The 144,179-nt window shown below is 40.1% G+C and overlaps 2 protein-coding genes across 6 annotated transcripts; both read right to left on the bottom strand.

The window, feature by feature from the left end:
* Positions 1–4,443: 4,443 nt before the first annotated feature.
* On the bottom strand, positions 4,444–26,807 carry BNIP3L (BCL2 interacting protein 3 like). Of its 2 annotated transcripts, none has more exons than XM_043453676.1 (6): positions 26,575–26,807; positions 18,822–19,005; positions 13,935–14,007; positions 7,997–8,100; positions 7,749–7,898; positions 4,444–5,071 (listed from the first exon to the last, which is right to left on the bottom strand). In XM_043453676.1, the coding sequence occupies exons 1-6, from the start codon at positions 26,696–26,698 to the stop codon at positions 5,023–5,025; spliced, it is 684 nt and encodes a 227-aa protein (XP_043309611.1). In that variant the 5' UTR covers positions 26,699–26,807; the 3' UTR covers positions 4,444–5,022. The 2 variants fall into 2 exon arrangements, with proteins under 2 accessions (XP_043309611.1, XP_043309612.1); XM_043453677.1 differs by having other exon boundaries at positions 26,599–26,806.
* An 11,439-nt stretch (positions 26,808–38,246) lies between these two features.
* PPP2R2A (protein phosphatase 2 regulatory subunit Balpha) lies at positions 38,247–115,843 on the bottom strand. Of its 4 annotated transcripts, none has more exons than XM_043453674.1 (10): positions 115,522–115,843; positions 113,595–113,669; positions 67,270–67,367; positions 55,522–55,687; positions 49,130–49,242; positions 47,891–48,068; positions 45,835–45,999; positions 44,569–44,738; positions 42,407–42,498; positions 38,247–39,241 (listed from the first exon to the last, which is right to left on the bottom strand). In XM_043453674.1, the coding sequence occupies exons 1-10, from the start codon at positions 115,526–115,528 to the stop codon at positions 38,962–38,964; spliced, it is 1,344 nt and encodes a 447-aa protein (XP_043309609.1). In that variant the 5' UTR covers positions 115,529–115,843; the 3' UTR covers positions 38,247–38,961. The 4 variants fall into 4 exon arrangements, with proteins under 4 accessions (XP_043309609.1, XP_043309608.1, XP_043309607.1 ...); XM_043453673.1 differs by lacking the exon at positions 115,522–115,843 and adding an exon at positions 114,080–114,142; XM_043453672.1 differs by lacking the exon at positions 115,522–115,843 and adding an exon at positions 113,999–114,131.
* Between the last annotated feature and the right edge of the window lie 28,336 nt (positions 115,844–144,179).

Here is a 144,179-nt window from a genome sequence, read left to right as displayed (position 1 = left end):
AAAGGTCCCAAGACATCATTTAGTCCAATCCGAGACAGCTGAAAACGCAAAAGCATCATCTAGGCTGAAAGGTGGCAGAACCTGGTCTGAGCTTCCAGCTGACTCAACCTCAAGGAGTGCTGGGGGAAGACGCCAGGAGCAATTAAAAGGCTCCAGGAGTCTCCTGCTCTTAGTTCCAGCTGCTTTCAGATCAGGAGATACTGATGAAAAACAGTTCCATCTTCCTTCAGCATCTACCACCATCCGCACCTTTAAAGACCTAGCCTTCATGGAGAGAGAGCCCATCATGTGTGAATTTCCTCTATTTTGTGCTCCTCACAGATCTCTCTTCACCTTTTCTCACCTATCTCATCATTTCCTACTGTAAATGTTTGGAGTCAGTGAATTTTGAATGGTTCCAACAGTTCCTCTCCCCCTTTCCAATGTTAATCTCCTCTGAGTCCTAAATATATTCTTAATTTCTGTCTCGGATAAGGTCCTGTTTGTGCGTGGTTAGTCACTCAGTTACGTCCGGCTCTGTGACCCGGTGAATTGTAGCCCACCAGGCTCCTCTGTCCACAGGATTCTCCGGGTCAAGATCCCAGAGGACCTTTATTTATCTGCTCCCTTGCATCTTCAGTATTTCCTTTTGTGCTTTCTCCTAATCCTACATTCACCCCTCCCACATTCTATACCCCAACCTAAGCAAACAATCCTATCCCCTTCATCTCCAAACTGACTCAGAAGAGTCAACACTTTCTTAGTTGCTATTCATCTTTGACCCAATTCAATTTAACCTGGGACCTCTCTTTTGCTCTGACAGAAAACGCTCTTGCAAAGATTAGCAGTGATTTAACTGCCAAGTTCAGAAGCTTCTTTCCAATTCACCCTCTTAAACTGGACAGGGCTGGTCACCACCTCTTTGCAGGGAGGGGTGGTTCTCCCACCACACTATTTTACATCACTCACCTTTTTGAGCTTCTCTTCTGCTCCAACGCTGCACTGGACTATTTTCCTGACTTCCCTCATCTGTCCTCATGTCCAGATCTTCAAACATGATATAATACACACACGAGTGTGTCCTGGTGTGCCTGTTTCATTTCCACTCCACACCCCACTCCTGAGTTCTAGTTCTATACAAGGTCTCAGGGACTTCACTGGTGGGTGGGCCAGTGGTTAGGATGCCACACTTCCACTGCAGGGGGCACGGGCTCAATTCTTAATGGGAGAACTAGGACCCCACATGGTGCTTTGTCAAGGCCAAAAAAGGGAAAAATTTTAAAACAGGGTCTGCTGGGTAAGCTCAAACCAGGCGAAATGTAGTCAAAATTGAAATCATCTCGCTCTCCCCCTACCACTCCACTCTTCTTCCGACCCTTTCTCAGTTAATGGCATCAATAAACACTCAGGGCCAAGAAAAAAAAAAGATCACATATGCCTTCTTCCTCTCTCAACCATCTCCTTACCATGGACTTGGCTTTGTCTCTCACACCTATCCCAGCCCACCTTCCCCACGCCGAGGGTCACAGCTGAGGGTGCGGCGTGATTCCTTCCTTAGAGTTCACAGGCCTCCTGGCCTTGGTGCTCATCACCTTTCATAACCATCTAAAAGTTGCCTTCAAGTGTTTTCCTGCTTTAAATAACCCCTTGAAAGGTATCTCACTATTCAAATAAGTTCAACCCCTCCGAGGGCATGTAAACTTCAGGTTTGGTCCACCACTTCACAACATTTTCAGTGTCCTCTCTACCCACCATGTTTTCCAGCCACAATGAACGTCTTTATGTTTGGAATGTATTTTCACATGTCAGTTACAGGCACGTGCGTAATCCCTTTTGAATACTCATCCTTCAGTAGATTCCCTCCTCTGGAAGCAACGCCTTGATGCTTTCTGGCAGAACAAATGCTCTAAACCAGCAGTCCCCAAGCTTTTTGGCACCAGGGGTTGGTTTCGTGAAAGACAGTTTTTCCGAGGGCCAGGGGTGGGAGGGGGGATGGTTTCGGGATGATTCAAGTGCATTACATTCACTGTGCACTTTCTCTTATTATGACATCGGCTCCACCTCAGATCATCATCAGGCATGAGATCCCAGAGGTTGGGGACCCCTGCTCTAAACACATAGCCCCGTCGTACCTCATACATGATCAATGATTTTATCGTGTGATGGCTGTCTCCCCAACCCCAGGGTAGCAGTCCCAGGAGGGCAGGGACGTCATCCACTCCTGTGCGCTGGGCACACTGGCAGGTCCTCTAGGATCTGAGCAACTCAATGGAAAATGTGTATGTAGACAGGTATTCCCCTCAACTCCCAGGCAACACACGGGACATAAAATCATATACTGACAGAAAGAGTTTTGTGATAGCTTTAATAGCACAAAATGTTTGTTGCTACAAGTTATACATGGATTGTAAACTGTATATAATGATACAAAGTGCTAACTAAATAGATGAGGAATGCATAATCACTTTGGCTCAGTTAAGTCCAATAATTTCAACAACTGGTTCACTTGAAGATTCATCTGACTGGCTAAATCTTCAGTTTTCATTGTTTAGAAGAGTCAATGTTTTTACTGCAATCAGAATAACTTGCTGCACTCGTCAATGTGCAAGTTTGTGCAGTTTTGCTCTTGATTATATTTACAAATATCTCACGCCAGTTTTCATCAAACATAGGAAAAGGAAGCCTGCCTTTTTGTCCCCAAATTGTGAACAGGCATAAAGCTTTTTAAACGATCTTAAAACATGTCAACTGTTCATTGTCCAATTCTCCTTTCCAATCACACAATCTGGCTCCAATCAAAACAAATCTGGGGAGGAGCATAAACATTTATCCCACACATTAAGATTATTGATAAATACTGCATGATTTCATCTTATGATTAAGTTCTACTGTGATCGCGTATTCATGTTCTAAGTAATAGTCCAAAATTTCACAGCTATTTGAAGAAAAGGGGCAGAACTACATTTATTTTCAATGTTGGAAAACAAACAAAACGAAAAAACCCCATAAATGTACTCAATCACACTCCTGATAGGATTACTATTGAATTTCAAAAGAGAGTCCTGTGTTGTCTGTATAAACTTGCTTTCCTCTAATTTTACTTTTCCCTCCCATGATACTCAATGTAATACAAACTGTGTATCAGAACAGTTTAGCTCTTTAGTTCGCTTAAGTTTACCGGCCTTTCCAATTTTATTCAAGGCTTTTCAAAGTCCAACAAGCCAGCAGATGTACTTTCTTCCCAAAGAAAAATGAAGACTTGAAATAAATAGGTTATAGAAGGCAAATCAGGTGTTATCAGATTTGTGAATAAGACACGGAAACAAGGCCTAATAAACAGACGGCCGAGACTGTTCAGACAACAAAAACTAGAAAGAAAATGCCAAAGAGTTCAGAAGACTACCTGGATACACCGTCTTCCTTAAAGATATCCAGATGTATTCTTGAATAAGGAGATCAGAAACTAATTTTTTTTTTGTTTAAGCTATACATTATTTTCCACTATAACACATCAACTTTACAAAACTTGATGTGAGAGAGAAGACAGTTTCTGCAAACTAGCAAACCTGATGGTTCAGAGTGCTTTTGTTCAAGTCAACCTGGTTTCCCTATGGTTCTCTAAATATTCAATGTCTATACTACAAACAGTAATTATTTATATATGACACATATAACAGCATCCCTTCAGAGTCATGCTGTGTGTTCAGAGAGCCAATAAACCTCCTTGAAATAAATGGTAACTGATGCTTTCTAACAATTTGGTCCTAAAGCTTCACATCTGAGAAACGAACACAGAAGTGTATCATGAGAGGAAGTTGTTGAGTGTTCTGGGACTTGCGGAGCTCGAACGGAACTGGAAAGATGGCTACGGGAGGAGGAAGTGGCCGGCGCCTGTGGACTCACAGGGATCGGTCAGGCAGGCTGTGTGGTACACACGAGAAAGGGAGTGAGCAGGAGAAAACCAATGGCTTCTCTTCAGAGCTCTGTCAAACTGTTCCCACAACCCAGGTCTGGTTTTCCAAGTTTCCCAAGAGCTTGAAATAACTCTGAGACAACTGTCTTCAGAGCTGAAAGGCTTCAGAGTGTAAGCGATGCTTCCTAAAACAAGAAGCCTGTATTTATACCACAAATTGGAACTCATTCCAAAGCCTCTGAGGAAAAAATTCAAAAGGAAAGAAAATTCCAAGTCGTGAAAAATTCACATGCAGCTAATAAACATAAAAATACCACACACTCACACACGCACAAACCCCCAAAGCAATTTCATAGATTTCTAGGCCTGAGACATTCCTTACCAGAAATAAAGATTCTACACTATAGAAAAGACAGCATTACAACCTACTAGTATTAAAATCTGCTAATGTATTCTAGTTCTTGTACTTTATACCTATCATTTACGTAGCCTGCCTCCAACAAATTAAAAAGGCGCCATTAAGAGGCTTAGACAAAGAGTGGCTCCAGAGCTGGTTTAAAATAACTTTTTATTGCCCAGGATATTTTTTTCCCTTGTGTTGTATTTCGTCTGTTTTATTTGTTTTTGTTTTCTTTTTTCATAACTATAAACTCAAGCTTAGGGAAGCTTGCCTTTGTCTTGAAAAACAAAACAACAAAGCTTTCATATCATTTGCAACCTGGTCTCACTTGAAGAGACAGGTGGGGTTATCTTGCAAGAGGAAGATTTATACCATGAATGGTGCAGGCCTAGATCTGGTGGTACTGAGAGAAGACAATGGCATTCTTGACAAAATTACAATCTGCTGGTGGCATTTGCGAAAAAGAAGCCCTTGCAAATTTCTAAACGACAGTAAACTCTTATTAGGAAATTCTAAAGTGTTTTACAGGCCAAAAAGGGAATGAGGTTATTAGTAAAATGCCTCAACAGAGTTGGAATAAAATACTGGATTTGAGAGTTACTGGAACTTGGATATGTAAAAAGAGGGTGGAGGTTGGGTCATGCTTACAATGGTCTCAAGTTCAAATAAACTACTGTGACAAGACACCACTTCACAAGTCACACGCTGGCCCGGGGACTCTTCTCTTCCCTTAGTAGGTGCTGGCAGAAGGCGTGCTCAGTCGTTTTCCAATGTAGATGCTGAAAGGGAAACAGAGTGTGCGTGTTTCATCTGTTTCAACAGCTCTGTACCGTCCTGGCCACAGCCTGAACTGTTCAAAGGAACGTCTTCAGCCGTTTGCAAAAAAGGGCTCTCCAGAGGTCTACGTGCACGGTTCCCTGACACCCTGAAACCATTACTGACTTACCTGAAGCCAGTCACCAGCCAGCTAAACTGGTTTTATGTGGTTGTGTTTACTCGTGGGGCAGGACTGGACAGCACAGGGCAGTGATTAGACACAGTCAAGCCAGGGAGAACAGACGCTTCTGAAGAGACAAGCAGAGCCAGCCTCCTCTGAGGTGGTCTGCTGTGGTGCACAAAAAATTCTACCGACATTTAAGCTAAAAAATACAGCAATTTACCTAATTACAAAGCTGCCCATGCTTTAAAATGTTCTAACAGTTTAATTCTTTTTTAAAAATATTGTTTCATGATTCTTTTCTTCTCTTTAAATTTATTTACTTCTAATTGCAGGTTAATTACTTTACAATAAATATTGTGGTGGTTTCTGTCATACATCAACATGAATCAGCCACTGGTAACGCATGCTCCCTGCTTCTTGAAGCTCCCCCTCCCACTCCCACCTCATCTAGGCCGTCACAGAGCTCCCTGCATCATACAGCAAATTCCCACTGGCTACTGGTTTTACATATGGTAATGTCTGTTTCCCTGCTACTCTCTCCATTCAGCTCAGCCCTCCCTTCCCCCGCAGTATACCAGCTTAACTCTTAAGGGCCTTGTATCACTTTCCCACATCAAGCAGGGGTTTTACCCTGATAGAACTGAAGCAGAAGGGAAGGGAAGGAAAAATAGAACCAGCCCACACCCCAGTGTAATGAAACCGTCATTTTTTCTACATTTAACTGTGCTGGGTCTCAGTTGCAGCTCGTGGGATCTTCCTTGCAGCATGCTGACTTTTTAGCGGTGGCATGCATGTGGGCTATCTAGTTTCCCAACTGGGGACCAAACCCGGGTCCCTGCATTGGAAGCTTAGAGTTCTACACACTGGACCCCCAGGGGTGTCCCCCAATAATACTTTTCAAAATCCTTTTTTTCTCCATCTGATTATATCAATAGTTACACCAGCAAAAGAAACAGTCCAAAGATTCATAAAAGCAAGATAATTCAAGGTACAAAAGCCAGCCAACCTCCTGAGGGCAAATGAACTTCTGTGCAGTCAACCCTGGGCTGGGGTGGGCGGGGAGCCTGAGCTCTGAGCCTGCCCCCACACCAACCACACACAACTTTCACACACTCCCTGTCCTGCTGCGTGCCGAGGCTGTCCTCACCCTCATGGAAGCAGGCACCCAGAAAGACAGAAGAGGTGTGTGAGACAGTCAGGTGTGTTTCCAAGTTCACGACTGTGAACATCTCTCCCACAGGCTGAGCTCCTTACAGGGAAGTTAAAAGATGTGTACCTTCTGTGCATTCTACACAGAAAATGACCCACTGGGCATGCTCAAAGAGAAGGCCGGATACATCCTGAATAGAAGTAAAAGCAAGTGCCTAACTCCTAAAATACAGGGTTGGCCAGAAAGTTTGTTTGGGTTTTGTTCACAAGATGTTATGTTAAGAACAAACTTTCTGGCCAACCCAGTATTTAAAAAATATATTTCCTCAATTGTTCAAATTAAAAACAAAGACAAAAAGAACAAAGAATTTAAAAGACATGCCAGAAAAATGAACAAGTTATGGTAAATGTGCAGTTTTAGAAAAATTAAAAAAAAAAAAAAAAAAAGACTGTAAGAAGAAAAGAATTGTACTAACAGTTTCAACCAATTTTCCAGTTTCACGCAAGGACTATTCAAGAAAAGTGTGCTTTCCCACCTAGGAAAAAGAAATATTCACACCAACCCCAGCTTTACACACTCAAGGTTCATCTACTTTCAAACTCAGCTGATCCTGGGTAATTTATAGACAACAGCAACAAAACCCAAAAAGAAAAATCAGATACAGAAGAGTTCACTTAAAAAAATGATCATTAAGGGGATTAAATCACAGAAGCAACTTGCTTTCAAATGAGGGGAAAAAACTCTACTATTACAAACCCCTGTTGGGACAGGTGTACCCCGCTTTTCTAAAGTTTGGTTTCCGCCACTTCACTACGTAAGTTAGACCTACATTAGTACCTGTTTTTGTTCACTGAAAGAAATCTGAAGAGGAGTTTCACTTATATTAAAAAAAAAAAATGCAAAAGTGAAAATACCACTCAGGACTGGTTTTGAAGAGAGCTGTGAGGGAGACAGGGCACCCCACGCAGTGAGAATTGCCCTGTCAAGCTCCTTCCTAGGGACCACACTCAGCATCTCAGCACCCAGCCTCCAGAGATTTGAACCGAGTCTGTGAGCATCTGTGCTTTATCTCAAGGCATCTTGCACCCGCTAGCAAGACGTGTCCTCAGGTGACCGCTGCTTCACCTTATACCATTTCAGCTTACAGAAGGTTTCCTAGAAACACTCTACTTTCAGAGTGGGGAAGGGTGGGGGGAACGTGTGTATCAATAGTGTATCAACTCATTCTTTTAAGTTCACTCCACTTGTGCTAACATATAAAAAGGAAAACAACACAAACTGCTTTCACATGTATTCTTTACATCCTGAAAACAAAATCTGTGCAGAAAATGAATGGAAAAAACTTCAGCCATTGACCAGTACTTACCCTAGCCCCAAAGCCAAAACATGGGAGAGGAAGAGAGATGGAATGAACACCTTAAGAAACTCTGCGGAGAAGATGCCCCCTTTCTTCATGGCTCCACTTTTCCTCATGCTTAAGGAGACGGAACGTTTAGGGTGCCTGAAGTGGAACTCCCTGGGGGAAGAAACGCAGAGGGGATAAATGCATCTCAGGTGCTAGTGGGCCCACACCACTGCACTGCGTCCACTGAAAAGGGACATGGACCGACTTACTTGGGTGGAATGTTTTCAGGTCTACTGGACCAGTCGGACACCCAGTCTACACTTTTCTTCAGAGCATCCACTTCTTTTTCTCCTTCTGCAACTTCTTCTTCTGACTGTAGAGAAGAACGCACACTTTAAAAAAGGAGAAAAGGAAGATAGAGCCTTCCTACTACAGAAGACAAATATGGACAGAAAATATACAAGAATCATAAACTTGGGCATCAGTAATTTTTATGTAAGCAACATGCCATGTTTCTAAAAAGGCTGATAAAATAATCTAAGATCAGGGTATTTAATATCTTAAAAAAAAAATCAAAAAACCTTGAGTGAGTTTCACTGTGGTTATATAAACATAAAATGAACCTGAAACTTGAATTATATCTCAATTTAAGAAAAAGAATATGAATCTGAAAAAAGTGTACATTAGGACATAATGTTAACTGAAGTGTGGAAAGCATTGATAATTGTTGAATGTGAGTGATACGTGTATGGATGGCCATCATAATAGGCTCTATTTACTTTTGTATGCATTCAAAAATGTTCATAATTAAAAACTAAAAGGAACATATCAAAAAGTATATGCTAACAAATAGAAAAGAAAAAAACTGGGAGAGGTGCTGCAGAAACAAATAATTTAAATAATTATTAACAAATAATTTAAAATAAATAGTATTTATTAAGCACTTACCAAGAGATAAGTATCAATCTAAGCACTTTCCATGTACTAACCTCTACTTAAAACAACCGTATTAAAAAAAAGGAACTATCACTATTCCATTTTCCATATGAGGAAACTGAGACATAAATAACCACCTAAGACTGTATGAGTAGTAAGTAGCAGGGCCATATCCAAACCCAGGCAAACTGTCTCTAGAGCCCCCACTCTTAGGGATTAGGTTTTGTTTTAGTCCCTGGAAGGAGATTATAGTTTTTAGAGAAACTGCTATCCAAATATTTCCCAAAGTTTATTCAAAACTGGTGGCACTACTGGTAAAGAATCTGCCTGCCAGTGAGGGGGCACAGGAGACGCTGGTTCAATCCCTGGGTCGGGAAGATCCCCTGGAGAAGGAAACGAAAACCTACTCCAGTATCCTGGCCTGGAAAACTCCATGGACAGAGGAGCCTGGCAGGCTACAGTCCATGGGGACGCAAAGAGTCAGACATGACTGAACAACTGAACAACAAACTACATAAGCCAAAAGTTTTAAAAAGTAATTATTTAATACTGAGTAAGAATTTGACAGCTTTCATATCAAATCTTTTTCTTGCTAATGAGAACCTAAACTTTCAGCCTAAGAACAATCAAAATTTCCAATAGCTTCTCTTTCAACAGAACCCACAGGGATGAACAATTTCTGAAAAATGACAGATTTTATTTATTCAGTTTCCAGGAATATGAAGCTATGACCCAAAACCAAAGGTTCTCAAATGAAACCAAAGGATCTCAAAGCTAAGAATTATTTTGATATTCTTTTGTTTGGGCAGAGTTAACTTTTTGACCCAAACTTTCATTCTTTTCAGTAGGTAGTTATGAAAATTCTCTATGAAACAGCTGCCCCAGGAAGGTAACTTCAGAGAATCTCTAGGTATAGATGGCCCCGTTTGCTGTCAAACTGAAATTAAATCCCTGTGGATTTTTGCTACTCTGGTACTATCATTCTTAGTTCCGCTGGGCTTGACAAATTCCACAGAATGACACGATGTAGCCTTTGGATTAAGCTTGTTCCCACTGGGTTTTGAGATGACTGGGAACCATGAGTTGGCTCTCTGGAGTAAATCTGAAAACACTAAATCAAAAGTGATCAACCGCTACAATTTACTTAGAGATCAGCCTGTCACACAGTATCTCATTCAACACACTGTGGATCACTTCAGTTTCTAACCTTGGTCTCAATCAACTCTTCTAAAACCACTCAAAGATTTAGATTTAAATTTGTGAATAAGGTCATATTTCATACTTTCCAAAAGAATGAAAATATAATAAGATTTTATGGTAATTTTTAGAGATGATGATCTTCAGACTATGATTTAGGGAAAAAACAAACAAACAAAACCCTGATTAGTTTAGAATGCTGACCTTAAGAATAAGGGCTGTAAACTTTCCTCACTCACTATCCTTTGCTTACTTTTATTAACCTTAAATTTACCAGTTTTAGGCTTTAAATTGCCTTCTGACTCTTAGAATTTTAGCATACTGTAAAAATGTGCTTCATCTAATGAAGTGAGAGTTGAGAGTCATGCCTTTATCCAAATCAATACCCCTCGCCCCACATCTACATCTATCATGATAGAAGACTCTGATCATTTCAGTGCGTCATCATGTCGAAGTCCCTTACTTTCTAACCGCTTACATTTTCCTTCTTTGGCCCACCCCAAGCTCTCTGAGGCCTCTAAACATGGATATTAAATTCCATACCACGTACAGATAAACCACAGTTTTACTGGAGAGAAAAGGAAGGCATTTTCAGCGTGTATTATCTTCTAACCCATGCTGGCCTCTTTGGTCCCAGAAACACATTTGAGAATTGCCTCTGAGAGACAATCTGTGGTCTATTTTCTGCTACAAACGTGAGATTCACGAGGACCATCATCCTAAAAGTCCAGTTTGAACAATCTTTCTCCTAAACACGTTACACCCTAGGCTTCCCTGTACCAGGAACAACTTGCCTGACACGTCTCGGTTCATTCTTACAACCTTGTGAGCGCTCCTGAAATCAATCCCATTCATCAACTTACTTTAGTACAACAGGAGCCACAGGCCCAGACAGCCGGGGTTTCAGCCCTGGCCTATCACTTACTTCCTTGGGGATCTTAGATAAGTAACTTAATTAAGACAAAGCTTCGTTTTTCCAGTTTATTCATGGGGATACTGTCACCTCTTTCACTGAACTGAAAATAATGTGGGAAAAACTTGAAAAAATATTCTAATAAATGAGTGTGGAGATTCCTTTAAAAACTGGAAATAGAACTGCCATATAACCCAGCAATCCCACTGCTGGGCATACACACTGAAGAACCAGAATTGAAAGAGACACATGTACCCCAATGTTCCATCACAGCACTATGTTTACAATAGCCAGGACATGGAAGCAACCTAGATGTCTATCAGCTGACGAATGGATAAGAAAGCTGTGGTACATATATACAATAGAATATTACTCAGCCATTAAAAAGAATGCATTTGAATCAGTTCTAATGAGGTGGATGAAACTGGAGCCTATTATACAGAGTGAAGTAGGTCAGAAAGAAAAACACCAATACAGTATATTAATGCATATATATGGAATTTAGAAAGATGGTAATGATGACCCTATATGCAAGACAGTGGAAGAGACACAGATATAAAGAACAGACTTTTGGACTCTGTGGGAGAAGGCGAGGGTGGGATGATTTGAGAGAATAGCAATGACACATGTATATTATCATATGTGAAACAGATCGCCAGTCCAGGTTCGATGCATGAGGCAGGGTGTTCAGGGCTGGTGCACTGGGATGACCCTGAGGGATGGGATGGGGAGGGAGGTGGGAGGCATGGTCAGGATGGGGAACACATGTATACCCATGGCTGATTCATGTGAATGTATGGCAAAAACCACCACAATATTGTAAAGTAATTAACCTCCAATTAAAATTTTAAAAAAATTCTAGTAAATGAGCACCTTTCCTTTGTCTTCCTAAAAAGGCTAAAAACGTCATACGTTCTTCATGTGGGCAATATAAAAATATTCAATAAGGGCAAGTAACAGGCCTTTGTTAACTGTTTTTAACTGTTTCCTAACCCTAAGCTTCCTTCCCATTTATGAAAAAAATTCATCCTTCTAAACACTAAATGATCTCTTCTTCAATTAAAAACAAGCAATATAAAAAGCTTTTTCAAAGTGTAAGTAAATTACACCTATTGATTTCTCCCTTACTAAGAGTCCTACTCTGAAGGATATAATGTTTTTCTACAGGAGTTAGACTGCTTTTTGAAAAACATAACCTGGCTTAAATAGACTGATCTGATTGTCAGCATCACTTACGCAGTGCTTGATGATAACCAGTGTTCTTTTAGGTACTTGTTTCTGAATAGGGATCACACTAGCGATCCTATCACAATCTGACAAGAGACCAAACTCTTTTCTCTCCTGAATTTCACAAATTCCTTTTGAATTCTAGGATGGATGCAGTCAGCTCTAGAATTCCACTTAAAATACAATTCTCAGGTGAGCCTAATTGTACACCTGCCACCCCATGAGCCAGAACTGTTCTTATCTGTGGTTGTTAGTTACCAGGTAGATTATTAGGGGGAAAAGGTATGTGTGGAGGGGGAGGGAGGTATAAGGTCAGGTAAGTCTGGGAAGCAGTCAGCTCTCAGTATGGGTTGGTCGCACATCCTCGACTATGGAAGCTGACTGCACTGCCAGTTTACATGAGGGACTTGATCATCCGTGGACTGGGGTGTCGGGTGTGGTGGGGGTGGTCCTGGGACCAGTCCCCTGAGAATACCGAGGAACGCCTGCACTTGGTGGAAATCAACAGACTTCTTTATTGCAGGAATTTCCAGAGCCTTTAATGTGTTTCTCATGCCCTGGTACCACTGGAGAGGGAAGGGGAGTGAACCTGGGAACTGCAGTGTATTTCCCAGATATCTGACTTCAGAACTACCTTATGGAGCCTCCCATCGAGCAAATGTTCCTCAAAATGTTTTTAGGGAACCACTAACTCTGGACTTTCGACTTGTCTGTATAAAAGGCTATATGGATGGAGACAGCTAACTCAGGGAAAGACTGGAGCAAACAGTTAATTTCACTTCTCCATCCTGGGATTCCTTAGTACACTTTTTCACCCCCTCCATCCCCCATGGAAGCTTCATAGAGTCTTCTCCTTGTTAGCTACAGCTAACTGCACATAGCAAAACTGATGGACAGAGGCGAGCAATTCCACAATCACAGGCAGCCAGCTCCCCGCATGAATGCCTTGGGGCTACGAGCTTCTCTGCAACATAAAGCTCATTGTAAAATCGTTAGTAGTCAGTCCCCTAGATTTTCGAGGTTTTAGAAAACAGCACAAATGAAGCACAGTCAACAGGGAGAAAGTGTACAGCTTCTCAAACAGAAAGAACACTGGGTGGATCCCAGGTAACATGCAAAATATTTCCAGTGCAAAGGGAGCCAGGACACTGCAGAGAGAACCCCACAAAACGGCTTTTGTTAGCATTCACTGAAACACTCACTCAACACACATTCTTCAGGTACCTGAGCATGGGAGGAAAAAAACAATGCTTCCTGTTCTCAGGAATTTGCACTCTGACACTGGGAGGTGATTTGACACTGGGAGGTGATCTGACATGTCAATAAAGTCAAGGGCTGGTTATGAACATTCTACATCATTAACATCCATTACTTATCAAAGGTTTATAATAAAAACCTCTGTAAGCTTTCAATACTATATTCATCTATATTTACAACAGTGTCAACTCCTAGTGAAACAACATTTAACTTCTTTACCTCAAGGAACTTGGTGTGTTTAATTCAGGAGAGTTTTACCTCCTGCTGCTGAAAATCATTGCAACAGTCACTGACTTGATTCCAGGTGCAAAAAAAGCTTCACACCTGGTTCTACAACAACTTTCATTTATTCTGTGACCTTAAACAAGTCGTCAGTCTCAGTTTTCAAATATTTATAAACCTGAGACACTAGCCTGGAATACTGGAATGATACAGACAAAAGAATTTCCCAGTTCTTTTAGGTGACAGGATCCCAAATTCTGGGTTGTAAGGGAGCACATTCATGACCATAGGCATTAAGTAAATTTCAACATGAGAGCCTCAGTAAGTTAAAATGGCTTCAAACTATTTTTTAAAGTCTTCATATTCTTTACTATATTTTAGCAAACCAGACTTATTTAGGGATTTGCATATTCCTAATTACTGTCAACCACAAAATTAAACACACACATACACACCTGAGAGCTATGGTCCTTGCTCGTGTGCATTTCCACATCAAACATGATCTGCCCATCTTCTTGTGGGGAAGGGCTGGAGGAAAAAGACACTGAGCTGTTAGTTTTCTTTCAATTTGTCAAATAAATCAGCCTCTATTGGATATTAGAAAATTAAAGGTTACAGTCGTATGGCTTTGAAAAAGCAGCAAATCAGAAAGTATACCATAATGCTGTGTAACAAAAATTAAAACTGAGCACTCTTACTGTCCAAATGATCTAAAATTTTTCAGTGGTGCTAAATTCCTTTGCAATGATAAATATGCGATGGAAATATCACCCAAAGACAGAAGCCTGTCACATTTTCTTATTTTTACTCTTTTCCCCAATAACGGTAAAAGGATCTTCAAATTCAGAAACTCCAGTTTGGGCTTCTTTTTCTCAACGCTCTCTCATCATTAAATAATTCACCAGTAGTTCTCAAAGTGTGAAAGCAGCTCTTAAAGACTCTTTCAGAAGGTCTGTAAGGTTAAAACTGTTTTTACAACACCATTAGGATTTATGTGCCTCTTTCATGCTCATTTGCTCATGAGAGGCCAGTGCAATTTTCCAAAGGCTGCATTATACATATCATGACAGAGAGAACGCAACAGCACGTGAGAATCCAGCTGTTTTCTATTAAGTCAGATATTAAAGAGATGTGCATAAATATAAAACAATGCCACTATTCTTACAAATTTCTTATTTATGGAAAACAGTTACTTTCTGTTTAAAAAAGTTACTTACGGTAACGTTTGTTGTTTGGTATGGTAGGTTTGTTATCACTGACTGAATGAACACATACTTTTTTAATGCTCTCAGTTTTACTTTCTACTACAGTAAATATCAAAACATACAACCCACATAAATAAAAGCCCTTTTGGGGTCCCTCATAGTTTCACGGGTGTAAATGAGTACTGAGACCAAGAAGTCTGAGAACCACTACTTTACTGATTTTTAGAAATATTAACTCTGAGATATTGCAGAGTGAATTATAAAAGCTTATAACAAGTGATAACCTTTAGCAACTACAAGACGTATTCCAAGAATGACAAACTTTTAGACAAAGATACATGACCATGAGTTGTACTGGACACAACAGATGAACACAACGTGGTACGTGCTGTTCTGAGTGGCAGTGATGAGTCCTTGTGTAACCACAGCGAGTCACTGCATCTTTCACTCACAACCCACCTCCCCACATTTAAACTCAAGTGGGCGTGAAGGATGCTCCAGGCTTAACTTGCTCAAAGGAATTGATAATGACTATTAGAGCTGCCAAGAGCATGTGTATGATGGTAATACACAGAGATGCTGGTGAGACTGACTAGAAAGTGAGATCCCCAGAAATGTGTCTGATATTAGGTCTAGGAGTCTTTGACTATTATAACTGACATGAGTGAAGTGAAAAGTATTAGTCGCTCAGTTGTGTCCGACTGTTTAACCCTGAGGACTCTAGCCCACCAGGCTCCTCTGTCCGTGGCATTCTCCATGCAAGAATACTAGAGTAGAGTGGGGAGCCATTCCCTTCTTCAGAGGATCTTCCCAACCCAGGGATGGAACGCAGGTCTCTCGCATTGCGGGCAGATTCTTTACCATCTAAGCCACCAGGAAAGTCCCACAACTGACATAAGAGATTCTACAATGAGGGTAGGAAAAGGGAAAAGCTGGTTCTGTATCAAACCACCATATTAACGTATTTAGAAAATGTCTGTCTTGAACTGGAGTAGAAATCTCAGGCTATAGCACAGGAACCCAGCAGAACGAGGGCCTCTTATCCTCAGTGTACTGTCATTAGGCTGCTGACACTGCTGAATTCACAGCCATAGATTGGGCGAGGGGCCAGCCTCACAGAGCCATGATGATGAGGACAGGGCAGCCAAATGATCAGTCAAGAACCCCAGAGAAGCACTGCTCTTCTCTACACTCCTCTTACCATGGCAAGCCCAAAGGAAGCTTGCTTAGATTAACACTCAGCGTTTCACTGACTGGCTGAGCCCAACAGCACTATTCTGTTCGGAATAATCTGGTGTGCATTATTATCCTGGCTCATATTAGGATCAGCTAGGAAGCTTTTCAAATTCTCTCCTGCCTGACAACAGGATGAGAATCTCTAGGGACAGGGTCTCTGTGCTAGTATTTTTAAAAGCTCCCGGGGTGAATCTAGTGTATAGGTTGGAAACTCCGACAACAGGCTGGAACAGAAAGCAAAACACACAGAGGTTATTTTCTAACAATCGCAGTGACAATCATGTTTGTTTGTTTTAGTCTCTAAGTCATGTCTGACCCAGTGTGACCTTATGGACTATAGGATTTCCCAGGCTCCTCTGTCCATGGGATTTCCCAGGCAAGAATACTGGAGTGGGCTGCCATTTCCTTCCCCAAGTGGCAATCATATAGCTACAGGATAATTTTTAAATTAACAATATACATAGGGACTTCCCTGGTGGTCAAGTGGTTAAGAATTCGACTTGCAAAGCAGGGGACGTGGGTTTGATCCCTGGTCCGGGAACTAAGATCCCCCAAGTTGCAGGGCAACTAAACCTGAGCACCACAACTACTGAGTCTGTGTGCTCTGGAGTGACCTGATGTAGCCAAATAAATAAAGAAATATTTAAAACTAAATATATAAATATTTTAAAATAAATTAAAAAAAAATACACATAAGGCTGACTCATTGGAAAAGACCCTGATGCTGGGAAGACTGAGGGCAGGAGGAGAAGGGGACAACAGAGAATCAGATGGTTGGATGGCATCATTGACTCGATGGACATGGCTTTGGGTGGACTCCGGGAGTGGGTGATGGACAGGGAGGCCTGGCGTGCTGCAGTTCATGGGGTCACAAAGAGTCAGACACGACTGAGTGACTGGACTGAACACATAAGTTAACTCTGGAACTAACAGCCAACACTCCTAAAACACTTCTGCCTACAAGAAACAGTTCGTAACAATTTCAAGTACAGACACATTGGCAATTTTGATGACATGAGCTGTAAAGACGTTTTTAAATGTTCAAGTGTTAGATATCCCCAGAAAGCATCACTGAGCTAGCATCTGAGGCCTCCTCTGAGGGGTGACTGGTAACCTAGAGCCTGAAGATGAGTCAGTGAGAACACAAAAGTGTCCAAGAGCACCTACCACACATCAATTAACATGTTTAGAAACCCAACTGGAACATGTTCACAGGAAGATGAATTTGTATCAGATCACAAATATAACTGCAACCCCTGGTGGTCAGAGGTAAAGAACCCACCTGCCAATGCAGGAGACATGTGTCCCATCCTTGGGTCAGAAACATCCCCTGGGGGAGGAGATGGCAACCGACTCCAGTATTCTTGTCTAGAGAATCCCATGAACAGAGGAGCCTGGTGGGCTACAGTCCACAGGGTCACACAAGATCAGACATGACTTCTTGACTAAACACACACATAAATGACACGAGATGACCAGAAGGGCAGGCAGGGAATCTTTTCTCTGCTCAATGACAGCACCAAGGGAACGGCAGGCTAAAGGACTCGCCAGTTCCCATGATCCAGGGTTGCATATTTGAATGTATAAGAAAAGCCTTATCAGTAGGCCCATAACCAGCAGAAAACTTCAGAAGCTCATCAGTGAGTCCCACAACATAAATGCACCATAATATAAAAGTGATTCACAGAAACAGACTTCTGCTGGAACTCCTATACCTGGCGGCAAGCTGCTCTGAGGCACGCCATCTGCTCGTGACAAGAGCCATCCTGGCTCCTCAGAAGCCCAGGGACATGTGAGCGATGTGACGAGGTGCTGGGGGTGAGGGGCGTGCCACAAGGCCGTCAGACCGGTCCTTTGTGGCCTCAGTAAAGGCAGTGGGTCTCCGTCATGCAGGAACTTTGAATATGAGTTAACTCTTAATTCTCCTTTTCTACTTTTTCTGGTAAGAAACATGTACTATGCACAATTTTTACAAAGTATAAAAACTCTGAAGAAGGCCGATGGCCAGCATTGCATCCCCTACAGATAATCACTGTTTACATTTCGAGATGGCTCCGTAATCTATTTCCTATGTATCTGCATTTTCTATATGGCCAGTGTCAGTGAACTCTCATCAGCCAGATCATCCAGTACCCGAAAGTGCTAATACTAGAGCTGTCAGCAGTCTAAGAACTGTTTGATATACTGCTAATGTAATTCCTAGTCCCTCTGGAAAAGAGAGAAGGCTGTACTGAGAAGTAAACTAACAACTCCGTTCCAGTCTCCTCATATATATCTGTATTCTGAACTCCCTCAAAACAAGCAGTCCCTCATCAGAAGAACTACTCTCCCCAAGCCAAATATAGGAAAACGAGAAAACTTTTGAGCTTTAAGGTAATTCAATAGCCTTCAAAATTAACTATCTTTACAGACCCTGGTTGGTGCTTCCATCAAATACTGGTATAGCTTGAATCAGCTTGTAGTTCCTGCAACTCAGACATTTACTGAGTGGCTACTATATGCCAGCCCATGACTGTCAAGAGTGAAGCTGGACCCCTGCCTCTTAAAGCCTCAAACACTATATAAGGGAGGACAGATACGTACAAAGGTAACTGTATTCAAGGCAGAAAGAGATCTATGAAAGGACAAAGGAAAATGGGAGAAAGATTAATTCTCTAAGTAAACCTTTGTATCACTGCCTGATAAATATCTGAAAATGATACAGTCTGAAGAAGGAAACTAAGGAAAAAGTGGCAACTCATGTCCTTGTCAGCTGGCTGTCTGATTTATACACATGCTGCCAAGAAATCGGGAGCTGTATTTCTGTCAAATGAGGATAGAAGCAATTTATTTTTCCTAATGGGAATTAACGTGGCAACCCGCCCGTGTCCGGAACTCCACCAGAACACGGATCTCACTCACCTGTCGCAATGAGAACTGCCTCTTGAACTGCTCTGTCCGGATTCATGCTGTGCGTCCAGAAGAATCTTCTCCATGTCCCCATTGTGGATGGAGGATGAGGAGGGCACGTGCTCTAGCCCCCCATTCTTCCCATTGCCATTATCATTGCCATTGCTGCTGTTCATGGGGAGCTCCACCCAGGAACCTGTTGGACAAGTCAGATAACTGCCGTCAACCACAGCAAACGGCAGGCTCGAGTGTGCATGTTCCATGCGGCCATGGTGAATTCAGATAAGAATTCTGGCTCGCCTGGAACCAGAGGTCCAAGTATTCTCAAGAAAATAAACAAGGAGCAATAAAAGTCGGAAGACCTACACCGCTCTGTTCCTGAAGGTTCTTGCTTAATCCACCGATGTAGAAGCAGTTGGAACTCTAAAATGAGGAACTTAAGAAACGTGTCTTTCAGCCAGTTTTCTTTTGGTTAAAACTTATCTACAATAAACACGGCAGGAGAACTTTTAGGTTGCTTTTCAGAAAATAAGTAGCTATTACCAGATAGGCTACTTACCTTTAATATTTTAGTTACATATGTATGCATTTTCCATAGTCTGCCTTTATCTAGTTAGTTGTCTAGTCTCCATCTGGCTTAGAAATTTCATAAAGTTTATCTTAGTAGTTAGCAACTGTGCCCTAATTGGTACAAACTACTGAGAAGCTCCTGGGGAGGCAACTGTAGCCGATCGTAAACATGTCAATTCCTGTGTGAGTCTGGAGCATAAAAACCAACGCAGCTGGCTCTTTGCTACATCAGGTGAGAATGCGAAAAGCCCTCCCGTCCCACACATCAGCTTCTTCCCTTCTTTTACACCTTGTTCTTTCCACTCCTTCTTCTTCCTCTATGCACTCAACATACCTTGCAAACGGCTTTTCTCTCTTCGCTCCCCCAAGTTCCACCGCCTAGGGTTTTCATGAAGCCAGCCAGTGCGGGGTCGGGGGCGGACTGCGCATGGGCAACACTGCGGCCTCTGACGGAAAGGGGGCGGGGCCACGGGAAAGGGGCGGGGCCCTGGGCGTTTGGCTTGGTCTTGAAAACAGGGCTCCGTGAGTGCGGACTACAAGGAGGTCCTTTAATTTTAGTAAGAATTGACAACAATAGCCAATAAGGCAACTTCACAACAAAAAGAGAGAGTGGTACATTTCTTCTCATAATTTCCATTCCTTACAACAAATTTTGTTTTAGAAAAGGTAATCATACAAGTTGGTGGAACCGTTCCTGTAAACTCCAAGGAGAAGTGTTCGAGAGAGTTCTGTGACTGAACAGTCTCCTACCAGTAAGTCAGAATAACAGGCTCAAACCCTAAACTGCACCCTAAATGAGGTGATGGCTAATCCAGACCCAGAAGTGAACTCAATATCACCGGTCTACAAAGGAAAAGCTCAAAACGTAGCCCTGGCTGGAAATCTGACTTTCCCACTTACTGTGACTTCAGCTGCCTCATCTGTAAAACAGAGATGATAACAAAGTACCTTCCTCCCAGCGTTGCTGTGAGGACTAAACAGAGAAATACAGGAAAAGTGTCTCGTAAACAGGAGATGCTCGTCTATGCACTAGTTAAGAGTTGATATTTGTAATGTACAGTGTTTGCTCCATAAAAGTGAAGTTCCCTTTTCCTTCCTTTCCCTCCAAGGCAGTCACAGTGGCTTTCAGAATCCCATCATCACCACCACGTCTTTGGCACTGTATTGTCAGACAACACAATTGTGAGAAATCTCCTAGGTCTTCTTCTGTCCACACACAAAAATGGACACAGACTGGACAGTACTCAAAATGGATGAACAAATTCCACTAGCAAAGCTAAGAAAGATCTAACATTGAAGGTCATTTAACTAAATGCTTATGCTTGGAGGGCATCTGGAGCGCGTAAGAAATATACCAAAAGCATCCTTAAGTTTACAGCTCTGTCAAAACATTTTCTTTCCTAAAGGCAATCAACCCAGAATATTCACTGGAAGGACTGACGCTGAAGCTCCAACACTTTGGCCACCTGATGCAAAGAGCTGACTCACCGGAAAAGACCCTGATGGTGGGAAAGACTGAAGGCAAAAGGAGAAGGGGGCAGCAGAGGATGAGATGGTTGGATGGCATCACTGAGTCATGAATTTGACTAACTCAGAGAGATAGTGGAGGACAGATAAAGGAGCTTGGCGTGCTAGAGTCCACAGGTAGCAAAAGTCGAACATGACTTAGCAGCTGAACAACAACAGGCAAGTATTTAACTGAAAAGAGTGACAGAGAAAGGTATATGATGAACAAACTGTTTTGTTTTCTACTCCCACTCTTTTCTAGGACTGAAAACACCTAATTTACACCAATAGGACCAGTTCTTCTTATTCAGAAGCCCAATGTGACAAATAAACAAAAAGCCAGAGTTGCTCTGGTAGAAGTAGAACTAAGGAACCAGGAGTTCTAGAAGGATCTCTGTGAAAGTCAGTCTTCCCTAAAATATAATTAACATTCACTGGAAGCAGCTGATTGGGAGAAAAAAGGTTGTAACAATACCAGGGTTTGGAGACCTTGCCTTTTTTTGAAGGATTTCCAAACCCATATGTAAATTCCACTTTCTACATTAAATGTATGTAAGTAATCAGAGTGTAGGAACTGGAGGAGACACGCCTAAAAAGGCTTGGTGAAAATGCCCTGCAACTGCATTAATGCGTGTGCGCGCTCAGTTACTCAGTCACGGCCCCCAGGTTCCTCTGCCCACCGGACTCTCCACGCAGGAAGATTGGAGTGGTTCGCCGTGTCCTCCTCCAGGGGATCTTGCATCTCTTCTGTCTCCTGCACTGGCAGACGGGTCATTTACCACTATCGCCACCTGGGAAGCAACCACCTCTACTGCGTGAAGATTATCTCAAAGGAAGAAGAAGAAGAAGCCTCTGGCATAAGTCCTGGTACTATCACCATGTGATAAACAGCATGATGACTATAGTTAATAACTGCATTGTGTATCTGAATGAAAAGAAAGTAGTTCTTAAAAGTTTTCACCATAAGAAAAAAAATTTTTTGTAACTGTGATGATGAATGGTAACTAGACTTAACTGTAGTGGTCACTTCAGAATAAATAAATAAAATCATTACTTTGTACACATGAAACTCATACAATGTTGTATCTCAGTTACACCTCAATTAAAAACACACACACACACACACACACACACAGAGGCAGCCTGGACGGGAGGGGATGTTTGGAGGAGAATACATACATATATACGTATGGATGAGTCCCTTTGCTGTCCATGTGAACCTATCACCACACTGTTAATCAGCTATGCTCAAACATAAAATAAAAAATTAAAATAATACAGAAGGGCTGCCTACACACAGTGAGAAAGCAAAACAAAACAAAACAAAACACATCTACCTCATAGAGTTGTTGGGAGGATGACAGGAATAATGAAAATAAAGTGCTATGTGTTAGTTACTATTATAGTTCTTCTCATTATCTTTTAAAACACACTTATTACAAAATTAATGCATTCCTTGAAAATGTAAATAGTACATGAAGGACAAATTCACACCTCTTCCCAACCTCCCATTCCTACTCCTAAAGGAAACTACTTTAAATAATTTCATATACAGACTTCCAGAAAACACTTCATTTTTTGTGTTTTGCTTTTACAAAAAAGAAAAAAAGGAACTGTATTGCACCTACTTTTCTGTAACTAGTGTTTCTTACCTAACAACTTGATGTTTTTCAATGTCAATATATGTTGCTTTACCTTATTCTTTTGCATTGCATCTCATCATAAACATATACCATGCTTTAACCATTATCCAAATAGCAATAGTCAATCATTACCCAAGTGACTGTCTCTTAATATTTTGTTATTACAACCAGGACTTCCATGAACATTCTGCCAAGTAATCTGCCAAGATCTATTAAAAGCCTTAAAAAAGAAGATTGCCATTAACTCTTAATTCTCTTCCAGTAATATCATCTATGGAAATACTCAGTGCAGAGCAAGTTAGACACACATATCCATTAAATGTTTACATAATAGCTTTATCTTTTGAGTAAAAATGAAAAAAGGCAGACTTGTCTTTCTCAACAGATGAACTACACATGCCTTTTTCTCATCACCTACTTCATTCCTGATTTGCAGCCTCAGAATTCCTGCCTGGTCTAAGGTTACCAAGTCCCTTTTTCCTTGGAAAGGAAACAAGGCAAGATATGAGCATTGTGCTGTCCAAGTATTACAAAGTTGAAAGAAAAACCTCAATGAATTCTCTTCCTAATAAATAAGCTTTAAAATAAAAAACTGGAGGCTCTATTATGTTAAAAGACTACTTATAAACTAACCATGGTTCTGTTGCGTCAGGTTGCACATACACACACTACAGGAGCTATTTTCTAGTTGAAGTGTGAGAACTGCTAAGAGGATTCAGAGATGCATGCCTCTACATTGTATAACACAGTTCACTGCGAAGGCTGGCCCAGTAATTGTGATTACATTCATGACTGTATGGTGTGTTTACTCTTTAAAATTTTATAATCACCAGTTCAATCCTCTTGCAAGAAGGGAAGTGGGAAAGTGAGAGAATGTGGGGAGAGAAGGCAAAAGAGTTTTTCTCATTCTTTCCCCAATTTTTCAATCCCATGTGCAACTCATTCTAATCCAGGGTAACACATTTCATTATGTCTTATTTTCTTTCCTCAAAACCTTTCTTCTACTTCAAGTACCTGATGCTGGAATCCAGCTGAGAACAGTCACTGATATTTTTCTTAAAAAAAAAAAACAACAACAACAACAACAAAAAAATGTATTATAAGGCACTGAAGTGTCACGTATTATAGCCTTAAAGTACTTCTTGCAGTACTGGGGAACCACGTGGTGTGGGGAACCACACCAGCGCTGAAGATGTTTAAAAGATTAAAAAAAAAACAAAAAAAGCCTGTACTGCCTACATGAAACAATAACAAAAACTGGATTACTACTGTAATTTTCCTCATCTTACCTACTGAATTTTATGACATAAATGTCAAATATCCTTAAGCAACTTGATAGTTTTCTCTAAACTAAAAGTAGCAACTGGAAAATATTCTTTTAACTTTGGAAGTAGTTCAGATATTGCTCCACTGATTTGTAATGAAAGCAAACAGTCCCTCTACACGGATAAACTTTTTTTAAAAAGTCAGAGAAAGGTTTCATTATTCCAAAAATTTCAGTAATTTGCTAGTAAAGCTCCGCTTTGACCCCTGGACTAAAGATAAAATCCCAAGCCACAGATTATCTGTACAATGAGTTCATCTCCTGTTTTTCAGACTTGTGCAACTTTGCCCAACAAAGAACTTCAACTTATCAGCAATTTGGGTAGTATTAGATGCCTGAATAAGTTGTTTTCCAGAGTGTCCAAAAATCACTTGAAGGAATCAATAAGCCTTCTTGTTTTGTTCAGTCCAGATTTGTATATCGGGCTTAAAAAAAAAAAAAAAGGAGTGAAAGGCAAGAGAAGCATAATGAAATGTGGCACCATCTAAAAGCTTTTCAGTAACATTTCAAAGCAGCTCACCCTAGCTCCAACAAAATACTTTCTATCTAGCAGACTTCCCGAAGCAACATTTTGATACTACACATACAGGCTGAGCATCCTTGCACTTCTGTTAACAGCTAATACAAATGTTATCGGCACCTGATTGGTCAAGGACATCGAAGACCTCAGGGGTCTGTCAGGACAGGGAGGAAAATCATCACATGGAGTGCAACCCCATTTTTCTGTTACATGGCCAAAAGTAAAGAAAAATTCCTTTGCTTTCTGTGATGTCAGGGACATATACTAACCAAACAGCTAATGTGTATCACAGAAAAATTGGAGTGCAAACAAGAAACAGTACACTACAAAGAGATCCATAGGCAGCTCACCTCTGTACATCAGGTGGGATAACACAGGGAATAAATAAGAAACACACAAGATCAGGGGATTGTGGGCCACTGAAGAGGAGTGTCCTGAAAGGAACACTAGATCGGGTGAAAGTAAAACCTCAGCTCTAGGATCTAGCCTGTGGTGAACTTGGACAACACACCTGAGTCTAGACTTGTTTCTCTCTTTTTAAATGGGAAGCATAGTTTACTTACAATGTGCTAAATTTTGCTGTATAGCAAAGTGGCTCAGTTACACACATAAATATATACTCTTTTTTACATTTATTTCTAATATGGTTTATCCCAGGAGACTGGATAGAGATCCCTGTACCATATACAGTAGGACTTTGTTGTTTATACATTCTAAACAGACCTGTTTCTTTACCAGTAAAGAACAGTGGACAGCTACTGCTAATGTTTCTTTCCATTTTAAAATCACATGCTTCTAAAAGAGTATGCTGAAAAAAAAGTCTTCATAATTTAAAAATGCATATTAATATGTGAGGAAAATAACATTAAAAGACAAAGAAATTAATCCTAATTTACTGTGGGAAATAATACATAAACCTTATATCCCAGAACATAAGACACTTCAAATTTTTGAGAGGCCAACATGTAAGGAATCACTTAATCAAAAGATGGAGCAAGAACAATAAGCATTGAAAACATTTTTAAAATACTTAAATTCTATCTCAATATTGTGAGGAAAGGAACTCTCTTCTTTAAAATAATTGTTGGTCCATGTTGAACACCTCTCCTTGATCAAAGATCTTGCAGTGCTTTTAAATGTCATTTAAGCATCCAACTGATTTTTAAATGACTTTATGTGGCCATATGCTAACTGTCCCAACTACCTCTTTCAAAAGGTAAATTACAGGAAGGTTAGGCAAGAACCTTCCCAAGAGTTTCAGCGAGCTTTAAAGGCAACAGGGAAAAACCTCAGAACAAGACGTCTATGCACCAGAATGTTAGGAAAAGCAACTTTATTTGGTCGTAATTCGATATTGGCATTGATTTTCAATAGACCGCTTTGGCACATTAAAAACGAATGAGTTTTCAGTCCCGTTTCTGAAAATCCATTGCCCCAGACGCCAAGATTTGTGCAATCTTGGACGGTTCAAGAGGCTGTTCAAAATCAGGTTTACAGGACACACAACACGATCGTTTAAAAAAAAAAATTACTCGAGCAACTCTGCAACATTTTTTTTTCTTTTAAAGTAGCACAGCCTCCTCACCCCCACCCTCACGTGATACAAGTAACCACTAAATTACCAAATAATTTTCCTGGCCGGCCTGTGCTAACAAAAGAACGCAACAAGAGGGCTCACGTTCCGAGCCCAGGGGAAAGGCCGACCCAAAGAGGTGGGGTCAGCCGGGCCTGGCCCAAGCTCCCAGCACCCTTGACCTCCTGCCCGCCCTCGGCCGCCCCCTCCTCTCGGCCCGCTGCCCGCGTCCATCCCCCGGCGTCCCAGCCGCACGTCCCCATCTCTGCCCACGTCCCCTTTGCTGCCCGCTCCGCCCACCCTCCCTCCCGCGCCGCAAGGCCCACCCCTCCACGCCCCGATTGGCTCCTCTCTGGGGCCCACCACAGGTAAGATCCACTCGACCCCCTCGTCTTCCCACCCAACTATCCTCCCCAACCGCGAACCCAAAGCGTTCCCCATCCAAGACCCCAGGAGGGAGCGGAGTCAGGTTTCGAGGAAGACAGAAGCGACTACTCCTGACCGGTGACGGGAGCTGTCAGTCACCCGCACATCCTCGGTCTTGACCAATGGGCTGTCTTCTCCTCCCGCCCCCCGCGCGGAGCTGGCGGCGGCGACCCGAGCAGCTCCTCCTCCCCCATCCCCTTTACCGAGTCCGCTGGCCCAGCACTCACTGTTGAGGCCGGCAGGCGGTGGCAGAGACTGTTCGCCTTCCTCACAGTTATTGTTGTTGTTGTGCAGGGGCGGCGGCTGTTCTACTAAGTGAGACGACATTGTCAGGAGGCTGGAAGAGCTGCGGCCCCGCAGCAAGGACCGTCTCCGGCTCTCCGGCAGCAACACAACAAGCCGAGTCCCCCGCCCCCTTTTCCGCGCCTGCGCAGCCCCTCCCCCGCCCTGACGTCAGGACCCGCCCCGACCACGTGAGGACAACACAACAAGCGACGGGGCGGAGCGGGGGCGTGCCCAGGCGAGCAAGGTACGTGGAGACGCGGGAGTCGCGCTGACGCGCGCGCCAGGAATGAATTCCTGCGTGTCATTGACTGGCAGGATGGAGTGAGGTATGCGGCTGTAACTGGGATAGAGGATGAGGAGACGTGTAATGAGGAAGTGCAAGGCCCTCTGGTGCTGACACTCAGGCCTCCCACACCTGCGGGATCAACATTGTTTTATCAAACCCGTGAGCATTTCTTTTTTAATTTCCTTAAGGACTCTTCAGATATTTACCTGTAAATAGGTATCGTGATGACAGAAGGGAAGTGCCTTCCGTCATAAATCTAAAATCAAGCTAGTGGAACACTGAACACGCCAAACAAGGAACAATATAAGGCAGGCCAGATTTTTTAGTTGTTAAACAATTAAAAAAAAAAAAAAACATAATTACAAACAACACGTAATCATTATTTTTAAAAATGGGAAATTTTAAAATGGGAAAACAGAGAAGAATATAGTCACCTAAATCGCATGACTTGGCCCATTCTGGAACAGGACATGTGAAACCTTGTTTCCTATAGGTGGGTTGACCGTAAATCATGTTCCTTGACCCTCCATCTACGTCCTATTTCCGTGTCTTTGTCGTTTCCGTGGTCTCATTTATGTGTGGCATCTGTTTCTCTCGGTCTGTCATTTGTTTTCTTAACCTTGTTTCACTATAATGGGTTCTCTAGTGTTAGTCGCTCAGTCGTGTCCGACTCTTTGCGACCCCATGGACTGTAGCTCACCAGATTCCTATATCCATGGGATTCTCCAGACAAGAATACTGGAATGGGTTGACATGCTCTCCTCCAGGGGATCTTTCTGACCCAGGGATCCAACCCGGGTCTTCTTTGCAGGCAGATTCTTTACCAACTGAGCCACGAGGGAAGCCCAGGATTTCACTATGCTGAGGCAATCGAATCTGTTATTTTTATGACTTGGGAATACCCTCACACCATGATTTTATATCTATTCCCTAGAATTTTTTTCTAATAGGTTGGATTTTTATACTTATACCTTAGTCCATCTGAAACTTATTTTTGTATGTTGTAAATTGCTTAACTTCAGTTCTTCACAGTTGATCCAACAGTATCTCTTAAGCCATCCTTTTGACACTGACTTGAGAGTACACCTTTATCCCATATTGAGTGAGTGAGTGGAGTCGCTCGGTCATGTTCAACTCTTTGCGACCCCATGGACTGTAGCCTACCAGGCTACTCTGTCCATGCAATCTTCCCTGCAAGGGTACTGGAGTGGCTTGCCATTTCCTTCTCCAGGGGATCTTCCCAACCCAGGTCTCCGGCATTGCAGGCAGACGCTGTACCATCTGACCCACCAGGGAAGCCTTATCACATTTTAAATTTCCACAAAAACAGGAGTTCATTTCAGTGTCTCTACAATATATCTATCAGATAACTGTTAGAGAAAGTCTCTCCTCATTTGTCCTTTAAAATGTTTTTATGACTATTTAATTACTCTTCAGATGAACTCTGGGGGGATTATTGACATATTTACAAAATTGTCTTCTATTCAGATACTGATATCCCTTCATATTCTGTTTTTATTAAAATTTTTCAAAGTCGTTCTTCAAAAAGATCTTAAACATTTCATCTTTTTAAGTTTTGGTATGATCTTATGCTCATTAAAAAAGAAAAAACCACAGGTTTCCTTTTCTGTGGTCTTAAGTAGATAAAATTGAAATTACCTTTCTGTTTCCTCTAAGGAAACATTCAGATCTAGTGTTTTTAGTAGGGAGGGGTAAGCTCTGGTTCTGTAGGATGTTACCTTTATTTCTCATGTTATGTTATTTGGAATTTTGTTTTCTCATGATTATATTACCTAATGGTATATCTATTTTACTGGCTTTTTTAACCCAATTCCTTCTTCCTAACCGTATGATTCTGAAATCCTTTTTTATTAGCTTAGTTGTTATTTGGTCGCTAAGTCCTGTCCAACTCTTATATGGCCCCATGGACTGTAGCCTGACGGGCTTCTCTGTCCATGGCATTCCCCCAGGCAAGAATACTGGAGTGGATTGCCATTCCCTTTTCCAGGGGATCTTCCCAACACAAGGGATCGAACCCCCATCTCCCGCATTGCATGTGAATTCTTTACCACTGAGCCACCTGGAAAGCCCTTTATCAGCTTACTTGAGATATAACTCATACTCTACAATTAACCTTAAATGGGTTAATTAAGTTCACAACTCAGTGTTTTATTTACAGAGTTGTGCAGCCATCTCCACAATCTAATTCTCAACTTACGTCACCTCCAAAAGAAACCCTATGCTCATTAGTTACGTCTGATTTTTCCTAAGTTCTTAGATTTGATACTTATTCCATTCATTATTTATTTGGGTGTTTTAAGAATTTTTCTCTGTTCAGAGTATGTTTTCGTACTACTTCTAGTTTGGCGATTTCTCTTAGGTTTTCTTGGGCGCCTAATTTATGGTTCCGTTTGGGAAATGTTCCATGAATATTTGAAAAGAAGGTATGATTCCTGTGTTGAAGACAGCACATTTGATGTATCTGTTGGAACTACCTTAATAATTGTTTTTTTTATTTTTCCCTCTTTCTGTGGATTTCAAGAGGTCAGCATTTCACTCCTGATGTTTCTTTCTTCTATTTTGTTGTAATTGAGGCTTCACTATTTGATGCATAGATGTTCATAACTGTGTCTTTATCATTATGAATTGGTCCTAGTTTTGTCCTCAGTCCAACCTTGTCTGATATTAAAATCATGATTCTGAGTTTTTATTCTTGTTGTTGATGTTTTTGTTTAGTTGCAACATTTTGATGTACTTCTACCCATTTTTTTTAACTTAAAAAAATTATTTATTTTTGGCTGTGCTGGATCTTTGTTGCTGCATGGACTTTTCTCTGGTTGTGGCCAGTGGGGCTATTCTCTAGTGGTATGCAGGCTTCTCATGCCGCAAGAGAAGTGGTAGCTTCTCTTGTTGTGGAGCATGGGCCCTAGAGCACAGACTCAATAGTTGTGGCACAGGGGCTTACTTGCTACACGGGAAGTGGGCTCTTCCCGGACCAGGGATTAAATCCATGTTCCCTGCATTGGCAGGCAGAGTCTTTACCACTGTGCTACCTGGGAAGCTCAGCAGCTAAACTTACTGTTCATTTAATCTGAGCCAGACTTTATAACTATCTCATAGAGCTAATTTCCTATTTAATTCTCCCAACCATCTTAGGAGTTAGGTATTGTCACTACTTTATAAATAAGAAAACCATGACACTTGCTAAGTACCATACACATGATGATGGCAATACGGGTGGTACTTGGACCCGGAACCGTTTGCCAAGCACAGACTCGATACTTCTGCGCTCCCTCTTCATTTCCACACACGTGACTGAAGCTGCCAGTGTTCTGATTATCGTCTTGCTTCTTAGCCTCCAAGGCACTGTCTAGAAAAACGGCTCCAGTTGAGCCAGATTCCTCTTTACCCAAATTTACAGAGATCCCACCTGGATACAGTCTGCATTATCCTAACCGGCTGCACTGCCAGGCATCCTTCCTTTGGAACTTTTTACTATAAATCACAGAGTTCCTACTTATCAATTATGGGCTTATGCAAAGTTCAGTATGTTAGGTGTAATTATTTACCATTTGATTGGTAGGAAAGAATGTTTCCTTTCAGACGCTAAAAAAAAAAAAAAATGCTGCGTTAATGCTGGTATGTTAATCCAGGGAGTGATTTCTCTCAAATTATAGTTTTACTTTGCTTTCAAGGGAAGAACCATAATTGTATCATGCAGAAAATGTTTTGCCTTGATCTCTGAAGTTTTGTCAAGTTTGAGAACACTGCATTGTTATTAACTTTTGAAAAATTAAAGGACCAAGTGATATAAGTCAGTCAGGAAATGGACATTTTGATCCACAATTTTTGGTAATTGCTTTGGTACCTATAACACTGATAGCTAAATTAGGACCTTAACTTGTCTCATTACGTAACAAAGCTTTGTCTACAACCATTCTGGTGCAGACTGCATCCAGATTTTAAATGTAGTCTATTGGTCTAGAACTTCCACTTTCAGGAAATTAGCCTAACAAAATAATTAAAGAGGTCTGTCCATGGATAATCATTGCAGTATTACTGGTCACAAAAAAAACTTAGATTAAAAAGTCTAGATGTGGCCAACAGAAAGTTAATTTAATAACAGTGGTACTTCCTTGTAATGTAGTCATGAAGAATGAAAATGTTGATCAGTGATGGGAAAATGTGGGCCATCATGTGAAAATAGTTTACAGAACAGTATTAATAGCCCTCCAACTTTTGTATATATATGAAAGCAAAAGAAATGATATCTGAGAGGAAGAATTGTGGATAGACTTGATCTTTATCTTCCTTTCCTGGCAGTCTATTAAAGTAGTAGTTAAGACTGTGGGCTCTGGAGATGACCCAATTGGGTGGTATTTACTAGTCATGTGGCTCTGGGCAAATTACTTTGAGAAAATGTTAATTTGTGTAAAATCCTTAGTAAAGTGCAACTATCATCATCATTACCATTACGAAATGGAAATTAAGTAAAAATACATATGTCTTTAATCTCAGAGAGGCATCGTGTGTAAGATAGAGCAAAAAACATGGGACCCAGAGTAAGAAAAACTGAGTCTGAGTCCAGGCTTTCCAGTGATGAGATGCTGGGCAAGTCACATCCTCTCTGAGCTTGATCGAGGGTCAGCTAGGAAAAGTAATTCTCTTTCACCATCTCGGGGATGTAGTAGGCATCAAATGAGATGTTTATGAGACAAAACCATGATGTACTCTGCAAACCATTTTATTATTGTGGGTGTGTGTGTGTGCTCAGTTGCTCAGACGTGTCCAACTCCTTGTGACCCCATGGACTGTATTCCCACCGGGCTCCTCTGTCCATGGGATTTTCCAAGCAAGAATACTGGAGTGGGGTGCCATTTTCTCCTACAGGGTATCTTTCTGATCGAGGCTCCAACCCACATCTCCTGCGTTTCCTGTATCGACTGGCAGGTGGATTCTTTACCACTGAGCCACCCAGGAAGCCCGTTATAAATTATATTGAGAGTTGATTACATATCGTAGCCAATTACAAATAATTTTGCCTTGTTTTGGCCCTAATTCTAAAGCAGAAGAGGTGTGAACTCGGTGGTTTCAGAAGGGAGGAAGGTAAGCAAACGTGGGAGAACTGAAGCCTGAGCTTTGAGAAGCCTTCTCATCCAGTGACCGGATCAACTTTTCTGCACGCTCCGTCAGCACTCGGCTGCCAGCTGAGACAGTGAAGAGGCTCACAGGAGGAAAGGACTTTATAATATTTTCTTGGACTGGCAGCGCTCCTGGTGTGGCATTTCACCACATCCTAATTACCTTGTTCTTTCCTACTGAAAGCAATGGCTGCCTGGCCTGATCAGTGGATCCTTTCAGGCAGTGCTAAGTAAACTGGGCAGCAAGCGTTTGATCTAGATTGGGGCTAATACATTAACATTTTCGAAGATCCTGTGAGGAAGCAAAATGTCACTTGGAAAACTTCAAATTATGATGGTTCATTCTGCCAACTCTGCTGAGAGATTCAGAGAATAATAAAACAATAATACATTTCAATTCTCAAAAGGGACAGATACTGCAGTTTTCTTTGTAGTGACTCACAGCTAACATGACCCTCAACAGAACAATTTTATATTGTGTTATCTTTCAAATGAGGAGTTTGGTTTAATGAAGTTTGAGTTCCCTTTAAACAATAAAGTAATTCTTTGATGTACAGGTCAAGATTAACTAATGCTAAGAGGGACATTATTTGGTATCTTGAAGTGAACACTTCACCTGTAGTAATTTTTATCTCATAACCTTTAATGAAGTTCAGAATTAGAACAGGAACACCAGTAATAGAAATTAAAATGTATTAAGAAATAAAAGCATCAAATATAAATATGAACATAAAGTAACTTTTTCTCATTTTAAGCTGGAGAAGACCTTTCTAACTATAAATGAACAACTCTTTGGTTTGACTATAAAATAAAAAATTAAAGAAATCCCAGTTTATAGTATTTTGAGCAGATTAAAAAAATGAGTGTTATTAACTGTGCTCCTAAGTGGGACAGTTTATGTAAAATGGACTATTTCCTTGAAGGGAAAACAGCCAAAACTCATTTAAGAAGTAATAATTTGTGTAATTTTATGTCTTCAAAAAAAATTAAACTCAGTTAACCTTCTAAAGAGACCCAAATGGCATCACTCATGAATTCTATCCAACACTGAAGGAAGAAATTATATGAATTCTGCCTACAGTCTTTGATAATATAGGTAAGAAGGGAAACTCATTTTATGAGGTCAATACTACACAGACCAGACAATGACATTAAAAGATAAACTATACAATATCCCTCATGAAACCTGAAGCAAAAATACTCAACAAGATACTAGCAAAAGAATCCAGCAATGCTCTGGGAATGCAAGGCTGGTTCCACAATTAAAAGCCAATGTAATTCACCATGTCAACATAATGAAGAAAAACTACATGATCATTCTTAATAGATACAGAAAAAACATCTGGCAAAACCCAACATCCATTCGTGATTAAGAATGCTCAGAAAACTAGGAGTAAAGGGGAATTTCCTCAGCCTGGTTAAGACTATCTACAAAAACCTACAATTACTAAACTTAATGCTAAAAGACTGCATGCTTGTTCCCCAATATCAGTGATGAAGCAGGTTGTGTCTGGCATCACCACTCTTTTCGCCATCATAATGGAAGGTCTAACCAGTGCAGCAAGACAAGAAATAAAAGGCATTGGAAAGGAAAACTGAAAAGACTGGAAAAAATAAAACATTTATTATAAATAATAATAATCTGCAGACATGGCTATGTAGAAAACTTTAAAGAAATCTACATAAGTAATCTGGCAAAGTGTCAGGATACAAGGTCAATATACAAAAATCAATCATTTCTAGATATTAGCAATGAACATTTTGGAAATTGAAAAATTTTAAAGTACCATTTATAAAAGCACACACAGAGAAAACAAGTACTGATAACATATTTGCGAGATCTGTATGCTAAAATCTAAGAACACTGATAAAAGAAATCAAAGACCTCTATGAATGGAACAATATGCTGCACTCATGGACTGGAGGGCAAATATTAAGATGTCCTCTCTTCCTGAAGTGGTCTATGGATTCAATGCAAATCATTAGCAAAATCCAAGTAGGTGGTTTTGTTCTTGTCAACAGGCTGATTCTAAATTGTATATGGCAAGGCAAAGGATCTAAAATTAGCAAAAGTTTTCAAAAAGAACATAGCTGCATTATTTATGCAAAGCTACCGTGATCATGCAATGTAGTATGAGTGAAAGTTCAGACATATAAACTTAACAGAATAGTTAATAGACTAATAACTAATAGTTAATAACTAATAGTCAATAGACACTAATAGTGTCTACCGATTTTCAACAAAGGTGCAAAGAAAAATGAACCTTAATCTATATATGGTACATGATTTTTATATTAACATATAAAACCCAACTCAAACGGATCACATTCACATCACTAAATGTAAAAACTGAAAACTATTAAGTTTCTAAAATATTTAAAAACTTTGTCACCTTGTTAGGCAGATTTCTTAGATATGACATCAAAAGCATAACCCATTAAAGAAATAGTTGAAAAAGTGAACTTTTGTGAAAATTCAGAACTTCTGCTCTTCAAAAAGCTCTGTGAAAAGAAAAACAAGCAAGCCTCATTCTGGGAAGAAATACTTATAAAGCACACGGGTGATAGTCTTGTAGCCAGATTATAGGAGATAATATCTGACTAGAAATATGTAAACACAATTCGGCTTATCATTTTTACCTTTTCTGATTGACAAAAATAAAGCATGAGATTTTTATCCTTAGTTAGGGGTATATTTGTGACAGAACTTCCATTTTTGGAATGGAAATTTGACAGTATGTACCAAATCATAAATATACCCATATCCTTTAATACAGTAATTTCTAGGAATGTATCCTAAAAATCTTACACACCAAGGCTGGTGTGTATGTTCACTATTCCAATACTTCCACTTGCAAAAATGAAAATAAAAATCTCTTTTGATAACAGGACTAGTTAAGTAATGCATCAGCCACAAATTGAGGCTATTTGGAGGGGAAATCTGGCTTCAAGTACGCCCAGAAGAGAGCCAACAGAAGTACAAATATGAATGGGAATTTTCTCTGCATGATTAAATTACTCCTGGGGTATTTTTTCTTTTTTGTTCTTTCTGAAGAACATGTATTCAGAAGAAAAAAGTTAACTTTTTTTTTTTTTAAAGCAATTTAGACATTCCAGAGTTAAGAGCAACATGAAATCCGTCTCCTTTACGGTACATAAGGATCTGATTTTGCAAGGGGAAGGGGGCAGGCTGAGTAATCTCTGACTGAAAGAAAAGGCAGCTCCTAATTCTCTCTGTGTCATTTTTGCTACTTCTCCAGTAAGGCAGACCATGGATGGAGAGCAGAGCGGACATCTGGGTTGCCCCTCAGTCATTCACTCCAGGGTTGTGTTGAATAGTCGTTTTGTTTGGGCATAAATACACTTTGGACTTTCCCTTTGTTTGGTTCCCAGTGTAGCTCTTAATAATGAAGCTCTTTTGGTATCTCACTTACGCATTTTCAAAAATACCTCCTAAATGTTGGTCAAGGCTTAACTGGTGCCCCCTAGTGGGAAAGTCCTCAAGTAACTGGCTGCTATTCACATATTTTTGTTTGCCGAATTCCTTCTTTTGGAGAAAACTCAATTTTGTAGTGTCTTCTTTTCTATAGGTACTGTGCTAAGGTGGCCTTTTCACATGTATTATTAACTTTAGGCATGCAATTCTTACATAGTAGGTCACATAGTTTAAAACTATTGTGCAATAATGTCAGGCAGACAAAACTCAATTTATTATTACACTTAAAACTAACACTTGAGAATCCCAAGATGTTATAAATTCTCTGAACTTCTGATTAAGACTAAAGACGCCTTGACCTTATATGCATAGTTGTAAGATGAAGCAGAATCAGTTTCCAAGGCTTTTTGGAGAGGAGGGGTGTGTAAAAAACCTTTTTAAACCATGGTGTCTCTCTCTCTCACAAACACACAGCTTTAATTATAAACCATCTGAACATATACGTACCTGACATAGTAGTGCTCTTATATACTACAGTAAATGGACTTCATTCTTGATTGCCTAGCGCTACCTTTCTTTTCTGAAGGTTGGGGCTTGGTTTTGTTCTTCTGCAAGTACACACACTATCTCCATTTGAATTTCTCTGTGGCAGAAAGATGCTGAAGCAGTGTCCCTCAGGCAAGGTAATGGCTTAAATTTCACTAAAAATACTTTTATCAGTAACTGTTTAGTTTTCACAAATAATTTTCCAAGAATAAACACATTACTTGTATAAATACTGTTAAAAAAGGTAAGAACCTCAATTTTATTGTTTTCTTTAGGAATGTCTATGACCAGAATAAGTCTTACATTTGAGGTTTTTAAAAAATCCTCACTTAATCTGAAAGGAAAAAGTGTGAATGCACTTTTCTATTCCAAAAGTCTAAGGGTTTCACAGAAGAAAGCTTAATATCCAATAGTTACATAAACATGTTTATATAGATACAGAGATTTAGATAATAACTATTGCCCAGCCACTAAAGATCGAGATTAAAAGCATGAAAGTTCTATTATTTTTCAAAAAGGTTAAGACAGAGGGACAGAATATGAATGTTTGTAGGTGTCAAAAGAATGGGAGACTATACGCAACTTGACAAGACTACGTTTACTCTAAGTATAATTTTTATTAATTAAAAAAAGATTAACCATGACCATGAGTGGCTGGGCTTATAGTTTGCTACATCAAAGAAATTAAAAATTGATTCTTAAGAATATTGTTACAGTAATTTATAATAGCATTCCTTTTATAGAGGCATTTTAATTTTTAAGCAGTTTTGTTTTTTGTAAATATATGAAACTAACCCTTAGTGTCATGGAGGAGAATCATCATAGCTACTGCTAAATCAAAGAAGAATTTCCGAGAGCTGTCTGACGATGTTTATCTCAACACCTACACCCAAACTTTACGGAAACAATCTCCCAAAAAGATCTGGAAAACTGCCTGATCAGTGATCAGTGTCTGCTTGTAGCCAGGGAATAGCCCACTTCCAAGTCAAGCATGAAGAATAACACAAAATACAAATGCACCCAAGTAAATTAGGAAAAGTGCCATTATTTTAAGAATTATCAGATATATAATCAAAGTGTTTAAATACAAATTCAGATTTGTTAAGTCCAAAAGATACAGTAATTTTATTACATATAATTTCTCCTGTGTGCTAAAAATGTTAACTTACAGGACACAGTATTTGTATACGTGTAGAGGGGATTACGGTGGAGTCGTTCAATCATTTTTCATTGATGAGAACAGAACAACAAGGTGGTGGACAGATAAGCACTTGGGTCCTCTAAAATTCAAGGCGGTGTTATTACTGCTAAACCAAAACACACTACCATTCTGTTACTATGAATGCCTACTCATTTATCTTTTAAAAATAAAGTCCATCTGTTTTTCCATTAAAGCTTCTGCAAGGTTGACACAAAGGTTCCTTCTACCTGTTAAAATAGGGGTACTCTTCATCTTTGGACAAGGTATCACCATTTAGGGAAAATGTAATCATATACATTACTAAATTTTTATTTGAGGCAGCTGTTGCAGTCCATTAAGCACTTTTGGAACACTGTACCTTTAAAGTTTGTCTTTAATATTAATTGCTTTGGAAAACCAAAAATAGAAGAAAGACATCTATGGCAAAGTACATTTCATTCAGATTTGACAGCAGTAAAATACATCCCCTCCCCAAAATATTAGTGCAGTGTCAATTTTGTCTACGTAAATCACTTGAGGATAGTTTTGTTATGGTATGACTTAATAACCAAAAAAGTTTTAACTTGTTTAAAAAGTTTGTCTTGGACTTAGTCTTCAGTAATGCAAAAATGAAATTAAGCACTGTAAAAAGTCTTTAAAAATGAAGTTCTACAAATTTGCTTCCCATTTACAACAGTTTTCATTAACAGATAATGAATTAAGTGTAGACACAATGTATCCAGTACCCTTATAACTACAATAAAAAAAATCTCTAGTAGCATGTATATAGATCGTGATATCTTTAGGAATACCAATATATAGTCAAAATATGTTCATACAGAACCAATACCTCTCCTCAATGTAAAAGAACACTTTTTAAAAATAATTAACAAAAATACCAATTAAACAGTGGAACCTCATTTCATTTCACTGCGCCCAAAAGTATGACACAAAATATTGGCTTAAAGAGGTAGATTAAAAAGAAAAAGGAAACCAGATTCTCCATTCTTTGTCACTTTTATTCAGTAGTAGTATTTTTTTTTCCTTATTTTCAGTGCCAGACACGGCAAGGAGTGATTACAGCCAACTGTTATTAAAACATTTGTTCGCAACATGTACCCCCTTTACCACTGACCCCAAACTGACTCGTTTGTGTGCTTTCGTTCTTTCCTTTTTATACCACCACCAAGACTGGGTGGAGGGGCAAGGGGAAGAGAGATGAAGGGGAAGAGTCCAGGAGGCCAGAGAGGAGGAATGCTACAAGCCACAGTAAGAATGAGCTGTATTTAATTTAAAAAAGGGGAGGAGGGGTGTACCCCACAAATGATACAGTAATGAGGATACACAATTAAATCCCATAAGCATGACTGAAGGCTTTCACTGTGTTTGACGTCATCACAATGGAAGGCATAAAAAGTGGAGTAAATCAATGTTGACACAGTCCAATCTAGTCCATTAGGCAAGATGGTGCAAGAAGTCATTTAAATTAAAAGTGCCCTACCCTTACCTAAATGGCTAGCAGACATGGAGAACACCACAGGGAGGGATCCACAGAGCTTTCTCCATGTAGCTATGGAAAATGTGTTGTCGAATGGCACATTGTCAAACACTGGAAAAGGGGCGCCACAATGGACCTCTCTCTTTTTTAAGTACGAATGCTAGATTCAACTATCTCAACTAAGCAGGAAGTGGGTTCTTCTGCTAGGAAGGCCAACCCTAATTCACTTTGTCTTGAAATATATACAGATTGTTTGTAGTAGCTACAGCAATGATATTTTCCTTGGGGTGCCAGGCTGTGTGCAGTATTTTCTTGTTGAAGTCTAGGCTGTCAACACTGATTTCATCTTTCTTTCGCTTGCCACTTGCACACACTTTGCGTGGCTTCAGAACCGTGCGAGGTTTATTGTTTTCTCGTGATGCTTCCAGGGTTATGTCTCGCTTTGTGTTCCGGTCAAACATTCTGAAGAAATTATTGTAAGATCCAGTCATGACAACACTGGAAAAGGAGACAGAGCATCCAGTCAAAAAAGGAACATGAGTTTTTGGTGAACATTTTGCTGGTGAAATTCTGCCTAATGCTCCAAAGCAAGAGCTACTGCAAGCAGATCTGGGTTTAGGGAGAGGGCTGCTGGCACCAACCCAGAGACCAATCACTGGAATAAACTAGGAATATGGTATTAGTTAACTTGTTGTCTATTCATGACTCCTATCATGACTGCCCAAACTGTCACCAAAGTTGAAAGCATCCTCAAGTAAGGCCTGTAGGTAGTAGTGAATGGTCTTAGTTGAAAACATTTACAACCCCAGTCTATGCAGTCCTCCAGACCAGCCAACCAACAACAAAACACAAAACTGTGGTATACACTTCTAAAAAAACAATGCTTTATTCTGATTTACATTATAAGCTACTGATGTTCCCAGGACATGTCAGGTTCAGACAATAGCTTCTTATGAATGCTTTTAAGAAATCTGCTTCAAAGAATATAAAACAAGTAGCATATATCATTTTTATTAAAATAAATCACTTAACCTAAACACTAAGTATATTGTAAGCAAGTATTTTTGACAGATATTTTTATAATTTGTGTAGTTTAGACTGGCATCCCCATGTTACCTGCATTTGTGAGGTCTTAATGGATTTTAATGGATTCTGACACCTAGTCTATAGCTATTTAAAAGGTGTTGCTAGCCAACATTTCTATGGTATTCTTGCCAAAAATGTATAACCTGAATCTAATCACGAGGGAGTATAAGACAACACTCAAATGAAGGCAAATTCTATACAATGAATGGCCTGTGGTTCTAAAACAAGCTGAGATCATGAAAGACAAGAATGAAGAACTGTTCCTGATTAAAGGAGACAATGAGATGGGACAAAGACCACGACTGAGGGAACGTGTGCTATTTACAGGGGTCTGAGCAACTTCACTTTCACTTTTCACTTTTATGCATTGGAGAAGGAAATGGCAACCCACTCCAGTGTTCTTGCCTGGAGAATCCCAGGGACGGGGGAGCCTGGTGGGCTGCCATCTACGGGGTTGCACAGAGTTGGACGCGACTGAAGTGACTTAGCAGCAGCAGTGGGTTAGACAGCAGTGCTGCACCCATGTGAATTCTTCTGCCTTAGATGCCCGCACAGTCATTATATAGGAGAGCATCTTGCCAAAACAAGTTTTCATGTCAGGGAAACAGTTTCCCTATGACGGAAGATGCTGTTTAAACACACGAAGATGAGCTGGCGCAGCTGCGCACTGCACCCTGCTCCAGCAGCGCCTTCTCCTTTGTCTCCCTGACGCCTCGGGGGGCAGTGGTGTTCAAAGGCGAAGCCTGCTTGCTCCTCCAGGTTTACTGTGGTCAGCCTACTACCTGGCCTCATATAACCACCAGATAAAAATAATTAAAAAAATCAGACAACAGATAAATGATTCAAGTTCTGTTATCTTCAATAGCACCATGAAACCTGAATCATTTCAGGCTTCAGTGATAAAACTATTGTTGAATAAAGTAATGAATACCTTGAAAGTAGGTTTAGTGATTCCAGAATTATGTTTTCTTTTACTATTGTCTGTTCTCCTGGAACATAATGAATGGTAAATAAATACATGGAACAATAGACTGGTTCCAAATCAGGAAAGGAGTATGTCAAGGCTGTATACTGTCACCCCGCTTATTTAACTTATATGCAGAGTACATCACGTGAAATGCCGGGCTGGATGAAACTCGAGGTGGAATCAAGATTGCCTGGAGAAATATCAATAACCTCAGATGTGCAGATGACACCACCCTAATGGCAAAAAGCGAAGAAGAACTAAAGAGCCTCTTGACGAAAGTGAAAGAAGAGAGTGAAAAAGTTGGCTTAAAACTCAACATTCAGAAAACTAAGATCATGGCATTTGGTCCCATCACTTCATGGCAAATAGGTAAACAATGGAAAGAGTAACAGACTTTATTTTTTTGGACTCCAAAAGCACCACGATGGTGACTGTAGCCATGAAATGAAAAGAGGCTTGGGCTTGCTCCTTGGAAAAAGCTATGACCAACCTAGACAGCATATTATAAAGCAGAGACATTACTTTGCTAACAAAGGTCCGTTTAGTCAAATGCTATTGTTTTTCCAGTAGTCACGTATGGATGTGAGAGTTGGAAAGTTGAGTGCCAAAGAATTGATGCTTTGGTGTTGGAGAAGACTCTTGAGAGTCCCTTGGACAACAAGGAGATCAAATCAGTCCATCCTAAAGGAAATCAGTCGTGAATACTCACTGGAAGGACTGATGCTGAAGCTGAAGCTCTAATACTCTGGCCACCTGATGCAAAGAACAGACTCACTGGAAAAGACCCTGATGCTGGGAAAGACTGAAGGTGGGAGGAGAAAGGGATCACAGAGGATTAGATGGTTGGATGGCACCACCAACTCAATGGACATGACTTTGAGTAAGTTCCGGGGGTTAAGTGATGGACAGGGAAGCCTGGTATGCTGCAGTCCATGGGGTCACAAAGAGTCAGACATGACTGAGTGACTGAACTGAAATGAATAATACTGACAACCAAAACTGAAAAGATTAAGACTTATCCTTTGAAGTAATGGTACACATTTTGATGACACAGTAAAAAGGAACTGTACTATGGCAAAGCTGTGGATTATAACAAGCCTCATCACTCATGGTAATATGGTTAAAATAATACCTAGAAATTACCTCTTCTCTGCTATGAGGTATTGATGTAGTATCCAGAAAACCTGGTGTGTAAAACTCCAAATGAAGTATCTCCACCTAAATATTTCTAAAACCAATTTAACAGCAAAGTAACAAACACACTGAAATTTCACTATTTTAACTACTGGTATATTAAAAAGGTGATTGATCTGGTCCATTAAAGGGAAAAATTAAAATTTATATATTAACATTATATCTAGAAGTTTCTGGTGTATTTTCACATTTACTTAGTGAAACACAATGTTTAATTTTTATCTCCCAATACTGCTGTAAGATTTCAAGGAAACCATGGGGGAAATGGAGTTGGGAAATGTAATTTATGTCAGTCAAAAAAACACATCGGCCATTAGTAAATGTGGCAATCATACTAGGAGTGAAATAGTAAATTTCTTTCCTCTAATAGAATCACATTTGAATAAGATGTTCAGTTCAAATTAAAATCAACTTACCTGTCAGATCCATTCCAACAACATTCAAATTTGTCAAATATGCAGTCATTTTCATACAGTGAACAAAGTTTACTTCTGAGGTATTCATGCACCTGGGGGGGGAAAAATTATTATACACACACACAAATGTGTACTTAGCTTACATCACACGATCTACTGCTCTTGAAAGTGGAAAATGATTTAACAAGTCTATCTTTTTAAGAAGGAATATATAAACACATGGATTGAGTGAAAGTCACTCAGTCGTGTCCAACTCTTTGTGACCCTATGGATTATACCCACCAGGGTCCTCCGTCCATGAAATTCTTCAGATCATATACATACTTTAATCTCATTAAAACTCAATTCTCAAAACAAAAACTCAATTCTCTGAGAAACAGTAAAGGTATTGAGCTCCCCGTTCCACCAATACACATTTTTCTTTCATACAACTGAGAAATATACCCTCCTGGGGATGGCACATTTACTCTTCTTAAGTTTGACTAAAACAGTAGGCCAGAAAATATTTAAAATGGCACAGATGAGACACTGATTAAAGAATATAGAGCAATATTTGAATTTTCCGACACTTGATTTTCTATTGTTGATTAAAAAACATACAATACTGTGGCTTTACTTCCTTTTTAACTACCATTTTGGGGTATAACTAACTGAAGCCTACAGTATCATTAAGTGCATATGTTATACACTGCATGATCCTGCCCTGATCCAGTGATAAATTATATGGTTACTTCACATATGAATCATGGAAATATTTGACACACTTGTTATTACTTCCACACAGTATGTGCTCAGTCACTCAATCATGTCCAACTTTCTGTGACCCTGGGACTGTAGTCCACCAGGCTCCTCTGTCTATGGAATTCTCCAGGTAAGAATACTGGAGTGGGTTGCCATTTCCTCCTCCAGGGGATCTTCCCGATCTAAGGACTGAACCTGCATCTCCTGTGGATTCTATATTGGCAGGTGGATTCTTTACACTGAGCCACCTGGGAAGCCCGTTTCTTATATAGTATCCAAAGCTAATGAAAATGGCTGTTTTTTTAAGTTCAATTCTATATTCACTAGTTTTTCACAAAGGGATCAACTGGAAAATAAATTGAAAAAGTATTCTTAGAAATGATACATTTCTGTATTAATATTAGTAAATTACAAAGCAAAGTTCCAAAGTATTTGTTGTGATCATAAGGGAAAAAAAGGAGTCTCTAGCTCACTGTTCTTTTTCATTTAAATGAGAACCTTAAAATGAAGTAATGACAGAAAAGAACAAGTACTTTCTCAAAGCTTAGAATTCTCTAGTCTTTATGAAACAACCTAACATCATTTTAAGTGTCTGTTTTATCTTTAAGTATAATGGAATGATTCAGACCACTCTGTGTGACATTTTAGGTGAAAATCTGTTAACACAGAGGATTTACAACATTTGTGGGTTAGGACCCACAATGAGTACGTGAGGCAAATAGTAATGTTAACATTACCCTTCAATCACATAACCGGTCAGCTAGATGCTTATACAAACTCAGTGGGAGTTGAATCTGCACCTGCTACAGTGAGTGTGATGTGACTACTCCAATCACTAAGCCAGGTCAGCACAGGTTAAAAGAAACTGCACCCTGTCCCCGCTGTGCACATCTTCATTCTCTTCTCCAGAATAAAGGGACCCACGGGAGCAGCTTGGCTGACGAGGAGAATCCAGAACTGACATTCTACGACAGATGGGCAGCTCCCAAAGCTGTCTGCTGGGTGCTCACAAGCCCCTCTCCTTCAGCTTAAGACAACAGTTACCAGCCAGTTCACCTGACTGGGCGACACGCCAGGGTTAACCTCTCATTCAGCTAGCACTGTCCACACTCTATCTGGGAGCCTCTAGCAGGCCTGGCCATTCTCCCCGCAGCTCTCCCCAGACACCTTAATTCCATCCTCACTTCAAATGTCAATAACAGTAGTAAAAAAGTTATTATTGAAACAAATTGGTAGCTTTACATTTTAATTGTAAAACTACATAGAAAACACAATCTATAAAAGTAGGTATAAATTTAACATAAGGAAAAGCAGTGCATTCATGGATCTCTGAAGGAAAAAGCCCAATGGTGAACACGCACTTTGTACTGGGATTAACACATATAGGCTATATACTCATTGAAAGAAAGAATTCCAAATACCTGGTATGTTTCCACAGGCCTGTTTTCCATATTTAAGTCCCAAATTTTGACTGACAAATAGTCTCTAGTCATCATATATCGACCACTATGGCTGAATTTTACATCAGAAATTGAAGAGATGATTTCAGAAAAAAAAGACCTGTTACTGGGATCTTCAGGTTCTTCAAACACTAAAAACAAGCACAATAGGTTGGGACCATCTGTAATTACTCTGGCCTGGACAAAGCATTTACATAAAACATCATTCACAAACTTCCTAGCAGTGAGCTAAAAATAGGCTAGTAAAGAACTGGAAAACGTCTCTAAGAACATCTGTAAGACTGTAACCTCCCTGAGAGTATTTCTTAGGAGAATGAGGATGACCCAACACTGAAGCTGAAGAGGCAGAAGCACATTATGCAGCACAGCACGTCCCAGAGTCGCGCGGCTAATCCACCAGAACCAGACTCGGCTGCCACATCTGGCATGTGTCAGGTCTGTGGTCCTACATACACCTCACTGACTTTGCCTGTACCGTCACCACGAGACACAGACCACCTTCGCCATTCCCATGCATACCCAAAGTTTTGAGTGGTCAGGTAAAATTAGTTTGATAAGAAGTATGTTAACAGTCTTCGTAAGTTTTTAAAAAATTCAACATGAAGGTAAGAATAATGCAACCCCTGAATTTCTTAACCTTGTACTCTTCAAACTTAAACGAGTCAAAGAAACCTCTTCTCAGGAAAAACTCTTCCTAGGAAGCCCAAAACAGGAAGGAAGGGGGTGGGGAGAAGAGAGAAGGGAGGCAGGGAAGAGAGGAAATGTTCTACTTGCAGACAGGACTGGGGAACCCAACCCAAGTTCCCAAAGAATAGCACTCTATTAAAGTACATCCACTGGTACTCAACAGACGTACCCCACAGACAGTCTTCTGTGTTCTTCCAGTAGAACCTGTAAGGTCTCAGGCTGAGTCAGGCAGCTTACCAAAAGGTACAGGAGGTTAAGACTCAGGTGCTGTGCTTAGCCGCTCAGTCCTGTCTGACTGGGCAACACCATGGACTGTGGCCCGCCAGGCTCCTCCACCATGGGACTCTCCAGGCAGGAATACTGGAGAGGGTTGCTATGCCCTGCTCCAGGAGATCCCCCCAACCCACTGACTGAGCCCAGATCTCCTGCACTGCAGGTGGATTCTTAGTATACTGTTTGAGTCACCAAGGAAACCTATGTACATGTAGTTACCATGTCTGAAGACAAACAGAAAATGTTATCATTTGAAAATAAACTTACGTTTAGAATGCCTATCACAGAGGGCGGATGCCCTCATGTCACATAACCGAATTGTTCCTTTACTGCTGCTGTATACAAATGTGTTACAGCTGTTTGGATGGAATTCTGCAGCTGTAATCACCTCTGTCAGCTCTTCCATATTGGCAGGCTTGATATCCACAATATCTGGAGAGCATTTTATTAAGGAATTTCCACTTAAAAGAAAGGTCAAGTATAATTTTATATTTCTCAGATCTACAGCTCATTCACAGACACACGTATTAATTCTATTTTAGAATGTAGAGGGGTTTTTTTCCCTGAGTATGATATAAATCCCAGAAGACATAAACAAAGATTGATAGGCCATCATCCTAAATATTAAGAACTTACCATATTTCCAAACAAAACAAAAGGAAAAATCTGCAAGGCAGCACAACGGGGAAGCTGCACACAAACAATGGAGCTGATTTACTTGATATTAAGAAGGTGCTTAAAAAAAAAAAACTCCAATAAGAATACATGCAAATCCAAGAAAATTTTGGAAAAGAGCAAAAAGATGGTTGAAAAAATATGAAAAGTCTACTAAGGACGAAAGAAGCAAATGAAAACAAGAGGCCCTTTCACTGACTAGACCACTAAAGGTACAGGAAAACAGGCTCTTCTTGTGCATTACAGGCAGACCTTGTTGCTTTGCTTTGCTTTACCGGCTTCACCTATCAGTTCACTGCACTTCACCTATGATTTACTGCATTTTTTATAAATTGATGTTTTGTGGGAACTGCGCATCAAGCTAGCCTATCAAACACCATTTTCCTAACATCATCAGCTCAAACCTTTACGTTATTATTACATTTGTTTCAGTGATCTGTGATCAGCTCAGCTATCTTTGATGTTACTACTATAATTGTTTTGGGGTGCCATGAACTACACACATAAGGTGGTGAATTTAGTCAACTGCTGAAAGGACAACCAAGGGCTTAGAACATTACATAAACTTAGTTGATAAAGCAGTGGCAGGGTTTGAGAGGGCTGATTCCAGTTTTGAAAGAAGTTCCACTGTGGGTGAAATGCTGTCAAACAGCACTGCAGACTACAAAGAAATCATTTATGACAGGAAGAGTCAAAATTGATGTGGCAAACTTCACTGCTGCCTTATTTCAAAGAAAACTGCTAGAGCTACCCTAACCTTCAACAATCACCACTCTCATCAATCAGCGACCTTCAACGAGGCAAGATCCTCCAGCAGCATAAAGATTACCGCTCGCTGAAGGTGCAGGTGATGATCAGCATTTTTCAGCAATATTTTTAAACTAAGGTATACACTTTTTTTTTTTTAAGACATAATGCAACTACATACTTTAACAGACTACAATATAGCGCTAACATTTATATGCACTGGGAAACCAAGTAATTCGTGTGACTTAATTTTAGGGCAGTATTCACCTTATTCTTGTGGTCTGCAACTGAATCTGTAGTATCTCTGAGGTATGCTTGCACTGGTAGAGTATGAACTATAGTACAGTGTTAATTTTTCAAATGATATCTATTTGGAAAGATATACATTAATAGCAGTCATGATAATGGCCATTTATCAAGAACTTAAGTACTTAAAAACAAACATGTATATACATTTCTATATATGTGTGTGTGTGTGTGTATCTCGTAATCACAGAAAATTTCTAGGAGGATAACATAAACAATGAGAAGTAATGACTTGTACGAATCCTTTTCCAACCTTAATGAGATACTTTTATAATTAAAAACACTTTAAAGATAATACTCCACATATTTGTTTCTGTTACAAGAAACAGCTATTAAAATTTTTTTTTCTATTTTCATAGGTACAAAGAGAAAAATTCGTTATAATTCCAAGAATCCAAGTTTTAAATTGATACATTATACCTTTTATCAAATAACTTCACTCAGTGTTAAATAACTCATACACAAAAAAAGTGCTATAAAATAATAAGCTACTATATAAGAATCAAAACACACTAAGGAGAGAATGAAGCTAATTCCAGTATGAGGATAACATGCCTTCTTTACCTAACACCAAAAAAGGAAACCAAATGGATACTAAAACTCCTGTCTGTTATTTCCAGATGCCAAAGATTAATCCGCAAATCATCTGCAGATAAATATGTTTCATAATCACTATTAATAGAAATTGAGTTGATGTGATATGTATGAGCATTGGCAAATATTCTTCGTGGACTGGCCTCAACCATTAGATCCATGGGCCGAAAGACTGGCACCTGTCAACAAGACATGAAAAAGAAGTGATTACAAAACACTCCATTTCTACAAGAGGACTGAAGGCTCAGGAGACTTCATTACTCCAGTTTCTGAAGTAACATTAAACAGCATAATACTACACAAATTTAGTTTTATAAAGCAACTGATATTGATTGCTTGAAGTGTTGACATGGGAAGAAAAATGAAAAACAAATATGCCTTCCTTTACAGACAGCAATACTATCAAAATTTGTAGTTTTTCCTAGTTTCAATCTTTTGTTTGAAAGACTTGCAAAGCTAATAAATGTTTATAATTTGCAAAACAGAAAAAGAGACACAGATGTACAGAACAGACTTTTGGACTCTGTGGGAGAAGGCGAGGGTGGGATGTTTCGAGAGAACAGCATTGAAACATGTATATTATCTGTGGTGAAACAGATCACCAGCCCAGGTTGGATGCATGAGACAAGTGCTCGGGCCCTGGTGCACTGGGAAGACCCAGAGGGATTGGGTAGAGAGGGAGGTGGAGGGGGGATCGGGATGGGGAATACATGTAAATCCATGGCTGATTCATGTCAATGTATGACAAAAACCACTACAATATTGTAAAGTAATTAGCCTCCAACTAATAAAAATAAATGAAAAAAAAATAAATAAATAAAGTGGCTAAAAAGGAAATCAGCCCAAAGCATCAAATTCTTGGTATTTCTCATTGCAACTAGAAGATTTAGTCCATTTTTACTTTTTTGATCTCCAAAAAAGTTAATCTTGAAACTTAACCTTCTAATAGCTGATAACCAAACCATAAGAACAGGAGAGTGTGGTGGCATAGTAAAAAACAAAACAAATCAAAACACAGTCTTGTGTTGAGTCCTGGTTCAGCCCCTGGCCACAGTGAGACTCGTCTGTAGGTCGGGATCTGTTTAAAATTTGAGTCTTTAATGTTTCTCTGGTTACAGAATCTTGGGAAGCAGCAGAGTGTAATTATTCCTATTCATGTTCTGTTGAGGATCTAGACTATATAATAACAGTACAGAAGACTATTCATTGGAATCAGAATTTTTTTTTAACATGTACTTACACGTAGTGTAGTGACTGTAGTAGGATCTCTATACCTTCCATCTTCCTCTTTCAAGTTATACCCTTCCGGTCTTTTGTCCCTTTCACTGATTTTCCATAACTTTATTGTTTTATCTGGGGAAAAAATAAAGAAAGTCTTAAAAAATGAGAGATTAACCTTGACAGAAGAAAAACATTTTAATATCTATTTAAACATGTGATTTCATATCTGACCCAAAAGGATCCCAAGAATAAAATCCCTGACCTGACTTAATAAAACACAAACTTTTTACTACCAGGTGAATAAAAGCATCTGTACATATAAAAATAGCACAGAAATAAAAAATCTATGTTTATGGCACTCATTAAATATCATTTAATATTAAAGTCAGGTCACAGCCAGGTCCCTACCCTTCAAAAATTATTATAGCTAGAGTGGGCGGGGGAAACTGTGTGTGTGTGTGTGTGTGTAGCTAGAGTGGGCGGGGGAAACTGTGTGTGTCATTATAGCTAGAGGGGGCGGGGGAAACTCTGTGTGTGTGTCTGTCCATCCCCTGGAGGAGGGCATGGCAAGTATTCTTGCCTGCAGAATCCCCATGGACAGAGCAGCTGGCGGGCTACAGTCCATGGGGTCACAGAGTCGGACACGACTAAGTGACTAAGCACATGCTTAGTCATATGTCTATACATGCGTAACGCTTAATATTAAACTTTTACACAAAAAAGCAAAGTCGGTTAAAATGGCCTAGGTGTCAGCCACTCTGTCATGTCTAGCTCTCTGCCACCCCACGGACTGTACAGCCCACCAGGCTCAGTTCTTCCTAGTTCACGGATTTCTCCGGGCAAGAATACTGGAATGGGTATCCATTCCTTTTCCCAGGCTATCTTTCCGACATAGGGATGGAACCTGGGTCTTCTGCACTGTAGGCAAATTCTCTACCATATGAGCCACCAGGGACTATTTAGAATAAAAATGGTAAGGTTATCTATCTCCCTTGGTCCCACACTTCCTAGCAGATGCTCTCAAAAACTCCACAAACTTCTTAACAGGTATGGATGGATCTGTTTAAAATCTTTCTTTTCCTCTGTTATATTTGTGATTCAATTCAAGTAAGTACAAGGGCCTGAAAATAGTTTACCAATTAAAAGCATACGTCCCCAAGTCCTTCAAGACAAAATTATTCAGGATCGAGAATATATAAAATAGTGTTTTTTACAATAAGCTTTGCCTCCGAAGTAAGTCTAGAGTTAGAGAAAAGTTGCAAAGAGCACTCAGTGTTTCCATATACTCTTCACCCAGTTTTTTCCTAATATCAGCATACATTTGTTAAAACTGAGAAATTACCATTCCATGTTACCCCATTCGCTAGACTTCAGACTTTACTCTGACTTCACCAGGTTTTCCACCAACGCCTCCTTTCTGTTCCAGGATTCAAACAACACTGTGTGTAGCTGTCAAGTCACCTTAGTTTCTCTGCAACAATTTCTCAGACTTTCTTATTTTTCTTCTTCCTGACAGTTCTGAGAAGCACTGGCAAAGTGTGTGGAATGTCCGTCCACTGGGCATGTCTGTTGTTCCCTCATGATCTGATTGGGATCACGGGGTATCAGAAGAGCTGAGAGTGAAGTACATGTATGCACAGTACTGACGTGACTTCCACTGGTGATCACTTGGTTAGGAAAGAAACTGCCAGGTTCCTCCACTGCACACTCAGTGTCTCCCCCTTGGAAATGAGGCACTAAATCCATCCATGTCTGATGGGACCAGTTACAGTCGGGCAAGCAGGAGTGTCCATCCACATGTTATTTGGAATTCTCTGTAACAAGCATCCTTTCTCCCCACTTATTTATTTACTCAATCAGCCATCTACATCACAATGGAATCAAGCACATTTATTTAACTCTGTGTGCCCAAGTGGCCCAGTGTAAAGAATCCACTTGCCAACACAGGAGATGCAGGTTCAATCCCCAGGTCAGGAAGATCCCCTCGAGTAGGAAATGGCAACCCACTCCAGTATTCTTGCCTGGAGAATCCAATGGACAGAGGAGGCTGGTGGGCTACAGCCCATGGGGCTTCGAAGAGTCAGACACAACTGAGCATGCATGCCCATTATAAGCTTAAAACTGCACTTACAAAATGCCACATCTTAATGGCCCTTCATAAACAAATGGGTATACCAGAATATGAAAAGCAGTGTACAGAGTACTTTGTAGTGCTCCATCATATAGAGACATGGCAGGACCTCCGCCAGCCTGGCCACCCTCTGCCCAGTGGAGAAGCATGCGTAGCACCACTGTGGGTGCCCCCGGCAGAGATGACATGTACACAGAGAACAATGGCCAGTTTACTGGCTTGTGGCTGACTATTGCATCTGACGCCTATGTAACTGGGCTTTTCAGTTATACTGCAGTTAAGTTATATGTGTTTTCCATGTGCCATTTGGTTTACATATATTTATATAAATTAGGTAAAGAACGACAAATTTTAAGAGTATTTAACCTGTCCGCAAATCTATCATATAAATGAGCCATGCCTGAATTCTACATTTTGGGAGAAATGATCATCTAAAGATTATGAGGATGAACCCCCTCCAACACCACCACACACACGTTCCCATGATTTCTTATGGCCTGCTCAAATTTGTCATCCTTATTAAAGATCCAGATAAAGAAATCACAATAAACTTATCAAACATTTCAGATAAGATGTAATTAGTTTGTGGTTCCCAGTAATGTTATAGAAAAAAAAAAAAAGAAAGAAAAAGAAAAAAAATACTGGGTAAACAGATTTTTTAAACAAATTAAACTTCAGAACAAAAATTTTAAGATAATAAAATCTGTGCCTTAGAGAGTGCTAAAAACTTTTAATGGCATAAACAGAAGACCAAGAAGTACTACACAGTATCAGTGCAGTGCTTGTGAATAGGCAGGTTGGGAATTTAAAAAAAAAAAAAAAATCAAAACTTTTATGCTCTACAGTATTTTTAAAAACTTTTCTTGGCTGTGCTGCTGGGCTTGCAGGTTTGTTGTTTTCTTTTTTTAAAAGATCTATTTATTTATTTATGGCTACACTGGGCCTTGTTACTGTGAGCAGGCTTTCTCTACTTGCAGCAAGCGCTTGCAGGGGTGGGGGCGAGGCCTACTCTCTGGCGTGGTGTGCAGGCTTCTCACGGTGCTGGTCTCTCTTGTGGAGCATGGGCTCTGGGGTGCTTTAGCGGTTGCAGCCCACAGGCTCTAGAGCAGAAGCTCAGTAGTTGTGGCACAAGGGCTCAGTTATTCCACAGCATGTGGGATCTTCCTGGACCAGGGAGCGAACTCGTGTCTCCTGCACTGGCAGGCAGATTCTTTACCACTGAGCCACCAGAGAAGTCCAGCGGTTACTTTTACCAGGAATTTTGGGCCTGTAGTTGGAGGGACATGAGAATAATCAAGCTCCAAAAACCTGCACACAAGAGTATGTACATATACTCATTTTCTGTGAAGAGGGTTATTAGACTCCTCAGAGAGAATTGTTAGAGTCAAAAAGTTAAGAACCACTGCTCTACCTGTTTCCTGACACTGTGAATACTGATATCCAAAGTGTTTCAGAAGCTCAGAGTCCCAGTATTCCCCTCACCACAGAGGGTTAGAACAGGGAAAACAAATGCTACCAAGTTTCCTTTGTAGATGTGTGGCTTTTACATACAATCCAAAAAGCTTCTTATTAATAAGCTGTTAAGACAACCTATTCACAAGTGAACTTTTATCAGTCATATGTTCAAAGACCCATGGTCAACAGATTTTAGAGCTGGATGTTTTTGCAACATAGAGAAACTGAAGAGAATTCTGAGAAAGGCAAAGGAGGTTAAAGAGAAAGAGAATAAAGTCACTTGAAGAAACATTAAATGAATAAAGTTATAAGAAGATGACTATGAAATTATTTAAGTAAAAACCATCTGGGAAATACTTGCATAGTGATGATAACAGAAAGCCAATGCAAAGATGAAGATTAATTCTGATTACTCAAAGTTGGAACATTTGCTCCCATTTTCCATCAGTCTCCCCAGTAGTTTTCTAACCTTTCTGTGAGTATAAAGACCCATTACACTATGAAGAGAGAAAGTACAGATATTATGCTGTCTGTCAGAGAAAACTATACCAGATAATATAGAGATACTGCTCAGATTTAACAGAAGTTAACATTTTTCCTATTTGCCTTCTCCTTTTCAAAGAATAAAGCTTTTCAGATGCAGCTCAAGTACTTCTCCTCCCATCCCTTTTCCTATTCTCAGCACTCCCAGATACTGTGGTATGTAAAATTTTGATACTTGTTACATTCTTCCACATTGGACTCTACTTTTAGCACATAAAATAATACAACTACCATCCCAAAAGCTGTGTTTTACTTAGCATTCATTAATAACAACAAAAAACCCCAAACATGTGCAATGCATTGTGTATTGCCCTTAAAAATAAGCTGTATTACTAATCAATGATTTTTCAAATTTACATACTCCTATTTGGGGAACACTGTTTATTCTGCCCACACAAAAACAGTACTTAGACTCACATGACCCCTGACCCAGTCCCTGGAATTTCCAGTGGTCTTTCCTCCCACTGAGCTCTTGCCGAGTTCAGTGTCTAGAAAAGCTGGGCTGATTATATGATGCCTTATTTATTTCACATCACAGAGGAAACCTGCATGGATGACATGCAGAGATATAAATGAAAACTGAGAGATGAAATGGGGTTTGCTTTCAAATAAGACTGAAAAGGCAGGGTAAGAAGTACCAGCGAAACACAGCTGGGGATGAACTGAGAACTGCTGAAGCTGGGTGTTTGGTATATGGGACTTCATTATGCTACTCAGGCTTGTATTTTAAAAATCCCCCTCTATAAAAAACAAAACAATTTAGCCTGTAAGAAGTGAACTGCCAAAATTACTACGAGCAAACACACCTCCTGAGACATTTACTTCCAAAGCAGAAACACATACTGCATGCGCGCTCAGTCGCTTCAGTCGTGTCCGACTCTCTGCGACCCTATGGACCACAGTCTACCAGGCTCCTCTGTCCATGGGATTCTCCAGGCAAGAACAGAGAAGTGGGTTGCCATTTCCTTCTCTACAATAATACATATTATTTGATGTCAAAGAGCAGTACCTGAAGTGCTATTTGAAAAAACTTAAAGTTAACTGTACAAATCTAAACTGAACCAAGATTAGAAACCGATGTACAACACAGCCTCCATTTACAATGCTGTAAATTACAAGCTTAAATCATTATCTCTATGTATTTTTCTTTTAATAAGAAGAGAGGAAAATGCAGTTCATGTTATCAGCCAGTGGTATCATTTTGTGGAATGCACTTCCAAGAATTTGACACAGTGGGTGAGAAGGCCTAAGGTGGATGAAGCCAGCACTTAATGTTTTCTACTGTGTCAACCAAAGTCACCTGAGTTTGGATTCTGCAAGTGCTAAAGAATGGTGAGTTCTAGATGCTAATATCTGATTTTACTAATACCAAGAGGATGTGAAAATGGAAGTCTCCCCCAATCCTTGTTCCAGCATCAAGAAGCTTCTAATTTAAATTTTTACAGACTGGCTACCCAAAACACCTGAAGTACTCCTCAACCATGCTAATGACTCTCTCTTAGACCCAAATCCACAGGGATAAGCCAAGTCACAACTCAGGTAAAAATAAGAACAAAAGGAAATGACCCACTTCTTAACCTGTCTTAAAGGACTTTAAATTCTGATAGAGACATTATATAATTCTAACCTTCATTTAGTAACTCTTCCTACAGAAACAAGACAGTATGGCAATGAGGCAACTCCAGTTTGTGTCCTTCTTGAACGAGGATCAAGTAAGATGAGTGCTCTCCTAGAGTGTCCTGGAGTGGGGACCGTCCTTTGACAGTGTTTTGCATTTACAGTATGAAATACTCTTTGGAGAGTTAGGCACACTTAAAAAGGAAGCGGGAAGGAAATGAACACATACTGAGCACTCACTGTGTACACCAGGAGTCATCGGCTGTACTCACCTCAACCAGGTGGTAACGCAAACCCACCACCCAGAGTGTGCAGACGAGGAGACCTGAGCAGGGTCAGCAACCCGCCCAAGCCTCCTACGCCAAGAAGGAGCAGGAACAGGATCTGACCCAAAGCAAATGTAAATCTCATTCTTTTTACTACAAACTGTGTGTGTACTAAAGAACAAGGACACCTGAGGAGCTCTTTCTGAGAATTTAAAAACTGAAAGAAAATAAAAAAGGAAAGACAAAAAAAGAAGAGTTTACATTCTATATGGGGAAGAAATATTTCCAAATGTCTATCTCCAGAGCCCTCTTAACAATTACTCTTCTTTGAACAGGGGAAAGGAACCCACAGGACATGTGCACACAGCGGGTTTATGAAAAGAAGAAATGTACACTCACCGTTGGTAGACAATAAAAACTGAGCAGCATTTTTCTGGGGCAACCACCTAATTTTGTTGATCTTTTCTTCTATTTCTAAACTTTTCAAGTAGTCAAACTCTGGTTCATGGCTCTGAAAGGTGCTGTAAACATTATATTCTCCTCTGCTATGAGACTGGATTTTGTTCTAAAATGGAAACAAAAATATTTGGACCGGTTGAGAAATATTTCAAATTAATCAAACACTTAACCAGTTCTAACAGACCTTGTATCATCTTATATACAATTCTATTGTTTTTTGTATTTAAAGCTTCCAAGGAATAAATACAAATGCTTGAAAGATAAATCCCTTTACTTAATTAGGCCCAATTTATTAGGAAAAATGATATTAAAATATGGATCCTTTTGACTGCTACTTTACCATTATATATGACATACTTAATAGAGGACTACTGAGCATACATAACAAGTTTCATCCAAAAAGTAAAGACTAAATAAGAAAAACTCATCAGAAACAGCAGAAAGAAGGATGAGGCACACCTTCTTTCTCTGCCTTTCTCATGCCTGCCTTTAGGTCATTTCACTGCTGGAAAGCTCTTGAAGAGAAGAGCCCTCATAAGTGCAACGGCACATTTGACTCCAACCTCCCCCACTCAAGACCACATTTACAGGGCTGTTTTACTCACTGAAACCACATCCAACTCTACTCAGCAACAAACACTAACCCTCCTTAAATTATCTTTCTTAATTATGAGCCTAGCACACACCAATGATTTATTTCATTTAGTATCAGTGCGAATGAATATAATTTAAGCTATTGGAGAGAGACTACTTGTGAACTTCTTCAGTTAACACTAATATCTTAGCAAAAATGAAAACTGTAACCATTTCTAGAGTTTCACTTATTAATCCATCATCACACAATCAAAAACCTTTCCACCAAAAACATTAAATGTCTAGTTCAAAGAACCAATGTAAAAATAGTTTAAAAGAAAGGTAGTATTTATAATCAACTATTTTAAGTAAATATGAATTAACAAATGAAATGTTTAAGATGAAGTGATACTAAGAATGGCCTGTTGGTCATTATTATTACTCTCCTTATAAAAAGAAAATCTTACTGAATCATTATCTCATAAGCATAGGTTTTAGGTTGTTTTTTCCAGTAGCTTGATTATCTGGATTGATCATTCATGGTCACAGTTGTATTTGGATTAATTATTATTGAGTGCGTTTACCAATACTGAGAATGCAGAACACATCACAGAACATAATGCACACTGGGGATATGGAAAGGGTAAAATTCAAACTGAGAATCTTGGTCTCATTATAATACTCTTACACCAAATCTAATAACCCAACCCATTTAATAGCTATATGCCAATATCTCTTTAGAAGAAATTCCATATATCTTCCACTGAAAATTACTCAGCCTCAAAAAATTTGTCATATTATTCTCCAAGAAAGTTACAATCAACAGCAATTCAATTTTTAATATGAATGCTATTTTTAATGTAAGCAAAAGACTACAGTACTATGTACACTGGGTCCCAGAGATATACAGAGATTTAATAACACAGAATCTCTGCCTTCAGGTAACTTGTGTATATGAAACTTTAGTCAAAAGTAGAAACTAAAGTCCATATAATTCAGGTAGGCCTGAATTCAGACAAAAATGGAAGTGCTGGACCAGGATGGTCTTTTCACTAAATAGTTTTTGGTTAATTGGTTATTCATATATTCAATATAATAAAACAAACCCTGACCCCTACTACACCCACCTTAAGCCACTCATATAAACTGATTCCAGGTGAATCAGGAATATACCTGTAAATGCTTCTAGTACAACACCATCCAAGAGAGCTCTCTGCAACAATGGAAACAGTCCTCATCTGCGCTGTCCAATATGGCAGCCACCAGTCATATGTGGCTGTTGAGCACCAGAAATGTAGCCACTGTGACTAAGGAAGTGAAGTTTACATTTAACTAATTAAATCCTAAATAGCCACATGGAGCTAGTAACTACCGTACTGGAAAGCACAGATCTAAACAATAACGGGAATATATTATCTTCCTGGACCTCGGGGTAGAGAAGTATTTCTTTTACAGGAAAGAAAACACAGTAAGTCTAGAGAAAAACATAGATAAACTGAATTATATTAATAACCTCTACTTATGAGAATATCATTCAGAAAAATAAGACGGTAAGTCACAGAATTGCAGATACTTCCAACAAATACAACTGACAAAGGGTTAATATTCAAAAGGTGCTAAGCCTACACATCAGTGAGAAAAACAACAGACAATCCAGTAGAAAAAAGTGCAAGAAATTTTAGTAGGTACTTCACAAAAGATGATACCCAATGGCCAACAAACCCATAAAAAGATGCTGAAACTCAGTATTAATCAAGAAAGTACAAATTAAAACTATAACAAGACACCCTCATAATCTCAAAATGTTTAAATTATAAAATCACAAAGCATTGGCAAAGACGTGGAAGAGCCAGAATTTTCACACATTGTTCATGAGAATAAAATGGGCAGAACCACTTTTTACTATTGTTCGGTTGCTCAGTCACGTCTGACTCTTTGCGACCCCATGGACTGCAGCACATCAGGCTTCCCTTATTACTATGTTGTTGTTGTTGTTTTTTTTTTTAACTATGTTATCTTAACAACTTTTTATTCTTTATAGCTGAAAACTGAACCAACCAAAACATCCGCATCTGTAACAGAATGGATAGATTGTGGTACAGAAATACAGAAGACCACAATATAGTAATGAAAGTGAGCAAATTATTACACCAACAAAAACTGAGCAAAAAGGCCAGACACAGAATATTTAGTGTAGATTCCAAACAGTTCTACAACTACAGGCCAAATTAAGTGTTAAAAAACGTATAAGGAGGAAAGAGAAAGGAGTTGCTTGGAAGGGGAATGAGGAGGGTTGATGGAAGTTGGGAAGTTCTGGCTCCTGACTGAGATATCTGCTGCATGATAATCCACTAGTGTTTTGTGCATTTTTCTGTGTATATTTCAACACAGTTAAAAAAAAAAATAGCATACAAATTGTGTAGCCACTTTGAAAACAGTATGGGGGTTTCTCAAAAATGTAAATAATAGGGACGTCCCTGGCATTGCAGAGGTTAAGACTATGCTTCCACTGTAAGGGCCATGGGTTCAATCCCTGGTTGGGAACTAAGATCCCATATGCCACATCGAGGAAAAAAAAAAAGAACTACTGGATGACCAGCAATCTGGGTATAAATCCAAAAGAAGTGAAAGAGGAACCTCAAAAGACATTATTCAGAATAGCTAAGAGGCAGAAATAACCTAAACGTTCACTGACGGAAAAATGAATAAAGAAAATGTGGTAGGTGGGTATATGCACACACATGTGTATACACATATAAATTATTCAGCCTTAAAAAAAAAAAAAAAAAGGAACTCCTGTCATAGGCTACAACATGGATGGACCTTAAGGACATTATGCTAAATAAAATAAAGCCGGTCATTAATGATAAGTACTGCACAATTCCACTTATATATATGGATTGTCTAAAGCAGTCAACTTCACAGAAACAGGAGGCAGAACGGTGACCGTCAGGGACTGGAGGGAGGTGGATGGCAGGAAGCCGCTGGCCAGCGGGCACAGAGTCCAGTCACACTGGGGGTCTGCTGCACGGTCATGTGCATGTGGTTGGCGAGACTCTGCTGCACACATGGGAACTGCTGGGAGTCGAATGCTATACTTAATGCCACAGATAAACACAGTCCAGCACACAAAAACAAAATGAAAATTACAACAACACATTCAAACAGTTATCTGTGAAGTGACAGGTGAATGGCAGCACATCATGCAAATAAAAGTTAATGTGTGCACTGCTGCGCACCTATGTGCATGTTTGCGTAAGTAAAGGGCCTGACTGTGGTCTCTAGTGGTAGCGTCATGAATTCAAGTATGCCCCTGAGGTTCAACGAAACCAAAACAGAAAACAGCAGTAAAATCCAGTGGTGTTAGAGCCAAACAAACATTTGGGATGAGAATTAGAACTTCATTTCTTACACAAAAATAAATTTCAGAGGGAAGAATCAAATGTTTAAAAAGTAAATAAAAGAAGCTAAGAGAAAGTACAATAGTGAATTTCTATATAATTCTCAAGTGAAAAGGAGCTTCTAAGTATAAAAGTGAAAGCAAAGAGCAAAGAAAGGTTGACTTTTGACAAGGTAAGAAGAAAAATATTTAAAAGCTTTTAAAAAAGCATACTAGGGAGAAAAGTGCATCATAAGACAAGATTACTACCTTTCATGTGTAAAAAATGTTACTATCTTTTCAAGTCCTTAAAAATAATTAGAAAAATATTAACAGTCTCCCCCTTGAGACATGAAAAGGCCAACAGTTGGTAGCTTACCTAAAAAATGGTCAGCAAATATATAACTATTCATTGTTAGCATGCAAAATTAAAGAATAATGTTTTGCCTTTAAACAGATGAAGAATTTAAAAAATGATAATGATCACCGCTTTACTGATGAGAATATGGACAAAAATTATACACTACAGACAGAAGTATAAATTTACACAGCTTTTCTGGAGAATAATCTGTCAATACTTATTGAAAGCCTTAAAAGATGTACTCAACAATTCCACTTCGAAGTATAACCGAATGAAAGACAATGTACGCAAAGCCGTGTTAACACGGGTTATGGGCGCCAAGTCTCTGCACAGTGGGAAGTCCAGGCGTAACTCGTTCTTGGTCCTCTGAATTGTGGATCCAACCACCCATGGAGATGTGTAGGTTACAGTTAACACAGGTGATCCCTGAACAGCGCAGGACTGCTCTCACATGTGTGTTTTAATAGTGAATACAACTGTACTATGTATCAGGGGACGCAGACAGTGACCATAAATTATACAGGGATTAACTCCATGTTATTCAAAGGGTTAACTGTAACGCTTTAAAATGTTATAAAATCTAAAAAGGTTCAAGTGCTGATTCAGCCTATATAGCTACCCAGAATAATTTAGTTCTAAACCATGACACAGAATAAGAGCAAGGCACAGAGCAATTTTAATTACTGGGAATATTAAGAGGTAAGACTGAAACTAGGAATCGAGAGGACAGACAGCTGAACAAGAGAGGTGCTTGGACAAGTTAATGGCTATGAATGAGGGCTACAGCCCAGGTCTCTACACTCTCAAGGCTTCCTAACTCCAACTTTTCTGTCACTAAACTTGTACAAAGAAAACATCATTCCTTAATGGCTGTTATTAAAAAGCCTGAGGACCAACTCTTTTCTCATTACTATAAAGGAAACTGATTTTCTTGATTCATACCACTTAGATTCATTACTTAGAGGAGTTAAGACTTGTTTTTCATTGTGGATATTCATCCCAATTTATACCGAATTAGCTTTTTTTTTTTAACCCACTTGACTAGCTGTGCGATCTTAGAAAAGGCATTTCTTAGGTCTCAATTCACTTATAAATTTGTAATAAATTGAGATGTAGTAAGTCAGCATAACATCTCTGTTATTTTACTGTGAAGATTAGTAAGATTTAGGGAGCTTGGCAGGGAGTGTGGCACATCAACTGTTGTTGCTAAACCCGGGTCAGAAAGGGGAATGCAATGGGCAGGGAATCGGGAGTAACAGCAAGGGCTCTAGAGTAAGAGTTCACGTCTTTGTTAACGGTATGACTTCTGACCAGTAACCTGTCTGAGCTTCTCCATTTCTTTATTGGTAAAAGCAGATTGCATTGCCAGGAGTTGCAAATCTAGGGCCCACATACTACTCAACTCTCAAGAGAACGCTACCCTGTCACCCTAAAACAGCAGGCTCTGTTCCTTCACATTAATAAAAAATACACTAAGCCAAGCCCTTTGTATACATGATATTAAATTCTATTAAAACAATATCGTGTGGCTGAGTCTCATTCTAGTTTTTCCAAATAATTTAGAAAAGGGAATACAAACATATAAACAATACCATCCAACTTTTGAGATAAGCATGCTAAAGGTTTCTTCTAAATCGTGTTAAGTTTTGGGAATACTACATGAAGAACAGAAAAGTGAGACAGAAATCCTAGTAAGTAACCAGAAGTGGTAGAAAACATAAAACAAAGGCTGCATAACAATCCAGAGAAATCAGTTAAGAACAACCATTCTGTTCACCTTTCTCCTTAAGTCTCTTAAAAATGTTAACCCTCCCCCAACATTTTAGCTTATATGTATCAAAAAGCCTCAGAGAAACCAGAAGGAGGTCTGAGCAATCCAAAGCCAACAGGAAACCAGTTACTTCAACAAGTGCTGACCACCTCCTATGAGCATCCCTAGAAATAAAAGATCCCTTAAAATGTATGGAACACCAGTCTGACAGCTGCTTGGGCTCTCCCTCCACATTACCATCATCAGAAAGAATATTGCCCCATCCACTTTGATGTCAAAAGCTATTATTTAGGCTGTTACAAAAGCACTGTAGTTTTGCACCTGTTGAACTTTGCCGTTTTGATATTGGAATCAATTCAGTTCAGTCTCTCATCGTGTCAGACATTTTGCAACCCCATGGACTACAGCATGGCAGGCTTCCCTGTCCATCACCAACTCCTGGAGCCTACTCAAACTCACATCCATCAAGTTGGTGATGCCATCCTACCATCTCAGCCTCTGTAGTCCCCCCCTTCTTCTCCTGCCTTCAATCTTTCCCAGCATCAGGGTCTTTTCCAATGAGTCAGTTCTTCACATCTGGTGGCCAAACTACTGGAGCTTCAGCATCAGTCCTTCCAATGAACACTCAGGACTGGCTTCCTTTAGGATTGACTGATTTGATCTCCTAGCAGTCCAAGGGACTCTCAAGAGTCTTCTCAACACCACAGTTCAAAAGCATCAATTCTTTGGCACTCAGCTTTCTTTATGGTTCAACACTCACAACCATACACGACTACTGGAAAAACCATAGGTTTACCTAGACGAACCTTTGTCGGCAAAGTAACGTCTCTGCTTTTTAATATGGTGCTAGGTTTGTCATAGCTTTTCTTCCAAGGAGCAAGCGTCTTTTAATTGCATGGCTGCAGTCACCATCTGCAATGCTTTTGGAGCCCCCAAAAATAAAGTCTGTCACTATTTCCATTGTTTCCCCATCCATTTGCCATGAAGTGATGAGACCAGGTGCCATGATCTTTTTTTAAATGTTGAGTTTTAAGCCAGCTTTTTCACTCTCCTGTTTCACTTTCATCACGAGGCTCTTTAGTTCTTCTTTCCTTTCTGCCATAAGTGTGGTGTCATCTGAGGTTATTGATATTTCTCCTGGCAATCTTGATTCCAGCTTGTGCTTCATCCAGCCCAGCATTTCGAACGCTGTATACAAGTTAAATAAACAGGGTGACAATATACAGCCTTGATGTACTCCTTTTCTGATTTGGAACCAGTCCATTGTTCCGCATCCAGTTCTAATTGTTGCTTCTTGACCTGCATACAGATTTCTCAGGAGGCAGGTCAGGTGGTCTGGTATTCCCATCTCTTTCAGAATTTTCCAGTTTGTTGTGATCTACACAGTCAAAGGCTTTGGTGTAATCAATAAAGCAGAATAGATGTTTTTCTGTAACTCTCTTGTTTTTTCTATGATCCGATGGATGTTGGCAATGTGATCTCTGGTTCCTCTGCCTTTTCTAAATCCAGCGTGAATATCTAGAAGTTCTAGGTTCATGTACTGTTGAAGCCTGACTTGGAGAATTCTGAGCATTACTTTGCTAGCGTGCAAGATGAGTGCAATTGTACGGTAGCTTGAACATTCTATGGCATTGCCTTTCTCTGGGATACATCCGTAAATAAATGTGGTTATGTAATATACTATTTTAACGTGCATTTCTTGCTTTATGTTTTTCTCTGCTAATGACTTATTACTAAGTGTTTATTTTATATTTATTTTAGACTATGGAAATGATGTCAGACAAAAAGCAAATTCGAGCTATTTTTCTGAGTTCAAAATGGGTCATAAAGAAGTGGAGACAACTTGCAGCATCAACAACACATTGGCCTAGGAACTGCTAACGAATGTACAGTGCAGTGGTGGTTCAACAAGCTCTGCAAACGAGACAAGAGCCTTGAACATGAAGAGAACAGTGGCTGGCCATGGGAAGTTGACAATAAGCAATTAATTCAAAGTCATTATCAAAGCTGATCCTCTTACAACTACATGAGAAGTTGTAGAAAAACCTCCTTAACATGGACCATTCTCTGGTCATTCAGTATTTGAAGCAAACTGAAAGGTGAAAAAGCTCGGTAAGTGGGTAACTTATGAGCTGACCAAAAATAGTTGTTGTGAAGTGTCGTCTTCTCTTATTCTACACAACAATGAACCATTTCTCAATCGGACTGTGACATGCAACAAAAAGGGGACTGTATATGAAGCACTGGCAGTGCTTGGACCAAGCAGAGGCTCCAAAGCACTTCCCAAAGCCAAACTTGCACCAAGAAAAGGTAATGGTCACTGGTGGTCTACTGTTGGTCTGATCCACTACAGCTTTCTGAATCCTGGTGAAATGATCACACCTGAGAAGCACGCTCAGCAAATCAATGAGACACACCGAGAACTGCAACCCTTGCAGCTGGCACTGATCAACAGAAAGGGCCGATTCTTCTCCACAACACAGGCTTCAGAAGTGGAACAAACTGGGCTACAAAGTTTTGCCCCATCTGCCATATTCACCTGACCCCTTGCCAACCAACCAACCACTTCTTTAAGCAACTCACCAAGTTTTTGCAGGGAAACTGCTTCCACAATCAGCAGGAGGCAGGCAGAAAATGCTTTCTAAGAGTTCGTCAAATCCTGAAGTATGGACTCTTATACTATAGGAATAAACATACTTATTTGGCAAAAATGTGTGACTGTAGTGGTTACTGTTTTGGTTAGTGAATATGTGTATGACCCTAGTTATGATTTAAAATTCATTGTCTGAAACCACAATTACTTTTGTACCAACCTAGTACACACAAGCTGTGAAAATCAGCAAGAGGGGTGCCTTATTTCAGGACACACTACACAGAACACTGGGTGAAACTCCAAAGTCTGGACTCTGACTGTGTGATGCCTCCTGGAAACTTGATCTACCCTGTGCCTCAATTTCCCTGCATGCCCTGCTGCTATCTCAGAGACTCTGTCAAACAGACAATCATTCAAACATGTTAGTTTAAAACACACACACACACACACACACAAACAGGAGAACATGCTACTGAATCACCAGGCTCAAATACACTCGAACCAAATGAAAATCTTGTAAATGAGCACCCGGTTTCTTTGCCTGGGGAACAGATGGACAGGCAGCAAAGTGTGCCCGACAAGATGACAGGAAGGGGACCTGCCACGCCTTGAGAGTGAAGTGAGACAGAAAGGCAGGATGAAGCTGTCAAACTCTGATGTGCAAGGTCCACTGCTACCATAGCAAAAAGAGTGAGTGGAAACATTTAAGTCTCCAGTCAAGTGAATTTTAGCAAGGAACCCTGCCACTGCAGACATGATAGTTCAAACATCATTGCATTTTGCAAAGAGAACTAGCAGGTTCTAAAACCACTCACTTGTTAAGTGCCAGCATACCCTGGAATGTATGTGTAATAGCTGTGGTAGTTAGAAGCTACTGAAATTTAGGGATTCGAGTTCCAATCCCAGGCCTTTGCTATTAAACTCAGCAATGTAACTTTATATAAACTTGTGCTGAGATTTATCTAAACATTAGAAAAAGACTATCTCTAAGTTCGCTTCCAATTTTCAAACTCTTAACACTATTTTACAAACATTTAGCTAAGAATTCATAAAATCTAACAGTAAATATGTTGGCTACTGATATAAGGCACATACATTTATAATTAACATAGGTACTGAATGTCCTGAAGACAGCATAATATTAGAAGCTCCAGAATAAGGGCTTAAAAAATGTGGAAAATATATTGGGTAAAAGGCATCAAATTAACATTAACAACATCAAGTTTCAAGAAGGAGGATAATTATCATCTTTATTATTTATCACTAAAAATTACACTGAAATTTACACTAAGTAATTCTCAAAAGACATACTATTAATCTGAGGTTCTAGATAATGGATTTCTGTCTTCAACACTTCCATGCAGTTAAGAATGACAATTTATACTTTTAAATAACATAAAGCCCCCATTAAAAATGTAGGCTCAGAAACCCACAATGTAAAGCCCTTCAAGATGGAAATGCTCGGGAAGCAAACAAATTTAAATGTTTTTCTCCAAACACCTTTTGTTTTTAAAACAAAAAAAATACAGAATGCCATTAATTTCAGTAAAAAACAAAATCAAACCACAGAAGGGCAAAGAATGTCTACAGGAAATCCAACTCTAACTTCTAAAGAACGTTAACACTCACATTTTGGTGACTTAACGTAAAAGGTGCAGGAGTGCACCAAGGGGACATGCTGGAGCTCTGGGCTCTGGCTGTGAGTCTGGGTAACCAAGGGATCTCTTATCAATCTGCTTTCTCATTTGGAGATAAAGGTAAACTATAATGATCTGTAAGGCTCTATTTCGACTCCAACTTTTCCTAGATTGTTATGGTCAAGTTTTTAGCTGCTTGAAAACAGGAACAGAAAACTGATTTTGCCCCCACTTCCCACAAAAACATCCTTTGTCAAGAAAACTTTGAGTCTTATTTTCATATTTCCTTCCAACCAATAAGAAAAATAATAAAAGGAGACATATTTAGTGCTTGTGCATCTTCTAATCAGACACTATTAATCATTTCTTTTAAAATTAAATTACCTACCTCACTGGGTGTTGTGAGGATTAATTCATTAGTGTTTGTAAAGCACTTTGAGATCCTCAGGTCAAAGGCGCTATAGAAGTGCAAAGTAGTAGTATTATTACTAGATTCTTGCTTATTTAAGGAATTTCACAATCCTTTAAAAGCTAACTCTGTGTTATGATTTAGACATCTGTTCATAAAGCCCTGCATTTTATCCACATTACTTTTAACTCTTTTTGAAGATAGTATAGAGACAGGGACAGAATGTTTGGAAGCAAATGATAAATTAACTTTGATCTACAAATGGAGGGGGAGACTAAGGGAAAATCTAGTGTGACAAATTTTGTTTAGTATAAAATTTTAGTGAGAAATCTAGTCAATCAGGTTCAGAAGTGTGCCTATGTTATACACAAAACCAAACCAACCCTACTTTAATCACAGATTCTGCAATGAGAAATGCCTTTCTTCAAAGAGAAAGGAAAACAATTTTCAAATCCACTTTAAAGAGGGGTAACTAACTTGTAAATTACGTACATTACATGTGTACACATGCAACTATCATTTAAAACCTTTATACTTAAATTGCAGTAACGGTATTAGTATAAACTGATTATCAAAATAGTTGAGCAGCTTTTTCCTTTAAACCAGGCTCCCACCCCTAATTACACAAGGCAAATTATACACTGAGAAGAGGTCAAAACAATTTTACTTTATGGAATTTTAGGAGAAAAAAAATGAGGGCCAAGGCTATAAAACCAGTTAAAATCTTGTATAACACACTTCTCACTCCTTTCTCTAACCAAATCCTCTCACAATTAAAACAACACACATATGGACACAGACACACAAAGTAAAAGAACTAGAGCTATTTATACATTCAATATTCTGCTTGATATACAACAAATTTTTAAAGAAAAATTTGCCAACATCCTCTGATGAGATTCTCCAGCATAAGCTGCAGTCCCAAGAGCCAACTGAAATTTAGATATCAAACTTTAAACACTTACCTCCTGCTCCTGCTGAAAGATGACAACTCTACCACCTTTATCTCCGGTTGCTAGTAACTCTCCAGAATGATTAAATTCTACTGTAGAAATTATATCTGCTGTATAATTGAAACAAACAAAAAAGACATTAGTTCTTCTCTCCCAACTCACAACAGAGTTTCTTACTAAGAACTCAGCTATGTTTTCCTAATATATTCCAAGTCTATATTCCAAGTCAACCTGCCCTCAGAAATAAAGTAAATCTAAAGTTCTTTCATGAATATTTTGAGTCATGAATATTTGGTTCACTCCTCCCACAAAACTCTCCCCGAAATAAACCAATGACACTATTTTTGTTTAAAATAGGCACATAACCAACAAAAAATATCAGTGCTTTATTAATAATTCACTAAATTCATGAATATAAAGAAATAACGCATGAAACATTCCATGATAGCACCATTAAACATTAATAATTATTGTGCTAATTTTTTCTTATATACTTCTGATAAGCTGATATACGCAAACCCAAAGAAGGTCTATAAAATTAAGACAGATATAACTAAAATGGGGAAATTCTTTAAATGCAAAAATAATTTCAGATAGAACTTTTAACAATCATAAATAAATAAATTCAAATTATGGTCTCAAACAAATATTTGTAAATAGAACACACTTATACCAGCAATGCTTTGTGCTATGCACCTTCAAAATGCACAGCTCTTCTTGTGGTTCCCACACACAGACACAGCAGGGGCTACTAGAATCAGTCATGTTACACACTCAAAGTCAGTGCTAACTTCACAGTCAAGTTCAAATGAAATTATCAGGTTTTTTTCCTTGCTTTTTGACACCAGTCATTTTCCTAAAGAAAAAAATCTAAGTTACAGAATTGGGCATTAAGATAAAGCAATCACACTACACAATTCCCCACTGTTACAAGTTCTTCACTACTAAGCATTATGCTAAATTAGGGAAGACCCCATCAAACGCATGTTACATAAAAAAGCAAACTCTTACTATGGGCGAAGGGTTATTTTCTTGCCAACATTAGCTCACTGTAAGAATTTTAAAAGTGACTTTATATAATAATGGAGAAGGAAATGGCAACCCACTCCAGGATTCTTGCCTGGAAAATCCCATGGATGGAGGATCCTGGTCGGCTACAGTCCATGGGGTCTCAAAGAGTCGGACATAACTGAGTGACTTCACTTCACTTATATGATAAAGAACATTATATACTTTAAATTTTAAAACTTACTGACCAACATAGCACATCAATAAACTGACCAGCACTGCATTTTATCATTTTCATTTCAGTGATTTTTCCGAGTTGAGTCTGAGTCTGCAAAGCTTTCTTTGCTTCTTCCATTGTCTAGGTCCAAGGCACTTTATCTTTCTGGAACTCTGAGAACTTACTGAAAGTTATACATACTCTCCTAAGGAACTGTACACATTTAAGTACACACAAAAATTTGCATGTAATTTCAAAAGGTCTGGACAGCACCCCATCTCCAGCTTAAAACCTTTGGCCCAGACAACTCACCATGGCTGGTGCCATCAGGAGGAAGGAATAAATCTAGCGTTTACGCTACATGTATATGTAACACCAAGGTGTAAAACTGAATATACTGTACTATTCTATAAAGCCCAACATCAACCAGTACTTAAAAGTCATTCTATTAGGTGCTCTGTATTTACTTCTGTATTGAGTATAATAAGGGATTAAAAGTACACAGTCCTTGCACTAAAGTACACTATAGCACAGTTCCAGAGAGGAAGTAAGCAGGGCTAACTATTGGACAGAGCAAATAGCGACATCTTACTTGTAGGTCAGATTCTAAAATCAGGGAATAAGGGGGGAAAAAACTCCCACACACAGTAAAAATTATCTTTAAATTCAAATCCCTCAGACAGGCACCACTTTGGAGATGCAAACTTTCTCCTGTTCTTTTAAGTCCAACTCAGCCAGTTTTCCCTACAGCATTCATACTTTGTATTTCCCATGAAATGAACTAGTTAATTTGGCTACAAAGTCATGCTATACCAAAAACTCCTGACCTCTGGACTCCAGTATATACTCTTGGCTTGGTAAAATGCTCACACTTCATACCAACTCCAGATTCATTCTCCTGTTCACTCAATGGAGTAACAGGAAGTCATATAGGCTGAGGAACCCTAGAAACAACTGACCTAAACAGCAAGAGGCTGACTGTCAGGAAACGACAAGAGCCAAAGATTTACACTATAAGTCAACCCACATTAAATCCTTGAGGGTGGGAAATACAGAGAGAAAGGCAAATAATTTTCTCATTTCAGCTATTTTTAAGGTATTATTGTTTTGTGACTATTTATCTTGCCAAAAGGCAATGAATAAACATAAAATTTCAGAAATAGCTAACTAAGACACTGATGCTTAGGTGAATAGTACAGTGGAATTTTATCTGGGGGACAGGTACGCAGATTCACGGATTCCTCACTGATTTTTTTTAACTGCATATTTCAGATAGGTAAGTTATTTTCATGACTTGTGTGGTGAAATTAAATAGGCACATGCCCAGGTGTTCCTTCCTCCTTCCCATCAAATGAAGCAGAAATGACACGCCGTGACTCCTGCAGGCTCGGCCGTCCACGCGTGAAGTCAGACAGCCACGGTGCACATAAGCCCCTATTAAACCTCCAAGTGTATGAATGCTTTCAAAGTTGTTCTCAGTTGTAAAATGCCTAGATCTTACAAGGTCTTCTTGGGAATATGACATATAAAAAGGATGAATAACAGGGAGAATAAAATCAAATTCTGCTTTATAGTCCAAGAGAAATTTATCCAGGAATCCATTAAGGAGTACTCTATGAAAGTGAACTTTGAGCTGTATGTGCCTCTGCAGCACACTAGCATGCGAGGAAGGGGATATGGGTTTGCAACCACCCAAACCTGAGACCTCCAGCCTGGAGCCCGCACTTGACCTCAGAGTGCCATACAAACATTTTTGCTCTCAAGTATGCCACGATGTGGAAAAGATAAGGAAGCATGGCTCTAAAAATAGTGCTCCCATACTGTGAGTAGCGATACCCAGATGAGACTGGTCAAATACTGCTATCTTGTGTTTTTGAAAATAACAATAACCCTGCTCCTAGAAAATATTCTTCATTGCTCTGATTTCTATACCATTAAAAAAAAATTACACAGTAGATGATGGCAGGAATAGCACTGTTCAGCAGAAATCTGTTACCATACAGAGGTCCTGTATCTGCGCTGCTCAGTAAGCCACGTGTGTCTCCTGGATTTTTAAGTTTAGCCATATATGGCTAGGGGTTACTGTACTGGAGCGTTTAGGTCTAAAACATTACAGAGTAGACACTGACTTTTAAAAGACAAGAATGCTGAAGCTAAGAGAATTCTGAAACTTTAAACAGGTAAAATAAAACTACTGTGTGCGCACACTCCCAGACTGTTACCTCAAGGAGCAGGCTGAAAATATGAATGTACTTTATGAAAATTCGGATTCCTGGATACTATTTTTAAAACAAAGTATTAATGAAAGCCTTGGAAACTTCTGAACACTTTACTCTTGAGATTAATAAAAAGGAAGGACTCTGGATGAGAACATCAGTCAAGGATCCTCTACTGTGCATTATATTAAGTCAACACACAGCCATTCTATGCACCTTAAAGACAGGGATCGAAAGGCACAATCTGACTGCTGGTAAGAAAACTTAACCACAGTGTTTTCGACCTGTGATGTGAAATTCTACATAGTATTAATAAAAACCAGGAAATTTATAACGTGTTATATAAAATGGAATTCAATTTCTTCCAACCTTTTTTTCCTAAACCATCAGCATCCAGGTTTCATCCTAAGAAGATGCTATGACTGCTTTCTTTTGGGGGCAAGAATGGTTAACTGGTGGTGGGGGGACGACAACAACGCAATTTCTGGTCTGTCTTTACTTCATCAGGCACACCACACCGTTTCCTTGTTACCCACCTTCTCTATTTCTTATGTACTCTAATCAGTGGAAAAGGACACAGACAGCCAATGGTTAAAAAATACAACACATTCAATATAAAAATCTCATGATGGAAAATTAATAGACAATATACATGCATAAATGGTAGTAATTAACAATAATTACTATATATTAAGTGATCAAATTATTATTAGCTCTGACATTCTCTAAATACATCAACTCCTGCACTGTAAGACACTTTATGGGTTACTCAGTGATTTTATAATTCCACTTGAGGACTATAGTTCAAACAAATTATCTGAAGAAACCAATTAAAATTAGCACCAACACGGTTATATGTGAATTATCTACATACAGGCATACTTCATTTACTGCACTTCCCTTTACTGTGCTTCATAGATACTGTGCTTTTAACAAATTGGAGGCAACCCTGTGTAGACAAAGTCTATCAAAGCTATTTTTCCAACAGCATTTACCCTCTTAATATCTCTGTGTCACATTTTGGCAATTGTCTCAATATGCCAAACTTTTTCATTATTATGCTTTTAACAGTGATCTGTGATCAGTGGTCGTAAATAGTACTATTGCAAAAAGACTACAATTTGCTGAAGACTCAGATGGTAGTTAGCATTTTTTTCTAGCAATAAAGCATTTTTCCAACTACGATATGCACATTTTTGGGGACGTAACTCTATCTCACACTTAGAGACCACAGCACATTGTAAACAACGTTTATATGCGCTGGGAAACAGGAAAATTCATGTGACTCTACTTACTGCAGTCGTCTAGAGCCACACCCTGAATGTCTGAGATGTGCCCATAATGAAATAAACGTATTTCAAACATCCAATAATGAGGAGATATAAAAGCAATCTTAGTACCTAGGTTGGAAAATTATGGCCTGCCAGCTATTTTTGTAAAGAACCTCTTATTGGAACCCAGCCATGCCCATTTGTTTACATATTGTCTTTGGCTGCTTTCAACTGACAACAGCAGGGCTGAATAGTTGGAGACAAGACTGAAAATATTTACTATCTGGTCCTTTACAGAAGATGCTTGTCAACCACTACTCAAGTATATTAACACAAATGAGTGCTGCGCTAAGTCGCTTCAGGCGTGTCTAACCCTTTGTGACCCCACGAACTGTAGCCCACCAGGCTCCACTGTCCTTTGGATTCTCCAAGCAAGAATAAATGAATATTAACATTAAAAGAACAAGTATGATTTATCTGGGGACAGAGACCCGATAAACTAATGTCAAAGCACACACTATCTACAGAAAGATTCACTATAATATGCCAAGCAGTGTACTAAATGAGCATTTATATATATATTCTCATTTAATCCTTATAATGCCACCGTGATAGAGACATCACTTTCAATTAACAGGAGAGTGTACAAAAGCACTGAGACATTAAGTAACTTGCCTTTCACACCTCTGTCAAGTGTCAAAGCCAGGAGTCAAATTTAGCAGGTGTGAACAATCGTATGTATAAGGAGGCAGCACAAAATTCTAGAAGTCACTGGATGATGAAGAAATAAATAAGTGTTCAGTTTACTGCTTCTTTTTCGCTGCCAAAATGCCTGTGTTCAATAAAACATTTAAGGTCAAACTACATCGACTTTACACTATTTACTAATGATCTCATTACAATTACTGGTCTGGCCCTACAATAAAACTAAGCATTTTTCCAGCACCTGCTATACTCCAGGGGCTGGGTGATCCAGAGTCTAAACTGTACCCTTTAAAGAGGTTTAATAAGCAACATATTATTAAAACAGGTAAACAGCTAACCAAGAAAAGACTTAGTAAATGTTTAAAAGAACCAAAGAAGGAATATTGTAAGCATTATAAAATGAATTCTAAGACATAAAGACTGAGTAAATATATAAAGAAGCTCCCTTTATTCTAAAAATAAAGGGGGAGGAAATCAACTGGAAGAAACTGCTCACACATATGTTTAACATTCTGGATTATACAGTCCCCAAAGTTTCACTTGAAACAGTTAACATAGCATCCATTGAATGCTGACACACCTGATTCTGTTATTTTTGTCAATAGGCTTACTATTTTTTAATTTTTGCTGACTTGGAATTTTTATTGTTAAATATATATATATAAATGAAACAGGAATGTGCAGTATTCTTTCAATAAAACTGTCAGGTCAGAAACATTTTACTTAACCCTAAATTCAACTTTATCTTTCTTCCACCCAGAAAACAATGCAAACTGTAACTTATCTCTCAAATTCACCTGCTCACAAAAACTTTACTTCACCCTCCCTGTGCTGTCACTGAGACATCAGTAGTATAAGCCGCCTATAAAAGCAGCTCATATTTATACACTGCTTGCAGGGCACTGTGCTCAATACCCTCAATACGGCTAGTCTTTAAAGCTAAGCAACAGAGAAGAAAATTTTAAAGGTTAATACTCATAAAATAATATAAACATTGTTACAGTAAATAGTTCTAAAAATTCAGGCACATTTGCCTTATGCATCACGAGACAGCATAAATCTCAAGACAAGAGGTTTGAAATATTCACACAGAAAAACATGAAGTTCACAAAAATTCTAGGAATAATCACTGCTTCTTAATATTCTACATTCTGAATATTATCTCAAAAGGGACTGCTCTGGGGAGAAAGTGAGTGTCACCGAAGACTCGCTGCAAGAGCAGCTGCCAGCATGGCCTTCTAGGTATCAAAGGAAACTTTCAGGTCTGGAAGAAAACAAGTTTATTAGCAAGTTGGCTATGCTGAATCTTACCTTTCTGCAAATAGTACTTAATTACCCTTAAAACTCTACCAAGGTAATCAGTCTTCTTTCCTTTTTGTTATATTTCAGTAAAAACAAAGAACATTAAAGCTAACTGCATAAACTGTCTCCACAAAGTACCCAATGAAAACATGAAGTAACTTTTAGCACTTCAAAAAGGTTGAAGTGAAAGAGAAAAATCAAAATTAAAAGTCTGTAATTGGTCTTCTGCTTCTAGCCATGGGGAAGCAAGACAATCTGGATTCAGCCTCTAGCTGGGAATGACTAGAAAATGAACAGAGAGAAAGTTCAAGGGATCTACAGAAATCACTTAGAATCTTTGAAGAGTTTAATACTGATTGAGGATAGCAGGGCATGGCAACCCACTCCACTATTCTTGCCTAGAGAATCCCTCGGACAGAGGAGCTTGGCAGGCTGCAGTCCATGGGGCCACAAAGAGTTGGACATGACTGAAGCGACCAAGCATGCATGCATGCACACACGTAATGGTATAACACTCCACAAGGCCTACAAAAGAACTATCCGGAAGCTTACAAGGTCTCAAAATAAACAGAGATCCCACTCAGCCAGAGGAGGCTGGTTGACAATGGTTTAATCGATAATTTGTGTCTGACTCTTGCAACACCATGGACTGCAGTCCCCCGGAATCCTTTGTCCATGGGATTTTCCAGGCAAGAATACTGCTGTGGGTTGCCAATTCCTTCTCCAAGTGATCTTCCTGACCCAAGGATCAAACCCAGGTCTCTTGCATTGCATGCAGTTTCTTTACCAACTGAGCCACCAGCCAGAGTAGAGAAATGTAATTAACAAGACATCAGGTGGAGCCCTCAGAAGAGTATCACCTCAGAGATCAAGTCAGCGCAAAACTGAATTCATCCTGACAAAGCTTCACATTGAAGAATTGATCTCAAGTAACTTAATTATGTGCAAGAACAAAACCCAACACTCAACAATGCAAATTCACAATTGTCTGGGGTCTAAAATCATCAGGAACATAAGAAAGCAGGAAAATGTAAGCCATAACCAGAAGAAAAATAAGCCAATAGAAACAGAACCAGAAATGCCAAAAATGACAGACGAATCATTTCTGGAAGACAAGGACCTTAAAATAGCTGTCATAAATACACTCCATATGCTTAAGACAAAGGAACATGTTAAAATGAAAAGTATACTATCTGAAATGAAAGATACATTGAATGTGATTAACAACAGATTAGATGCTGCAACAGAAAAGATCAAGAACTTGAAGGTCTCATAACAGACTCACAACAAAATGATACAGAGGGGAAAAGAACAAAGACTTGCCTTGCAGGAGAAGATCTAGTGTTCCAACATGCGTATCACTGCAGTCCCAGGGGAAAAGTTGGGGAATATTTGAAAAAACGACCAGCATGGAAGTGCTCCAGCATGATGACATTACATGCAGAATAATCAAACCAAGGTATACACGCAGCCTTACAAAGGTACACAGTAGTGGCAACTCAATCAATTTCATTAGTCTTGTTCTTTAGGATTTGACTGCAAAATCATGAAGAATTCCGACATTTCAAAGCATAATGTTTCCCTAATTTACAAAGTAAACTTTAGTATATAAACACATGCAAAAACAAAAATAGAGTTGGGTTTTTAGGCTTAGAAAATAGTTTTTTTCAACACCACAAACACGGCAAAATATTCTAAATAATGCAGACTATGGGATAACTTCTTCTAGTTCAAGACTGTCCTGAAAACTGCAGAATAGCTAGTACAATCAAGCCTATGCCTAGTAAATGCCAATAATGCCTTCACTCATTGGTAAAATTAGATAAAAAAAAGAATTCAATAGGACAAGAGTTTATATTATGTTTATATTTATTTGATAAAAGGTATGGTGAAGATGTAGCAGTCATAAATCTTATGCCCAAAGATTGTTACTTTATATATTTCAGGGTTACCAGGAGTAGAAGAGTTGACAATAATTGTCCAGAAGCTGGACAAATCCTTTTCCATGCCTGACAGATTAAAAATAGGTGGGGCAGGAGGCAGGGAAGGGGGGAAAAGAAGGGACAGACACATGAAAAATGTAACTGATACACACACAGAACTTTATACCAATACAAAATATATTATTTCTTCAAAAGAGCTTTTTTTTTTAATCTGAAAAACTCATGTTTACTGAGAGAGTCCCTTAAGGAATTCTAAAAACCACACTGTCTAAGCATAATAAAATTAGCTAATGATAAGTAACTACTGGTTCCAATCAACTACTTAGTAACCTTAAAACTGTAAGGACAGGGACAAAAATCAGTACTGCAATAAAAATATTTTTGAAGATTTACAGGAACATAAGTATATAAATATTTAAGATAGTATTGTTCTTCTTAAAAATAAAAAGATACAAGAATCACTATAAAACTAACTTAAAAACTGAAATAAAAAACCTGAAATCCCACCACAAGGAGTAACCACCATAGGTACTAAATGAACAATCTTTTAGCAAACTCATGCAAACTGCAAAAAATGTATCAGATGTATTCATATATGCTATGATTTCTGAAGATCAATTTCAGTAATGAAATTACAATTAAAATTAACTTTACCTTTTTTCTGATCACACAAATTACTACTACTTTGTAAAATAACTACTTTGTTAAAAAAGAAAAAAAAAAAGATAACCATTCACTCTTAACCCCACTTCTGAGAGAATTTCAGTCCAGTATACCCTTCCAAAGTTTGTTCACATGTACTTCCCGCGCTTAGTACCAAAAAAAAAAAAAAAAATCTATTGTACTGAGAAAGAATGTTATCTATAACATATATATTTAAAAAGTTACAAATCATGCTTGATCCTGTTGGTGTAACATAAATCCATCAGAGCATCATGGAATTGGTGACCAGAGCTTAGACAGGGAGACCAGGTACAGATAGATTTTCTCATTCACATAACAGTAACAGAAACGAATGGACTAATCTCTACAAAGTAAAAAAAAAAAAGTAGTGAGGTTAGCACTACACAGTATTCAAATGACTAAACTTTTATTTAAAAACTGACAATGGCTGGTGCTGGTATTGAGTAACTGCAACCCTCCCATATAGCTGGTAGGAATGCAACCCTCTTGGGGGGAAGAAAAAAGGTTTTGAGTACTGCCAAACACAATGCAACCCAGCAATCACTACGTATTTACCCAAGTCAAATGAAAACTACTATTCATACAAAAAATCTGAATGCAAATGCTTACAGCAACTTTATTTGTAATCACCAAAAACTGGACACAACCCAAATGATTCTCAACTGGTGAATGAATAAACAATATGTGGCATATATCCGTACAATGAAGTACCACTCCACAACGAAAAGGAACAAATTATAGATACAAGCAGTAACATGAATAAAATTCAAAATGCATGATGCTAACAAAAAGAAGCCAGATTCAAAAGGTTGCACACTATATAATTCCATTTACCTGACATTCTGGAAAAGGTACAACTAGAGGGATAGAGGGAGGGTAGAGGCCAACTTCAAGGGGACATGGAACTCTCTGGAGTGACAGAACTGCTTTTTATGTTGACTATGGTAGTGACTATGTTTTTTAATTAAAAGTTGAAGAACTGTACATAAAAGGATAAATTTCACAGGATGTAAATTATACCATAAGAAAACAACAAAATCCTGGAATCTCAGACATGCCATGTGTTTCTTCTGTTTTACTTACAGGTTACAAAATGCTTTCCTGCTCCAAAACCTTCAAGGTCCTCTAAGGATTACAAGATCTGTGAAGTACTGAGTGGCATTCCATCTCCTCCATACTATGAACCCTTCCCTTAAGCATACCAACCTACTTCCTAGGACCACAGCACTCGCCACATTCTCCAGTGAAGCTCATGTTTACACCTCCCACATACATACTTATTCCCAGCCTCACTACCTCTTCTTTACCCTGGATACACTGTCTACCTTGCCTGAAATACCTTCCTTCCTCTCCTAGTTCCTTCAGCCCTTCCCTATGTGCCCCATCAGGGGAAGTTTTTTTAAAAAAGTATTAATTCACATTAGAATTCTGGTGAGGTAGAGCTACACCGGATGATTACAATCTACAGGTGTAATAAAAGAAAAATGCGATTTTTATATAAATAAATAGAAGCCAAATGGACTAGGAAAAACACTTGTATTTTTAGAAACAGTTCTTACAATGCAGCAAAACAATTCACAGAAGAAGAATACTAGTAAAACATAAGGAAACAGCCAGTCAAATTAAACTAAATACATTTTTTAATAAGACACCATTTTCTATCTCCTAGAGGGAAAATACAAATTGTTCATAAGCCTGCTATTTGCTCTATGTGCTCAGTCACTTTATACTTTTATCTACAATGCAGGTTACCTACCTACATTGTAGACAAAAGTATAAATTATTACTGTAGAAAGCTATTCCATAATTTATATCAGAAGCCACAAAACATTCATTCCTTTGGAACTTGATCAGTTCCAGAAGTCATCCTACTGAAATAATGCCCCCCAAATTTTTTAATGTATAGTCACTAATGCCTTTATAAATTATTTAAAATGTTAAAGAATATATGAGAAACATCAAATGTTCTTACTCTGCCAATGTCCTTTCACATTTTGCTCTAATCCTCCTCCATATTCACTACAAGCTCTGGCTCTTCATTAACCATTACTAGGCAAGAGCAACAAGACACCTGGGGAAACAGTCTCAGCTCTGCTATTAAGTAATAATTTGACTATGAGTAAGTCATTTAATCTTTATGAACTTCAAATTTCTTGTTTGCAAAGAAATATGGATAGATGATCTCTTCAGAGAATGTCTTAGGGCATGTACACAACTCAGATACTTAAAATCAACATATTTAAGGGAGGAAGAAAACAGAATAATGGGTGGAGGAAAATAACAAGCTTTTATTAGGATGCATGAACATCTAATATCTGAAATTAAAGACTGAAAGGACAACCTTTCCGCAAAAGCTGCATAGCTCTACCCAGGACCAGGATCTCTACTGAAGATCACAAACTGACAAAAATGGACCCCAGACTTATTTCTTCTTTAATGTGGAACTAGTTAACAATAGTGATTTACTTCCAGTCAGTTCTAAGCTACTTGATGGTGAAATAGGAATGGAACCCAGACAATGAGGCTGCTCGGCTCAACGTGCGGGAGCCACTGCTGCCACGGGGAAGCACCAGAGATTCGCACGTCATCTGTCATCACACAACTTCAGGAAATGGCATCTTCCTCACTTTTACACAAAGTCAGAGACTGCTCAATACATATACACAAAGCGGCAAAGTTCCCCATTTTTCCAATGTCACAGAACAAAAGCTGAATAACACAAGAGTTAATTGAGCTGGATCTTTTTGGCTTCTGGAAGTTTATTTTAGCCTAATTTCGGATCTACAGAAGACTTGCAAAGACAGTACAGAGTATTCCCATCTACTCTCAGGTGGCTTCTCCCACTGTTTATATCTTACATTACTATGCTACATTTGTCACAAACTAAGGAATTAATACTTGCATGTGATTAACTAAAGTCCACACTTTTGTTCAGATTTCATTTGCTTTTTCCTAGTGTTCTTTTTCAGCTCCAGGATACTGCAATTAGCTTCCTATGGTCTGTGACAATTTATCAGACTTTTCTTGTTTCTGATGACCTTGACAGTGCTGAAGAGTACTAGTTAGGTACCCTGCAGCAAGTATCTCAAGTGAGATTGCAGTGTGTTTTCCTCAAGGCCAGGCTGCAATTATGGGACTTACTGGCAGAAAGATCACAGAGATGAGATACCATTTTTAACACATCGTAGCAAGGGGACATGCTACCAGTATGACCTACTGATGATAACCTAGATCATCTGGCCAGGTATGGTCTGCAAAGCTTCTCCACCACTCACTTCACCCTCTTAAGGTACTCCAGAAGGAAATCACTAAAGGGACTGAGTGTACATGCATTAACTAAGCTCCATCTACTTGAGGGGGAGTAGCTAAATTATCTAGAATTCGTCTGGGAAATTTGTCTCTTCCCCCTCATTTATTTATCCAACCAATCATTTATCAGTAGGAATTTACAGGTATTAATGTCATACTTTGGGTTATAATCTAATAGTATGTAATTTATTGTGCTGCTCAAACTGTTCCAGATTTGGCCACTGAGAACTTTTTCAGGTTAGTTCCTGGGTCCCTTTGACATTTTCCTATTCTTCTGCTTTTTGAGAAATTTTGGAATATTCTTTTTAATGTAAACTTTCAGATAGTCTTAATATCACCACAAATTAAAAATGACTTCTCTTTCATCCTATAGTTACATACTAAATTTTAAGAACTGAACTCTCAATTCTGAAGTATAAACATACTGAAAACAAAAGGAATAACTAAAAGAAAGATTAGCACCATAACTAACTCTCATCCTTGGAGTAAGTGACCATGAGTAAGATTTCTATATGGCCCGGTGGCACAGCAGTGAAGAATCCACCTGCCAACCCAGGAGACACGGATTCAATCCCTGGGTAGGGAAGATCCCCTAGAGGAGGGCATGGCAACCCACTCCAGTATTCTTGCCTGGGAAATCCCATGGACAGAGGAGCCGGGCAGGCTACAGTCCATGGGGTCACAAAAGAGTCAGACACGACTTAGTGACTAAACAACAACAAAGATTTATATCCTAGAACAGATTCTCATTTGGTCAGCTAAGGTTCTAGAAGTTAAGAAACTGTGTGTGTCAGCCAACAACCTGGATTTCTTAATTCTAATCTTCAGGTACTGTTTTTTTTTCTTTTCAGATGTTGGGGAGACGGGGTTAAAACACAGCAGCAAACTACTCTCTGTTACAGTCAGGGGCCTGCTGTCAAAACATTCTGGCACCTTAACAGCACAGAAGTGAATTCTCATTTTGATCCAGTTTCAACAATTAGAGCTCTCATTAAGAAGCATGTTATCTTGTTTGGAATCATGACCAATTTTTACAATCTTTTCTCCTCTATTCATTAAATACAACCTATATGGCAAACAGTGGACTTCAGGATTGGCCCCACATAGCTAACTAGAATATAATTCACCCAGATTTCTTCCCAAAGGTAACTAATTCCTCCCCAGTATAAGAAAGTATTTTGTTGGATAATGCAGCCATAAAATGCTAGTTTCTTGATAAAGGGTTGGCAAGCTTTAAGTATAGTTATTTCCCTTCAGACCACTATGATGTTTCTTTATCTCTGTTGACCTCTAGAGGGAGCTCAAAGTTCTTATTATATTTTCCCCTCAAGGTCAGGACACTCCTCCCACAAATTTGATGTGTTCAAAACTTAAGAACATTTTATTTCAGCACTCCGAAGGGAAAGCTAAGTGTGTGGCATCCCCTTAGGATTGCTTGCTTCTCAGGGCTGAGTATGACATGACCTGCTCACCCGCTCCTGGGGTGAGCAGACCGCAACCATTTCTTCCTCCCCCTCCCTGACTCCTCTCTCCTGCCTGGCACTGACTAGGGCAGATCACTGCCGTCTGAAAGGCTGTGAGCACTCCTGCTGACACACGACTTTCACTGCTGCAGCCAGTGCACCACCTCCTCCCTCCAGCCAGAGAACGTTAGCACGGAGGGGAGGGGAGGCTGCTCCCATCTGCACTCAAGCACCCACCTCCAAGGACTGAGGCACTGTTATCCTACCACACTTGTACCCCATTCTTAGGGCCACATCTGCAGGGAACTTGGGCAGTAAGTGACCAGATGCCAGATGGTCATTTCCCCACTGTCAAATCACTACTTCTCCTGTCCATATGATCCTGAGGAAGTAACTCAGCACCTTAGACTTAGTTTCCTCATCTTAAAAAGACAACCTCAGAGTTGCTTTCAGGGCTAAACAGCAGTAAATGCAAAGAAATGAGCCTTGAACGAGTCACACAGCAGGCACATTGGTTAAAAAAAAAAAAAAGACATGGGCTGGGATCTAGGCTTTGTTGCATGAAGCAGAAACAAGAATTTAGCCTTATTCGTTTCTAGACTATTCTGCGGAATCCTAGTCTAAGTAAAACAGTTCTTCAAACGGTCCAGCATAGCTCCCAGGAGCCTGAGGCTAAAGCCCAAGCTAGGAACAAAGTCCTGCCACGGCCTGGCTTGCTGCTTCTCTGCAGAGACACTTACGAGGCCGCAGGCTGAAGCACAGCTGACGGGGAACAGGATCCGGTACTCCTATCTTAGTCCAAACACCCCTATGATTTCCAAGAACAACATAAAGTGCTAGCGGCCTACATAATAAGCCTTTCCTCCGCCTCTGCCTCAGTGAACCAGAACATGTTATGAGATAAGCTCCATAAAGACCACTGGCTGTCGATGCTCATACAGAACCTACATTGTAAAGCTGCCACGAGAGTCAGGGTCCATAGTGTAATTTCCAGAGATGTGTTCTGGAACCAGTCTCCCTTCTTTTTAACTTGTTCCTGGATAATCTGATATCATGTTTGGATAAAATGGAATGGAACCATACCCTCCTGCAACAAAGAACAGAAAGATAAACAGTTGCTAACACATTTAGTCTACACGGGTGATCTTAACAAACAAGCCCTGGTGTATGAATGTTACATACAATGTCTGAAAGAAGAGCTCTAAATTGACCATTCTAAACCGAGTTACCATATTCATTAGATGTTCACCAACTTTTAAGGAAGTCATAATTAAGTCCACTAAACAAATGATCTCATTAAGTTGCCTTATCAAAACAGACTCTAGTTCCTCACTGAGATCATACAAACAAGCAGTACTGCACGAAGCCCCTGCATCTTCGCATGTATGAAGATACTTTTACAACCAGAATGGTTATCTGGTTGCTAATCTCTCTCTGAAATCTTTACAAACTAGGATTATTATAGCCATCTGTAAGAACCAGGAAGCACTTCACTGGACAGGTCTTAGCAGACTCACAACTAGAGCAAATGTGTTTTCTGACAGGATTCCTTCAGCTCACCTACAGACTGGGTATAAAGAGGCAGAATATTTTAGAGAAAGAAGTTAGAGAACTTTATGATAGAAAAAATGTTACAGACTTTATTCCAATGACAAAAGGAAGCCCACTGGGAAGATATGCACCTTAGATTACTCACGGCTGATACAGGCTGGGAATTAGGAGAAGAGTAAGCAGGGGGCAGTCTGGAGACAAACCCAGAGTCATTCCAGAAATCCTGGTATGTGATGACTATGACCCAAGTGAATTAGTATTAGCACAGTAACGATATTATCAAAAGGAGCCAACATTTGAAATTCACTTTATGTTAAGTATTTAATCTTCACAACAAACCTCTCCAACTGGTTATGTATCCATTTAAGAAATGAAGAAACTAAAGCATGGAGGCAAAAGAGGGGACAGAAGTCTTCAGACTTTAAAATCCATTTATGAAGTATATAAAGCAAGGCTTGATCACTGCTGAAGTGTGGAGAACTGAAGATGAAAGCAAGCACAATGTCCTGCTTCTCAAGCTGGCTGAATGTATTAACACTTGCTATCATCAGTAGACAGATATTTACCTTACATTATGTTTTATTTAACAGCATCTATATGGCAAGTCCCCTGAAAAAGAGGAAATGGCAACCCACCCCAATTTTTGCCTGGGAAATCCCTTGGACAGAGAGGAGTCTGGCAAGTTACAAGTTACAGTCCATGAGGTCACAAAGTGTTGGGACACGACTTAGCAACTAAACAACAACATAACTCGTAGGTCCAACTTCAGGTAAAAGAGAAAAGCTAAGTTCCATTAGCTAAGTTAAAGACTATGTCAAGAATGATTTCATGAAAACTCTTGAACTCAAAGGGATATATCTTATTACTAAAAAAAAAAAAAATTAGCTCAGAACATTCTTTTTGCTCATCTTTCCTGTCTTAAATCTTTTTCTTCTCAGTTCTAGATTAGCCTGCTCAAGGTGATAATTCCCTGACCTTGTTTTCAATTGTATTTACATTGTAATCATTGTTTCTACTATACTGTTTAAACAATTATAGTCACGTTTCTCAAAAATTTGAAATTAATTTCACAACTCCATTTTCAAATATGCAATTTCTTTCATGGATCTCACCGAAAGAGAATTAAACATTAAAGTTTTTCTCCACTTAGCTGAACAAAAAGTTTATTCCTCTGACAACTGATCTTATTTTTTTTTAAATAAATCTTGTACATTTTTGTTGTTCTGCTCATTCCTTCAACAAATTCTTAACAGTCATTTCTTCATCTAATACATGCTGGACACTCCAGGTTACGCCAGCATTTCTAAGTGCTAGGGATACAGGAGTTCCTAAGACAGCCCAAAAGATCCCCAGTCTCATGGACCATAGATTCTAGAGATGGCGGCATATTATACAAATAAAAGATAAATATAAAATGTAGTGCTAAGTACTATACAAACACAGTAGGGTTGGAAGAGAAAGCCTCTCAGAGATGACTTAGGTAGAAACCAAAATGAACAGGGAATCAGTCGTCCTAACTTACAAGGAAAGCATTACAAGCAGAGGACCTAAGTAGAAATGAGTTGATGAGACTAACGCAGAACAAGGTGGTAGAAGAGATGGCACATTTAACAGATGCCAAACCATATTCAGCCTATAAGTCAAGGGAGGACTAAGACTTTGTCAAACAGTGATAAGAAGCCACTGAAGAGTTTTAAATTTGTTTTAAAACCCTTATCTGGTTCTTAAATTATTGAAGTAGCCTAAGCAAGAGATAACAATGGTCTGAACTCAGGTGGCAGCCAGAGAAATGGATGAATTCAGAATACATTCTGAAGACAGCACTGCAAAACTTGCTGAGGTCTCAAAAGAGGTGTCCAAGGATGATTCCAAGGTTTTAGTACCGCATCCAATGGGACAGTCAGTGCCGTTTACTGAGGAGGCACATACCGGGAAAAGAGTAGGTCTGGAGTAAGAAAGGAGCCCAGAATTCCATTTTCCATCTGTGGTGCTGATTTCGACCAGACACTAAGTGGAAATGTCATCTAGGAAGCCAGACAGATTTGACAGCTTAGGGAAGGAAAAGGAGATATAAATTAGCATATCATCAATTAATAGAGGCATTTAAGGACCAAATGTGATTTCCTAGTGAGCAAGTACAGATAAGAAAACAAGAGGTTCAGCCTAAGGACTGAGCCTTCAGGCTCTCCCATGATTAGCTGAAAAGGAGAAAGCAGAGAGGAAAGAGTACCTAGGTGCTACTGGTGAGGTCAGGAGACGTTTCTAGAAGCCAGGTAAGAAAATCTTTCTAAAGGGAGGCAGTAATAGGGACTTCCCTAGCGGTTCAGTGGTTAGGACTCCACGCTGACACTGCAGGGGGCACAGGTCTGATCCCTAGTTGGGGAACTAAGATCCCGTATGCTGCGGTCATAAATAAATAAAGGAGACAGTGATGAACTGTGTCCCAAAGTGCACAGAAATTAAGCAAAGGTTGAGAAATTAAAGTTGGATTTGGTGACATGCAGATTTCTGGGGTGATTTCAACAGAAGTGGCTTCAGTGGATTGGCATCCTTAAAAGTTATTTTCTGTGGCTTTATTCTACAGTTGTCAGGAGAAGCAGCTCTGGAGCTAAGCTGGAGAGGTTGAAATCAGTGCTCTGACAGCCTGAAATGTGGTTTACAGAGGGCATCCTCTTTATGTCTGACATAGATGAAGATCTCCCCTCACTTTTACTGAATCTATGTCTTGGGTTATTGGGGGAACCAGAGGGTTAAGCAAACACTTAAGCTGACTCACCATGCTCCTGAGCGGCTGACTTCTCAGGGGGCTGGGTGCACTGAGAGCAGTGCTTTTTCCCAAGAAAAGCACTTGAGTGATACACTTAGAGTCACAAGAAGCCTGCAAAATGCTATTTTGTTGCCCCATGTGAAGGACAGTCTCACCAACCAAAGATTCTCAGGTTACACAGCTTTCCTCTAAGTTCTCTAGATGCCACTCCACTGTTTTTCACCAACACAGCAAAAGTGAGGAAGAGAGCATTTTCATGTCAGAGGTCTAGCTGCTCCCTTGAGCTTCAGCACTCTCTTCTTTCTGATCTTATACCTTTCAATAAAGCCACTGAGTAGGCATATTTGGATTAAAGGAGGGAACCAGAGAAGGGCCCCCCAAGTTTTTAGTCAGGCAAAATGCTACAGTCTAGCTTTTCACAACTCTGTTTTGGACTATGAAACACAAGCTAAATTAACCTAAGGCTACACTGCTCTCCTTTGTCATTGCCCCTTATGAATACATCTCTTTGTTAAGTCCCATGGGAAAACGGCACGGCCATGTTCAACAAGGTACTCCTGCATAGTTCAACAAGGCTTTCTGATCACAGAAATGTTCTATTCTGCACTGTTCAACACGGTGGCCACTAGCCACACATAGCTATTTACTGAATACTTGAACTGAGAGGAGTGAAACTGAGGGAATAAAATGAATTAAATTTAACAGCTACATGAGGCTAGTGGCTACCACTAACTGAACAGTTCTAGCAGAAAGAAGACAAACTCGATGTCTACCTGATATACCTTCCTTCCTGTCAATACTTGTATTATTTATTTCCACACCCTAAAATTTAGAAATCCACTAGGTTATTTCTAGGTGTGGATCCCACTTATTTTGCTTGGTATGCACTTCAGTTATCTGTAAAAGAGTAATATTAACAGGTCCTACCACATGAAAGCTGTGTAGACAATTTTAAATGAGTTTCAACTTGCCCAACACAGGGTATACACTAAGTGCTCAATAAATGTAAAGTATGTCCCTGAACCCTTTTGATCTGTTCTGACTTTTCACTCTGAACTCTCATTCTAAACGGAAATCTATTATTTATGTTTCTTACATTTGTGTCCACATTATTCATCTTTATTTCCCGAGTTGCAAGAATATTTCTAGAGCCCTGCAGCTACCCGCCTCCGAAGAGTCAATAGGTTAAGAATCGCATATTTCACCAAAGAACTTTTTCTGCTCTCTGATACTTCTTCAAATGCTCATGAGTCTCCTTGAGAATACTAACTAGCTTTTCTTTAAGTTTCAACATTTTCTCTTATTTCTTGCAATAAATCTGTCACCTTTTCTTAGACTGAGTCTATGTCTATCTTCTCGTGTATTTAACTTTAAAGAGAAAGGTCTACGTTTATGCAACACTGGGAACTGTACTGGGTTCAATCAAAAACCATTCAGAAAACCAAATTAAAATCTTTAAGGATGGGGAGATGTTTATATGGTTACTTCCTACATTATTGATAGCTCTCAACTGCTGCCTAACAAATTATCCTCAAATTTAGCCGTTTAAAACAACAAACTGGCATCAAGAACATGGGTGTGCTGGGGGGTACGCACTGACTCAGGATCTCTCAAAAGGCAGCAATGTGTGAGCCAGGGTCGCTGTCATCTCAAAGCTCGATGCAGGCTGGTGGAAGGAGAATTGGCTCGTAAACCAAGCTCATGCACACGGCTGCTGGCAAGCCGTCAGGTCTTCACTGGCTGCTGGCCAGAAACACCAGCTCCTTGCTGCACGAGCTACACAGGGAAGCTCACAAAATGGGAGATGGTTTCCCTCAGAGTAAATGAGCAGCAGTCCAACGTGGAACCCAAAGCCTTTTCATAACATAACCTTGAAGGTGACATCCCATCACTTCTGCCACACTTGTGGAAGCAAGTCACTACATTCAGCCATGCTCAGGGGAGGGAATGACACACAGGCCATGCGTACCAGGAGGCAGGGTCACTGGGGCCACTTTAGAAGCTATCTGCCACACCTCACCCTTAGTCAGCTTGTCGACCCAGTCATGCGCAGTCGGGAAGCAGGATTACAAAGCCGAGAAGGCGGCATCAGAGCAGGGAGCTCCAGCACTGAGCTTCATGGTCAGTCTCTCTCCTTCAACCACAGGGAGTCAACCCCTCTCCACTTTGTCACGCTCTCCTTGGTAAGAACTGGTCTGTATCACTGCTTTTTTTGTTTTTGTTTTTAAGGAGTACTATTTAGGTTTACGAAATAAATGAAACAGAATGCAGGGGGTATGTCTGATCAGCTAATATATCCAAGTAGGTGGCTTCCAGATAAGACCATGGTAAGGACACCAGTTAAACAATGTTTATTCCATTTTATTTCTGGGCTCAGCATCTGATCACTTTTCATACTTATCATTCAGCTTTTAATCCAGCTTCAAGTACAAAACATCTCACCAACCAACTGCCCCATGAACCACTTTCAATTCTAGCTTTAGCTGCTCGAAGTAGGTCCCTTTACCGCACACCCTAGGAGGGCTTCTCAACCACATAAATGGACCCAAGTCAGCCAGTAAGGACTTTCCTCACTGTTTCTCATCTGCACGGTTTCCTGACAAAATTCTTTGAGTTTTGTTACTGCACTTCCAGGGTTTCCAAGGAGACGGCACTCTCCCCATTATGCCTGTCGGTCATGTCAGTGTGTCTGTCTGTCTGTTTTAACAATGAGCTTAGAGCATCATCTTCCACTGGGTGTCAACACAGCTATTTGTTTAACTAAAGCACTTTACACACAGTTTCGAAGACTCTGTTTTGATAAATACAACAAGAAATACTTGTTGATTTTCTGAGTCATATAATTCAATTCCATTGTTGGATAAAACAAAGATTTCAATCTATACCATTTCCCAGGATTTATTCTAGGGTAATTTAAGTAACTAAATTTTGCTGATTTCTAAAAAAATGCAGTGTCACCAAACTTAGTCCAGCTTAAGATGTGACTAATTAGAAAACTTAACTTCTCTGGTAGCCCAGCTGATGAAGAATCCGCCTGCATGCAGCAGACCCCGATTCGATTCCTGGGTCAGGCAGATCCACTGGTGAAGGCATGAGCTACCTACTCCAGTATTCCTGGGCTTCCCTGGTGGCTCGGATGGTAAAGAATCCGCCCGCAATGTGGGAGACCTGGGTTCAACACCTGGGTTGGGAAGATCCCCTCGAGAAGGGAATGGCAACACACTCCAGTATTCTGGCCTGGAGAATTCCAAGAGGGCTTGCAAAGAGTCAGACACAAATAGAAAACTTAGTAAGCACAGAAACACTTTAACAACATCTTTAGCGGAATCACAACACACAGCTGCTCAGCGGGAGGAACTAACCAGAAGAGGGCTGCACAGACACCCCTGCCGCTCTGCGCCCAGCAGGGGGCACCGAGCTCTGGGGGACGGACACACGACACTGGGAAGACAGACGGCGCTGCTGTCTAGTCGCTCAGTGCGACCCCATGCAATCTCACATGGGCTGCAGCATGCCAGGCCTCCCCGCCCCTCACCACCTCCTGAAGTTTGCCCAGGTTCAGTCAAAACACCAACAGTATTCTAATTCACAAACCAAAATACCCATTTTTGGTTTAACAATAAAAAAAGATTTTCCTATACCATATTATTCCTCTTCCCCCATCCTCATTCCCGTGAAGACAATTTATTTGCCCTATTTGCTTACAAAACTAATAGAGAGAACAGGAAGAGAAACAACAAAAACTCAAGGGACATCCCCGGCAGTCAAGTTGGTTTAAGACCTTGCCTTCCGATGCAGATAGTGCAGGTTCAATCCCTGATTAGGGAGCTAAGATCCCACACCCCTCCTGGCCAAAAAAACAGAAAACACAGAAACAATATTGTAACAAACTCAATAAAGGCTGTAAAAATGATCCACACGAAAAATAGTAAAAAAAAAAAAAAACAAAAAAACAAAACCAAACCCTCAATCAGATGTCAACAAATTTTTCAATCTGATACTCTGGTATTGGACAACCAGAACTCAGGTTCTTTGTCTGATGAATGTGTGGAAAACATAGTTAAGAAGGGACTTAACACAAATGCCTTAAGTAGACACAAGGCTGCCGCACAGGATCTAACCTACACAAGCAACCATTCTGCACAAACACAGAAGGTCCTGCGCCCCAGGGTTAGACCCGTATCTCATCTGATCAGATTTCTAGGTGGTATGTTTTGAGTCAAGCAGAATTTTCAAACATTTTAGCACTTCACTTATTGTTCTGCATCCACCAATGTAATAACTGCCTCAGGCAAGGGCCATCAATGATATACTTATTGATACAAAAGAGGGAAATAGGGCCCTTTTTTGGCAAGATTTAGCATATACTACATGACCAAGTGATCTGGCCAGAAATGTTTAGCATGGATTTCCTTATGGGAAACAATTGGTGAAATCCAGAAAATGGGGTATTTTATAATAGGCCTTGACTCTTCAAACTTAACCGAATGCTTTTACTGGATCCTGAATTGAAAACAAAGAAAAAAAACTTTTTTTAAGGATGATTTTTAAGTCAGCTGGGAAAGTTTAAAAATGCACTGTGTAATAGAGCATTTCTGAATAAATTTCTGCCAAATTTTTTGGGTAACATAATGGTATTGTGGTTGTAAGAGAATATTCCTATTCTTAAGAGATAAAAGCTGAGTTATTTAGGGGTAAAGCATCATGTTGTTTCTAATTTACTTTCAAAAAAATTTAGAGGCCAAAGTGCAGGTATAGATAAAGCAAATGTGGCAAAATGTAATTTGTGAATATAAATAAAATAAAGAATGGTTATCAAATTTATTTTTCAACTTCTTTGTGGGCTTAAAATATTTCAAAACAGAAGATGGAGAAGGAAGGGACTGAGTGAATACAGCAACTCCAGATACATTCTCATACATCACAGCCAAAAAAGGGAGTGCTCTCCTCCCTGGGTCTCTTTCTAATGGGCTGCAAAGCCTCTCAGGGAACCCACCACCCCTCTGGTTCCTGCCCCCAGGAGACAGCACTTCATATTTCATTGTATAGATCTAGTATTATCTATCCGACCTCATTTCACATTTAACTGAGTCCTAAAACTATGAAGCCACCTATAATGGCTACGAGCGGGCAGGCGGGCGGGGGGGAGGCGCAGACTGGCTTTTTCCTAACTAACCAGCATGAAAACCAAGATCTAAGTTGGTGTATTTCACTCAAACCCTTACTAAACCAGAAAGATAATCTCCCCAATTCTAACCAAGCTATACAGGGCACTCATGACTGGGAAAGACGAAGTCACACCTCTAAAAAATGAGAGGTAGGCCTACTCAACCCCACTTCAAACAAGACACAACCAAAAGTTCTAATTTTAAAGAGATTTAATTTTATTTTAATTTTTAGAAGATTTTTAAATGTTACTACTCTAGAACCTATTCCATTCTGCAAATAATCAACATTTTATCTGACGATGAAAATTACAGTAACATTTTTTAACTTTTTTATGCCTTGAAGAAAATATCTAATGTTAAAGGTGCAGATGAGGTAGGTAGGAAGGAAAGAGCACTGAACCAAGGAGACAACAGGCGGGAGTAACACTGCTAAGAATGACAAGCTCTAACAGGCTCACTGACCCTGCAAGTGGCCATTTCCACTTTTCTCTTCTTAGTAACAGAACACCCTAGTACTCCCCATAGCCCCTCACCCATACCCCCAGCAAAACCACGCACACAGTTTTAACAGGAAAGTAGAGATTACATTTCTTGGGCTCTCCTAAGGCCATGTGACCAAGCTCTGAACAATGGGATATAAGTGTAACACTCCCATGTCACATCCTTAAAAAAAGCTCCGTCTTCCTCTCTGGCTCCCTCGCAATGGAACAAGCACAGATGTGACCCAGACCTGGCCATGCAGACAAGAGCAACACACTGTGGAAAGGGACAAAGACAGAAGGAAGCCGGCGTGCTGGATGATCCCTGGGAAAAAGCAGCTCATCCATTTACGACCCCTCTCTACAACCAGTGGCTATGAGAGAAATAAGCTTCCAACTGGGGAGCCGCTGTGTATTTGGGTCTTTTACAGCAGCATGGTCTGTAACAGCTTGTACGACTTGGGGTATTTTTCTGGGTCTCATTTTGTGGAAGTGAAAGTCGCTCAGTCCGACTCTTTGTGACCCCATGAACTAAACAGTCCATGAATTCTCCAGGCCAGAATACTGGAGTGGGCAGCTGTTCCCTTCTCCAGGGGATCTTCCCAACCGAAGGATCAAACCCAGGTCTCCTGCATTGCAGGTGGATTCTTCACCAGTTGAGCCATCAGGGAAGCCGAAGAATACTGGAGTGGGTAGCCTATCCCTTCTCCAGAGGATCTTCCCGATCAGGAATCAATCCAGGGTCTCCTGCATTAAAGGCAGATTCTTTTTTTTTCTTTGTAAGAATCCGCCTGCCAGTGCAGATGTGGATTTGATTCCTGGTGCAGGCAGATTCTTTACCAGCTGAACATTTTACTGGTTCACAAAGCTGATTAGAATGATACGAATGCTATTAATTTCTTTAGCCGGCTGTATCTTGTTATTAAATAAAAGCACAAATACATGCCTTGGGTAAAATAAAAACTGAAGTTTTACAGATATCTGAATAAATGGGATGACATATGAAAACACGGCACAATTTATCTACCCATTCAACAAATAATTACCAAATGCCCACTGAGTGCCAAATACTGTTACATACCTGAGACTACTCAAGATGTTAAGAAAAAAATAGTAGAAATAAAGAAAGGAGTTCACTGCCTCATGCATGAAAATTTTAATAACTTGAGAGGAAGCCTACAGTAAACAAATAGTAAGATTATTTCATATAATAATATGGGGAAAAGGAGGGGGGAAAAGCAGGCAACACTGAGTACACTTCGGAGTTGGGAGGGGACTCAATTTACGCAGGTGCTGCTGCTGCTGCTAAGTCGCTTCAGTCGTGTCCGACTCTGTGCGACTCCATACATGGCAGCCCACCAGGCTCCTCCGTCCCTGGGATTCTCCAGGCAAGAACACTGGAGTGGGTTACCTAAAGCCATGCAAAAATTTAAGATATGCCAGGTTAAAACAGCAAGCTCAAAGCCTTCAACAAGTACAAGACTGTGCACGTTCATGGAACACAAGGGTGAGATGACAGACAAGATCTCAGAGGCAGGCAGAGGCACCCTAGCACTAAGTGAACAAATGTACAGAACTAGTTTCACGGGATGAATGCTCCGGATGAAAAACAGAGAAAAACTATCACTCCCTTAATTCTGTCTTGGTTTCAGGAGTAAGTGATGTTCCCAGGAGAAAATTATGAACTCAGCTGCCCTGCAGCCAGTAACTGACTACAATCTTATCCTATTTACTTTGAGACAAATATTTCAATTAATTAAGTGATCTTAGGAGTTGGGAAAAAAAGTAAAAGTCATCTCTAATAGAGCAAAAGCTTTCTTTTGATATTTTTAAAATGTGATTAAGTTTCACGTATGACTTTAGTCAACAAATTATCTCACGAGCATGCAGACACTGCTGCACGCGCTAAAGGTATCACAGTAAATAAAGAACTGGTCCTTGTAGAGTTTAATGTATCAGAATACATTTCAAAGTTTAAAAATGATAATAGTGAATTTTTTAAAACTTCACTCATTTTGGCTGACTCCTTAACGTCTAAAATTTGGTTTGAAAACACTGTATCTTAATTTCTCTCTTTTTCTGCTGTAGGCTTAGTATATTGAGAATAAAAGGACACAGTGTTAGAATTTAAATCTGAGAAAACAATTAAATTTACCTTTACACTAAAAGAATGAGAAATACTACTGTGAATTCTCCTATTGCAAGACAGAGAAAGTGATTATTAAGTGTCCTGGCACACAGAGGAAATAGACCTATGTTTAATGATCTACCTGTTACATACAGAGATTCAAAACACTTCATTCATCTCTCCCCTTTAGAGCCCACTAAAATGACAATAAATGAATAAAAACAGCTTGAGCCACTAAGAACAAAAGAACATGTGGGCAAACAGCAGAAGACAACAACAAATGTGCTAGAAAATGGAAAGATGTAACTTAGCAAATAAAGGAAACTGAAAACTAAGAGCATGCGGAGGGAGTTGCCAAAGGGGCAAGCAGACGGTGCCAGGGGTCAGGAAAAGACAAGAGTGAGACATGAGATTCAACATAAGGCTGTTGGTTGAAGCATCTACTTAAGATGCAGAGAAATCTAATTCTCAAGGAGAGAACTAGTTTCTGAAGAAACTGAACCAGAGAAGAAATGGGTTGGGCTGAAGGCCAAGTAACTGAAAATGAGACCAAGTGAAAGGACGCATAGTCAACCGTGAGCTGACCTGCCTGGCTCTCAGAATGTCAGCAGCCAGGCTTAAGACACGACACGTACCCACCCCCCCCCCCCGCCAACTCCCTCTGAACGCGGTTCCTTCTGTTGAGACACTGAGAATCCCCAGTTCATCACCTTACAGTGAGCCCACCAGCTGATTCGCTCTGCCAGTGAACACCGCCCTTCCAATCCCCTGTGAGCATCTCACAACAGGATCATCAGATACTGCAGTCTACTAACACAAGAAAAAAATGATCGCAAAGGAAACAGAATGCCAAGATTAGAATTGATCCTCTCAAAGATACTCTAATCTACAAAACAGAGGTTGCTGAAAAAGGAATACACCACAAAAAGCTTTTAAAAATAATCGGATTTGTAAATACCAGTGAAAGAGTTGGAAACAAAAGTGGGGAACTCTCACAAAAAGAAACAAAATGTAAAGTTGATGGAAAATAGAAGGGGGGGAAACCCACAAAAACTAGAGGATCAATGCAGAAAGTCCAAGATGCACATGTCAGGAGTTCCAGAAAGAATAAGACAGAGAAGGAAAAAAACACTGAAGAAAATAAATCTACAATTTGAAAGGGGCCAATGAGTACTAGCCTAACTAATGAAAAAGATACACCATGGCACATCGTCCAGAGGCGGAAAAAAATAGTGAACAGAACAGCACGAGATTTCTTAAATGCCACACTGGACTCTTAACAGACAGAAGAAACGCCTTTCAAAGTCTGAGGAAAAGTGACTTCCGATAACTAGGCAAACCCAAAAGTGTGAAAACAGAAAGACATCCTTTCCAAGCAGGTAAAAACTTCTACCAGTGGAGAAAAAAGAAAAAGCGAAACAAAACATGCCACCCCAAAACTGGAAGATTCAACACAGGAAAGACAAAGGGAACTCCCACAATGGTGATGTGAATATGATAAGAACAAAGAAAAATCCCAAAGGTATGCAACAAACTTAGAAAACACCCTGTCTCAGAGGGACAGAGTTCAAGGAAAAACTGAAACTGGGAGAACATCCTGATGTACTTCGAAATACTATCAGGAAAGCTAGTCTCTTAGAGGATTTGAGGGTGATTCAATGACAGATTCACAGAAAATGAATCACTCCAGACTGAAACAACACTATGGAGAACTCCAGGGGTCAAGGGGAGATAAACGACTGATTATCTGATTCTTTTAGCCACATAGAAAATTATATTGAAAAGCTGCTGAAAGGTCCAGAAAGAAAACAGGGATGGCAGATTGAAACAAACAATAACAAAAAAGGAAAAACATGATAATTATAAACTCTAGAGAAAACAGTGTCATAACAGCAAAGATATAATTCATCATCTGACAGTGGTAAACAGTATTTATATGGACATAATAACATCTACTTCTGTACTTCTTTCTCATGATTACTTTAACAAATTAACCTTAAATCTGGTGGCTGAACACAACACAAATTTATTTTCTTACAGTTCTGGAAGCCTGAAGCCCAAAATCAGTTTCACTGGAATAAAGTTATTGGCTGGCTAGCTCCTTCTAGACACTCTAAGAACGAACGTGATTTCTTGCCTTTTGGAAGCTGCTGGAGGTCACCTGCATTCTTTGGCTTGCAATCCTTTCCTCACATCACTCCAATCTCTTGCTTCTGGGGTTGCATCTACTACTTCCTCCTTAGATCCTAATCTCCTCCTCTTTTCCTTACAAGTACCCTTGTGATTATATTCAGGGCCTAGGAGGATAAACCCAAATAACCATCTCATCTCAAAAAATTCTTAATTTAACCACATCTCAAATTCCTTTTTCAAGTAATATTCACTCATTCCCAGGGCTACAAAGTAGGTATCTTCTTTGAGGGAGGGAGGCCATTATTCAGCCTGCTACAACTCTGAATACTGGTGTAAACAGTCATAATGGTACAACAATCCTGAGGAAACAGCAAGAGTGGTAAGGGGCAGAACAGAGCTCAATTCTTAGCAACTATTTACATCTCAGGATGTCTAAAACTGATAAAAGAACAACTATATGAGCATACTGTTTAGAAACAGGAAAACAAATACCAGAAAAATCTGCTAAGAGAGTCTGAGAGAAACTCAAGGTGAGGAGCGACAGAAAACTTTTAATCTTCCTCAAAGGCATTGTGAAACTACCAATTTGTTAAATTATATACATAAACTATATGGAGAAAATGAAAATCAACCTAAATAAAACTAAGATTAGGTGGCTGGGGAGGGAGAGATCCTGGTAGAGACTGAAAAGGTAACTCAAGGCTAATGAAGCAAACAGAGGAATCACAAACATAAAAATTAAATGATTCCTCATTTATACTTATTAAAAATCTGTGTTAGAGGTAATGAAACAACCAATTAAGGAGTTAAGACTTCACTTCTTAAACTCATCCTTTTCACAGAACTGGAAGGTCATCTACTTATAAAAGTAAATCATTAGCAAAAGCAAGAGTGTAAGTATAGTAAGATCTTAGCCTGAGCTGAACTGCACCTGCAAACACAAACTTAACCCAACAATTATGGATGGCTGAAGCACAGTACTATGATGCAAGCTGTTCTTTTAACACTAGTACAAAGCTTTCCAGGAGGTGTTTATTCATTTATTGAACAAATGTTAACTGATGTGACAACAGTACAATGGATCTATTCAGTCTGTCACAAATGCTAAGTCAACAAATTAAGTTACTACCCTACCTGTTCTCCTTCCCCTAAAAAAGGCTGTAAACCGCCTGGTCGCACAGTCTGTGGACCACAGTCCACCAGGGCAGCAGCAGCAACGTGGCCATCACTGGAGCTGGTCACAAACGCAAAACCAAAGGCTCCACCCAGGAAATTCATAAGCACATAAAGCTTGACAAGTACCTGTACTGGGCTAACACCATCCCTTCTGACAACAAAACAGCACACTTCTAAACAGGAATGGACGAGACAAATAAAGGTGCTCACTGGTATAATAAAACTTTCTCTTCAGACTCGTGTAGAATTTTTTCTGAGTTATACATATATTCATCAGTCTACTCAAGGTTTGCTAAAGGATTCAGATCATCATAGAAACAGCTAAAGAGTGGAGGAAAGAATATTGGGACCAGTTAAACAATATAAAAGAATAATGCACTTATAAAGTTGCCTTCGAAAGCTTTTTAGAACCTCGGTAATTAAAGGGTCAATACTTCTAAGAGGATTTTCCTGGTATCACAACCTCAGGTGTCCCAAACTCCACTCTTACATGCTAAGGAAAAATGAACCCAAAGGTGAAGGGCGCTTCTGGGCCTACTGCTTGTCTCAGGTTCCCCCTCACTCCCAACTGTATTCTCCTTCAGAGAAGACGCAGAGTATACAATCAGAGGGAAGACAAAACATGGAGGAACTTGAGATAAATAGGAAAATAAAGCCAAAAAAAAAAAAAGGTTTGAAATGTTGTCGCCACACAGTAATTTAGTTAAATTAACAGGCAAAGTGCCAAACCCCAGCCTAACCCCAATTCTGATGAAACTAGTCTTCCCACTTCTGTGTTTGGATTTTCCGAATTCCTAACCCAACCAAGTTACAGCTGCATTTATGGCAACGTACCCTGGTTGAAAGTGTCTATAACCTGCCCCATATTTCAAAATCAATTAGGCTTTTTTTTTTTAATTTATGGGCTTTTATTCTTATGCTAATCACTAACCTGTTAGCATTAAATAACTGCACTTCAATTTTCTGAGCACTTAGTATGTGTCAAAACTAAGGACATACATGTGCTTAATCTTCCAACTAACAAAGCAAGTCTAGTAATTATCCCCATTTATAGACAGAAAACACAACAGTAGTTCTCAAATGTTTGGTTTCTTACCCTGGCTTTCCTTTGCCTGTCAAAAACAAACAAAACCACTTCTTTTAGAAAGTTTCCCCCATCTACCGTAGACATAAATTATTTCTTCTCTGTGCTTCCATACAACCTTCCTCAGGTATCACATGACGGAGGGGGGCGGGAAGGACAGGGGGAGAGGTGGGGATGCTCATACATATGAAAAAGACAAGCATACCCAAAGAACAACAGACAAAGGACAGGAACAGAATCTACACACTTAAAACATGCGCAAATAAGTGGAAAAGATTTTTCTGAATGGTAGTATTGTGCCAGACATTGTCAACAGGTCAGGAAATGGGCACTCCCATTCACTGGTGGAGAAAGGGAAAATCAACATCATGTTCTACTGAAATTTTATAAAACATACCATTGCGCGCGTGCCAAATTGCTGTAGTTGTGTTCGACTCTTTGTGACCCCATGGACTGTAGCCTGCCAGGCTCCTCATCCACGGGATTCTCCAGGCAAGAACGCTTGATTGGGTGGCCATGTACATACCATCAGCCATTAAAAAAAAGATCACACCTTTTGACTACTAGCTTCTACTGCTAGAAATATGCCCTAAAGTAATAATAAGATCCCCACAAGGATGTTCATCATAATTTATAATAGCAAAAATTATAAATATGTCCAAATTAAATATATTAGGCATCCCTGGTGGCTCAGAAAGTAAAGAATCTGCCTGCAATGCAGAAGACCTGGGTTCAATCCCTGGGCTGGGAAGATCCCCTGGAGGAGGGCAGGGCAACCCCACTGCAGTCCTGCTAGAGAATTCCATGGACTAAGGAGCCCAGCAGGCCACAGGTCACGGGGTCACAGAGTCGGACACAGCCGAGCAACCAAGCACAGCACACACAGTTAGACTACAGACATTCATCTTCCGGACTGCTAACTGGGGAAAAGCTTACTACATGACTATGCATGCAATGCCGGCTGTGAAAATACATATCCACAGCAGAGAAAGCGCTGTACACTGGAAAAATCCATGCGAAAATGTTAACAGACGTTACCTAAAAAGAGTGAGATAACATGATTTTCTTCATTTACTTATGATGGTTTTGAGGTCAAAAGAACCAGGTTCATCCCTGGCTCTCCCACTTACCAACTGTGTGACCTTGGTCAAGATACTTTATCTAATCCTTGATTTCCTCATCTACAAAATGAAAATGATAATACCACCCACCCTCGGAGATTAAATGAGACAGTGCATGCAAAGTGCTTACACTATAGGTAATCAGCTATGTTTCGTGGGGCTTCCCTGGTGGCTCAGCTGGCAAAGAATCTGCCTGCAATGCAGGAGACCTGGGTTCCATCCCTGGGTTGAGAAGATCCCCTGGAGAAGGAAAAGGCTACCCACTCCAGTATTCTGGCCTGGAGAATTCCATGGACTGTATAAGAGTCAGACACCACTGAGTGACTTTCACTTTATGTTCCTTGGGCACTTATTTTTTAGAACATATTCAGAAAGAATAAAAATTTGTAACAGCATATAACCACATAGCAAGAATTTGATGAAGCTATATTCTCATCAACCTGAGCAGTACACTAACGTTAACCAAATTTTGGCATTTTACACAGTGTTAACCAAATTCCCGAGAAATTCAGTTGAGAATTAGAGATGGTGGATATATGAGCTAAAGGACCCATGCATTTACTCAACAGACAGAAAAACACGTTAGAAAAAAAAAATTAGGTCCTTGGGAACCAGCCTACTCTATAACACCTAGTGTAAGCCTAATGAAATAATCACCAAAAAGACCAGGTCGGCTTCAGACTCTACCAGGAACAGTAAAATTCAACTAAAAACAGCTCAAGGTCTAATTTAAAAAGCAATAAGACATGGACACCAGGAATCAATAAACCCAAATGTTATTTTTAAAGATACTGATATCTTACAAGCTAATTATTATAAATTTTACTTAGCTATATTTATTAACATGCTAATCACATATCTAGATTCACATCTCAAACATGTACAATCTTCTCAGCAACTCTTCAGACTGAATCTACAGAAATCACAGACCAGTTAAAAGAAATGGTAGCTACTTGGGCAATTCATTAGATCCTCTCTAAGCATCCTGCCTACAGACGCTGCCCATCATGGACTTCCGGAATATATTTACCCACTTTAAATCTAAAGTGATGAACACGCTGCATTAACTCAAAAACATGCAAATATTAAATATTTCTGCAATAATAAATGTGAAAGTTGTGACAGTGTATCTGGGACACAGAACCTAGGAGAATAGGTAAGAGGGAGAAATGTTTATACCATATACCTCCTGTACTGTGTGGATTTACCATTGTATATATGTCTATGTGTATGCAGTGGTGGTGGGAGGTGTTTATATTAAATCCTGGTTAGTAAAACACAAAAATAATTGTCTTACATTTGGTTTGTAAAAAAGATATGCAAACTAGATTTGGTTATTACAGTAGGGAAAGTCAGATGAGGTTCAAAGAACTACCAGTCTTCCCTGAGACCCGGGTTTGATCCCTGGGTTAGGAAGAGTCCCTGGAGGAGGGCATGGCAACCCACTCCAGTGTTCTTGCCTGGAGAATCCCAGACCCAGGGATCGAATAGTAGATGTGCTGTGTGTATGAGAAGTACTACAGAATCAAAGTTTTTTCTTTTGTGAATGGGAGTTTTTTATTGGCTCTAGAAATTTTTTAAGGAAGAGAATCCTACTTTGTCTCTGTTAATTTTTTAGTTTATTTACAATTATTATGTTTCAAATTTAGTGTACATTATAGCAGTTATTACTAAATTTATAGAATTTTGTGACCATCATCACTTTTCTAATTCCAGAATGCTTCCATCATCCCTTAGAGAAATGCTGTATCTACTGGTAGCCACTTCCCTTTCTCCCATCCTTCAAAGCCCTAGCAACCACTAGTTTATTTTCTGTCTCAACATATTTGTCTATTCTGGACATTATGTAAATACAGAACCATGTTACATGTGGGTTCTGTGACTGCTTCTTCACTTAGCATGTTTTCAAAGTTCATCCACATTGCCGCATATACCAGTCCTTTGTTCCTTTCTATGGCTATACAATGTTCCAGTGTGGCTACAAACTAAAAGATGCTTGCTCCTTGGAAGGAAAGCTATGACAAACCTAGACACACATTAAAAAGCAGAAACCTCGCATCACTTCGTCGACAAAGGTCAGTATAGTCAAAGCTGTGGTTCTTCCAGTAGTCATGTATGGATGTGAGAGTTGGACCATGAAGGCTGAGCACCAAAGAACTCATGCTTTCAAACCATGGTGCTGGAGAAAACTCTCAAGAGTCCCCTGGACTGCAAGGAGAGAGCAAACCAGTCAATCCCAAAGGAAATCAACCCTAAATATTCATTGGAAGGACTGATATTGATACTTTGGCTACCTGATGTGAAGAGCCAACTCACTGGAAAAGAAAGACTGAAAGCAAAAGGAAAAGGGGGTGGCAGAGGATGAGATGGTTAGATATGATCACCGACTCAAAGGACATGAATCCAAAGAAACTCTGGGAGATAGCAGAGGACAGAGGAGCCTAGTGTACTGCAGTTCATGGGGTCCCAAAGAGTCGAACAAAACTTAGCGACTGAACAACAAAAATCCTGTGTTAGTTTGCGGGGGCCACCATGACAAAATACCACAGGTGGCTCCAACGACAGAAATTTACTGTCTCATAGCTACTGAACAACAACAATAACAATGGCTACATCACCTTTTCTTTATGCATCACCAGTTGGCAGATACCAGCTCTGTTTCCACTTTTTGGCTATTCAGAACAATGTTGCTATAAATATTCATGTACAAGTTTTGTGGACACAAGTTTCCAATTCCCTGAGGTATATACATAGAGGTAGAATTGCTGGGTTATAGCAAATAGGTGTTTAACTTTTTAAGGAACTGCCAAAATTTCAAATGAAGGTTTTGAAACATAGGATACAAAGGAAAGAGACAAAAGGGCATGTAAACTACCACAAACATCTGTCTGGAGAAATCTTCAGTTTTATTCATTAGTAAATCCAACTCACAACCATTTGTAACCACAAAGACATAGTTATGTCTTAAAAAAGACTTGAGATAATTGTGATTTTTTTTGAACAACTAAGTATTGTACTAAACACCATCTCAGTATCAGGCAGAGTAACCTCAACCTGGAACGTGGGAATTAATTTACTACTCACACCCCAGCATTATCTATAAAACTTTTACATAGGGTTAGTCAAGGATCTCCTGGTAATATGAACTAGTTAATACCAAAGGCCACAGTGTATTATGGAGAATGCTTACTGTAATAAAACTGACCTTTCTTAATATACCTAAAGTGACAGAACCATGTCTTCGATTTCCCTCACATTCTCCAAAATACTGGGCACTCAACAAATACTTTTTGACTGGTGGATGAATAATTAGGGTCTCACCAGAGCACTACTCCCTATGAGAACCAGTGATTTAGATTTAAATAGTATTTTTTAAAAGTGAACCACGGAGAAGCAACATGGGAGCCTTAAAGGCAGACAGAATAGTTTTTCTGACTAACTGATAATCTTAGATTAACATCCTCAACTTCTTTCAGCTTCAGTGTCCTTCTGTACAAAATGACTATATCGACCTCAAAGGCTTGTTAAGAAATGCAACCTTGGTCATTCCTTATCTACAATTTCATTACAAAGAAATGCAATGTAGTTATCAAATTTTCCTATTATGCTGAAGACTTTGCCTAATTAAAATACACACAAAACAAAGTACTGTCTTTATTGTTTTACAGTAATGAAATGTGACATAAAATCCATGAGATTTTCTACTTTTAACCAGAAACTGCAAAACAAATAAAGTGAAACTCTGGTCAAAAATGTAGATTTTGCTTAATCTTATCCTGAAATGGCCTACAAAATAACCCAGTTCTTGTCCCCAAACTGTTAATCTGGGATAACAGACTTGTATCACAGCAGTAACAACCTGTATTTTTCAATATTCTCTGACACTTCCATTTTCTGCTTAGGGCTCTTCCTGTCTACCTCCAACCACTTACAGAAACTTTAGGACGCCCCTCCCCACAGAACCCCAGGTCTATCTATAAAGAGGTTGGCAGCACACAACAGCTAAGGGGTGGAAACCACCCAAGTGTCTGTCAAAGATGAATGAAAACTGTGGGACACACACACAGGGAATGTGGTTCAGCCTTGAAAAGGAAGGAGATGCCGCCGTAAGCTACAGCATGGGTGAGCCCTGAGGACATGAAATAAGCCAGTCTCGAAAAAACAAATACTATGATTCCACTGGTATAAAGTATTTGAAGTAGTCAAATTCACAGAAAGCAGCCTGATGGATACAGGAGTGAGGGGAGGAGAGAATGGCGAGTTGTTTCAAGGGTCCAGTATCTGTTTTGCAGATGAAGTAGTTCTGGAAACCTGTTTCACAATAATGTGAATACAGTTGGCACCACTGAACTATACCTTTAAAAATGGCTACAATAGTAAACTTGTGGGCTTTTTTACAGTGCAAAATACATAAAAATATCAAGGTGCTAAAAAATACTTAAAGAAGTTTTGCTGCTAGGAAAAAAATAACTCTCCTTTCAAGGAAAGAAAGAAGACCAGGAGCCATCCCTTCTCTACCACCAAGTCTGATAATAATCATTTTTAATGTTGCATCCCTAGGAAAGGACTTTGACAAGAATTACTGATTGCTTACCACAGCTTGTTTTCTTGAAATACAGCCTTCTCAATCTATTAGCCAATAGCAAATATTAAAGATTCCACTTATGCTATTTTAAAAACACACCTACTTCAGGCCCACAAGACTCTCACCTTGAGATAAACTGGGCGGAGTGGGGAGGTGGGAGGTGTGTGTGCATGCATGTTTAACACCAAAAAGGTTGTTTCCACTTTCACAGAGCAGACCTGAAATTCTACAATGGCAAGTTCTAAAAGGTAACATTGTTTCAGAAGTCCAAATAATTTTAAAAATGTTCCCACCAATCCCTTTTTAATATACTGAGGAAAATTGAGATTCCTTCTGAATGAAGTATAAACAAGAAATCAAGTAAAAAATCCAATATATCCTCTAATATTTTTATCTACTGTTAAAGAGACAACAGCTTTTCAATTAAAAAAAATTAAAATGAGACTACACTAAAGCTGTCAAATCCAATATCTTAGAAGATTCATCCCTCTAAAATTATATGAGAGTAAATACTAAAAAGATTCCTAAGAATAATCCTCTTAATAGGCTTATTAAAAACTATCGTTCTCATATAAAATATCCTTGACTCCTCCAAATTAACCATATAGGCAAATTAGACACAGACAAATTTTTAGATTAAAGTGGGGGTTCTTAAAGAGGGTCACTGGTCCATGAGTCCCCTCAAACTGGACAAAAGAGATCATTCAAGGACTTCGGAAAAGAAAATTCCAGTTAATATGTGAGCATTCAGAAAGAAAGTCAACATACAGAAACTGAAATTACAAAAGTCTGACCATGGGACAGTATACACAGAAGCACTCAATAATAAATTGCCAAGAATTCCACATATGTCACAGGCAAAGATCTAGATGACATTTTAATCAACTACAGCTAACATTAAAAATGTCCATATTAGTAAAAAATTAATTGGTTTTTTTTAAATAAGCTCAGTGTTTAAACATGGATGGAAAACTAGTAAAGCTAGTTTTAAAAGTCATACACAGGTTGACAAATTTTTAAAAAGGATAGAAAAATACCCACAAAAATACTGAAAATACTAAGGAATAAATAGTTGAGACTGCATTCTTAGAATGGAAAACTCAGCAACTATTTAAAAATAGGATTATGTTGTACTTTAAAGCAGAATTTAAAGAAAAACACTGTTCCTTCTCCTTTCCTCTCCCTTAAGAATTGAGAAATAGTTACCATGCCAATTCTGTGCAGCTCTCACAAGGGGAGGAAAAAAAAGAACCACATAAAACTGCTACATGTTGGGTTCAAAATAAAACACAGTGGCAAGGGCACCAACTCATTTCTAATGACCAGGCAGCCAACCCAGAAATGGCAGCAGACTAGGCATTAAGGAATTTTTAATCCTACATTAAGTATTAATGATAGTGGACCTCATCAGAGATAGTGACAAAAACCCCTAAAAAACTTTAGGCATATTTAATTTGGTACCTAAACAGCAGCAAGGGAGTAAGCTGAAACAATCTGAAGTTAAAGGAAAGCTTTAAACATTCACGCACAAAAGCAGCACTTTATGATTCTTTCTGTTTGTTCACTTATCTTCTAGTTCAGGAGACTCATCTAAAGCAAAGGTACAATGAAATTAACAGACTAAACCCACAGTTGTAAGCTATTTCTGGATAGCAGGATTTCCTTACACTATTAAAATCTGAGGACCCCCCCAAAGGCCTTTTAAAATATTTATTCATTTAAAAATGTAATAAGCAGCCCTACACATTAACAAAGAAGTTACAAAAAGAAAAAGACTATCTCCCCTCCCCCCAAATTTAGTGTGAAGAATGGCGTTTACATTGCTGCAAATCTTTTCAATGTCTCGCTTAACAAAAGATGCTGAGATTCTCTCAACTGCTTCTGCATTCAACATACTACATCATGTTGTGTAAGTTAAATATATGAAGAAATCCAGCCTTACTCAGGTATGTGGTTGGGAAGGCAGGAACAGTTTCCAGGATTTTCAGGTAGTTACAGATATCCCTTTGATACTATCACAAAACTCAACATGTGACAGTTTCTTAAAGGTTTGTGGAATCTGAAATCATTACCAGTTGTCTGTTATATTAAAATCCAGCCTGGAAGTCGGAACGTCTGAGGCCATGTGCTGCAACTACTGAAGCCAGTACACCTCAGGCTGGTGCTCCAATACAAGAGAAGCTACCACAATGAGAAGCCCACGCACCGCAACTAGAGTGGCCCCTGCTCACCACAAAAGCCCAAGCAGCAACAAAGACCCAGCAGAGCCAAAATTCAACAAATAAATAAATAAAATTGCATACATTAAAAAAAAAAACCTAATGCTCTTACACTTCAACTCATGTGTAATTCTTTATGTGTAATTCTTTAACATCACAGGCATTGGCCATTTGAAAAATACTGATTCAGTTATGCAGATCTTCCAAATGTTGACACATTTCATTACACAGTATCAAAAATCACTGTCATTAATATTACTACTGATCTCATCTAAAATATCTGTAAGTATTCAGAAGTTATCCAATTCAGGAGATGCATGTTTTCCAATACTTTCTGAGTTTTGCTTGGAAACTCAAATTTTATCAAGAGCAACAAACACTGTCCACTGCAATAACAGATTCACTGTTCATTTGCGAAAATGTCTGCCAAATATTCAAGTCTGAATAGTTTGTCAGTATGGGGGCTCCCCTGTTGGCTAAGATGGTAAAGAATCTGACTCCAATGCAAGAGACACAGGAGACGTGGGTTCAATCCCTGGGTCAGGAAGATCCCTTGAGAAGGGCATGGCAATCCACTCTAGTATTCTTGCCTACAGAATTCCATGGACAGAGGAACTGGGTGGGCTACAGTCCATGGAGTCACAGAGTCAGACATGCCTGAGCAACTAACACACACATAGCTCTTTCTAGTAAAAATAATGTCCCCCAAAAGCAGCTAGTCAGCTCATCTTGAAACTCAAGTGACTGCACTAACGCTTTTCCTCCCACCACTGTCCTCCAGTTTACACTTCAGGTGCACTTTCCATCCTGTTACACAGAATGTCAACACGTGTACTCAAGAATCAAGACTTTCAATAGTAGAGACTTGACAAAACCCATTTTTACTGCTTCATCAAAGACATTCTTAAGTATAGCGAGCATCTTCAAATGGCTGATACATGGCAATTAAGGTAACCGTGGGGGTGCTGGTACCACCCTTTGGTGCCAAGGCCTTAACACATGCCAAGGAGACAGCAGATCAACCCACCACTGCTTGTGTATCGTTGGTGCAAGCGTGAACATAATGCAAAAGGCAAACAGTGTCTTAGTATGATTATGAAAACAGTTTCAACTTCAGAGACCTTTAGAAAGAGAGGCTGCCAAACCACACCTCAAAATGGAATGACCGCTGTTTTGACAATGCACCAATGTACAAGGACATACATTACATGTCGTAGCTTAAGAATTCCATTTGCAGAAAATTCAGTAAATCTCCAAGTTGGATTTAATTACTTCAAAACAATAATCTACTAGGCATTACAAATTAACTCTAAACCATTCACATTCCAACAACCTCAAACACCTTCACCTTAACTAAAAGGAGTTCAAGTTTTTAAGTAAATAAACTTACATTAGGGAAATCTAAAGTTCTGAGGTGAGAATCCCAGCTCCACCACCTGCTTAAGGACACAGTCAGTAAATTAACCTTTCCGGCCTGTTTCCTGTCTCTGTGGAAAAACAGCAGCATCTATGTATTTCACAGACTAATAATATATATAAAGCACCTAAAACAACACCTGGCACATAATTAAGAGATCTAATTTATATATGACCAGGCCTTTACTTCTCTTTCCTTTTACTAAGGGAGCAACTTGCAGACCTGTGATTACTCAATTTTAATCTCCATTATCACCCAAGAGAAGGGAAAAAAGATGACAGTTGAGGGCATTAGTTAAAATATCTATTTCCAACCCTTTCATTTTCCTATTTAACAACATAAGAAGCTTAAAATAAAGTTTACCTTTCTCCCTGCAACTCAACTAACCTAGGCAAATACAGATGTATAAATACAAATTATATGGCAATTTTTTTAACTGATTTAATAAAATTAATTCTTTGCTTCAATCTCTCATCATTCTGCTTATTCCACAATTCTCAAGAATTTTAAAGTGTAGTTCACTAAAAGAGAGTACTGAGAAATACCTAAGTGTCATTTTTGTTTTATTTTAGTAGTCTGAGACAATCAACACCATTATTTCGTTTTTCCTTTTTTAAACCAATAAAGGAGTATGAAAAAACTCCTTAGTACCTTAGGAGAAAACAAGGATACTGCCTACTACTAGTGAGAAATAGTCATCCATGTTGTTTAATGGGCAAAGTGACACTACTTTATGTGACGGCACTGTATTAGTACCAGACTTCTGTCAGCAGTAATGCTAGTGTTAAGAGAAAGAAGTCACGTGTGTTACAAAGTGAAAATATTAAGTAAGACCTTTGCCGCGAGTCATTAAGTTCTGGAATACAACCAATGTGCCAATATTCTAAAATTTGCAAAAAACTAGGTTCTACTAGTTTTTTCTACTAACTGACCCTAGTGCCTAAATCTAACATGCCTACTGCTCTAAGAAACATAGAATACAAATGATAAGTTCTGTTATACTATAGCACTGAACATGCTGAATGGATTTTAAACTGTGAAATTCTGTGATGCCCCAAAGATTGTTTCTCAAATTTTATTTACTTCATTACTTGGGGAGTATTTAGACTCTCCCACTGCAGATTTTTTTCCCAAGAACTAGTCCACAAGTCTAAGTCCAAAAATAAACAGGAAGTAGTGTTGAAAAGATGCAATGCATTTGTATCCAAGTTTCACTGGCTCATGTAGGAAAATCATACCCTAAAATCATACCCTATGAAAGAAAGTTTAAGATGGTCAAATTTGGAGATAAGAAAAATTACACTTAATGAAAATAATAAAAATTCAGTATTTAATATTCAATATTAAATAGTGAAAATTTGCATTAAAATAATTAAAATAACCATATTGGTTAAATTTTTCTTATTTTTTTTTTACTCAAAATTACACACTTCAGATTGCCCACATGTATCTGAATTTTTAACAATCCTATGTTCACAAGTTAAATTTGAACAAATTAATGAATTATGAGAATTGTCACTGCAAAAAATCATTAGGAAAAGTTTCTTACTGTTTCACATTAAAATGATGAACTTGATTTTCAAGTTTGTTGAATCTAGATTTTAAAAACAAAACCAATGATATTTCTGTTACTAAGTAATAAGAGCTGGGAAGGAGTCAAGAGATCCACAGCACCAGCCACATGTCAATGTTGAGTGATGGGAGTTCATTACACTATTCCACCTACTTCCTGTAATGTTCAAAATCCCCACTATGAAGTTTTTTTTAAAAAACATTTTAAAAGAACTAAGCAAATTATAAAACAGGCAATCATTAGCTTCAGGGAAAATAAAGGAATGCACAAGAAGTGAGCAACATCACAGAGCAGTGTTGGCTCAGGAATGAATTATTTGCATCCTCATGACAATGCAAGCACTGATTTCTAATCTGACCATAACATGTGATGTAGCACTGGGGCACGGGGACAAGCACATCAACAGCTAAGTCTTCATCTACCAGGGAAGAAAGTCAATCGGAAATGTTTAAAATCAACAAGAAAGAGAAATATCATTTTATTTACCAAACAAAATGTAATTAAGCCCAACGGAATACAGCTAGAAGAAGAGTTCAATGTAACTGCCCTTACGAGAGGGACTAGAGAGGATATGAGAGAGTGTGGAAGGGACTGTTGTTTTTCATTCTAAACCCTTCAGTACAGTATTGGATTTTTTAGAAACTTTTTTACTGTGAAATCTACCAAATATAGAAAACTAAAATGAATCAATTATTACAAACGTCTGTACAACCACCATCCAGGTCAATTCACCATCCCATTTATACATATTCTTTGATTCCACTCATACAGAGTTCAAACACACACACACCGTTCTCTCACTTTGGTAAGTTTTCAGTTGCCTTTAAACACAACTGCCCAGTTTCCTCCTGTCCCTTACTCACCATAAATGTTCAAGTAATAACAAGAGCTAAACCCTTATTATGTGCTGGGTTTCTTTTCTAGGAATATTAGCTTATTTAATCATCAAAACAACTTCATAGGACACATTTCACTGTCATCCTCGTTTCACACAAGGAAAAACAGGTACAAAGAGGCTCAGGTACTTGCCCAGGACCACACAGCTATCAAGCAGCTGGGCAGTATTCCAACCATGCAGCCTAGCACGGAGTCTGTGCTCAAACTACTGTCTCATGAGAGAACAGCCGTCAACCAAGGAAAAACTTAAGCGGAAGATATGGTAAAATGCAGCTAAAGCTACCATGAAGGCTAAAATAAAAACTACATGACATGCGACTACGTGAGTGGTAGGCGTTTTAGTGCCTCATCCTTCTCCAAGACAAGCAGCTACATCACAGGTAAACGACTTGAAGTGCCTAAAGAGCACAGGGCACGGAATAAGTACCCCAACACTGGCTGTAAACGTCCAAGGGCCTACTTGGACCAAAGGACAATAAGAGTATATGATCAAATGTCCAAATTCTGTCTCAGTTCTGAAATGTGACAGTCGCCCAGTCGTGTCTGACTCTTAGCGACCCCATAGACTGTGGTCCTCCAGGCTCCTCCGTCCCGGGGATTCTCCAGGCAAGAATACTGGAGTGGGTAGCCATTCGATTCTCCAGGGGAATCTTCCCAACCCAGGGATCGAACCTGGGTCCCCCGCATTGCAGGCAGATTCTTTACCATATGACCCATCAGGAAAGTCCCCCTGAAATGTTCTGAAGTGTACTTAAGGAAAAATCCTGAGTCCTGAGTAACCAAGACCACTGTCGTCTTCTTTTTAAACGAAGGCCCCGAGAATCCAACATCTCAACCAACTTAACTTACCAGTAGTAACACTATGAGGCTGTCTCTTTTCTAAGACATCTTTGAGAATTAATAAGATTAGAGGACCAGAAACAACAGCAATCACCTAATCCAGTTCTGTTTTCTTAAGGCTAAGCATACTGGAACCCAGAGTGACATATACTAGCCTGTTACTAGGATAGAAACTCACGGTCTCCTCACTTCTTCCTATTATACGGCTATATATGTATCATCAATCCACTTAAAAAGCTGCCAAGTAAAAAGTGTGTCTCAATCATCCTATTTTTCACCCATATTTGTCTTCCTTCATAACCCCATAACAGTACATTTTTATCCCTTCATTCAATAAACACTGAACACCTACCGGGTTCCAGGCTTTGCTCTAAGCACAGCAGTTTTTATGTAGAAAGTCCCACATAGAGGACAAAGATACAGCAGTCCTGCACTAAGCTTCAGTGCAACAGTGAAGGTTGGGGGTACTAAATATTATAGATACAAAGTGCTAAGAAGGAAGATTTTAAATATTTCTGGAAAAGTGAGATGAGTATAAGGGTTACAGACGTGACTTGAAGGATGAATATGACTCTGATAAGAGAAGAGTGGGAGGAGTGTCAGGCATTCCATGGGAAGAAGCGCGAAAAACGAAAACAAAACGAAGACCTCAAAATAAGAATGTACAGGACTTGTCTGAAGAACAGTATCCATTCACCTGGATAGTAAAACACACTGGCAAAGAAGCTTAACGAAGTAGGAGTCATACTGGTGAGAAGTCTCATCTCACATTCTACGCTAAAATATCTGAGGGTAATTCATAATCCTGTGGATACAGTGACCACTAAAAATGTCTAAGGAAAATAAACTTGGGCAGCACTTAAAAAGCAAAACGTTTAACAAGAAGCAAGGAATCATTTAGGAAGTTACAGCAATCCTGACGAGAAATACTGAGAACCTTAACCAAGGTGAAAGTGGGCACGGAAAGAAGATTAAAGCATTACAGAGGTAAAAAGGGTACGCCATGACAGCTGACTGTGTGTAGGAGGAAAAGACAATTTGGAGCCTTTGATGGAAAAGAACTTGGGATGTATCGTTAACAGAAAGCAGGCAAGCCAAAGACTGACCCAGATGTAATCATTTACAGATCACACTCTGAAGCCAGGGGGAAATGTATTAATCTTATTTTATTTCAGAAAAATAAACCTTTTCTTAGTAAAATAAACATATCAGACCATAGTATGCAAACTATAGTATGCAAAAATACCCAAATTAAAGCTTGAAAACTGAGTGTTTTTTATACTTACTACATTTGTATGGACACAGGTACTAGAATAAATCATGTTTTTATTAAAATAATACATACCACATTTCAGCAAGTTAAAATGCCAAGAGTGTACTGTGTGTTAAAAGTAACTTAACAACCTCAGATGAAAATTATGTAATGAATCAGTAGCAAAATGCAGCTACTAAGTATTAGCAAAAGAAAACTCTTACTGATCCATCATATATGTCACAAACTATCATTTGGTTCAGTTAGGTTAAGTTTGAACTCATCAATTTCTTCTGATTAAATAAAATTCATGTGGTCTTTGCCTGTTTAACAAGCAAACTATGAACTCCTTCGGGGCAGGGTTTATATTCTAGACACATTGGACCCCTAGCATGTTTAGCAGGCCCCCAGCAGACCTCTGATAAAGGGAATAAATGGAAATCAACAAAGGAATGTTTTTCAAGGATCCAGCACTTTCATAACTTGGTGTGTATTACACAACAGCACAGAACTAATGATCCAATATTTGAGTGCCTACTGTTCAACAGGTAATGGAGTTACAAAATGAGTAACACATGACTCCTCCCTGGAACTTAGGATTTCTTTCTCTGCACAAGCTGGACGCCACAGGCTTCACCAGACAACCTTGATTTGCACTATTTGTATGACCAGCAGTGAGTCTCAACTCCTTTAAGCTTCCAGTTTCTCATCTGCAAAACGGATGAGGATTCAAGAGAAAGAAACGTGACAGACCTGTCTCAAGTGCCACGGAAGCCAGCTGGCTCCCCCACAGGACTCCACGAGCTCTGATCAGGTATTTAATCGGAATGACACTGACACAAGCAAACCCAAGCATTCAACTGGCTCAACACAGGCCATCATCCTAGCATCACCCGGAAAACTGTCAGAACCAACAGCACACTGACAGGAGGTCAAACAGGATCTTATCATGAGGACAACACAATCTAGAGAATTTATAAATTTTCACTAAACAAATTTTTGAAAATTAAAAGTACCTATTTTAATTTATCTGAGTTTTAGACAATTCCTACTGTAATTCAAGACACAGAATACTATTAAAATTCATACCTTAATATTTCTGAACAATGATGTAATACAACTACTTTATGAAAAATGTCTCCTCCATCTAAGACCATCTCAAATGCCATCAAAAATCAAAAATCTTGAAGTTTCAAAATTTGAGAATTCTGAAATATGCTCATCAACAAATCTGGGAGAAAAATAAATACTTAAGCAATTCAACTGATCAAATCCAGTTTCTAAGAATACAGAAGACATGTTCTATATCCATTACACTTGTCTCTTCTTATCCACCTAAATTAACCTTTAAAAGACAATTAAAGGCATCATTAGAGCCAGCACTTCTTCACAGAATACGCCAATTTCAACACCACACTCTCAAAGTAGGCAAGTAAAAAAAAAACAAAACTAAAAACCCCCCTTAAAAATGAAAAATGCTATCTCTAAAAATACGGTGCATAACCATGAAAGTGTATCACCATTTATTGGTACACGAAATTTACACAGCAAAGACACCTTTACCATATGGACCTTAGATTCTTCTTATGACAGTTTTATATACATCATTATCTAGTGCTACTCATTTTAATCAGGAAAAAAATAATAAAACACAGCATAAACAATAAAATATTTTAAGACTACCTTTTAAAACTGTTCTCCCACTGCTTGGACAACAAACATAAAACGTCCTTAAACTAATACAGACTCAGCTGCTAGGAAGTCCTTCAGCAACCGAGATTTTGAAAAGATTCTATATCCAAATTCTGCATTATTAAAAGCTCTCTTACCTTCTGCTACATCATCATCTACTGCTCCTTTCACCTGAGAAAAACACCACTGAATATCATTCCCTCCTCCAGCTCCTGGAAAAAGAAAACATACCAATTAAAACTGAGTTCTGTTCATGTTTACTCTCGTAAACACAGCGATGGTATCCACGGTCGGCATGTATCCACGGTCGGCATGAGACTAACCGCCTGGCAGTTCCCACAGATACAACCACCACCCCAGAGCACTAATTTGGAAAAAGGTTAGTCCCCAACAGTTGGTATTGTGTTCAAAAGAGAGATTCCAGGTCTGAAATATTTATCGTCCATGTACTATCATCACCCCTGTATACGAGTGCAGAACTTTCCTTCCAGTTTTCCTTCCCCTCAAATACAGTAAAAGCCTCACTTCAAGCAAGACCTACCAGAAAAACGTAAATACCAAAAGTCAGAGTTTTTCTTTAGGGGTACAAAAGCCTGTAGAAGAGTTAATAAGGTTAAGCTACCATAAAACACGGAACGAAGAGAAAACTTCAGGAACATTACTGCCTGGGTGAGGAGCAGTGATTCATATGAACCCTATCACCACAGGCGCACATACAGCAAACACAACCTCACCACCCATTTCTTTGCAGTTCATTACCAGCAAATCACTGGCTCCAGACTGAGAGGAAGAGAAACTGAATTGAATGCTCCTGAAGGGACGGCCACAGGAAGCTTGTTTCGCCTCCCCTTCACCTAATCCCTCAGAAGCCCAAGGACCTTGCAAAGAATGAATTCTGCTCATTTGTCATCATCTTGTGCAAAACAAAACAACTGTAATTTCACATAATTATTCAACGAGGCCAAAAAGCAACTTATTCACAGCAAACCCTAAGCCGATCCAACGTGTTAACTTTTTTACAGGTTTAGTGATCTGTCTAAATATTGATGTAAGCACAGAAAACGGGTTTAGTCCCTAAATGTTTCTATTCCACTTTCAAGCACGGAGGAAAATGTCCTGCATCTATCAAGACACTGGATCGAAATCTAGAATTGATTCTACTACATGAAGGACGATATTCAGCAACATCAAAATGTACAAAAATAATCCTCGAAGCAATTGCCTTTCTCCCCCTTCACCTCCATTCCTTGCTAAATATTCCAACCTGGTTTTCTCTCTGCATCTTTTTCCCCCTCCAAGCTTTTACCTAAATCTCTCCTCCGTTGGCTATTTATATCTCTGAACTCCACAACTATTTTAACTAACTCCATGAAACCCTTTTGGGAAAAGGACATCTGCACAAAAGCTAACATGCAAAACCTAAGTTTAAATTACATTTTTCACACAACTTGCTGTATTAGAGGCCTTTACATCTTTGGATGTAAAGGGTAAGAAACCAAAGGGAGAATGGTTCCAGACCCCCCAAAAAATTCAGGCTTAGTCTCAAAAATATACGTACCCACAGTGGAAAGAAATACACTATGTCCCCATTGTATTTTAACTTGTAAAGCACTCTTCCTTCTCGGTGCAAAATAGATTTATTTGTAGAAACACCGGAGAAGGCTTGCAGAAGGGAGAAAAATAGGAATTACCGGAAGGAAGAGCCGCAAAAAAGCCCCCCAGGGGGGCGCGGGGGCGGAGGTTTCTCCCGGCTCCCAGGCCGCAGGGACAAATCGGCGGTCGCCCCCACCCCGCCCCACCCACGCCTTACCCCTCGGCTCGCCGGCACATACCCCACCCCCACCCATGCCCAGGCGCCAGCCCTCATTTTAAAAGCCACTGCGATGCCACAGCGACCACTCGCCTCCCCAGAACCCTCCCCACCCCCACCCCACCCGACCAATTCCCTGAAATCCGAGGGGCGCCCCGTGGCTCTCCGACAGGCGCAGGCGGTCGCTAGGGGGTGATGGAGGGAGGAGGAAGGAAGCGGTGCCTTGTCAGTGGAGAGGGTGATTTCTCCTTTACCTGCCATGTTGCGCTGCAAATGGTGACCCGGCTGGGTTCCTCGGGGTCTCCGCTTCCTGAACTCACCCCCCTCACCTGGGGATGGGGGGGTAGAGAGGGCGGATGGCGGCGGATGGCACCTGTGGGGGGAGGGGGCAGGGGTCGGGGGAGAAGGAAGGAGGGGCGGGCAGACCAGGCGGCGGGATGGTGGATTTCACTCAGGGGCTTCCCCACTCTTGCTCCTTCTCCAGCGGCGGCGGCGGCGGCGGCGGCGGCTACGACAGCGACGGCGGCGGCAGCGGCAGGGCAGGCGACTCCACTTTCAAAATGGCGCCGGCTGGCCTGGCCAGTGACGTCACCCGGAGGGCGGAGCCGCCGGGCTGGGCCGGAGGGGCGGGGCGGGGCTGTGGAGGGGAGCGGAGGGGGAGGGGCGGGGGAGCTGCCCGGCGGGCTCCTGGCCCCGCCCCTTCCCGCCCCGCCCCGCCCCGCTCCGCCCGCTGCGTCCCAGCGGGCCTGGCCCGAGCGTTTCTGGTCCCTGGCTGTAACCTCCACTGTGCTCGCCCTGTCGGTCCCAGCCCGAGGTCCTGCTGCGCTTCGGTGCCCACACCTTCGCGCCAGTGCCTGCACTCTGGGCAGGCTCAGTGGTCCATTTAACGTGCTCGCTCGTAAGAGTTGATGGGGACCTGTGTCTTTTTAGAGAATACTCGTACTGTATTTCTACTTAAAATAATGACTATCGGGCAGCTCCGAGACCGGTAAAATAAAGGGACGGTGGTGCAGACTCGCTGCTCAGCCAAGGTGAAAGTTCGCGAATCTGAGAAGGACGTGGCTGGGCGGGTGCCATCTGGGTGAATTAAATTACCTTCTCTTGGACCCGGGAACGTAGGCGAGAGCCCTTGCTAAGTGAAGGCAGTTGAGAATGGTTTCAAAAAGGAAAACTGAGTTTGCTAGTAGATTATGGTCGAAAAGGTGACCCAGATCTGTTCCGCCAAAAGTGCAGAAACAGTAGTTAAGTGCTGAGCTCTGAAACCACGCAGCAGATTCTGACTCCACGCAGGAAATGAGGGTAACAATCCTACCTTATAGGATTGTTTCAAAGATTAAATGATTTGAGTACGTGATAAACGTGAGCTGCCGGTATTATTAGATTTGTATTGAAAGCATCTTCAGTGGAGTTAGAAGGTTTAAGGATAAAAATAAACTGGAAACACCCATCAGTCCAGAGAGGATGCGTACTTCTTTAAAAGATGGGCTAATAATGCATGCAGCCCCTAAAGACATACACATTACATATCTCAGTCTTTGCAATACTCCTACAGAATAGAGAACCACGATTTCCACATAAAAAACACCTCGAAAAACATCCAGGATTTGACCTTAAGGCAGAAAAGGGTGATAAGGCATTCAGAGACCAAAGGAAAGTTTATGATTGTCTGCACCTCCTCCACATTATTTCCACTTTCTGCGTAATTCTTCTTTTTCGGGGGGCGGAGAGATGGCTGTACTGGGTCTTTCTTGCTGCTGGGACTTTCCTCTAGTTGCGGGAGTGGGGAGCTTGGGCTCCTCTCTAGCCGCCGAGCTTGGGCTTCTCTTTGCTGTGGCTTATCTTGTGGAGCACTAGCTCTAGGGAGCCCTGGGCTTCAGCAGTTGCTGCTCCGGGCTCTAGAGCACAGGCTCAATAGCTGTGGCTCACAGGCTTAGTTGCTCCACGGCATGTGGAATCCTCCCAGACCAGGGATCAAACCTGTGTCTCCTGTTTTGGCAGGCCGACTTTTTACCACTGAGCCACCGGGAAAGCCCAGCTGCCTTATTGTTGATCTGCAGAAGAGTTTGATTGTAAACTGTTAGTCGCTCAGTTGTGCCCGACTCTTTTTTGCAACTCCGTGAACTGTAGCCGTGCCAGGCTCCTCTGTCCATAGGGTTCTCCAGGCAAGATTACTGGAATGGGTTGCCATTTCCTTCTCCAGGGGAGCTTCCTGACCCAGAGATCAAACCTGGGTCTCCTGCATTGCAGGTGGATTCTTTACCATCTGAGCAAAAAGCAAGTTTCAAAATTCCTCCAGATGGAACAGCTGCAGTGTTGTATTATGTCTCCATTTCTACATTAGTATTTCTCGCTTAACCAATGAACAAACCCAAACTAAAAATCCACCCTGTATAACTTTCAGCTACCTGTAAGATACAAAACTTCAATGCAAAAAAAGAAAAAAAAACTTCAATGCAGTGTGTCATCTAGATTGTTGTACAGTTAATCTTCAGTTCCAGGGTCATTTGTTCCCATTTCTTTGTGATCAGTTCTTGAAATTGTGGCAGCTCATGTCCTGGGTATACTCTTGTCATCAAGTAGTTTATGTCTCCACATGGTGTTTGAATATCTATAAGACAGCTTACAGATTATGGCTCAGAATATTATCTATGGCCCTTTGAGAAAGAACTAAAAGTCCTTAACTATGCTTAATGAGTACGTTATTCTTTTTAGTCTCCTTTGATTGTTTTCCTTTGTTTCCCTATTTCTCAGGTCTCTGATTAAATTTATTCTTGACTAAAGTTTTCCACAGACAGAAGACAGGTTGAGGACTCAGGAGGGGTTGTGGGGGTGCGGAGGGGGTTCGGGCAGGACCATAGGATCCTGCTCCCTTTCACCTTCAGCTGTGTTGGGTATCCTTCCGAAATAGTCTCATAAAATCTAATGCCCTTCTCTCTTACTTGATTATGTTAGAATCACCTAAATATGTGTCTGTTACTAGACTGAGTTCTGTGAGGGCAGGAGATTTGTTTTAATCATCTCCATATCATCAGCCACATAATTTGTTGGATTGGTGGATGAATGAATACATCTCTCTGGTTTAGGAAGGAAAATGCTGACCTGTTGGCTCCTTACTGCTTTGCTGTTGTTTAGTCACTCAGTCATGTACAACTGTTTTTGTGACCCCATGGTCCGGACTGTGGCTCCTCTGTCCATGAGATTTCCCAGGTATGAATACTCGAGTGGGTTGCCATTTCTTTCTCTAAGGTATCTTCCCTACCCACGGCTCCTGCATGGCAGGTAGATTCTTTACTGCTGAACCACCAGGTCATATTATAAATTGAGTGGGTGTTTTCACTCACCCTTCTTAATCCTGGGAGAAAGAGACATTTTACAAATTATCCTGGTCATGCCAATCTACATTTGTTAGGCAGTAATTGTTTTAATATGTAAGTTGCTTCTAGGTAGTCATCCCCACTACTTCCACTGGTCCTATGTCCCTGAATACATATTACCCAAGAGAATCCCATAGGGCACCATTCCCTCACTCACATGAACCACGTACTATTATGCAAGCATTTTTCCACGTGAGCCTGAGCCAGAACATCAACAACTGACCGCATGTAAGATGTACAAAGTAATAGTTGCCAGCAGAACTGGGTTTGGCTTAGTTAAACCAAGAGAAAAATTCCCTCTGGGTTTTCCTGAGGTGGTCCTACAAAGACTGTAAGGCCTGGACATGTTTTGCTTACAATCTGAACAGAAGACTTGAAGGACAACCACAATCTCACCAGTAGGACATAGATAACAAGACTTATCTGTGGGTTTTTGCAAGACGGCTTTTTAAAGAATATTATGTGATGAGGGGAGAATCACTTGAAGGTTGTTCTTTTCCTAGGAGTTAGATGAACACAAACCTCCTCCTCAGTAAATAGAAGTGGCATTATTAAGTGCTCCTTTCCTCTAGGCGATTAGGACTTACGGTGCCTAGGAAAGATCATCAACTCAAAGGTAAGAGGAGAGGTCCCTGGGGATTCCCTGGCTGTCCAGTGGTCAAGATTCCACACTTCCTCTGCAGAGGGCACGGGTCTGATCCCTGGTTGGAAAGATCCTGCATGCCATGCAGTATGGCCAAAAAATAAGTAAAAATGAAAGTGAGAGCTTCCTGATTAGAAAATGATTTGGTTTAGGAACTGTATTCAATATCCTGTGATAAACTATAATGGTAAAAATATGAAAAAGAATATATATGTGCTTAGCTGAATCACTTTGCTGTACCACAGAAATTAACACATTAGAAATCAACTATACTTGAATAAAATAAATTTAAGAAAAATAAAATAATATGGTTTAAAATTCTGGCATACCCATCAGGGTCATGCTTTCTGATATGGAGCAGGTTCAGGGACTTTACAGGGAATATTATAAGTGGTGCGTATGTTCAGACTCTCAGTCACGACCAACTCTTTGTGACCCCATGGACTGTAGCCTGCCAGGCTCCTCTGTCATGGAATTCTCCAGGCAAGAATATTGGAGTGGGCTGCAATTTTCTCCTTCAGGGGATCTTTCAGACCCAGGGATCAAACCCCAGTCTCTTATGTCTTCTATATTGCCAGGCAGATTCTTTACCCCTAGCATTACCTGGAAAGCCCATTATAAGCAGATGTCAGCATTTTTTACATAATTTCTTAATATTTACAAATTTGGCCTGAAAGACAGTTTCCCAAAACTATTCATTCCACAATATTCACGATGTAGAACTCACTGTCAAGATGCCCTCCAATGTTCATTTTGTCTTTGCTTAGGAACTTCCAATTAACCAAGAACTAAAATCTACTCTATTTTTAGATAGCTATAATCACTGTCATTCTTCCCTATATTATACAGAAATGTATTAATACCTCACTGCAGCTTTATTCTGCAAACTCTGACCCTCCCACAAGGGACCTCTTCAACGTGAACGCAAATGTGGTTTAGATACTGGAATAGAACTACGTCTCCCACATTTTCTCTTTTCCACAATAATCAACTTAACTTCTTCAAAACCTCCTTCCTTGATCCAGATTTGGTCTATGTATCAATGCATTATCTCAGTCAATATCCTCTGTATAAAATCGAATTATTCCAAATATATCATACAGGGATGCTCAGAAATAAATATAACAATTCAGGCCCAACAATTACCCATTTGAGTAAAACTGTTACCTGCCCTCTTCTGTGCAAACTCTATTTCCCTTAACGGTGCCAGGAGCCCATTGGACTTGATAATCAAATATTGTAATTTGGGGAACTTTCCTGGTGTTTTTTGTTGTTTTTTTTTTCCTGGTGGTTAAGATTAACTTTCCTGGTTAAGATTTTAGCTTCCATTGCAGGGAGTATGGGTTTGATCCCCAGATTGGGGAACTAAGATTCCACATGCCTCACAGCCAAAAACTAAAGCATGAAACAGAAGCCATACTGTAAGAAATTCAGAAAAGACTTAAAAAGTAGCCCACATCAAAAAGTCTTTAAAAAAATATTGTGATCTAGGCCCTTTTATATGCATAGGTGTTTATACATAGCTCCTTAATCTTTCTTCCTAATGGCTCATTTTTTGGATTGATACGTATTATCTGGAACATAGTAGGAACTTGATAAATATTTGAATAAACAAATAGAAAGTTCTTTCTTTTTCTCCTTCATAAGTGATACCTTAAAAAATATTTTATTTATTTATTTGGCTGCTGCCAGGTCTTGCGGCTCACAGAATTTCTAGCTGTGGCATGTGGGACCGGGGATTGAATCCAGGCCAACTGCACTGGGAGCTTGGAGACTTATCCTCTGGACTACCAGGGAAGTTCCTATAACTGAGATTTTATTGGTAATAGTTTGGTGATCAATTCATAGAAATGACAATTAATTTGCACAGAAAGTCTAAAAAGCCATGTAGTTGTAATTCTTTCTAGAGAATTATTCCAAAGATTTTTCAGCTTAAGATTTGGTGGCAAAATGTTTTTTAAAAGAGGATATCAAGGAATTTCCTGGCAGTCCGGTGGTTCAGATCAGTTCAGTTCAGTTCAGTTGATCAGTTGTGTACAACTCTTTGCGACCGCATGGACTGCAGCACGCCAGGCTTCCTTGTCCATCACCAACTCCTGGAGCTTGCTCAAACTCATGTCCATCAAGTCAGTGATGGCCACCCAACCATCTTGTCTTTTGTTGTCCCCTTCTCCTCCTGCCTTCAATCTTTCCCAGCATCAGGGTCTTTTCCAATGAGTCAGTTCTTCACATCAGGTGGCCAAAGTCCGGTGGTTAGGGCTCCACAATTCTACTGCAGAGGGCATGGGTTTGATCCCTGGTTAGGGAACTAAGATCCCAGCAGCTGCCTGGTGCAGCCAAAAAAAAAAAAAAGAAAGATTTCAGATATATTGTCTTAAGGCATTTATAAGTTCTTATATCCAGAGCCCTGTTATTTCATGATTATCGGTCACATTACATGCTCAAAAATTTGTACATTACACATTAACAAATTATTAGCAAAAAGTGTGCTACCACAACCAAAGATAATATGTCTAACAGGGTAAGCCTCTTAAAAAGAGAGCTTCCAGGCTCCAACTCCAAATATTTTGATTTACTAGGTCTCTTAAGCTTCTACCAACCCCATTTCTGAGTATATATCCAAGGGGAATTAAATTAATTAAAGAATTATCTGTGCTATCAAGTTCATTGTAACATTATTCATAATAGCCAAACTCCAAAACAAATCTTAGAGTCTGTCAACAGAAGGATGAATTTTTAAAATGTGATGTACATATAGGAATATCATTCAGCCTTGAAAAGGAGATCCTGCCGTTGGAAACAATATAGATGAAACTGGAAGGCATTATACTAAGTGAAAAGCCAGATGCAGAAAGCAAATACTGTATGATGTCAATTATAGGTAAATCTAAAACTGTGAGTCAAACTCACAGAAGCAGAGAGTAGAATGGTGGTTGCCAGGGGCTAGAGGTAAAGAGCAATAGGGAGATGTTAGTCAAAGGGTACAAAGTTCCAGTTATGTAGGATGAATGAGTTCTGGAGATCTGATGTGCAGCATGATGACTATAGTTAATAATACATTTAGGGACTTCCCTGGTGGTCCAGTGGTTAAGCCTCTGCACGTCCACTACAGGGGGCACAGGTATGATCGATTCCTGATCCAGGAACTGCTGTAAGATCCCGGATGCCATGATCTTTTTTGGCATGGCCAAAAAAGAAAGTTTTGCCGAAACAGTAGATTTCAGATGCGCTCATTACACACACACACACACACACACACACACACACACACACACACACACACACACACACACACACACACCCCAGTAACTATGTGAGGTGATGGATACATTAATGAGCTAGATTGTAGTTATCATTTCACTCTTTGTGTATAAAATGCCATAGTGAATACCTTACATATATACAGTTTTTATCAGTCACTCAATCCTCTAGGTGAATCTGATGTGCAGTCAAATTTGAGAATCACTGATTTAGTATATCCACACTTTTGATCAACGTGCTATAAAGTGTCTGATGGAAATCATTAATAGCAAATGTTGAGGGTCAGGCTGCTTACCGCAGATATACAGAGCAGTGTTCCTCCACCTATTTTCCACCTGTTTTCTATTTTAAGTATTCTATGGGAAAAAAAGGATTCTATGGTCAAAAATGTTGGGGAACATGAGGTATAAATGGGTTCTTTACTGTGTGACTTTTTAAATATACAGTTGACCCTTGAGCAACACTGGAGTTAGAGGTGCCAACCCTCTGCACAGTTGAAAATCTGCCTTTAGCTTGTAGTCGGCCCTCTGCCAATGCATCTCCTCCCATCCGAGTTTCTGAGCCACGGATTCAACCAATCATAGATTGTGTTGTACTGTAGTATTTACTATTGAAAAAAAAAATCTGCCAATTAGTGAAGCTGTGCAGTTCAAACGTGTGTTGTTCAGGGGTCAACAGTACATTGTGAATCTGCAGCAAAAAAGATCTCACATGGAAACATCACCAAACTTAGGGGACAAGAGACTTTGATCCATGAGCCAGAGTTATTTGAGTACAATCATTCAATAGTGAAGTAGCTTAAATGAAGAAGAACCTAAACTCACATTTCTCCGTATTTTCATATAAGTAAAAAAATATTTCACTGTTATTCCTTCCTTTTTTTTTTTTTTTCCTTTTTATCTTGCCCTAAAAATGCTCTGATGTTCCTTCACTCATTGCTGTGGTTGCTTACACTGGCTTTTAAGAGCTGATTGTTAAAATTTTCAGGAATTTTGTGAGCTGGTTGTTAAAAGAAAGAAATACATCCATTATTAAAAATAAATTAGATGGACTTCCCTGGTGATCCAGTGGTTAAGACTCCAAGATTCTACTGTAGGGAGCATGGATTCAATCCCTGGTCAGGGAACTTAACATCCTGGATGCCTCTTGGAGTGGTCAAAAATAAATAAATAAATAATAAAAACTTACAATTAAATCATGTAAGTTACAAACAATGGTAATAAGTAATAAATATTCAAATTTCATCATTTCCCAATTATTCTACTACATCTTACTACTTATTAGGCTCTTGGGGTTATTTATGTCTGTTGTATTTGTAGGGAACTGGGAACTGGTCTTGATGGGAATATTTACACCCCAGAAATAAGCAAATTCTAGGGTCCCCTCCATCCCACATCAAAAAGTTGGGAAAAGTTGCTAAACATTTACTGGTACATCACTGTCCATTCACTGGGCAGCAGCATTCCTACATAATAAATCTCTATCTGACAGTTATCCTCTGCTTTCCTTCCTAATCAGCGTTATTTTTTACCCTAAAGTGTTTCATTGCATTGATGTATTTCAGTTATGATGAGCCTCATCTCCATAATAAGTCTGAACTTTTTATTTTAAAATTCCAATTTTAGGGTAGTTCCCTGGTGGTCCTGTGGTTAAAACTCTGCGCTCTCACTGCTGGGGTCCTAGGTTCCACCTCTAGTCAGGTAACTAACATCCCACAAGCCACTCCAAGCAGCCAAAAAAGAAAAAAAAAATTCGGTTTTAAGATATTTACTGAAACAAGCCTGTGCATTGGGTATGAATCTTTTTCCTATCAAGACGGCAAAATAGGGATGTTTGAACATGTGTGGTCATGAATAAAGATGACTAAACAACATCAAAAGGTATCAATGCTTACAAATTAAAGTTGTTTTTGAGTTGCAATAAAGGTCAATTTGACATTCTTGAAACTGTTACTTATTCATTTCTAACTCTCCTGCCAGTTAGTGTTGCTTCCATAATTTCCCCCAGACATCCATCCATGACTCTGCTCCAATGTTTGATAATGTACTTTAGGACTTACTTAGGTTATTGTTTCTATGCTTCAACCTCAGTTTGGACATCTGTTATATAAAGTTTATTGTTAATACGTTACCTTTATCCTGTCCTATGCATATCTAACTCAGAGCATTCTGTAGTTAAGTCATAAAAAATTCTTGAGTGCTAATTGTTCTTCCGAGCCCTCTGGCAGGAGAATTGGCATTGTCCTTCATCCTTGATAGCTTAGTTGGTAAAGAATCCATCTGCAATGCAGAAGACCCCGGTTTGATTCCTGGGTCAGGTAGATCTGCTGGAGAAGGGATAGGCTACTCACTCCAGTATTCTTGGGTTTCCCTTATGGCTCAGCTGGTAAAGAATCTGCCTGCAATGTGGGAGACCTGGGTTTGATCCCTAGGTTGGGAAGATCCCCTGGAGAAGGGAAAGGCTACCCACTCCAGTATTCTGGCCTGGAGAATTACATGGACTGTATAGTCCACGGAGTCATAAAAAGTCGGACATGGCTGAGTGACTTTCACTTTCACTTTTCATCCTTCTACCAGATTCATCAACAACAGTGATGAAGCAGCTCTTCCATGAGTTCTTTTTTTAAAATATTTTTTTATTTACTTATTTTTGGCTGTGCTGGCTCTTCACTGTTGCACATGGGCTTTCTCTAGTTGCAGTGAGTGGGGGGGATTATCCTCTAGTTGAGGTATAGGGGCTCTGTAGTTGTGGTGCTCGGGCTTAGCTGCCCGAGTCATGTGGAATCTTCCTGGACCAGGGATTGAACCCCTTGTTCCCTTCATTGGCTGCTGCTGCTGCTCAGTCATTCAGTCGTGTCTGACTCTTTGTGACCCCATGGACTGTAGCCCACCAGGCTCCTCTGTCCATGGGATATCCCAGGCAAGAATACTGGAGTGGGTTGCCATTTCCTTCTCCAGGGGATTGTCCTGACCCAAGGATCAAACCCATGTCTCTTGCATCTCCTGCACTGGCAGGCAGATTCTTAACCAATGGACCACCAGCGTAGTTCCTGTGAGTTCTTAATTACACATACTTCCTTACTTACACACATTCTTAGCCATGGAACACTCAACCCCAAATCCTAGATCTTTGATGTAGGATGAACAGACTTTCTATTCATCAGTTTCACACTATTTAGATAAGCTATTGGGTCTGATAAGCTATTGGGTAATTACTGTGGCTCAGACGGGAAAGCGTCTGCCTACAATGTGGGAGACCCAGGTTCAATCCCTGGGTCAGGAAGATCCCCTGGAGAAGGAAAGGGCAACCCACTCCAGTACTCTTTCCTGGAAAATCCCATGGACAAAGGAGCCTGGTAGGCTACAGTCCATGGGGTTGCAAAGAGTTGGACATGACTGAGCAACTTTACTTTCACTTTTCACTTTCATTGGGTCTGATACATTCAAGAACCTGGGGGTTCTCTAATATCGATCACTGGATCCTATTCAACCATATCCAAGTTCAGTCCACGTTGCTTCGAGGCCCTTCAGCAACAGTCAGTTTAATTGTCATTTAACCACCCAGAAAATAGCCTTTGATATTGACACACACGTTTGCCAGTGTCCAACCTCAACAGTAGCTCTCCTGAATTCAAACACTGGTCCAACAATGAGTCTGCCTTAAGCACTGAAAGCTCCTGAAGGATGGGGGGCAAGGGTTGCCAGTGCAGGTCTTCCTATGTTCACCATGCAAGTATCTGAGTGAGCTGAAACCCTGCTCATCTCAGCTTTTACCACAATTCAGGTTTCAAACCTCACATTATTATTTATGACAACAAAATCAGCAATAATATCTTTCATTTGAACAGCTTTGCCATGTGCATTATCTCAAAGATGTTCATAAGATAAATGAGGACACCTTGGGGTTCTAAGAGATAAAGGCATTTGTTATTCAATGCTGACAGCTTGTTTGAGGTCACCCAGCTGGTTAGTGGAGAGGCTGGGAGCTGGGAACCAGTTTTGGGCTCTATCCACTCAATCTAGTGTTTCTCCTGTCATCCCTCCCAGTTGCTTATTTCTCTGTTATTTTCCTTGGTATCGTATTTTGTCCAGAACACTTATGGAAGATATGTCCTCAAATACACATAGTTTAAAAACAAGCTGAGACTTCCCTGGTGATCTAGTGGTTATGGTCTGTGCTCTCAATACAGGGACCCTGGGTTCGATTCCTGGTCAGAGAATTAGATCCCACATGCCACAGCTAAATTTCTATGTGCTGCAACTAAGACCCAGTTTAGCCAGGAAAAAAAAAAAACAACAACAAAAACACACACACACAAAAAAACACTCAAACTAGAATTGGTCAAGTAAAAATTCCTTGAGGGTAACACATATAAACTCTCTTGTGACCCCCATGGACTATAGCCTGCCAGGTGCCTCTGTCCATGGGATTCTCCAAGCAAGAATTCTGGAGTGGATTGCCATTTCCTCTCCAGAGGATCTTCCCGACCCAGGAATCGAACCTGGGTCTCCTGTATTGCAGGCAAATTCTTTACTAACTGAACTTTGAGGGAAGCCCCAATGCACATAAACTCACCTATGAAGCTCCAAAATAATAGTCTAATATGAGTGTACCTCTCATCTTTAGTTATTTGTTTTTTTAATATTTTTTTTTTATTTGACTGCACTGGGTTTTAGCTGCAGGATGCAGGCTCTTAGTTGCGGCACATGGGACCTAGTTCCCTGACCAGGGATGGAACCTGGGCCACCTGCATTGGAAGCTTGGAGTCTTAGCCACTGGACCATCAGGGAGGTTCCCCCTTCATCTTTAGAACAGACTTCCCTCTCGCCCCCTAAAAGCTTATAAACACTTCCACCAACACTTGAAGATGGCTTTAGAGAAAATTGAAAGCTTAATGAATCACATCCAGCTTACACTTAATAGACCTGCAAAACCTCTCTGACATGGTATGTTGGTAGCTTTGCAGGAAAAATTTAAATATAATGACTTCTTAATTTGGAAGGCAATAACGCTACAACAAAAGTTAAACTTCAAAATTGCTTTTGGCAAGGGAAATTAGCTGAGGCACCTCTTTGCACATGCTATTTGAAGCACCCACCTCCACAACCTAACCTCCTCCACCATAGCAAAGTTCACAATCCCCACCAAACTTCAAAAGGAAAAATCTATGGTTCTTTAGAAGGTCACAAGAGGATGCTATCAAGTGCCCCACCTATGTCTGCTGCCAGAGTCCTTTCCAACCTAAGAAGGTTTCCATCCATCTCAAGTACTTGCCTCAACAATTTGGCCTCTTTGATTAAAGAATCAGATTGGATCCCCGGGTTGGAAGATCCCTGGAGAAGAAAATGGCAACCTACTCCAGTATTCTTGCCTGGGAAATTCCATGGACTCCAGAGGACCCTGGTGTCTTACAGTCCATGGGTCGCAAAGAGTCAGACATGATTGAGTGCACACAGACATAAACCCCACTATAGGTTTCCTGGCCCCAGGCAACTCATTCAGAGGAAAATACTGCTTTGTGCCTGGAGGGAGAGGCTGATCAAAATGACGCCGTGATAAGGTAGCAATCAGTTCAGTTCAGTTCAGTCACTTAGTCGTGTCTGACTCTTTGCAACCCCATGGACTGCAGCATGCCAGGCTTCCCTGTCCATCACCAACTCCTGGAGTTTACTCAAACTCATGTCCATTGAGTTGGTGATGCCATCCAACCATCTCATCCTCTGATGTCCCGTTCTCCTCTTGCCTTCAATCTTTCCCAGCATCAGGGTCTTTTCCAGTGAGTCAGTTCTTCACATCAGGTGGCCAAAGTATTGGAGTTTCAGCTTCAGCATCAGTCCTCCCAATGAATATTCAAGACTGATTTCCTTTAGGGTGGACTGGTTGGATCTCCTTGCTGTCCAAGGGGCTCTCAAGAGTCTTCTCCAACGCCACAGTTCAAAAGTATCAATTCTTCGGTGCTCAGCTTTCTTTACGGTCCAACTCTCACATCCATACATGACTACTGGAAAATCCATAGCTTTGACTAGATAGATCTTTGTTGGCAAAGTAATATCTTTGCTTTTTAATACGCTGCTAGGTTGGTCATAACTTTTCTTCCAAGGAGCAAGCATATTTTAATTTCATGGCTGCAGTCACCATCTGCAGTGATTTTGGAGCCCCCCAATAATAAAGTCTGACACTGTTTCCATTGCTTCCCCATCTGTTTGCCACGAAGTGATGGCACCAGATGCCATGATCTTAGTTTTCTGGGTGTTGAGTTTTAAGCTAACTTTTTCACTCTCCTCTTTAACTTTCATCAAGAGGCTCTTTAGTTCCTTTTTGCTTTCTGCCATAACGGTGGTGTCATCTGCATATCCAAGGTAATTGATATTTCTTCTGGAAATCTTGATTCCAGCTTGTGCTTCCTCCAGCCCAGCATTTCTCATGGTGTACTCTGCATATAAGTTAAATAAGCAGGGTGACAATATACAGCCTTGACATACTCCTTTCTTGATTTAGAACCAATCCATTGTTCCATGTCCAGTTCTAACTGTTGCTTCTTGACCAGCATACAGATTTCTCAGGAGGCAGGTCAGGTGGTCTGGTATCCCCATCTCTTGAAGAATTTTCCACACTATATTGTGATCCACACAGTCAAAGGCTTTGGCATAGTCAATAAAGCAGAAATAGATGTTTCTCTGTAACTCTCTTGCTTTTTCGATGATCCAACGGATGTTGGCAATTTGATCTCTGGTTCCTCTGCCTTTTCTAAATCCAGCTTGAACATCTGGAAGTTCATGGTTCGTGTACTATTGAAGCCTGACTTGGAGAATTTTGAGATTACTTTGCTAGTGTGTGAGATGAGTGCAATTGTGCGGTAGTTTGAGCATTCTTTGGCATTGCCTTTCTTTGGGATTGGAATGAAAACTGACCTTTTCCAGTCCTGTGGCCACTGCTGAGTTTTCCAAATTTGCTGGCATATTGAGTGCAGCACTTTCACAGCACCATCTTTTAGGATTTGAAATAGCTCAACTGGAATTCTGTCACCTCCACTAGCTTTGTTCATAGCGATGCTTCCTAAGGCCCACTTGACTTCACACTCCAGGATATCTGTCTCTGGGTGAGTCATCACAGCATCGTGATTATCTGGGTCATGAAAATTTTTTTTGTATAGTACTTCTGTTAGTCTGCCACCTCTTCTTAGTATCTTCTGCTTCTGTTAGGTCCATACCATTTCTGTCCTTTATTGTGCCCATCTTTGCATGAAATATTCCCTTGGTATCTCTGATTCTCTTGAAGAGATCTCTAGTCTTTCCCATTCTGTTGTTTTCCTCTATTTCTTTGCATTGATCACTTAGGAAGCCTTTCTTATCTCTCCTTGCTATTCTTTGGAAATCCAATAAAATTGGAAAACAGTGCCACAGATAAAGAATAAATGGGCTTGGGACTTCTCTGGCAGTCCAGTGGTTAAGAATCTGCCTGCCAATGCAGGTGACATAGGTTTGATCCCTGGCCCAGGATGCTCCCGTATGCCTAGAGGCAACTAAGCTCATAGGACACAAGTACTGCGCCCGAGTCCTAGAGCCCGTGCTCCACAAGAGAAGCCACTGCAAGGAGAAGCCCATGCACCACAACTAGAGAGCAGCCTCTGCTCATTGCAACCAGGGAAGGCCTGTGTACAGCCACAAAGACCCAGGGCAGCCAAAAATAAATAACTAGGCTTAAGCTATTTCCATTTAGCAGAAGTACTCTAACAGCCAACTCAGTAAAGAGCACCAGTGCTTGGTAAGTTGCTCATTTAAGATCATTGAATTAACCAGATGCTATGTTAGGAAATCTGAAGGTGAGACAGCAACACCTGGGTGGATGTTGATGTATTGATAACCGAGAGCTAAATATTTTAAAGGGGTTGTGTTGACTGACTCCTGTTCCCAGTTGGTCCCAACCATGATGAGAAATGGAGCCCCAAAAGCCAATCTCATGAGTTTTATACTAGCAATTCACTCCATATTAATGCAGTGAGATCATAAAGGCTTACCAAACATCTGAGTCTGATAACTACATTGGGCCCCTTGGGGGAAAACCCAGGTGGTACAAGAAAGATATATAATAAGATGGCACTCTGTTCTTGGAAGGTCCCCAAAGGGTAAAAGCCAACAATTTAACCCATGAGAGTTAGCACCTATGGAAAACTGACTGGAGGTCCCACTGATGTTGCCCAAGATTTGGCAGATGTTGAAATCCAGCCCTAACCAAACAGAGCCTAATTTGGAAAGAAGGCAGATCTGTTTTTCTTTCTTTTTTTTTTTTTTACCTTTCTAGTATATTTTAATTTTATTTATTTAAAAATATTTTTGGCTGCACTGGGTCTTTGTTGCGGTTCATGGGCTTCCCTAGTTGTGGTCTGTGGGCTTCAGAGTGCACGGCCAGACCTAGTTGTTGCAGTGCTCACGCTCTAGCTGTGGCTCCTGGGCTTAGCTGCGCCACAACATGTGGGATCTCGGTTCCCTGACCCGGGATCAAACCTGTGTCCCCTGCACTGAAAGGCAGATTCTTAACCACTGGACCACCAGGAAAGTCCCAGCTCCATTTTTTAACAAGCAAAAAACTTACAGAAATTGAAGCAGCATCTTCTCAAAAAGAGAACCTCAAAAGAAAAGAAAAGAAAAGAAAAGCTCTGGTGGGAAAGAGAACCAGTGCACTCATCTGGGAAGCAACACTGCCTCTCTGGGAAAGAGAAGTCAATTCAGAGAGACTTCATACAGAGTGAGAGTTTCATAACCATAAACTCCACAGGGAAGAAGTGAAGCAGGAGGTACAGGACACACATCTGAGATTTTACTACCAAGGAAAATGTGTTCATGAAACCACTCTCTGATAAGTCCACATGTTACTGCCTTGGAGTGCTAGGGTCCAGATGAAAGAGGGAAAAAAGAGCAATAACAGGAGTTACCAGTCAGTTTGATTTTTTTTTTTTCTTTTTAAATGTTTATTTATTTGGCTGAACCAAGTCTTGGGATCTTCACTCTTTATTTAGTTGCATGCAGCATGCAAACACTTAGTTGTGGCATATATGACCTAGTTCCCTGACCAGGAATCGAACCCTGGCCCCTGCATTGGGAGTATGAAGTCTTAGCCACTGAACCACCACGTAGGTCCCCAGCCAGCTCTTCTTTTGATTGAAAACTTAGTGTTCTCAATGGAAAGAGCTGGCAGATGACTTGAAGGGCATTGAAAAGATACTAACAGCCACTCTCCAGAATTATTGATGGTAGAATTATTAATATGATGACAGATAACATCAAATGACAGATAATGGCAAATGGATTTTAAAGGGAAATAAGTCTAGGTTTGCCTGTTTGTTTTTTTCTTTTTCCTTTCAAAAGTGCCTAGGTTTGGATGATAAGGTGTATGGTCACCTTATTAATGAGTTACATTAGCTTTCTCATTCACCAGATCTCTTTCTGCCATAGGAACCCCAATCAGCCTGACATCACAGAAGATGAGGAAACACTGAATTCAGAAGATCTGGGCCCTGTGCCTGATCCTGCCACTCCAAGCTGAGATCTGAGGCAGGGACATCACCAGCTTGGGTTGCTTTCTCATCTATAAAATAAAAGAAATGGAACTTGACTGTCTCAGTGGTCTCATGGATTTCTAAAATTGTGACTACAGGAAAAAACTTTCTGTTTTTTGCCTGTTCAATCCCACCTACTCAGTCTTTACCTTACTCTTCACCTCCTACAATGAAAGGAACATCCCTCCTTAGATGTTTCTGCCTTGTCTCTGGACGTCATGCAGATTTAACTGAGTCATCTACCTTTTCAAAATCAGCTTAAAAAAATTTTTTTTGGTCACCACCTCCTCTTTGTCTTTTGCTTTTTCAGTAAAGCATACTCTCATAAGATTGGATGGAGTTCAATAATCCAGCAAAGGTTTTCTTTTGCTTCTTTTTTTTTTTTTTTCTGTTATAACTTCTGAGTCAAATGCAGTCTTTTTTAAGTAGAAGTTGAACAATACATTTCTTAGTGACATGAGGTGAAAGACAATTATTAGCTTAAAGAGTATATTGTACCAAACACAGAAAAGGTACAAAGTCCCTGGTGGATCAGTGGTAGAGAATCCGCTTGCCAGTGCAGGCAACACAGAAGATTCAGGTTTGATTCCTGGGTTGGGAACATCCCTTGGAGAAGGGAAGGGCAACCCACTCCAGTAATTTTGCCTGGAGAATTCCAAGGACAGAGGAGCCTGGCAGACTACAGTCCATGGGGTTGCAAAGAGTCAGACATAACTTAGCAACTAAATAGCACAATTTAGAATAGTAAATATCCTTATATTGGTAGAATACTGCCCCTTTCAAGAATAGACATTGGGAGTCATTGCTCCTGGCTGAAAAAAGTATCACTCACAAGAAAGTAATGTATTTTTTTTCTAGGTCCTCTACTCTGATGAATGCCACCTGGGTGTGGTTAATGCCACCTGGGTGTGGTTAATGCCACCTGGGTGTGTCATGTGAAGCAACAGCATGGCCGGTGCTCAGTGGAAATGAAGCACTTTCAGGAGGAAACAGCAACAACACAGGGCAGCAAATATTGACCTTGCACTTACCAGCAGTGCCAGACAGCGATCTAAGCCCTTGACGTACATTAACTCGTGTGTGTTTTCCAACAGTCCTAGGAGGGAGGGACCATCACTGTCATTGTACAGGCAAGAAAATGGAAGCACAGAGAGTATAAGTAACTCGATGAGGTCTCTCAGCTAATAAGAGACAGAAGTGAGATTTAAACATAGATAGTCTGACTCCAGGGTCCATCTTTAACTAAATGTCACAGAAACAAAATGACCGATGAGACTTCCCCAGTGGTCCAGTGGCTAAGATTTTAAGCTCCCAGTGCAAGAGGCCTGGGTTCAATCCCTGGTCAGGGAACTAGACCCCACATGCTGCAACTGCCAGGTCACATGCCACAGCTAAAGATGCCTTATGCTACAACTTAAAAAAAAAAAAATTTACCCATACACACTGCAATGAAGATGCTATGTGCTGCAACTAAGATCCGGCACAGCCAAATAAATAAATAAATATTTTTTTAAAGATAGATTAAAAAAATGAAGAAATGATCAATTGAACAACCAATAGCAAAATCTTTTTTGGAAACCTTTCACTGCTGCAAAGCAAGTCATGCTCTTCTTTCTCATGACCACTTTTGCTGGGCTAAAGATTTCTGGGGACAATAATACAACTAAGATGACAACACCGTGGTTGAAGGAACTGGAGTATGAAGCAATGAAGTGTGCTCTTTTTCTATTAATTTACCAAGAATTTCTACTCATCAGTTGCTGCTGAGAACATGACCTTCCTTCGAAGGGCTCATGGAAGACAGGTCTAGGAAGAAAGGCAGATCAATTACCCCACATCTTGAACATGACAAGCAGGCTGCTTTGGTTTGGTGTTGTAGAGTCACCCCCACGCTTCTTTGTCAAGGGACTGAATTCCTCTGCAGAAAGCCTGACAGCACAGTCATGATGAGAGTGCCATTTCATACCACCCCCATCCACTGGCACACCATCAATGATTCCACGCTAAATACAGGTCCTACTGGTTACCCAAGTAGCTACCGCCTCCAGGCCGTGCTTGGAGATGTGCTTCACAGCTCACAGGAGGAAGAACTTGGATATTCTTTAGGGTGAACTTCAGGTCCTTTCAGGGAAATTGACTCTTGGGTCAAATCTAAAATATCTGTGAGCTCCATCACATCACTCCAGCTCCTAAACATTGACAGAAAGTGCTACGGTATTCATTCATGTTGCTTTCAGGTTTATTTGGTCAACTGAAGCTTTGCAATGTGGAGTTTCACCGTGAAATCCTGAACTTTCTTCTGCAACTCAATAGCATATGCTGGCTTTATCAATGACATCTAGGAGGACTCTCTCCAGTATCCCTAAGGACACGCTCTCCTCTGTCACCAGACAGAAAATCCTGGGGAAACTCTGCAGCCAGGTTACTGATCTCATCTGCCTGTGTTGCCTTCAGAAGTCATAGAGCAACACAATCAAAGCACAGGGAAGGGCAGACATGTGACAACCTCAGCCTCCCAGGAGAGTTGAAAACATTTCTGCAAGTGTCAGAAACATAATAGAACTGTCAAAAGTTGACGGAATAGCTTAGGTGTTGTGAAATGTCACAGGTTTTTTGTTGCTGTTGTTCGGTGACAATGTAAAAGCCTCAAGATTTTTCATCCAACTAGAAAAGAAAAATGAAGAAAAACTATAAAGGTGCTGGGATAAGTCAACAGATGATTGTCCCCACGTGGCTGTCACCACATTTGTTTACGTATCTGCTCAAAGGCTTTGCATTTCTACATGCACATCTTTCTGATTCTCCCTCTGGATCGCACTGCTGAGAGATGCTGAATCTCTAGAAGGACTCCTTGGGTTCTAACCCTCAGTTAGTTGGTTTTTTTGGAGGATGTCCTGACTACTCAGTGGGAGAGAATTTGATCCAGTTCAAAATAGACCTGGTTCCCTCCTCCACTCCAGCACTCCCCACCCCCAACTGGTAGTAATGTAACAGATGAAGTCTAAACATTGACCTGGGAGAGAAAGAGAAGAAACATGTGTGGGGACACAGAAGGGGCCTTTTTGTGATCTGATTAGTCTGTCTCTCAGGTGATGAAGACTAACGTACCAGTGAGTTAACTGGATACCTGGGACATCAATATAAAAGATGTGTTCAACCACCACTGGAGTAGAGTTGAATAATCCCACCCCGTTAGAACAGGTCTGTACTTAACTGATGAAATATAAATCAGTCCTGCTACCACCAAAGGATAAGGCTTCCCAGTGGTTCAGTGGTAAAGAATCTGCCTCCCAAGGCAGGAGATGAAGGAGACACAGGTTCGATCCTTGGGTCTGGAAGATCCCTGGGAGGAAGATATGGTAACCCACTCCAGTATTCTTGCCTGGAAAATGCTATGGACAAAGGAGCCTGGTGGGCTATAGTCCATGGGATCACAAAGAGTTGGACACAACTTAGCGACTGAGCATGCACACACCACCAAAGGAGAGTGTTTTGTTTGGAGAAAAACAAAACCCTCCGCCCTTATTCTTTTAGCATTTTTGTGGCACATGCATGTAAGGCCCAGATACAACTTTATTCACTTCCTCCCCTGGCCTTGAAGGCAGTCAGTTGACAGTTGTCTGAATAATGGATGACACTGTGTTGTTTACCTAGAATGACTTATTTTTATTTAAATTGGAAACTATGCTCTCTGCCTTCTAAGAAGCTATCTGGTTCAGAAATTCAGAATAAAAGTTCTCATAAATCTATTATTTTGAACACAAAGAGGTATACACTATGTATCTATTTGTTTAAAAAAATGAACTCCTCTTTAACCCCACTGAATATATTATATAAAAAAACACATCTGTTTAAAAGGTACATAATCATGAGTCTCTGGGAGATGGTGAAGGACAGGGAAGCCTGGGATTCTGCAGTCCATGGGGTCACAAAGAGTCGGACATGACTGAGTGACTGAACAACAATAAATCACTAGTCTGCCTAAAGTCCATTTATTTAAATCAGGTTCTATGTTATTCACAGTATATCAGCCTAGTAAACCACTTTGATGACTTGTAGTCTTTTGTTTATTTATTTATTTGGCTGTGTTGGGTTTTAGTTTTAGCACACAGGGGTCTTGTGTTGCAACACACAGATTCTACAGCTGTGGCTTGAAGGCTTAGTTCCCCTGCAGCATGTGGGGTCTTAGTTCCCTGACCAGGGATCGAATCCAAGTCCCCGGCATTGCAAGGCAGATTCTTAACCACTGGACCACCAGGAAGTCCTGATCCGTAGTTTTTTTTCAAACAGTCAAAATGTTGTATCAAATCATACTACTTGAGAACTGTTAGAAGTACCTGGAATAGTGAGGTTTACGCTGTGTCCTGTATGAGTAATCTGGAAAACTTTTCTCTCTCTTTTTTTTTTTTTAATTTTCCTCTCTTCTTTTAAACTACAAATTTATAGGTCCTAACTGAGACCTCCTGAATCATTCAGAAATGGAGTCTGGGAATCTGTATCTTTTAAGATACCTTCTTTGGGACTTCCCTGGTGATCCAGTGGCTAAGACTCCATGTTCCCAAATCAGGGGGCCTGAGTTCAACCCCTGATCAGGGAACTAGACCCCACATGCTATGACTAAAAGATCCTGTGTGTGGCAACTAAGACTCAGAGCAGCCAGAAAAAAATCCCATTGTGATTCTTCTATAACCCAATGGAGAACTAGCATTTGAGAACCACAAATTCAATCAATGGACCTTGATGAACCAACCTTACATAGATGACAAATGCAGCCCCGGAAGGTCCCAGGCCTTCTTCTGGTGCCTGTCAGAGGAATGCTTGCTATATGCCAGGTACTGTTCTTTGTGTATAAGCTATATCAGTGGACAGAATAAGACAAAATCTACTAGTTCAATGGTGTGTTCAAATTGTGGACTTAAAATACATTCACAGCCTTCCTGGAGAAGGAAAGGGCAACCCACTCCAATATTCTTGCCTGGGAAATCCTACAGACAGAGGAACTTGGGCTGAAATCCATGTGGTTGCAAAGAGTCATACATGATTGTGTGTGTTGCAACCTCCTTCTCACAAATTATTAGGGATTTTAATTGTATGTGTGGTTAAAGTGTTGTAATTAATAAAATGTGCCTATATCATATCACATGCAGAAAAATATTCACAACCTAAAAGTTGAGAATTACGTTTTATTTAGTGAGAATCTTTAGGACTTCAAGCCTAGGAGACAGCATCTCAAGTAACCCTGAAGACTGCTCTCCAGAGGCAAGGGAAGGAGCCAGGTTATACAGAAATTTTGCAGCAAAGGGCAGGTAGTCTGAACATTAAAAACTTACTGTTAATTAAAGAAAAGTAGATAACTCAAGCTCATAAATTTAGTGCTTTTCTATGTATGGGACTATGCAAGAGTCTGGGCTCACTGAAATCATCCATTTGGTATGCACCTCAGTTCTCTAGGGCCAGCACCCTGTGTTTTTACATCTTGAGCTTCCTCAGGACTCACCATAGGGAGTGGCTGCCGTCTGATGGCAGATATTCTTTCCTTCCTTAGTTCTCTCAGGGCTCACATGCTCATGTTGGAGGGCTGCAACTGCTGGTCACTGTGACATCCTTTCTACTGAGATGGCCGGAAATATTCCATTTCTCAAAAGTTATCATTAGATTATTGCATGTGCTTATGCTCAGTCACTTTAGTCGTGTCTGGCTCTTTTGCAATCCCATGGACTGTAGTGCACCAGGCTCCTCTGTCCATGGATTTCCCAGGCAGGAATACTGGAGTGGATTGCCATTTCCTCCTCCAGGGGATCTTCCTGACCCAGGGATCATACTTATGTTTCCTGCATAGCACGTGGATTCTTTACCACTGAGCCGCCAGGGAAGCCCCCAACTTATTACATACCCATCATGTATTTTGTTAAGTTCTGGAAATACAAAAATAAAAGAGGCATTGTCTCTGTCTTCAAGAAGCCTTTAGTCTAGTGAGAGACAAGTATGGGAACACATTATTACAACACAGATAAATTCTGTATAGTAGAGATACACATGAGGCAGGACAAATACAAGTGGAAACAGGGAGGACCAGAAACCATTCTTGCCCATGATGCTTTTTACATCACTCTCTGTTTTTCTGTAGTTTTATGATTCTGTTAGTATAGCAATTAGTTAGTCATTTGAGAGCTGCTAATGAGATATAAGATTGGAATGCTGATTTAAGTTTTCAGTATCACTAAGGCCTCTATGATTAAACTATAATACAATGGCGTGAAATTAATTGCTAAGCTGGAAGGTACTAATAAAAAGTGCCATTAAGGGGTAAGCAAATAGTACTGTGGGTTGGACTAGTAAGTGGAGGGAATGCTAGGTGGGAGGGGAAGGGGAATGGACTTCTTTTACAAGATTTTTTTTTTTTTTTGATGTGGGACTTTTTTTTTTGGATTTGTTACAACATTGCTTCTGCTCTATGCCTCAGTTTTATGACTGCCAGGCTGATGGGATCCCAGCTCCCCAACCAGGGATCAAACCTGCACCCTTGCACTACCCCATCCACGCCCCATCATTGGAAGATGAAGTCTCAACCATTCGACCACGAGGTTAGTCCCAAGAATGGACTTCTATCTATTCTACTCCCCCGGCACATCGCACCTGCTGCCTTATGAAAACTTCATTCTAACCTTCAAGGCAGTTATTATTACCAATCAGTGTTGCTGTTTAGTTACTCAGTCACGCGTGAGTCTTTGCAACCCCATGGACTGTGGCCCGCCAGGCTCCTCTCTCCATGGGATTCCCCAGGCAAGGATACTGCAGTGGGTTGCCTTCTCCTTCCCCAGGGTTCTTCCTGACCCATGGGCTGAACCCACATCTCCTGTGTCTCCTGCACTGGCCGGTGGGTACTTTACCACCGAGCCACCAATGAAGCTCTGTTGTTACCAATTATCCCTCCTCTTAGAGAGGAAGATTCGGAGGTTCAGAGAGGCTGAGAAACTTGCCCAAAGTAACATAGCTCCCAAATGACACAGCTGGTATGTAAATTCAGGTCTCCAGGGCTCCCAGTGATGGGATTCTACTAGTCCATCTCCCTAGGATCTTGCATTTCCCCAGGTCCCCTTCACTGGTCTCACAAAGCCTTAGGCACGATCCTCTGCGCTGGATTTTTGACGTGGAAGTTGCACTGGCAAGGAACTCAAACCATGCACGGGGCGCCCTGAACCTCTGAGCACGGAGCTTTCCTAGGCGTTAGAGTCATCACCCAGGGTTCAGCCAGAGGAAAGCATTGTTTGAGGATCCAGGCGCCTGCGATGGCCGGGGTGAGATAAGGCTGCTGACGATTGCCGAGAGCCTGCTGCAAGGCCTGCTCCATTCAAGCAGGAAAATGTGTCACTTCCTCCTGACTGCTATATCATTTCTCCGCGGGGGAGGAGGGGAAGGGAACCGAGCCTTGAAAGAATTTAGAATGGGGCCTGGTGGGGTGAGGGGGAAGGCCGGTCGGAGTGGAAGAGTAGGATTTAACCGGCTCTGGCTACACCCTATTTAAAAAAACCCCTGCATATTTTTACTTCTTGGCTCCTTGGCAGCCTACCCTCCTAACTGCGTCTTCATCCTTTTTTTAATTCAGTGCTGGAATCTCAGCGCGGTGACTCCTCCCCCGTCTGCTTCTCATATGCAAAAATCTCACTCCTCTATCTTGGCTGCATTTATTTTTCTGCAAAGCTGAAAACATGGAGAGCTGGCTGAATGCGTTCCCCATCCCCCCGCCACCCCCCACATCCCTTCTCGGCCCCACCCCAAAGAAATGTACACACACACACACACACACACACACACACACACACACGGCGCCCAGTGCCACACACACACACACACACACACACACACACGGCGCCCAGTGCCACACACACACACACACACACACACACACACACACACACACGGCGCCCAGTGCCTGATTCCCACAGAACAGCTCTTTTCAACAGTCCTGCTTTTGCTAATGGCCCTCATGATCTCATTGGAATAGTAATGAAAGGCAAGGAAAAAGTGGAGTTAACGCTCAATCTGTTTGTATTTGCAGAGGAGCTACAGTATTTTAGAGATGGAAGAGCTTATAGTGTTTAACTTTGTTTCTGCGGAGGAGAAAACTGGGGCCCGCAGAGATTAAATGACTTATTCCCAGGCTCACAGCTGGGGAGGAGTGGAGCCCCGGCTGCAGCTTGGGTCCTCGCTGTGGACTTCGCTCGGTTGTTAAGAGATCAGGCGCGAGTCGGTCGGGCAGTTCCAATGCCCACAGCTCCTCTTCCTGTTAATTCACTACTGCGTGCCTAATTGCACCACTTTGGTGGCATGTCAGGGCCTTCCTTGAACCCTGCTTTATAGGGTTTTTTCCTCACACATTCTGTGTTTGCTGCTCAGGTGCATTTTCAGTTTTCACAGGAGGTAACTCCTCCTCCAACCTCTCATCCTGAAGTCACTTAGACTTTGGCAACAGCTAGTTCCCTTATTTGTCCAGCTCCTAATTAGAAAGCCCTTCAGCTTTCCCCCAAACGTGTCAGGACCATTTTAATTGGTGAGGTGTGTGTCGGTGCTTCCAAGCGTCCTGGCCAACTTGCATTGTTCACCTTTCAAAGTGGTTCTAGGAGAGAAGCCGGTTCCCTTCCCAGCCCTCGCTCGATACCACACACACCCAGCCCACAGGATCAGAAGGGCTTGTGCGAGGAGAATTTCCTGTTCTGCTGACTCATCTCCTGCTACAAGATGGAAGACAAGTTTATGTTTTCTTTTCCAGCTTTTAAAGGGAAATGGGAGTCTTAACATGTTTGAGTCGCTTGGAGATGAAGTCCAGCCTAGGCAATGCCTGGCACGTAGTAGGGCTGATTACACCAGCATTGTTGAATAGATTTCTGGTGGCGCAAAGAGTCCTGGTGGCTCAGATGGTAAAGAATCTGCCTGCAATGCAGGAGACGTGGGTTTGATCCCAGGGTGGGAAGATCCCCTGGAGAAGGGAATGGCTAGCCCCTCAAGTATTCTTGCCTGGTGATTTCCATGGACAGAGAAACCTGGCCAGCTACAGTCGAAGAGTTGGACACTAACACTTTGATTTCACTTTCAAAGAGCCGACTTAGAGTGGGGAGCCCTTAGGGGAGGGGTGTGAGACTGGCTGGGGGTGGAACAGGGCTGAGAGGCTCTGACCTTCCATTTTGAAGGGAAGCTTTTGACTAATGGCCAAGGGGACAGTTTCAAGAAGGCATTCCTGGGTTGCACTTGTGAATGGGTAACAATGCAGCAGCCAGACTTGGTACCCATATGCTTTTCCACTGAAAACAAAGGCATTCCTCTTTTCTAAGCAAATCTAAATTGAGGGAAGGATGATTCAACTCCTTGTAGGAAACAGCAGGAAATCCGTCAATAGCATTTACATCTGGGAGGCAATTGAGCCAGATTTCTGCCAAACAAGACTGAAATTAAGGGGGAGGGGGGAAAGGATCCTGATAAGATTTGTGCATTTCAGTGTACATTTTACCTGAAAAAAAAATGTATATACACACATAATAATGATAATGGAGTAGGGGGTGGGGAGTGATGGATACACGAGGTTCTATTATAATATTGTCTATTTTGTAACATTTGAAATTTTTCATAATAATATTTTAAACACTTGGATCCTAATTTTGGCTCTAATTGTCAACGTTTCTTCATGACTTTTATTTCTGTACTTCACCATCTTCGTCTGTAACATAGGAATAGCTCAGTGTATTGCTTTCTTGGTAAGGATGTTCAGAGTATTGGTGAAATCATGAACAGGAAAGTACTTGGTAAATTATAATGGTCTAAGGAATGTGCTGGTTAGAAAGGATACACGTTTACCATGGTAAAGGTAATCTGCGGACTTGCCTGGTGGTCTAGCCATTAAGACTCTGAGCTTCCACTGCAGTGGGCATAGGTTTGCATCCTGGTCAGGGATCTAACGGGTGGCTCAGACAGTAAAGAATTTGCCTGCAATGCAGGAGACCCGGGTTTGATCCGTGAGTTGGGAAGATCCCCTAGAGTATGGAAGCCTACTCCAGTATTCTTGCCTGAAGAATTCCATGGACAGAGAAGCCTGGCGGGCTACAGTCCATGGGGTCACAATGAGTCGGACATGACTGAAGCGATTAACACACACAGGGATCTAACATCTCAACTGCAAAAAATCAAAAATAAAAAACAGAAACACACATGCAAAAAAGCTAATCTGGACATATACAAAAAAAAAAAAAATTCAAGCCAAACAAAGATAATGTTGAAGATTCTCCCAGTACTTTCCTCCAAAAGCAATTGTTATCATAGAGACCTCAGATATGAAATTTCTATTTTCATATATAATTTTTAAGGTAACTTGAAACTTCTAGGCCAGGGGATCTCAGATTTTAGGAAAGATTGAATGGAGGAGAAGCCAGAACTGCACCTTTCTCAGCAGCCTCTCAGTGGTACAAGAATCCCGGGCGGATCTTGTTGTTGAAACGCAGATGATGAAGATGCAGTAGGTCAGGGATGGGGCCTGAGAGTCTACATGTGTAACCTTGTTGATCCAGAGTCATAATTTGAGTGACAAGGCTTTGGACGTTTCTTACTTTTCCTGGAAAACTCCTTAGAAAAAGAGGCTTATTCCAAATACTTACAGTGAAATAGTAAAGCACAGAGATTTAAAGAATCAAAGAATTCCTGGAAAAATGCCCTAAAATAGACACACAACCCCTCAAAAACACTCCGGACCTGCTCTGGTCCTGAGAACCAGAGAACATGCTTTCAAGGAGGGCAGGTTATTATAACGTCATTTCTTCTGGGCTCTAGACTCCACGGCAAAAATCAAATCCTCTGTGCCCTCCGACAGGGCACCCCCCATCCGTAGGTATAAAATCACATTTTCTACCAACATACAGCTCCTAATTTTTCACTTCACTGCACCCTCTCCAATGGCAACTGATCTCAGAAGGTATTTTGAGCTTTTAGCGTCTGCTTTTTGTGGTTTAAAATTGAACAAACAGAGAAAGTTGGCAAATTTAAAATTGGGACTCCTTGTCAGGAGGAAAGAGGTTCATGTGACATATATATTTTTAAAAATCTTTTTATTTTGTATTGGAGTATAGCCGATTAACAATGTTGTGATAGTTTCACGTGGACAGCAAAGGGACTCAGCCACGCATACATATACATGTATCCATTCAATGCTAAACTCCCCTCCTGTCTAGGCTGCCATTTGCCATATATTTTGATTAAAGCTTAGGGAAATATTACAAAGAGCACCTCCTGAACATCTATGAAAGAATTCCTATGAAGTAATCCAAAATTATGCCACAGTGGTATAAAAGTTATTTTTCTCCTAAAAACCCTTTTGTTTTCCCTAAAGAAACGCATTCGATCTTTCCAAAGAACCATGTTTTCCCCCCTCCCTTTTCCCTATTAAATTATTTAAATAAGTCCCTAATGTAAGATATCGAGCCCCTAATGTAATGAGTTGTAGCCAACTCATTGGAAGAGACCCTGACACTGGGAAAGATTGAAGGCAGGAGGAGAAGGGGGCGACAGAGGATGAGGTAGTTGGGTGACATCACCAACTTAATGGACATGAGTTTGAGCATGTCCGGGAGAGGAACTCCAGGAGATGGTGAAGGATAAGGAAGCCTGGCATGCTGCTGTCCATGGGGTTGCAGAGGGTCAGATACGATTTAGTGACCCAACAACAACTTCCTAGGTGCGCTCCTAAGCACCTGTGTAAATGAACATTGTCTTCTCTCTTGCAATTCTGGCTTTCATCACCTGAATTCACAGGCCCTCAAGGACTTCATTTACCTCCCTGATTCCTATTTATAGCACCTCAGATATGACAGAAAACTCTTGATGGAAAGTATTACTTCTTTTCTATTTGAAAAAAAATTTTAATTGTGGTGAAATGCACATAACATAAAATTGACCATTGCAACCATTTTTGAGTACAGTTCAGCACTATGAAATATATTCACATTGTTATGTCATCCATCACCAGGACTTTTTCACCTTGCAAAATTGAAACTCTGTACCTGCTAAAAAAACAACTCCCCATTTCCTCATCCTCCC

This window comes from Cervus canadensis, chromosome 30 (assembly GCF_019320065.1).
Source record: "Cervus canadensis isolate Bull #8, Minnesota chromosome 30, ASM1932006v1, whole genome shotgun sequence".
NCBI classification, from domain to species: domain Eukaryota; kingdom Metazoa; phylum Chordata; class Mammalia; order Artiodactyla; family Cervidae; genus Cervus; species Cervus canadensis.
The sequence above is the reverse complement of the archived record's forward strand: the minus strand, read 5'-3'. Positions and strand labels throughout refer to the sequence as shown.

Coding starts and splice junctions, on each gene's coding strand:
- BNIP3L (XM_043453676.1), bottom strand. CDS start 26,698: ATGTCGTCTCACTTAGTAGAACAGCCGCCGCCCCTGCACAACAACAAC. Junction 14,008..18,821: donor GGCAGTTCTCATTGCGACAG/GTGAGTGAGATC, acceptor TTTTTCCTCCAG/CCCTTCCCCACAAGAAGATG. Junction 7,899..7,996: donor CCTGAAAACATTCCACCCAA/GTAAGTCGGTCC, acceptor TTCTTCCCCCAG/GGAGTTCCACTTCAGGCACC.
- PPP2R2A (XM_043453672.1), bottom strand. CDS start 114,116: ATGTTCCTGAAGTTTTCTCTTCGTTCCGTGTTTTATGGTAGCTTAACC. Junction 49,243..55,521: donor GTTTTTATTGTCTACCAACG/GTGAGTGTACAT, acceptor TTTTTTCCCCAG/ATAAAACAATAAAGTTATGG. Junction 42,499..44,568: donor GGCCTGTGGAAACATACCAG/GTATTTGGAATT, acceptor TTCCCCCCCCAG/GTGCATGAATACCTCAGAAG.